General features: G+C 60.6%; 9 protein-coding genes and 1 long non-coding RNA gene across 20 annotated transcripts in view; 4 read left to right on the top strand and 6 right to left on the bottom strand.

Annotated features, from left to right (window-relative positions):
- The window catches only part of MRS2 (magnesium transporter MRS2), an 8,347-nt gene extending 987 nt beyond the window's left edge, over window positions 1-7,360 (top strand). The window contains exons 2-11 of the mRNA XM_084865378.1: window positions 899-972; window positions 1,435-1,471; window positions 2,540-2,652; window positions 2,972-3,145; window positions 3,728-3,858; window positions 4,181-4,297; window positions 5,277-5,429; window positions 5,534-5,651; window positions 6,239-6,352; window positions 6,812-7,360. Coding sequence (XP_084721504.1) covers window positions 899-972; window positions 1,435-1,471; window positions 2,540-2,652; window positions 2,972-3,145; window positions 3,728-3,858; window positions 4,181-4,297; window positions 5,277-5,429; window positions 5,534-5,651; window positions 6,239-6,352; window positions 6,812-6,922 — 1,142 coding nt within the window. The 3' untranslated portion in view covers window positions 6,923-7,360. The remainder of the gene's footprint in view (window positions 1-898; window positions 973-1,434; window positions 1,472-2,539; window positions 2,653-2,971; window positions 3,146-3,727; window positions 3,859-4,180; window positions 4,298-5,276; window positions 5,430-5,533; window positions 5,652-6,238; window positions 6,353-6,811) is intronic.
- Window positions 2,539-2,965, bottom strand: LOC311612444. Its single transcript, XR_014793295.1, has 2 exons — window positions 2,742-2,965; window positions 2,539-2,699 (listed from the first exon to the last, which is right to left on the bottom strand). It is a non-coding gene; the product is annotated as an uncharacterized lncRNA (long non-coding RNA).
- A 1,749-nt stretch (window positions 7,361-9,109) lies between the features above and the next one.
- GPLD1 (glycosylphosphatidylinositol specific phospholipase D1) lies at window positions 9,110-27,721 on the bottom strand. The gene is made up of 26 exons (XM_084865339.1): window positions 27,457-27,721; window positions 26,610-26,692; window positions 23,842-23,897; window positions 21,211-21,289; window positions 20,229-20,326; window positions 19,493-19,603; window positions 18,464-18,512; window positions 17,283-17,337; window positions 16,973-17,080; window positions 16,103-16,130; window positions 15,867-16,006; window positions 15,684-15,749; window positions 14,955-15,078; window positions 14,703-14,842; window positions 13,962-14,148; window positions 13,362-13,472; window positions 12,892-12,966; window positions 12,656-12,812; window positions 12,415-12,556; window positions 12,131-12,236; window positions 11,962-12,055; window positions 11,700-11,873; window positions 10,679-10,839; window positions 9,630-9,656; window positions 9,493-9,543; window positions 9,110-9,381 (listed from the first exon to the last, which is right to left on the bottom strand). The coding sequence occupies exons 1-26, from the start codon at window positions 27,486-27,488 to the stop codon at window positions 9,295-9,297; spliced, it is 2,541 nt and encodes an 846-aa protein (XP_084721465.1). The 5' UTR covers window positions 27,489-27,721; the 3' UTR covers window positions 9,110-9,294.
- A 1,964-nt stretch (window positions 27,722-29,685) lies between these two features.
- Window positions 29,686-37,686, top strand: ALDH5A1 (aldehyde dehydrogenase 5 family member A1). Its single transcript, XM_084865359.1, has 10 exons — window positions 29,686-30,038; window positions 31,560-31,643; window positions 32,068-32,238; window positions 32,364-32,480; window positions 32,674-32,817; window positions 33,492-33,635; window positions 33,902-34,060; window positions 34,947-35,116; window positions 35,415-35,473; window positions 36,374-37,686. Exons 1-10 carry the CDS (start codon window positions 29,718-29,720, stop codon window positions 36,577-36,579), a joined length of 1,575 nt encoding a protein of 524 aa, XP_084721485.1. The 5' UTR covers window positions 29,686-29,717; the 3' UTR covers window positions 36,580-37,686.
- Window positions 37,687-39,596: 1,910 nt separating this feature from the next.
- On the bottom strand, window positions 39,597-49,561 carry TDP2 (tyrosyl-DNA phosphodiesterase 2). Its single transcript, XM_084865389.1, has 7 exons — window positions 49,276-49,561; window positions 49,021-49,109; window positions 47,333-47,503; window positions 46,677-46,768; window positions 45,057-45,175; window positions 44,461-44,631; window positions 39,597-40,858 (listed from the first exon to the last, which is right to left on the bottom strand). Exons 1-7 carry the CDS (start codon window positions 49,438-49,440, stop codon window positions 40,574-40,576), a joined length of 1,092 nt encoding a protein of 363 aa, XP_084721515.1. The 5' UTR covers window positions 49,441-49,561; the 3' UTR covers window positions 39,597-40,573.
- Window positions 49,562-49,666: 105 nt separating this feature from the next.
- On the top strand, window positions 49,667-53,627 carry ACOT13 (acyl-CoA thioesterase 13). The gene is made up of 3 exons (XM_084865653.1): window positions 49,667-49,899; window positions 50,905-51,089; window positions 52,991-53,627. The coding sequence occupies exons 1-3, from the start codon at window positions 49,822-49,824 to the stop codon at window positions 53,145-53,147; spliced, it is 420 nt and encodes a 139-aa protein (XP_084721779.1). The 5' UTR covers window positions 49,667-49,821; the 3' UTR covers window positions 53,148-53,627.
- A 1,820-nt stretch (window positions 53,628-55,447) lies between these two features.
- LOC311612602 (uncharacterized protein C6orf62 homolog) lies at window positions 55,448-63,863 on the bottom strand. 2 transcript variants are annotated; one of them, XM_084865651.1, is made up of 5 exons: window positions 61,653-63,863; window positions 59,673-59,849; window positions 58,833-58,955; window positions 58,178-58,312; window positions 55,448-56,793 (listed from the first exon to the last, which is right to left on the bottom strand). In XM_084865651.1, exons 1-5 carry the CDS (start codon window positions 61,779-61,781, stop codon window positions 56,668-56,670), a joined length of 690 nt encoding a protein of 229 aa, XP_084721777.1. In that variant the 5' UTR covers window positions 61,782-63,863; the 3' UTR covers window positions 55,448-56,667. The 2 variants fall into 2 exon arrangements, with proteins under 2 accessions (XP_084721777.1, XP_084721778.1); XM_084865652.1 differs by having other exon boundaries at window positions 62,984-63,860.
- Window positions 63,864-69,487: 5,624 nt separating this feature from the next.
- Window positions 69,488-77,440, top strand: GMNN (geminin DNA replication inhibitor). Of its 5 annotated transcripts, none has more exons than XM_084865633.1 (8): window positions 69,488-69,769; window positions 72,021-72,084; window positions 74,109-74,186; window positions 74,624-74,771; window positions 75,754-75,836; window positions 76,113-76,223; window positions 76,692-76,894; window positions 77,229-77,440. In XM_084865633.1, the coding sequence occupies exons 2-7, from the start codon at window positions 72,028-72,030 to the stop codon at window positions 76,854-76,856; spliced, it is 642 nt and encodes a 213-aa protein (XP_084721759.1). In that variant the 5' UTR covers window positions 69,488-69,769; window positions 72,021-72,027; the 3' UTR covers window positions 76,857-76,894; window positions 77,229-77,440. The 5 variants fall into 5 exon arrangements, with proteins under 5 accessions (XP_084721759.1, XP_084721758.1, XP_084721757.1 ...); XM_084865631.1 differs by lacking the exon at window positions 69,488-69,769 and adding an exon at window positions 70,409-70,616; XM_084865632.1 differs by having other exon boundaries at window positions 76,692-77,440.
- A 1,098-nt stretch (window positions 77,441-78,538) lies between these two features.
- On the bottom strand, window positions 78,539-81,694 carry ARMH2 (armadillo like helical domain containing 2). 2 transcript variants are annotated; one of them, XM_084865627.1, is made up of 3 exons: window positions 81,406-81,694; window positions 80,970-81,114; window positions 78,539-79,655 (listed from the first exon to the last, which is right to left on the bottom strand). In XM_084865627.1, the coding sequence occupies exons 1-3, from the start codon at window positions 81,445-81,447 to the stop codon at window positions 79,219-79,221; spliced, it is 624 nt and encodes a 207-aa protein (XP_084721753.1). In that variant the 5' UTR covers window positions 81,448-81,694; the 3' UTR covers window positions 78,539-79,218. The 2 variants fall into 2 exon arrangements, with proteins under 2 accessions (XP_084721753.1, XP_084721752.1); XM_084865626.1 differs by having other exon boundaries at window positions 80,970-81,694.
- Window positions 81,695-81,830: 136 nt separating this feature from the next.
- On the bottom strand, window positions 81,831-133,806 carry RIPOR2 (RHO family interacting cell polarization regulator 2). Of its 5 annotated transcripts, none has more exons than XM_084865600.1 (23): window positions 133,643-133,805; window positions 111,807-111,933; window positions 109,731-109,886; window positions 108,109-108,187; window positions 107,424-107,447; window positions 106,484-106,537; window positions 103,374-103,523; window positions 101,419-101,482; window positions 98,722-98,765; window positions 97,497-97,622; window positions 97,108-97,256; window positions 96,677-96,806; window positions 95,685-95,834; window positions 93,557-94,234; window positions 90,833-91,014; window positions 89,327-89,495; window positions 88,530-88,665; window positions 88,141-88,302; window positions 86,881-87,039; window positions 86,191-86,393; window positions 85,318-85,401; window positions 84,409-84,499; window positions 81,831-83,629 (listed from the first exon to the last, which is right to left on the bottom strand). In XM_084865600.1, exons 1-23 carry the CDS (start codon window positions 133,710-133,712, stop codon window positions 83,529-83,531), a joined length of 3,288 nt encoding a protein of 1,095 aa, XP_084721726.1. In that variant the 5' UTR covers window positions 133,713-133,805; the 3' UTR covers window positions 81,831-83,528. The 5 variants fall into 5 exon arrangements, with proteins under 5 accessions (XP_084721726.1, XP_084721727.1, XP_084721728.1 ...); XM_084865601.1 differs by lacking the exon at window positions 133,643-133,805 and adding an exon at window positions 123,748-123,772; XM_084865602.1 differs by lacking the exon at window positions 95,685-95,834 and having other exon boundaries at window positions 133,643-133,804.
- Window positions 133,807-134,193: the final 387 nt, after the last annotated feature.

The following is a 134,193-nucleotide window of genomic DNA, read 5'->3' as shown; positions in this document are numbered from 1 at the left end:
CTGAGGTCCCTGCACTTGCCTGGGACTTGAACCCAGGCCCGCAGGCCTATGCTCTGAGCACTGGGCCAAAGCAGCCAGGGCCCATGTGATGTTTAGGGCAAACACTGAGATGCAGATTTTCCGTCCTGGGACCCTCCATCCACGTGTTAGTAGGAAATGCGATTGTATGGGTCGACATTGACCTCCACTCAGGTGACTCTTAAAATGTCGCTTGCACTTTGTGGGAGGGTAACAGCAGACCTCAGGGCTGAGGAACCACGGGCACCGTAGACCGTGGAAGTGCGAGGAGCAGGATCCGAGCTGAGCGTTCCACTTTGGAAGCCTGGGATAATGGGTAGTGTTTTCCCACCTCCGCCCGGTCCCCTCGTGTTTGTGGCTGTGAGCAGTGCTTTTGGTTGGATGCTGAATGGGTGTCAGTTCCCGGTGGTACTTCAGAGCTCCCTTCAACTCAGTTGAGTCACATGGTTTAAACTCATTTTCCAGTAGATTTGCCTTCATTCCAGTTCACCGAGGTCAGCATTCCAGTTCCGTTGGCTATTATACCATTAGCACGAACATCCCTTTAAATTATGCAAAAAAAGAATCGGCCTTTTTGTCCCAATGCCGTGTTGTACGTTTGTTCATCCAGCTCTGAGGTGATTAGGAAGAAGAGGGTGGCTGGAATCCATAGTTATTCTGCCCCGCCTACGCCCTCTTAAAGACCTTTCCCTATTCCCGGAACAAACGGAACCGAACATAAGCGCCTACAAATAGGAAACTGCACAAATGAGTGCTCCTCCTCCTCTAGGAAAAAGATCTTAAAAATAGCAGACTCGTCTGCAGACCACGGACTCTGAGGTTGTTTCTAGGCCACGTGTGACAGCCAGTCGTGTGACTGCAGGGAATTCTCCATTTTCAGGTGAAATGCACCAGCTGAGGACGGCCGATGTCGCGCAGGCCACGCTCGCCAGCGTAGCCCCCGTGTTCACTGTGGTGAGTCCGTGCCGGGCGCCCGATAGCACAGAGCACTGCTCCTGCGTCGTCTCTCGTCTTGGGGTTGTGCTCAGCCAGGGGGCTTCACTGACGACTGAGAGCCCAGGTCAGATTTGTCCAGCAAAAGGAAAGGGAGTTTTAGCCCTTAACTCAGGGCTCCTCAAACTTTTTAAAGTGGGGGCCAGATCACGGTCCCTCAGAGAGCTGGAGGGCCGGACTATATGAACTACTAATTCCTACTGTAACACCTCGGCTGCGCTCACTGCCCAAAAAACCTGGCGGGCCGGATCAGACTCCTCTGCGGGCCGCATGTGGCCCGAGGGCCGTAGTTTGAAGACCCCTGCCTACACCCACTTGAATCAGACAGGGCAGGAGGGTTCCTACGTGAATGTCAGTGTTGGTGGGATATCACAGTACCATGTGGTGAGACCACACAGTTTACTGTTTTTATTCTCTCTTCAGACTAAATTTGACAAAGAAGGAAATGTCACGTCTTTTGGTGAGTATCCTCAAGTTTCTCTGCATCATCTCTTTAATCATTGAACGCGTGAATCTGACGGAAACCGAGGAATAGCAGGCGGTGCTGTGAACAGGGCACCTTTTGCGTGGAAGGGTGCGTGCAGGGGGGTCTTTTTGCAGCGTGTCCGTCAGTCCTGTTGGGGCTGCAGGGCCTGGACCACCCGTGTTCTCCGGGGTGGCTGTCCTCAGGGCCATCGTGCTCTGCCCGACGTTAAAGGCACAGAAACACTCTTCCCTCGTCTCCTCTTCAGTCTCCTCTTCACTCCTGGTCCTCAGTCACGCCCCTGCGTCCGGGGAAGGCGGAGTCACGGACTCCAGCCCACCCACCGCGGGCGACAGGAGACGAGGGGCGGGCGCTGGGCTCTGCTGGCCACTCTGATTCTAAAGGGAAACATCCCTCAGGGTCTGACCTCAGAGCGGCGCAGGCCTCCCAGCACCTCCTGCTGTGCTGAGGTCCTCATGGAACATCGGTGTCTTGGCGCAGCGGCTCCTTCGAAGGCTGTTCTGCCTGGAGCGCTGCCACTCTGTGGTGTGACTGACCCGTGCTGACAGTAGTGTCGCCCTCCCGCTGCGTGGGAATTGTCACCCCGTCGGCTTTCTCTTGGGGAATAAATTGTGTTTTCAGGCAGAGTCCAGTCTGAGGACTGACTTTTTCTCGTTTTGTGTTACTCCAAGAGGAAAGAAAATTTGACCTCTCTCTTCCCAGACTTAAAATATTGAAGATAAGGGAGTGAGAAATGAGAGAGACTGCAGGTCCTGTTAAACAAGGTGCCGTGCTGGCGCTGGAGAGGCCGAGTCCCCTGCAGGCACACGTGGTTTTATTTGGGTCCGGGGAGCTGCGCGAAGAGACTTGATGGAGTGGGATAAGAGGAGGAGGAATACGGGAGCCGGGCTAGCTTAGCCCGAGTGTGTTCTTGAGGTAGACAGGCATTTAAACCCTCCTGTCAGCTTCGGGTTCTTGGTGGTGGGAGGGTGCCTGCTACGCAGACTAAGCTCTTTGATTGGTTAGACCAGCCACTTTTTTTCCTTGAAAACATTTCTTCTGCAGAGAGGAAGAAGACGGACTTGTATCAAGAATTAGGTCTTCAGGCCAGAGACCTGCGGTTCCAGCACCTCATGAGCATCACCACCAGAAACAACAGGATCATCCTGAGGATGGAGGTGAGGTCCCTCCCATCCCGGGTCCCCTGCGGCCCGTGAGCCGCTGCCTGGCCAGCGCCGTGAGCCACGGGCTCAAGTGGTTCTGGAACAAACAGCTCTGGGACGCGGGTCGGGAAGCATGTGGCAGACAAAGCGAGCAGACTGTCAGTGCAGATGGCATGTACGTGGGCGTTCACTGTATGCTTTTTCTGTATAAACGTTTTCATCGTAAGACGCTGGGGGACGTTAAAACAAACACCTCTAGGTTTGTGGCACCGAGGCAGGCACGGGCTGTTGCGTGCTGTGGACCCCTCGCCTGCACACGCCCCTCTCCCCGCAGTACCTGAAGGCGGTGATCACCCCCGAGTGTCTGCTGATCCTGGATTACCGGCACTTAAACCTGGAGCAGTGGCTGTTCCGGGAGCTGCCCGCGCAGCTGGCCGGCGAGGGCCAGCTGGTCACGTACCCTCTGCCTTTCGAGTTCAGAGCCATGGAGGCCCTCCTGCAGTACCGGGTAAGCCGCCGCAGCCCCGGCCCTGTCCTGGCTCCCAGCGCGAACAGGCCAGGACAGCGCAGGCGGGGAACGGAGAGGAGATGCCGGGTGGGGGCAGGGCCCGGCGGGGAGCGCATCTGCTGGAATGTGTTGTCACCTCCGCTGTTTCCCGCTGGCCGGGCGGGTCTCAGTGCGCCCGCCCTGCCGTGGGCCTGAGTCATACGTGTACTTCTGACTTCACGCAGATTTATTTTTCAAGTCCACGTCATGCTTTAGTTTTCAGAGTTTTGTTCACAGGAGTTTTGGACTGTGCTCTGTTTACAAAGAGCAGCAGTATTTACCAAACGGAAGTTGGAGTTGTAACCCTGGAAGGATGGGTTTCCTTGTACTTAATCCATCCCCCTCCTTTCGTGACAGGAGTTAGTGCCTGTCAGGTGCTAGCATGGTAACAGCAGACGGCGTTTAGGACGCGGGACAGCGGTGCCTGTGGCCGCACTCGGCAGAGTTACCCTCTGCCCCAGCTGTCCAGGGCGTCCAGTCCCGGGGCTCGCTGACCCTGAGCGTCTGGAAAGACTGGCGCTCATGGCGGCCGTCTTGCTCTAGATCAGCAAGCTGCAGGGGAAGCTGCGCCTGCTGGAGCCCCGGATCCTCGACACGCTGGAGGCGTTAGTGGACCCCAAGCACTCCTCGGTGGACAGGAGCAAACTGCACATCCTGCTGCAGAACGGCAGGAGGTGAGCGGGGCCCGCACGCCCTGTGCGTGGTCGCAGTTGCGTGAGCATCACCCAGACCGATCTGTGGGTCATCCCTGGTCTTTAAATCCAGCGAGTGCTGCTGATGTGCTGACTTCCTGTCGGGGCCTGAGTGGAGGGAAGAGTGATGGGGCGGAAGGCTGCGTCTGGCTCTGTCCCGGGCCCTGCTTGGCGCTGGGCTCTCGGTCTGCGCGTAGACAGCAGAGCACGCCGACACAGCCCTGTCCGTGTCCGCGGCCTGGTGCGAGAGGGTGGCACGAGTCCGTAGTCCGCGGCGCCATCTCGCTGTGCACCTGCCTTCCAGCCTGTCCGAGCTGGAGACGGACGTCACAGTGTTCAAGGAGGCCCTCCTGGAGATCCTGGACGACGAGGAGCGGCTGGAGGAGCTCTGCCTCAGCAAGTGGAGCGACCCCGAGGTCTTGTGAGTGGCCCTCCCGCCCCGGACGCCAGGCCAGCTCCTAGCCTCCCTCGGGGGTGCAGGGGTCTGCACAATCCCCGGGGGACTGGGCCATCCCTCGGGGCCCTTGGGCTCAGAGCTGGCGGTTCACGCACTCGGTGCTGCATGTCGTCTGTAGAGCAGGTCAGAAACTCACGCAGATGTTTTGTGACGTGCACAGGGCACGGTCTGCAGGCTTTAGCATCTCTCCGTCCAGTAAGGCCCTGAGATAAGGAGCTGGGCCGCCAGCAAGGCCGCCCAGCAGAAATGGGGACGCGGTCACCCTTGGCTGGTGTCCTGGGCGGGTGTCTGCTGGGTGCGGCGAGGATGGTGAGCGGAGAGCTGGTCCATCCTCATCGCCTAGCTCTGTGCGGGTCAGGCCCCGGGGCAGGGAATCCGCCTTCGAGTTCGGCCTGTGGTTTTGGTTCACTGGCACCAACTTGTGCCCGTCCGTCCGCGTCACACGCCTGGACGTCCCTGTGTGGTGTTCGGGGTCAGGGGCACAGCCCTCAGACGGGCTCGTGACAGACAGGGCAGGCGAGTGGGCTCACTGGGAGTGAGCACCGTGTGCTCACGAGGGGCTGGGTGTGCTCACGAGGGGCTGGGGGTGTGACGCGGGGGTCAGGGATGTGACACGGAGGTCGGGGTATGACGTGGGGGTCGGGGGTGTGACACGGGGATTGGGGGTGTGACGCGGGGGTCGGGGGTGTGGTGCGGAGGTCGGGGGTGTGACACGGGGGTCGGGGTATGACACGGGGATCGGGGGTGTGACCCGGGGGTCAGAGGTGTGACGCGGGGGTCGGGGTATGACACAGGTCGGGGGTGTGACATGGGGGTCGGGGGTGTGACCGGAGGTCGGGGGTACGACGTGGGGGTCGGGGGTGTGACACGGGGGTCGGGGGTGTGACGTGGGGGCTGGGAGTGTGACGTGGGGGTGCTGCTTACGTTGTGCTTGTGATTGGAGTGAGCAGAGCAACGCGGGCATCGACCACGCGGAGGAGATGGAGCTGCTGCTGGAGAACTGCCACCGGCTGGCCGAGGACCTGGCGCACGCGGCCCGCGAGCTGCGGGGGCTGATCGACGACTCGCAGAGCGTCATCTTCCTCAACCTGGACAGGTGGGCGCGGCGGGCTGCTGGGGAGAGGGCACCTGCTCGGGGGGCGTGGCTCCTGGGGGCGTGGCTCCTGGGGGCCCGGCTGACCCGACGCGTCCGTCCCGCAGCCACCGCAACGTCATGATGCGGCTGAACCTGCAGCTGACCATGGGCACCTTCTCGCTCTCGCTCTTCGGCCTGATCGGAGTGGCCTTCGGCATGAACTTGGAATCGTCCCTGGAGGAGGTGAGGATGCCGTCCAGCAGGCCGGGGTTCTTTTCACAGTGAAGGTCCGTTCTTAAACAGACTTCGAAAAGAAGTCTTCACTGTGCACCCCTCGGGACGTGAGTGCTGTGGCCGGTCCACAGCCAGGCGGGCTCCACCGTCCCCATGGCAGACAGAGGCTCTGCTGCTCGGTCTGCACTGAGTCCGAGTGGTGGGATTGTTCCCACCGCACAGATGACAGCAGTGAGGCCCAGAACACAGGGCTGAGCTAGATCACTGCTGGGTTTGAGCCCAGAGACCTGCAGCCTGTGCTCTGCCCCGAGCTCAGGAACGTGGCGTGGCGCTGGCCGGGCTCAGCTCATCCCTGTCAGCACGCTCTGCTCGGGCTCCGTGTCCTGGCGGGTCCCACGGGCCGTGTCTCTGGCTGCCAGCCCCGCTGCCCGTGGTCTCCATGGGGACCCCGTTCACCTGGAACAGTGGTCGTTAGAGAAGCGAACCTGAGGCTCCTCCCGCCCCAGCTGTTCAGTAGCCCTGGATGCCCTCAAGGTCAAAGCCAGACGACCTCCCGCGGGCCTGGTGACCCACCGCGGCCTGCTCTTCTCCCCCAGGACCACAGGGTGTTCTGGCTGGTCACTGGGGTCATGTTCATGGGCAGCGGCCTGATCTGGAGGCGGCTGCTGTCCTTCCTCGGGCGGCAGCTGGAGGCTCCTGTGCCTCCGATGGTACGTAGTGCGGGCCCGCCGGGGCAGGGCGGCCACGGCCACGCTGTCAGCAGACTCCCTGACCCCGGCGGATATTTAATGCCTGGAAGCCTCCTCGGTCCCCGTCCTCCCCACCCCCCGCCCCCAGTCATGCCAGCACCTCCTGCCTCGCGGGGTTAGGGAGCTGAGCATGATGATGGCGTGGAGCGCCGGAGCACAGCCGCGCCGGAGCACGGGGCTGCTTGCTGGGGGGGGGGGGGGGGGGGGGGGGGGGGGGAGCACTCAGCCAGGAGACGGCAGTGACCGGTGCGGCTTCCTTACCGAACGGAAATGCAGGCCGGCACGGTCACGGGAAGGACAGAGGTTAGCGCCCTTTCTCCGTCACACGGAGGTGGCACCGCTGTCCTGGGTCCCCTCAGGGTGACGGGGTGGCCTTGCCTCAGAGAATGGCAGACTAACGCCCCTGCCCGCTTGGCTCAGGCGGCCCCCCTACCTAGGAAGACGCTGCGGGCAGGCGGACGGCTGGACGCGAAGCCCAGCCCCAGGCCGGACGGGCTGGGGTCCAGCAGGAGCGTCCTCACGCCCCGGTGAGCTGGCCGCACGGCGGCCGTGGCGAGGGGAGACAGCACAGAGCTACGGTGTCGTCCGAGGAAGCCCGCAGCGACCGCACTAGGACGCGACCCGCTTTCTGGGCCCTGAGGAGGCCGCGGGCTGCGGCCCAGGCCGGGACTCTGCTCTGCAGCTCGGAGCCGCCTTTACGGACGGAGGCAGACGGCTGGCGGAACCACGGGCTGTGGCCTGGCCTGGCCTTCTCGCGCATCGAGGACAGGAGGTCCGCAGCCGCCGGGCGGAGACGGTGCAGAGACGGCCGTCTGTGAACTCCTGCTCAGGTGCCTGTGGCTGGGCCGGCCGCGCACAGCAGCCTCTCACTCCTTTCACTCCGAGTCTGTGCGGGAGCCGCCGCCGCGCCTCAGTTTCTCCTCCGCTCCCCTCACAGACGGAATAAACGGGCGTGACCCTCTCACATCAGCTTTCTGTGTACCCAAGTTCATCCAAATACAACTCTCAACCCCAAACCGCTCTGTGCGTGGCTGTGACTGTGCCTGGGGGAGAAGAGCTGAAAGAATTCCTCAGTTCCCGCTCTGCTCTTCGCTGCTTGGTGGTTCCTGGTGGGGGGAGGTTGGGGGGGGCGCCGGGGGGGGGCGCCCCCAGGCTGCAGGAGGGGAGACTCCTGGCTCTGCCGTCCCCTTCACTTTCAACCAGAGCGCGGGTCAGAGCAGGCGTCCTCGATGCCCCGACCTTTCCTGTCTCTGGAGGTTCGAGGCAGCGGTCCCCTAACCCTACCCTGGCCCCAACATGAGCCCTGGGCCGCCACTTTACCCTAGCCCTGACCCTGACCCTCATCTTGTGCCCTAGCCTCTGCCAGAGCTTACGCCGACCGCCCTAAGGACATCCGCCTCACCTCTCGGTCCCATCCTCCCTGGCCTGAGCCAGCCTTCACCCAGCCCAGTGCCCGGGGAGGCGACTCGAGCCCCCAACCCGCTCCAGCCTTCCCGGGACCCGCCCTCACCCTCCTGGGTGGGAGTTTAAGATGTGCTTTCTAAGGCGCCACCCCGATCTGGAGGCCAGCGTAGCCACCAGCGGGGGAGCCCAGCTCTGTCCTGTGTCCCTCAGAACAGCTAAGCCTCCCCTCCTCACCGGCTCCCCGTGCCGGCCATCTCAGCTCCTCCGCCAGCGGCTCGGCTCCTTGTGCCTTAACCACCCCCTAGCCTCACCCGAACCTAACCATAGCCTCATCCAGGCAGCCCTGCAGGCAGCGTGGGGCGTCACAGAGACACCCCTGCTCTGGGCCCCGGCTCCGGAGGACACTGGGAGGCGGCGGCTCAGGCCCCTGCACATGGTTGGGAGATCGGAATAAACCTGCTTTCCCCGGCTGACGTGAAAGAGTGAGGTTTCTCGCGCTCCACTCTGCGTGGCCCTGCGGTCCCCGTGGGCAGAGGCTCGGGCCTCGCCGCCAGGGCTCTGAGCCAGGCGTGGCCTGTGGCGGGAGCTGGCCGCCAGAGCCGAATTCGGTCTGTGACCAGGCGTAGAACCGATGGGTGCTTCCTTCCGGTGTGCTTGTCGCTGTGCTTGTCGCTTTCTGAGGTGCCATGTCCCGGATCAGGGGAGCAGTGCACCTACCTCACAGCTGGCAAAGGGGCTGCCTGGTGGGCGGCGAACGGCCCTGCCCGGAGACCGCGGGTGCCCCTTACGCTGACCGCCAGCGGTGACAGCCTGTGCCGACACGGACAGGCTCAGCCTGAGCTGAAATGGACCGAGGGCCTACGATTCTGTGGAAGGAGGTGCTCGAACCCCGAACGCACAGCAACGGGAGGCAGTGAGCAGGCCTGTGCCCAGGCCGCTGCACAGGCCGCACCCACGGCCACGGGGAGGCTGTCCTGCAGAGGCCCCCCCTCCCTCCCCACCCCCAGCTCGGCAGGACCCTGTTGGGGGACGGCCGTGTTTATCCCAGGGTCAGTTTCGGGTTCACTTGCGTGCCCCCGTGGAGGCGGTCTAATGGGTGGCGCCCGCGTTCTCCCCACTCCTCCCATCATGCCGGTCCGTTAGGCCCCAGGCGGCCCCGCGCCTTCGCTCTGAAGAACGCTGGTGCATCGACAAACCGCAAAAACACGTGAACCAGAGACTTCCAGGACGTGGGAGTGCGTTCTGGTGTCGGAATAAGGGGATTTTGAGTTAAACTCTAAGTGCAGACGTGTGTTAGTGAGACCCCAGACGGCATTTCCGTCCGAATCACCGCGGTGAGCGTTTAATCTGCCGGCGCCAGCGTCAGGGTCACCTCGGGCAGGATGGGGCGGTGCCCACGGTCCGCGTGCTGGCGGCGCGGTCGGACGTGCCGTTTCCTGGCTCCAGGGCCAGGAGCCGCACCTCCCCCGGGTTCTCCCGCTTCCAGGGGCGCAGAGGCTCTAGTCCGCGTCCAGGCTGTAGACGTGAAGCGCCCCGGCCAGCCGGGCTCCCAGAGAGCTCCTTCCCGCGGCCACGACCACTTGGTTCTGGGGAGACACAGCGCTGGTCCTCAGAGGACCGGGGAGACACGGCGGGACCTCGGCTGCCTGGCCCTCCTGGGGCCCAGAGGGACCGCCCCTCACCCAGCCCGGCCCCACCTTGTCCTGGGACCGCACGGTGACCAGGCCGCTCCCGAAGCGCGAGCTCGCCTGCGGAGAGAGGGTGACGCCTGGGAGGCGAGCCCAGGTGGACGGCTCCGGGAGGCAGGCCCACGGCTCCAGCTCTGCCTACTTACCTCCGGGGCCACAAGGACTTGCTGGGCCTGCAGGACAGAGAGGGGCAGGCTCAGTGCTCACGTTCACGCGGGCTCTCTGCGGTTCTCCCGACACGCCGCCTCCCCTCCGCAGGCGCTCAACCGCCCGAGCCCTCCGACACCGGGCCCCTCGGAGGACGCAGGCCAGGGAAACACGCGTGGCCCAGCCGGCGTGATCTCTGAGCCAGGAGGGCAGGGTTCGATTCCCGGTCACAGCACAGGCCCGGGTGTGTGTGTGTGGGTGGGGGGTGGTTCGTGCAGGAGGCAGCCAATCCATGATGCTCTCTCATCGATGCTTCTCTCTTTCTCCCTCTCCTTTCCTCTCTGAAATCTATAAAACTATACTTAAAAAAGAAAAATACACGTGTAAGTGTCTATATGTGAATATTATGACAGTGGCTAAAGGAACTACGGCTCATCCAGCACTGTGGAGACACAGAGCTAGTCGTCAGAGGACCCTGGAGACATGGCCGGGACCTCGGCTGCCTGGCCCTCCTGGGGCCCAGAGGGACCGCCCCTCACCCTGTAGATAAAATACAGGACAACCGCTGAACAGATCCCATGAGATGCTGGGGAGGCACAGGAACGTGCTGTGCGTTGACAGGTAAGCAAACACGCAGCAGTGCAGTGTGGCCAGGGGGGAGGCGCACACAGTGTGGCTGCCTCCCTGCTGTCCTGTCACCCTTGTAAAGGGGCCGTCGCCGAGCCAGAGGCTTTGACGGGAATTCCGTAGACCAGGTTCTGGGAAAACCCTAGGAGGTTCGCAGGAATGGCCAAGGGCTGTGGGCCAGGACGCAGAGCGGGGAGCTGGCGCAGTGGGCGGAGCCAGGCGGGGTGACCGGGTTCACGGGGTGCCGGGCCCCAGGGGCGAGCTGGGGGGCAGATGCTGCGGGGCCAGACGAGGCGGCTGGGCCTATGAGACGCGGCCGAGGCCGTGCGCTGACCGGGGCTGGGCTCCAGCAGAGGCGGTGCGTGTCGGTGGAGGGGGCCCCCCCGCCCCCCGCCCCGGGGGCGCTCCCCGGGGACACTACCTTCTCCTCCGGGCACGGGGACGTCCAGGACTTGCACTTGCCGGTCACGTCGCCGGAGAAGCTGCGGCTGCCGTTGTAGACGTAGACGCGGCCGTCCTCGCCGCCCATGAGCCCCGAGGTCACGTCCGCGATCCGCAGGGGGGCGGCCACCAGGACCTCGTCTGTGAGGGAGAGCAGCGGGAAGCCCCCGCCCCGCCCCCACGGCCCACTCCGACCTCCCCGGCGCCAGGACCTCACGCCGCCGAGCCCGGCTTCCTGCCGGCCACGCGGCAACAGCGGACACGGCGGCTCTGACGTCACCCGCCACCACCTCCCAAAGGCCCAGCCCACGCTCACTCGTGTTCCCCTCTCTCCCGCGCCCCTCCTCTCTGAAATCAATATACATATACATATACATATACATATACATACACATACACATACACACACATACACATACATATACACATATACATACACATACACACACGTACACATACATATACACATACACATACACACACATACACATACACATACATATACACATACACACATACACATACACATATACATACACATACACATACGTATACAAAAATACAGCTCAGCCCGGCCGCTGTGGCTCAGGGGTTGAGCATCGACCTATGAACCAGGAGGTCAGGGTTCGATTCCCGGTCGGGGCACAGGCCCGGGTTGCGGGTTCAATCCACAGAGGGGTGCATGCAGGAGGCAGCCGATCCATGATTCTCTCTCATCGTTGACGTTTCTCTCTCTCCCTCCCTTTCTCTCTGAAATCAATAAAAATGTGTGTTTTTTTAAAAAGGTGCAGCTCCCGCTTGGCGCAGTTGTGTCTTCTTGGCCGCCTGGTTTCTCTGAGGCGCGGTGATCGCTGACTGAAAGGAGAACAGGTGCCCACTCCCTCGCACCCGGTGCCGGTGGGACTGACTGGGCCGCTCGGGCGTGGGCCCGGGGTCAGTGGTGAGGAGAGCCCCAGGGACCGGGGGACAGGGGGACCCGGGGACCGGGGGGAAGGAGCTACCTAGGCCGTCCCCGTCCAGGTCGCTCAGGTGCAGGGCGCCCCCGAAGCGGGAGAAGCGGCGGTCCCCGCTGAAGGAGCCGAGCGGGGCGGGCTGGGCGGGGCCCAGCTGGTACATGCGGGTGGCCCCGCCCTGGTGCAAGGTCATGGTCAGGAAGGCCATCTTCGACACGTCGTCTGGAACGAACCGCACGCTCGGGCCGGCTCCCCGCGCCCAGCGGACGCCCAGCCCCCGTCGGCCCGCCAGCCCGCCCGCCCGGCCTACCGTGCGTGGGGGCGCCCACCAGCAGCACCGGAGTCCGCACCCCGCTCACCAGCACGTGCCCGCTGGACAGGGAGGTGCCCAGCTTCCCCATCGCCTGCGGGAGGTCCCGGGTCAGAGGCCGGCCGGCCCGTGCCCCGGGCGCCCCGTCCCTGTCCGCGGGGGCCGCTACCTTGTCGCCCGCGATGGAGAAGGCGCTCTGGCGGCCGGGCGGGAAGTAGCCGTCCACGCGGCCCAGGCTCTGCTTCTCGTCCTGCGAGCGGAAGCGGCGGCCCAGGCTGGAGGGAGCACACGGGCGCGGGGCGGGCGGGAGCTCAGGGGCAGCCCTCCCCGAGCACCGGCCTCATCCTGCGGGAACCTGCGGCCTCGCCCAGCCTGAGGCCTCCCGGGCGGAGCACTGAGCCTCTCCCGCGCCCCCGAGGGGCCAGGGGCCGAGAGGCCGGCCGCGCCGCTCACCTGCTGCTGTTCTTCCAGGTGGGGCTCCCGGCCAGCAGCAGCGTCCTGTTGTCCAGGGGCACGGCGTGGAGCGAGTAGCCCAGCCAGGCGAAGTCCTCCTCACCCTGCACCCGCCAGTCCGCCGCCTCCATGGTCAGCTTGTCTGCGAGGACAGACGGGGGCCCTGGCCTTACCCGGGAGCCGGGGGGGAGAGGCCGGGAGGGAGGGAGGGAGGGAGGGAGGGAGGCCGGGCAGACACTACCTCCGTGGCGCCGGCCGGGGCCGGAGCGGAAGGCGGCCACCAGGCCCCGCTGCTTCCCGCCGCCGGGCGCGAAGGGGGCGCCCAGCACCAGGTCGGGCGCGCCGTCCCCGTCCACGTCGGCCGCCAGCAGCCGCCAGCCCAGGTTGCAGTACGTGTCCTGGGGACGAGGCCATGTCCTCACCGGGCAGGGGCAGGGGCGCCCCCCCCCCCCGCCCCGGGCCCCGCGAGGGCCACACCTGGCAGGACACGGCGACGGCGGGGGCCGGGCCCAGCTTCCCGCTCTTGGAGCCGAAGTAGACGTACACCGCGCCCTGGCACCGAGCGGGCCGTGAGGCGGGAGGGAGAGGGCGGAGGCCGGGCAGTCCGTCCGCCCCGCCCTGCAGGGTGCGAGGCCCCACAGTGCGGACGGCGGCTCCCGGGGGCCGGGCCGCGGGGCCAGCCTGGCCGGGCGGTCTGAGCCCACAGGAGCCCCCGGCCTGGCCTTTGTCACTCCCCCCCCACCTCGGGGCAAAGCATCGGCGGGAGGCGGGAGGCGGGAGGCGGGAGCAGGTGCACCAGGGACCGAGGCCTCGTCCGGGACGGAAGGGGGCGCCCCAGGTCACCCACCCAGATGCTGGGCTGGCTCGTCCGACTGCTGCTGCTGCCAGGGGCTCGGCACCCCGCCCATCCATCCACCCACCCATCCCCCCTCCAGCCCCCAGCTTGCCTTGTAGGTGAGCTGCTCCGAGCCGGTGGAGGGGGCGCCCACGGCCAGGTCGGGCAGCCCGTCCCTGTTGAAGTCCAGCACGGCCAGGGCGGAGCCGAAGCGGCCTGCGGGCTGAGGGCGGCGAGTCCCGGCTCAGCCTCGGCTCAGAAGCCCTGAGACAGGGCCGTGCCCACACACACCGCCCGCAGCACCCACGGCACACACACCCACACACACCGCCCGCAGCGCCCGCGGCACACAGCGCCCACACACACCACCCGCAGCGGCCCCGGCACACACACCCACACACACCACCCGCAGCGCCCACACACACCACCCACAGCGCCCACACACACCACCCGCAGCGCCCGGCACACAGCGCCCACACACACCACCCGCCCGCGGCACACAGCGCCCACACACACCACCTGCGGCACACAGCGCCCACACACACCACCCACAGCGCCCCCGGCACACAGCGCCCACACACACCACCCGCAGCGCCCGCGGCACGCAGCCGGGGGCCTGACCCAGCGCCACAGGAAGATGGGGGAGCAGGATGGAAGGGTCTGGAGTCCCTGGGCACAGCCCCCCGCCCCGGACCTGCCGAGGAGAGCTCACCTGGGAGCCCTCCAGGACCCCGTGGGCCTCGGAGTCCAGGTCCAGGTCGGCGGGGGGCAGGCCCAGGTTGTTGCCGTAAAGGAGGTACACGCGCCCCACGTGCACAAGGCCGGGGCGGCTGTACCCCGGGGCGCCCACCACCAGGTCGCCGTGCCCGTCCTGGTTGAGGTCGGCCGAGGTCATCGCCCTGCGGGGACGAGAGGGCCCGCCCGGTGTCTGCTAACAGCTCGCTGCTGCCGGCCGGCAGGCTCAGAGGCTGAGCGTCAACCTCGGAACCAGGAGGTCAGGGTTTGATTCCCGGTCAGGGCACAGGCCTGGGTTGTGGGCTCCATCCCCAGTGTGGGGCGTGCAGGAGGCAGCGGATCAGTGATTCTCTCTCATCACTGCTGTTTCCATCTCTCTCTCCCTCCCCCTTCCTCTCTGACATCAATAACAATGTTTTGTTTTTGTTGTTGTTTTTTTAAATAAAAGCTACACTGTTCCCGTCACCACACACTGTCTGCGCTTCTCCTTCTGACGCAGTCGCTCCCCAAACCGGTGACCGCCCGTCCCCCACCCGTCCCCGCGCACACGGACCCGACAGCATGCGACCGCTCCAGCCCGAGGCTCCTACACGCGTCCTGACTGACCGCGTAACCAAGGCGACGCGGACGCGGACGGGTGGACGGGGCAATGGGGGCCGCGCCCTGGGCCAGTCCGAGGACAGGGGCGGGGACAGGGAGCCGGGCGACGCGCACCCACCAGCCCAGCCGGGCGTAGGGGCAGGACACGAAGTAGGACGCCAGGGGGCCGGACACGTGCTTCCGCGGCCGCCGGGGGCCGCCCGTGAGGAGCGTCCGCAGGTTCCTCTCCAGGGCCTGGTACATGAAGGTCAGCGAGTCCTGGACGGGAGGCGGCGGCGGGGCCGGTGTGAACGGGGACGCAGCCCCCGTGGGAGGCTGAAGGGCAGGGGCGGGACCGGGGCCGGTCCTCCCCGCAGAGCGGGCGCCTCACCGAGGTCCAGGAGTCCACGCTGAACACGGCGCCCCTCGCGGTGATGTTGATGTGCCGGCCGGCGTGCGCGCTGAGGGGGGAGGTCAGGTTCCGCTGGAGGGCGCTTCTCTGCACGACGGAGCCGCTGGGGAGGAGCAGGCCCGGGAGACGGCCGGGAGGCGGGCGTGTCCAGTTAGCCACAGGCCCAGCCCTTCTCGTGGCTGTGAGCCCTCCCCCGATGGGGTTTCCCATTGGTGTTAGGGAGAGGGACCGGGAGAGGGGAAGCCAGAGGGGAACACGGATGAGAGAGGACACATTGATGGGCTGCCTCCCGCACTCGCCCGGCCAGGGCCCCGGCCGGGGAGGAGTCTGCAACTGAGGTACGTGCCCTCGGCCCGAATGGAACCCTGGGTCACGGTGAAGGGTGAAGTCTGGGTCAAGGGTAAGGGTCAGTTCTGGGTCAAGGGTAAGGATGAGGCCTGGGGAAGGTAAGGGTGAGGCCTGGGGAAGGTAAGGGTGGGGCCTGGTGAAGGGGAAGGGTGGTGACAACAGTAGCGGCATCACTGACCCGCTCGCTCCCCGGGATGGGGACTGAGCAGCGGGCTGTGTGCACCTCACTGAGCGCCTGCCTCCTGCCCAGCCCGCCCGTGACTGCGCCCTAACCCCCCGGCCGGGAGGCACACTGGCCTCCGTGGGTCTGTCCACACTTCCCACCGTCACGCCTGCGCCCCCTGGTGGGCGGACACTTACCCCGGGGGGCGGGGCCGCGGGCCGCCGCACGAGATGAACAGCGGGTTCTCGGGCAGGCTGCAGTCCCTGCGGGCGGCGGGGTCAGGCCGTGGGGTCAGGCCTCCTCCCGGGGGGGGAGAGGGGGAGTGGGGCTCAGGCAGCCCCGCAGTGGGACTCCGCCGGCAGCGGGGCGGCGGCGCTCACCGGGTCCCGTGGGCCAGCATGTGGCCGGTGAGGCGGTAGATGCGGGTGGACCAGAAGGCCATGTCGTCCAGGCCACCGAGGAAGTAGTCCTGGAAGTGCTCCACCAGGAACGGGGACTTCCGGGCGTAGGTGGGGTAGAGCTGGGGGGGCAGGGGGCTGAGACGGGGGCGGGGGGCGGGGGGGCGGGGGGGCGCAGAGCCTCGGCGGGGGTGGCGGTGTCGGGGAGGAGGCTGTACCTTGGAGACCGCCATCACCTCGCCGTACCTGCAACACAGGGCGTGGCGCGATTGGTGGCTCCAGGGGACGAAGCGAACAGTGAAGAAGGAGCTGTGTCATGTGTCAGCTGTCATGTGACCACCCTGAACCGGCTAAGCCCCCCCACCAAACCCTGCAGACACAGAGCCACCGGGATTGTCACAGGGCCCCCCAGACGGACACAGGGTCCCCGGACGGACACAGGGCCCCCGGACGGACACAGGACCCCCGGACGGACACAGGGCCCCTCCCCCCAGATGGACACAGGGCCCCCGGATGGACACAGGGCCCCCGGACGGACACAGGGCCCCCGGACGGACACAGGGCCCCCGGACGGACACAGGGCTCCCGGACGGACACAGGGCCCCCGGACGGACACAGAGCTCCCCGGACGGACACAGGGCCCCCCCGGATGGACACAGAGCCCCCGGACGGACACAGGGCCCCCGGACGGACACAGGGTCCCCCTAGAAGGACACAGGGCCCCCCCAGATGGACACAGAGCTCCCCGGACGGACACAGAGCTCCCCGGACGGACACAGGGCCCCCCAGACGGACACAGGGCCCCCCGGACGGACACAGGGCCCCCGGACGGACACAGGGCTCCCGGACGGACACAGGGCCCCCGGACGGACAAAGGGCCCCCCCGGATGGACACAGAGCCCCCGGACGGACACAGGGCCCCCCGGACGGACACAGGGCCCCCGGACGGACACAGGGTCCCCCTAGAAGGACACAGGGCCCCCCCAGATGGACACAGAGCTCTCCGGACGGACACAGGGCCCCCCAGACGGACACAGGGCCCCTGGATGGACACAGGCCCCTCGGAAGGACACAGGGCCCACACTCACATCTCTAAGAACTGGAGGTAGGAGCACTCGACGATGACGTGCTTGGGGATGGCGTCCCTGCCGTACAGCGTCCTGTAGATGCCCAGCAGGTCCTCCACGGGCACATACCTGGGGTCAGCACCAGGGGTGTGGGACCGGAGGCGAGGACCACGGCAGAGGTGACACGGGCTGTCCGCCGCCCTGCCCGCCGCCCTGCCCGCCGTGCCCACCACCCTCCCCGCCCTCCCCGCCGTGCCCGCCGCCCTGCCCGCCCTCCCCGCCCTCCCCGCCGCCCCCGGCCCCACGCCCAGGGCCCGGAGGCCGCTCTCACCAGCGCCGCGCCAGGTAGTTGAAGTTAAACTCGAACTGGCTCAGCACGTCTCCGCCTGCGGGACCGAACCGGACACGGGCCAGTGACGGGAGCAGCCGCCACACGGTTCCTGCAACCCGGCTGCGAGCACTCGACACTGCCACACGCTTCTGCCCGACTGCCACACGCTTCTGCCCGACTGCCACACGCTTCTGCTCCACTGCCACACGCTTCTGCCCGACTGCCACACGCTTCTGCTCCACTGCCACACGCTTCTGCCCGACTGCCACACGCTTCTGCTCCACTGCCACACGCTTCTGCCCGACTGCCACACGCTTCTGCTCCACTGCCACACGCTTCTGCCCGACTGCCACACACTTCTGCTCCATTGTCACACACTTCTGCTCCACTGCCACAAGCTTCTGCCCAACCATCACACGCTTCTGCCCGACTGTCACACGCTTCTGCTCCACTGCCACACGCTTCTGACCGACCGTCACATGCTTCTGCCCGACTGTCACACGCTTCTGCTCAATGTTTACATGTTTTTGCCTGACTGTCACAGCTCCCGTTTGCTGTTTAGGTGCAGCATGTCTTGTGAGTGAAGCATGAATCGGGGGGCAGTGACCCATAACCGAGGGGTTCGCTCTGAGGAGGACACCCGCGGCTGTCAGACGCCGCCCACCACCCGCTGGGCTGTTACAGGAACCGCCTGGAGCCGTGTCCGCAGACACCGGGTCACGTCCATCTGACACAAAGTGTTTCTAAAGCCACAGCACAACTCGATAAAAGGTGGAATGTGTTTTCTTTATAAAAACACACATGTACACGACTGTTCGAAAGTGCAAAGTGAGGTGTGCTGGCGCTAGGTGAAGCCCACATCAAAGCAGAAAGCAGTCAGTACATGCTGTTGCAAGATATGACAAAACAACATAGACAGACAGCCCAGCTGGTGTGGCTCAGTGGCTGAGCCTCGACATAAGAACCAGGAGGTCAGGGTATGTGCCTGGATTGCAGGCTCCATCCCCAGTAGGGGGCGTGCAGGAGGCGGCCAATCCATGATTCTCTCTCCTCATTGATGTTTTTCTCTCTCTCCCTCTCTGAAATCAATACAAACGTGTTTAAAAATACACTTTTAAGTAGTGACTCCATCACACATGAAATCTACCGCAAGAGAAACCTCGGCAAGTGAGGAAACGTACCAAAATCTCCCGCCGGGTGCGCGTCGGAGTAGGAGCCGTGAAAGTCCATCTGTGGAGAGAGAGCCAGCGTCTCAGCGTCACTGAGTGGCCGGCTCTGCCTGGGAGCGGGCGGCGCCGAGGGGGCGGGCGGGCGGGGGGCTCGGGTCCGGGCAGCACTGCGTTTACTCTGATCTCCCCGAGGAGCCGTGCTGGCAGCCATGCGCCTGGTCAGACGGCGCCCCTCTCCCCTGAGTCCTCAGCCGCCACCCGCAGACCCTGTGGCCGGGGTGGCGGCCGGGGGCTGCGGAGGCTGAGGCGCCTGGGGAGGCCCCGGTGCCACCTTGGGGATGTGGCATTCCACACGGGAAGTTAAAAGGAAAAAAGCCAGAAACAACCGGCCGGCATGGCCCAGCGGCTGAGCATCGACCTAGGTCAGGGTTCGACCCAGCGGCTGAGCATCGACCTAGGTCAGGGTTCAATTCCGGATCAGGACACATCCGGGTTGCGGGCTGGATCCTCAGTGGATCCAGGAGGCAGCCAGTCCATGATCCTCTCTCTTCGTTGATGTTTCTCTCTCACCCTCTCCCTTCCTCTCTGACATCAACACAAATACATTCTTTGAAAAGAGGAAATCTAACTGCGCGTTGGGCACGAAGCCATTCCCGCAGAATGTGAGCGACCGGACGTGTCCCTGCCCGGGGAGGGCCCCCCCCACCCCCGCGGCTCGCGGCTCGCGGCTCGGGGGGCGGGGTCCCGGGGGGCGGGGTCCCGGGGCGGGTCCGGGGGCGGGTCCGGGGGCGGGGTCCCGGGGGCGGGGCCCGGGGTCCGGGGGCGGGTCCCCGGGGGGCGGGGTCCCGGGGGCGGGTCCCGGGGGCGGGTCCCGGGGGCGGGTCCCGGGGGCGGGGTCCCGGGGGGCGGGGTCCCGGGGGCGGGTCCCGGGGGCGGGTCCGGGGGCGGGGTCCGGGGGCGGGTCCGGGGGCGGTGTCCGGGGGCGGGCCCGGGGGCGGGGCCGGGGGCGGGCCCGGGGGCGCCGACGGGACGGGCACTCACGGCCGCCATGGTCCTCAGGAAGCCCTGCTCGATGCCCAGGCTGTGCCAGCTGACGTCGGCCACCATGTGGGACGTGACGCCGAACAGGAAGGCCACCAGCTTCTCCGTGTCCTGCCCCAAACACGCCGCCTGAGCCCGGGCTCTCCCCGACACCCCGGGGCGCTCGGAAGTGTGAGCTCAGGGGGTCCATGGGGGCGGGGATGGGGCATGTGCAATGCTTTCAACAATGAAGATGTAAAAACAAATGTGAATCCATTCCCGTCACTGACGCAGAATGGAAAATCCTGGTCTAGCCCTGGCCGTGTGGCTCTGTGGACAGAGCACCGGCCCACGGACTGGAGGGTCCCGGGTTCGATTCTGGCCAAGGGCACGTACCTTGCTGCAGGTCCCCGGCCCTGGTCAGGGTGCGTGCAGGAGGCAACCGGTGATGTTCCTGTCTGTCTCTCCCCCTCCCCTCCCTTCCACTCTCTCTAAAAGCCAATGGAAAATACCCTCAGGTGCAGACTAACAACAAAAACCTGCGTCTGGTTACCCACGGGACCCTGTGCTGAGCCTCAGGGCTTCCCGGTGAACCAGTGTGGGGGCAGACGGACCCGTGGCCCCAAACCTCAACGTGACTGCACGTGTTACCCAGCGTCGCTGGCCCCGTGCTGTGCTTGGCGGTGAGGGCCGAGGCCAGTGGGGGTGGTCAGGGGGAGCGGGCCGGAGGGGGGCAGGAGGTCAAGGCGAGGCCCACCTTGTCCCAGGGCAGCGGGTAGCGCTCCCGGATGTAGTGGACGCTGGCGTTGAGGAAGGGGGTCCAGTGGGTGCTCTCGGACACCTCGTGGTAGCGCCCTGAGACGGAGCGGGGCTCAGGCCTGCGGAGAGGCAGGGGGGGCCAGCCCCCTTCCCACACACCCCCTCCACCGCCCTCCACCGCCCTCCACCTTCCCCTCCACCTTCCCCTCCACCTGCCCCCTCCACCTTCCCCTCCACCTGCCCCTCCACCTGCCCCTCCACCGCCCCCTCCACCGCCCCCTCCACCTCCACCTTCCCCTCCACCCCCCCTCCACCTTCCCCTCCACCTGCCCCTCCACCTGCCCCTCCACCTGCCCCCTCCACCGCCCCCTCCACCGCCCCCTCCACCTGCCCCTCCACCGCCCCCTCCACCGCCCCCTCCACCGCCCCCTCCACCTCCACCTCCACCTTCCCCTCCACCCCCCCTCCACCTGCCCCTCCACCTGCCCCTCCACCTGCCCCCTCCACCTGCCCCTCCACCTGCCCCTCCACCTGCCCCTCCACCGCCCCCTCCACCTGCCCCTCCACCTGCCCCTCCACCTGCCCCCTCCACCGCCCCCTCCACCGCCCCCTCCACCTGCCCCTCCACCTGCCCCTCCACCTGCCCCTCCACCTGCCCCTCCACCTCCCCCTCCACCTTCCCCTCCACCTTTCCCCTCCACCTTCCCCTCCACCTTCCCCTCCACCTTCCCCTCCACCGCCCCCTCCACCTGCCCCTCCACCTGCCCCTCCACCGCCCCCTCCACCGCCCCCTCCACCGCCCTCCAGCTGTGGGCGCTCCTGTGGACCCCAAGGAAGCCTCTAGAAGGAGGAGCGGAAAGGCAAGGGACCCCAACTCCCGGGAGCGCAGCCCGGAGCTCGGCCCAGGCCCGCGTGGAAGCGTGACGAGGCGGGTGGATGTCTCTCCCCCGAGCAGGTGGGGACGGGGCGGAGGGCCTCACCTCTCTGGCAGATGCCGGGGTAGAAGGCATCGGGGAACACGGTCCCCGCCTGGTACGCGTCCCGGTGCTCCAGCAGCAGCTGCGGGCGGAGCGGAGGCGGGAGGGCGCAGGGGGAGGGGACACGGGGTGGAATGAAGTTCACGTGGCACCCACGCCTCCCCCCGCCGCAGAGCCTCAGGGAGCACGTGGCCCCCAGGGGACGGCACTCCTTCCTCTCCGGCCCCCACCAGGAGCGCTGGCCCACAGCCCCAGGACGGCCACATGCAGGACCCAGGACGGCCAGGCCCTGAGGACGGCACACGGACCCTCCCGGCGCCCCCTGCGCCTGTGCTGCCCAGGGGGCTGGGCTGGGCTGGGCTGTGGGCGGGTTAAGGACACCCACCTGCTTCCCTTTTATTTATTTATTTTATTTTTTAAAATACATTTTATTGATTTTTCACAGAGAAGAAGAGAGAGGGATAGAGAGTTAGAAACATCGATGAGAGAGAATCATCGACCACCTGCCTCCTGCACACCCCCCACTGGGGATGTGCCCGCAAGCAGGGGACATGCCCTTGACCGGAATCGAACCCGGGACCTTCGGTCCACAGGCTGACGCTCTATCCACTGAGCCAAACCGGTGCTGGCACCTGCTTCCCTTTTAAACAAAATGTAGTTTTTATTGATTTCAGAGAGAAAGGGAGAGGGAGAAAAACATCCTAGGTGAGAGAGAATCATGGATCAGCTGCCTCCTGCACGCCCCCCACTGGGGATGGAGCCCACAACCCGGGCCTGTGCCCTGACTGACCTCCTGGTTCATGGGTCGATGTTCAACCACAGACCCTTGCAGGGCAAATGGAAACTTAGGACTAAAAATGCAACCACAGCCAAAACCGGTTTGGCTCAATGGATAGAGTGTCGGCTTGGGGACTGAAGGGTCCCAGGTTCGATTTCACTCAAGGGCATGTACCTTGGTTGCGGGCACATCCCCAGTAGGGGGTGTCCAAGAGGCAGCTGATCGATGACTCTCTCTCATTGATGTTTCTAACTCTCTATCTCTCTCTCTTCCTCTCTGTACAAAATCAATAAAATATATTTTAAAAAAACACAAAAAAACCACCCTTTAAAAAAATAATAAATAAATTAAATAAATAAATAAAAATGCGACCACGGCAATAAAAATGATTACCCCGAATGGTGCACGCCAGCCCTGTGTGCCTGCCCATGTGATGCTGCAGGAAGAATCTGGCATCGCCTCGATGTGTTACCACATTTCTGCCAAAAACACCGCGGCAGACGCTGATAGGGACCGGCAGCAGAGCCGACAGGAAGTGTGACCGGCCCCGGCTGCCCTTTCCAGCAGGTCACAGTCGCTCATGACGAGGGAGGCTCTGTCCGGCTGGGGGGTCGCTGGGCACCCAGACCTGAGCGCAGAGAGGCCCGGGCCTGGGAGCCGGCGGGCAGGAGCCCCGGGGCCTGGAGGAGCCGGGGAGGCGGGGGCGGGGGCAGCCTGTCGCTCCAGGTCCGTTTCCTGAACGAGGGGATCACGCTGCGGTCACAGGGCAACGGCCTGGCTGCCGGGAACCACACCGCGAAGTCACAGGGTCATCAGGCCGGGAGGGAAAACCGGTGAGAGGGACGTCCGAGGCAGCCACGCCGCCAGCAGCTGGAGACCGGCTGAAGGGCACTCGGGAATTACTGTCTATTTCAACTGCCTACGCCCGTGGGCGGCAAACTGCGGCTCTGTTGACTAATGAGTTTGCCTACCATTGCTTTAAGGCATTACCCTTACCCAGAAGTTTTGACTTCAGGTTAAAGACATTAGTACATTATTTAAATTTTTAAAAATTTTTTTTTATACTTTATTCATTTTTTCACAGAGAGGAAGAGAAAAGGACAGAGAGCTAGAAACATCAACAAGAGATAAACATCGATCAGCTGCCTCCTGCACACCTCCTACTGGGGATGTGCCCGCAAACCAAAGTACATGCCGTTGACCAGAATCGAACCCGGGACCTTTCAGTCCGCAGGCCGACGCTCTATCCCCTGAGCCAAACCGGTTTTGGCTATTAAAATGTGTTTTTTAAGTGTTTTTCCCTAAGGCAGTGGTTGGCAAATTCATTAGTCAACAGAGCGGCAAACCACGGCTCGCGAGCCGCAGTGTGCCGACCACCGGACTACACTATGGTGCACTTCGGGCAACGGAAAACGACCTGTTAAAATTATTCAGAAGGCCGAGACCAGTTTGGCTCAATGGATAGAGCGTCGGCTTGGGGACTGAAGGGACCCGGGTTTGATTCCGGACAAGGGCATGTACCTTGGTTGCGGGCACATCCCCAGTAGGGGGTGTGCAAGAGGCAGCTGATTGATGTTTCTAGCTCTCTCTCTCTCCCTTCCTCTCTGTAAATAAATAAATAAATAAATAAATAAATAAATAAAATCAACAAAATATATATTTTAAAAATAATGAAATAAAAGGCTCCTGTGGATTCAGAGGGAGGTGAGCACGCGGGCCCTCGGGGTTCCAGGGTGATGTTCGTGTGTGTCGGCAGCAGTGCTGGGGCCTTTTAGCCCAGAACATTACTAACGGCCCATGAAGGTGGGGAATGGCTCTGGAGGCTGCTGGCACTGGGATGGAAGCCCGGACAGTACCTGTCTGTAGTTGACGCCTCCTTCCTGGAGGTGGAGGAACTCCAGAGCTCGGTGTCCTGAGAAACAGACACACACGTTGACCAAGTTCAACCACGTGCTGAACACAGATGCCCCGGCATCATTTTTAAAATATAACCGGCCGGCCTGGCTCCGTGGGTGGCTGTGGACCCGTGAACCAGGAGGTCGCTGTTCGACGCCCGGTCAGGGCACAGGCCTAGGCTGTGGGTTTGAAACCCAGGAGTGTGGGGCGTTCAGGAGGCAGCTGATCCATGATTCTCATCATTGATGTTTCCCTCTCTCCCTCTCCCCCTTCCTCTCTGAAATCAACAAAAGCATATATTTTAAGAGAAAAGGAGAGCACACTTTTATGGTTATAGCTGTGAAGTGGTGGGAAGTGGAAATTAAGTTTCCATCAGCCGCAGCCAGTCATGCGCTGTTCACGGGATACAAGTGAATATAAATATCAGAACGACACCACGGGTCCGCACGATGATCTACAGTTCCTGCTCCGCCAGGCCCACTGCCGGGCGAAGCTGGCCGCCGGGCCCCAGCCCCCTCCTGTGTGAAAGTGAGGCCACCTGCACGTGGAGAACTCGGGGAATTAAACGCTGCGGCCAGCACGATGGCTGGCACCTGGCCGGAGCTCAGCAGACAGAAGTCAGCCGGTCTTAGAGCCATTCCACCCTGGGGCCATCCCACCCTAGAGGCACCCCACCCTACAGCCATTCTACAGCCATCCCTCCTTACATCTATCCCCACCTACAGCCATCCCATCATCCTACAGCCATCCCCCCTACAGCCATCCCCCCTACAGCCATCCCATCATCCTACAGCCATCCACCCTACAGCCATCCCCCCTACAGCCACCCCACCCTACAGCCATCCCATCCTACAGCCATCCCCCCTATACAGCCATCCCCCCTACAGCCATTCCATCATCCTACAGCCATCCCTTTGTCCTAGCCCAGTGGTCAGCAAATTGCAGCTCGTGAGCCACATGCGGCTCTTTAGCCCCTTGAGTGTGGCTCTTCCATAAAATACCAGGGCCCGGGCGAGTCTATTTTGAAGAAGTGGCGTCAGAAGAAGTGTAAGTTTAAAAATGTGGCTCTCCAGAGAAATGCCCATCGTTGTGCTGTTGGTGTTTGGCTCTGTGGACGGATGAGTTTGCCGACCGCTGGCCTAGAGCCCTCCACCCTCCCGCCCCCGTGGAGGAGCCCACGCGGGAGGCGATGCCGGCCCCACCGGGTGGGCCGGAGCCGGGTGTGTCTCCGTCACTGACTCGGACAACCAGTCTCAGAGGCACCGCCGCCCGCACGCCCACAGGCGACACCACGCCCGACCTCGGGCCTCCACACTCCTGTGGGGCCGGAGGCTGATTCACGCCTGTTCCTCCTGTGAGTCACCTCCAGGTTTTCCCTGTTGTGGCTGTTAGTCCTCCCCCGGGGGTGTTTTCCATTGGTTTGTAGGGACAGTGGGAGAGACAGAAACACGGACGTGAGAGAAACACACCCATGGGCTGCCTCCTGAACGGGCCCCAGCCGGGCGCCCAGGCCGGGAGGAGCCTGCAGCTGAGGTGCGTGCCCGTGGCTGGAACCGAACCCGCGACCCTTCGGTCCGCAGGCCGACGCTCTATCCACCGAGGCACACCGGCGAGGGCCACGTCCAGCTTTTAAATTCATACCAGAAAACAGCCACCGCCGCAGACATCGGGGCTGTGAGAGCCACCGCGGGCACGGACCACACAGGCAGCCGGGGCCAGGGGTCTGCGATGGATGGACTCACCCCCCTGGTGCGGCGGGTTCTGAGGCACTCACACCCCCGTCCGCCCTCCCCGCCCGCTGCGAGGCGAGGACCTGCGGGCACCATCTTCCCGGAATCTCCCAACCTCGTCCCTGAGGGAGCTCACAGCGCCCTTCTCGGTGAAACCTCTTCACGCTCACGTGAACATGTTTTCACATACTTAATCTGTCCTATGTCGTTAGCGTGTATTCCCCTGTGAGGACCTCCTTTGCTTGGCTCCTGCTGGAGGAAGGCCAGCCAGGCCCTGACTTTGCTGGCGTGTGGGTTTCATCATGGTTCTTGTTTACTGTTAAGCTCCGAGGCTTAACATCGTGAAAACCCCCCTGGATGTGGGTTCCTCTTTGGCGACTTCTATCCTGTCAGCAACTCCCCCTTCCTGGAACCGCACGGTTCACTACGGCGGCCCACTCCCGCCTGCTTTCACACATACAAATAGTTAATGAACTTCAGAGAGGAAGGGGAAGGGAGAGAGAGAAACATCAACGATGAGAGTCATGGATCGGCTGCCTCCCGCACGCCCCCTACTGGGGATGGAGCCTTCAACCCGGGCATGCTTCCTGACCGGGAATGGAACCCATGACCTCCTGGTTCATAGGTGGATGCTCAACCAACCCCTGAGCCACCCCGCCCCCTTTAAAGCCACCCGACCCGGGGACCCACCCGTGTACGTCACACGGGCCGCACAGGGACCATTCCTCACTCTGCACTGCGCCCCCATCCTCCTCCCGGAGCCCCTGGCCCCCCCAGCTCCTCACTCCCCCACAGAAGCTCCAAGACCCCCGGCTTCCTACCGCTCCCAAGCCCACCCACAGCCCCCAAGCCTGGAGGCCTGGCCCCGGCCTCTCCCTCCTGGTGGGCGGCCAGCTCAGCAGGACACCAGGCCTCCACCCGGGACGGGCCTGCGGTCCCTCCACCTTCCGGACAGACCTGGGTCCCTCACGCCGGTGCCCGGCCGCCGCGGCACTCACCTATCTCTATGTGGGTCGAGACGCCGCACGGTGAGCCCCCAGGGCACAGGGCACCCAGCGCCAGGAGCAGGCCGGCCCAGACCCTGCAGGAGACAGGCCCAGGCTCAGGGCTCCCGGGCTGGGACAGCCCCGCCCCCCCTGCCCCCAACCCAGCCAGACCACCCCCTCTCACCCCCCTGTCCCCAATCCAGCCAGACCCACCCGCCCCCCCCCCCCCCATCCGGCCAGACCCTCCGCTCTCCCGGGAGCTGAGCGAGGGGCTGGCAGGGAAGCCAAGCCCGGTTTCTACACCTCATCGGCCGGGAGGTGAGCTGCTGACCGTTCACCTCCCCGGAACGGCAGACACCTGGGAGGAGAGCCACGTGCCCGGGGAGCCGCGGCTCCGGCCAGGCTCCCGGCCTGTCCCGCTGACGTGGAGCCTCACGGAGCCACGAGCAGAGCCGCCTCCAAGCATTTGCTTTCTTTCAAAATCAGCCGCCCTGCGCGCAGGGCTGTGTCCCTGGCCGGCCCCCGGCCCTCACCTTCCCGGGGCCGCGGGGCCCGAGCATCCTGTCCCCGCCGAGCATCCCGTCCCCGGCCGCTCCTGGGCCCCGCCGCCGCTGCTGCCGGATCCGCCGGAGGAGGACCAGCCGGGGCGGCTTCTCGCCCGTGTTTGGCAACAGAGGCTGACACTCGTGTGGGTTACACAAGAGCGGCCAGGCCTGCTCTCTCCCCTGCGTTCCCAGGCGCCTGCTGTGGGGCTGGATTCCTGCCGCCCCGGCCAAGGCGGCCCACGTGGGGCGGGGGCAGGGGGCCGGGCCGGACCCAGGCCAGAGGCAGCGCTCCCGAACCCGGGCCCAGCGTGCACCTGCCCGTGCTGTCCCGGCCGCAGCCCTTCATGCTGGGGCCGTCAGTGGAGGTCTGGGAATGGCGGTGAGCTTAGAGCTCCAGCGGGTGAGCAGTCAGAGCCAGAAGGGCGCCGGCCGGCCTGGCTCAGAACCAGGAGGTCAGGGTCCGATTCCCAGTCAGGGCACAGGCCTGGGCTGCGGGCTCGATCCCCAGCATGGGGCGTGTAGGAGGCAGCCGACCCGTGAGTCTCTCATCATTGGCGTTTCTCTCTCTCCTCTCCCCTCCTCTCTGAAATAAAAAATATATAAAATAATGAGTAAAATAAAAAATATTTTTTTAAAAAGCCAGAGGGAGACCCTCAGCGGGGAGGAGTGGTGCCAGTCTCAGCGGAGCCGGCGGGGAGAGGAGAGGGAGACACGATCTGAGATCCTGAGCCCTCTGCCAAGTTTCCCTGTAACCTAACTCAGCCTCCGCCGGGCTGCGCCGGGGCCGGGCCGTGCTCGGAGGCCAGACCACGGCCGCTGTTTTGTTTGGCTGAGAGGGAGTTTTACAAACACCGGCCAACTCTCTGGAAGTGGAAACATTCACATAGAAACTCAGATTTTTAGCTCTTTGAACAAAACAAAAACCCCGACAAGCACTGCCTGGAACAACCACCCCCTGTGAAATGGGGGTCAGTGCGCAGAGTGGCTGTACGGCCCTGAGGCCCCCCTCTCCCCCGCCCCCCACAGGGCCCCTCGGTCCTTCCATGCTCATTAGGGCTGCTGCTTCCCGGGGCTCCTGAGCTGGGGGCCAATCCCACCCCATCACCTCCCTGGGCTGGTTCTGACACTGGTTCTGGGCTGGTTCTGACACTGGTTCTGGGCTGGTTCTGACACTGGTTCTGACACTGGTTCTGGGCTGGTTCTGACACTGGTTCTGGGCTGGTTCTGACACTGGCTCTGGCTGGTTCTGACACTGGTTCTGACACTGGTTCTGACGCGCCGTCCTCATGGTGTGTTGGGGACCTACCAGTCTAAGTGGCCAGACCTGGGCAGCCAGTATGACCTTGAATTCTGACCTGAATTTTATTTTATTTTTTCATATACTTTTATTGATTTCAGAGAGGAAGGAAGAGGGGGATAGAAACAGCAATAATGAGAGACTCATATTTATCCTCCTGCACACCCCCTGCTGGGGATCCAGCCTGAAACCCAGGCATGTGCCCTGGCCTGGAATCGAACCTGGGACCGGTCAGTCCGCAGGCCCCGGCCGCTCTATCCCCTGGGCCACACCGCCCAGGGCTCCGCCATGATTCCCGCTGGTGGCGGCCGTCTGGGCTGGAGTCCCGTGCGCCCCCCCCCCCCCACCCTGCCAGCCTGGGCTCCGCTTCACGCGCGGGGACCCGGGGAGCCAAGTCCAAGGGCACCGGCCTGTCGCCAGATCCGGAGTTTGGATCCTGGCTGGTGCGGCGCCCAAGGCTGTTGCATAACAAGGCTGCTCCCCGCAGAAGGCAGAGCACCCAGGCCCCCGCCCCCAGGGCCCCCGCTCCCCAGCCCATCCCCCAGAGCCCCCCGCCCCCAGGGCCCCCGCCCCCCAAGGCACAGACCATCCCCCGGGGCACCCCGTCCCCCAGGACCCCCGCCCCCCAGGGCACCCTGCCCCCAGGGCCCCCCGCCCCCCAAGGGCACAGCCTGCCCCCAAGACCCCCCCAGGCCCCCCTCACCCCCCCACCAACCCCCCCCCAGGCACCCCAACGCCCAACGCCCCCCCGGGCCCCCCACCCCTCAAGGCACCTCCCGCCAACCCCCAGCCCAGAGCCCACGCGACCCAGTGAGCATCGCCGAGGGGCCCAGGGCGCGAGATGGGGCCCGGCAGCTGGGCTGGCTCCGTGCATCCGGGGACCAGGCGATGGGCGAGGGGAGATGGGCGAGGGGAGGTGGGAGGTGGGAGGTGAGAAGTGGGCGAGGGCGAAGGGAGAGGGGAGTGGTTCCCGGCAGCGGTCCGGGCGCACAGGGGTGGCTGCGGACACCAGTTCCAGAGGGGACCCGGCCCGGCCCGGCCCGCAGGCACGCCCGCCTGACCCTCCCCTCCCCTCCCACCTGACCGTCTCCCCCCCCTCCCCCCCTCCCTCCCCTCCCCTCTCCTCTCCCTCTCCTCCCCTCCCCCTCCCCTCCCTCCTCGGGCCGCGGGGACGCGGCGCCATAAGGCCCCGCCTGGAGCGCCAGGGGGCGCTGCTCCGCGTCCGCCGCCTCCACCCGCGCCCGCCGCTCCTCCCGCCGCTCCCGCCGGCGCCCGGCCATGGCGACCTGCGTGCGGCTGCGGCGCTGCGGGGCCCCGCGCCTGCGGCCCGCGCTGCTCGGCCCCCGCGCCGGCGGCGGGGCGCCCCGGCCGGGCCCGCTCCGCACCTACGCGCCGGGCCCGGGCCTCCCGGCCGCGCTGCTGCGCACCGACTCCTTCGTGGACGGCCGCTGGGCGCCCGCCGCCGCCGCCTTCCCCGTGCGCGACCCGGCCAGCGGCGCCGAGCTGGGCCGCGTGGCCGACTGCGGGGCGCCCGAGGCCCGCGCCGCCGTGCGCGCCGCCCACGCCGCCTTCGGCCGCTGGAAGGGCGCGCTGGCCAAGGTGAGCCGGGCCCCCCGCACCCTGCACCCCGGCCCGCGCCCGCGCCCCGCCCCCCGCCCCCCGGAGGCGGCCGGCCGGTCCGCCCGGAGCCCGCCTGGGAGGGTGCGCGGCGGAAACTGGGGGGAAGGGGCCCAGGACCACCCGCCAGCTTCCCGCCAGAGAGGGAGCCCAGCCGAGCACGACCTCCTACAGCCGCCGGGGAAGCGGGGTGGGCGGGGAGGGGAACCGGAGGAGGAAACTCAGAGACGCATCTTCCTCCTCCTCCTCCCCCCCCCCTCCTCCTCCTCCTCCTCCTCCTCCTCTCCATTCTCCTCCTCCTCCTCCTCCTCCTCTCCATCCTCCTCCTCCTCCCCCTCCTCCTCCTCCTCCTCCTCCATCTTCTCCTCCTCCTCCTCCTCCCCCTCCTCCTCCTCCTCCTCCTCCCCTCCTCCTCCTCTCCTCCTCCTCCTCCTCCTCCTCTCCATTCTCCTCCTCCTCCTCCTCCTCCTCTCCATCCTCCTCCTCCTCCTCCTCTCCTCCTCTCCATTCTCCTCCTCTTCCTCCTCCTCCTCTCCATCCTCCTCTCCTCCTCCTCCTCCCCCCCCCTCCTCCTCCTCCTCCTCCTCCTCCTCCTCCTCCTCCTCCTTTTCCTCCCTCCTCCTCTCTCCTCCTCCTCCTCCTCTCCATCCTCCTCCTTTTCCTCCCTCCTCCTCTCTCCTTCTCCTCCTCCTCCTCTCCATTCTCCTCCTCCTCCTCCTCCTCCTCTCCATTCTCCTCCTCCTCCTTCTCCTCCTCTCCATTCTCCTCCTCCTCCTCCTCCTCCTCTCCATCCTCCTCCTCCTCCTCCTCCTCCTCTCCATCCTCCTCCTCCTCCTCCTCCTCCTCCTCCTCCTCCTTTTCCTCCCTCCTCCTCTCTCCTCCTCCTCCTCCTCTCCATCCTCCTCCTCCTCCTCCTCCTCCTCCTCCCTCCTCCTCTCTCCTCCTCCTCCTCTCCATCCTCCTGCTCCCCCTCCTGCTCTGAGTAGCACCTGCCTTCAGCACCGCCCATCGCACCGGGAGGCGCACAGGTTCACCTGCCCTGAGTGTTAGAAGGAGGACCTGCAGCCCGGCCCGCCTGGCCCAGTGGTCATCGCGGACCTATGAACCTCCAGGCGCGATCCCCAGGGTGGGGTATGCAGTGCAGGAGGCAGCGGTCCCTGATTCTCTCTCCTCACTGACGTCTCTGTCGCGCTCTCTTCCTTCCTAACTGGAATCAATAAAAAAAAAACCAAACAGACTTTTTACGCCTGGAAGCGGGTCCCACAGGGACAAGTGCTGAGTGACTCCGGAGCGGAGGCCCAGGAGGAGGCCCGGACGCAGGCACAGCGGAGGGGGTGGGGTGGGGAGAGGGCTCCGTGTTTAACGGGCACAGGGCCCTGCAGCGGAGGCGGGGTCCGTGCTCCTGCCCCTCCTCCTCCGAGGGGCAGCTGCGTCCCCCGGAAGGGCCTGGCTGAGGCCCTCGGAGCTGAAGACGGTCCCTTTCTCTGCCGTTCCCTCTTCCAGGAGCGGAGCGTGTTGCTGCGGAAATGGTATGACCTGATGATGCGACACAAGGACGACCTGGCCAGGATCATCACCGCGGAGAGCGTGAGTCCGCGGGCGCCCCGGCCCGCCGCCTGGGGCTGCACATGGGGTCCCCGCTGACGGTGGGGTGCACAGACTGTTCCTGTAAAGCCGGGCCCTGGTTCCGCCGAGCCGGCCTGTGCGTGCGTGCGCGCTTGTGCTCTAACCCCGTCTGTTCCCTGGCGCTTCTGTGCATTCAAAGACCGTCCCCGCCGCGGGCCTCCCTCCCTCGCCCCGCACCGCCCTGAGCGGAGGAGGGAGAAGTCGGCGGTGCGGCTCCGTCTCCTCTGGGCGGGACTGGCCGGACGGCAGGGGCCGCGGGCCGGGCGCGCTCCGGGGCCGCCGGGTTCTGCTTATTCCTCCGCCGGTGGGTTGGGAGGGCCCCGCCCTCCGGGCACAGCCGCCCGCTGGAATGGGAGGTGAGTGCGGGGCCGCTCTGCCGCTGCAGGGGAAGCCGCTGCCCGAGGCGCAGGGCGAGGTGGTGTACGCGGCCCAGTTCCTGGAGTGGTTCTCCGAGGAAGCGCGCCGCGTCTACGGGGACGTCATCAGCGCCGCGGTCCCGGGGCGGCGCGCGCTGGTGCTCAAGCAGCCGGTGGGCGTGGCCGCCGTCATCACCCCGGTACGTGGGGGGCCCGTGGGGGGCCGGCGTGGGGGACCGTGGGGGGCCGGGAGCACGGGGCGGGCGTGGGGGGTCAGCAGCACCCGGGCGGCGCCTCCTCCAACGGCCTCGCCCTCCGTCCCCAGTGGAACTTCCCGAGCGCCATGATCACCCGCAAGGTGGGGGCCGCCCTGGCCGCCGGCTGCACCGTCGTGGTCAAACCCGCCGAGGACACGCCCTTCTCGGCGCTGGCGCTGGCCGAGGTGAGCCCGCCTGCCCGCGGGGACGCTGCCCCCGGATGGAGACCATGGCTCTCGCTGGATGGCGTTGCTCGAATATGTTCTGATCCTGTCCCCACCCGCAGCTGAGTTCCTCCCCGTTGCTTTTTAGAGGAAAACATCGGTTTATCTCCCTTTTCTGTTTCCCCCCTCGCCCGCGCCGGCGGTCCCTCCGCAGCTCGCCAGCCAGGCGGGCATCCCGCCCGGGGCCTACAACGTGGTGCCCTGCTCCCGGGCCAGGGCCCAGGAGGTGGGGGCGGCGCTGTGCACCGACCCGCTGGTGTCCAAGATCTCCTTCACCGGCTCCACCGCCACCGGGAAGGTGCGTCCTGCTCACTTTCCCCTTTTCGGCGTCTAAAACCGGCCCCGGCCCCGCCCGGGGAGATGGCCGGCAGAGGCTGACCCGGTCCCCACCCGGGGAGATGGCCGGCAGAGGCTGACCCGGTCCCCACCCGGGGAGATGGCCCGCAGAGGCTGAGGGCTCAGCACGGCCTGCTTGTCCCAGGACACGCCCCGGGGCTCCGATCCATAATTCAGGATCAAAGGTCCCAGAAACACCTGGCTGTGGGAATGCCTGTCTCAGGACTGAGTGAAAGTTGTATTTAGTATAAGGGTGCTCACAGATAGAAAGAAAAAAACAAAACAACAAAAACAAATAAAGGTACTTACAGGAATGAATTGGACTTTTTAAAAAATCGATGTCAGAGAGGAAGGGAGAGAGAGAGAAAGAAACATCCATGATGAGAGAGAGTCATTGATCGGCTGCCTCCTGCACACCCCACACTGGGGATCCAGCCCGCAACCGGGCCGGTGCCCTGACCGGGAATTGAACCCTGAGCTGCCCCGCCGCCGGGCACTCCCCCTTTCCTTATGGGAAGCATCATCACATCTGCCCCCCTGGGAGGACACTGTGGGGTCACTGGGAACGGGCTGGCCAGTCCGGGGCTGAGGCCTTGCGCACCCACGGCCCCGCCCCTTGCCCCGCCCCTGTGCCAGGCGCTGCTGCACCACGCGGCCGACTCCGTGAAGAGGGTGTCCATGGAGCTGGGCGGCCTCGCCCCGTTCATCGTGTTTGACAGCGCCAACGTGGACCAGGCCGTGGCGGGCGCCATGGCGTCCAAGTTCCGGAACTCCGGACAGGTGCGTCCCTGCGTCTCCGGGGAGGAACTCTGGGCTCCTTCCATGGCCGTGCCTTCTCCTTTCCCCCCTTCAGCACGTCCGTGTCTCCACCAGGGATGGCAGGGCAGGCGTGGGGGCTCCGAGAGGAAGGCGGGGGCCCTGGCTTCCAGGAAGGCCTGTTGCTCCAGCCCCTCTCCCCTCGCGGACGGCGGGGCAGCCCGCGGCCTCGGCCTCTGGCTGGTCGGCGGCTGCGACACGCGCACCCCGGCTTGCTCTTCTCTCTCCAGACCTGTGTGTGCTCCAACCGGTTCCTGGTGCAGAGCGGGATCCACGACTCCTTCGTGAGCAAGCTGGCTGCGGCCATGAGGGCCAGCCTGCGCGTGGGCAACGGGTTCGAGGAGGGGACGACCCAGGGCCCGCTGATCAACGAGAAGGCTGTGGAGAAGGTAGCTCGCTGGGCGGCTGCAGGTTCCGGGTTGGTGCCTAGGGTTCCCTGGCAAAGGGCACGTGGGTTAGGTGCCCAGCGAGGCTGATGTGGAAACGATGGAGCCGTCGGAACAAGCGGAATCGCTGCCAGTGGGTGTGCGTGGTGGGGCGTCACCTGTCTCAGCCTTCCCGGCTCCCGAGCCGCCGCGTCCCCGACCGTCCCCTCAGCCTGGGTCCTCCGATGGGGTGGGCTCACCCGCTGCCTCGGACCTGGAGACACAGAGCTTTTTAATTTTCCCAGCACGCGGAGGGAAGGAAGATGTTTTTTGTTTGTTTGTTTGTTTTTAGTATTTTTTTTAATTGATGTCAGAGAGGAAGGGAGAGGGAGAGGGAGAAAGAACCATCAACGATGAGAGAGAATCAGGGATTGCTGCCTCCCGCACGCCCCCCACTGGGGATCCAGCCCCGCAAACTGGGCCGGTGCCCTGATCAGGGTTTGCACCTGGACCTCCTGCTGGGTGGGCCGATGCTCCCCGCTGAGCAGGCGGTGAGCAGGCAGGGGCAGAGGGAGAGGCAGGGGCAGAGGGAGAGGCAGGGGCAGGGGAGAGGCAGGGGCAGGGGAGAGGCAGGGGCAGAGGAAGAGGCAGGGGCAGGGGAGAGGAAGGGGCAGGGGAGAGGAAGGGGAGGAGGCAGAGCTGAGGCAGAGACCAGGCTGTGTGGATTCCATCCAGCCAGTCTGAGAACACCAGCCCACCCCACCTGGCCCCAGAGCCCCATCCCTCGCAGAGGGTCTGGTTTGGAGGTGTCCTCCCCAGGTGGGAGGAGTCCTCCCCAGCTCCGGGCCCTGCCCCTCCTCCCCAGGTGGGAGGGGTCCTCCCCAGCTCCCGCTCTGCCCCTCCTCCCCAGGTGGAGGCGCACGTGAGCGACGCGCTGGCCAAGGGGGCCACCCTGGTGACGGGCGGGAAGCGGCACCCGCTTGGGAACAACTTCTTCGAGCCCACGCTGCTCAGCAACGTCACGCGGGACATGCTCTGCTCGCGGGAGGAGACCTTCGGGCCCCTGGCCCCCGTGATCAAGTACGACCGCCCGCCGAGGTCGCGGGAGGTGGGAGGCCGGCGGAGGGAGGGGCGCCGGGAGGGGCTTTGGACTGGGTGCTCGGGCCTCGGTGCCCTCAGGGCGCTCTGCTCTGCGAGGAGCCAGCTGGTGATGGGACCCCCAGCCCGGCCTGGCACCAGCCGGCCGTCCCCTCCGCCCGTCTGGGTGGCCGCAGCCCCGTCTCTCCCCGTCGCGGGGAGGTGAAGGGGGAGAGCACTCGGAGGAGGCCGGGTGTCCGCGCGGCTCCCTCTGCTGACGGACGCCCTGCTCGCCCGGCAGGTTCCACACGGAGGAGGAGGCGCTGGCGATCGCGAACGCGGCGGACGTGGGGCTCGCAGGTGGGTGTGCGGCCTGCGGGGGCCCTGGCCCGGGAGCCGGCTGGGCCGGAGGCGGGGGCTGCGGGCAGGTGTGCGCTCACAGCCTTCAGGCCTTCTGCCGCCTGGAGCCTGCAGGAGCCCTGGGGAGGGGGGCGGGGGGAGGGGGATGGGGGAGGCTGAACCCTGGTTCCAGGTGGGGACTCACAGCCTGAGCCCCGCCCTCAGGGGCTGGCTGCCGGAAACCCCAGTGCTGCCCCCGCCCTCCCTCCGGCCGGGGCTGGGCAGAGGGCGCCAGCCATTTCCAAGTGAAAGGGCAGAGGTCACGCCCTCACCGGGAGGGTCGGGGACTAAGGGGTCTGCCCTGCACGTCTGTCCGGGTGTGTGGGTTCTGGCCTTTGGGGGAAAGAGCCACACCATGGCGGCATCTGAGAGGACGCGCAGTTAGGTTGGGAACAGGCACAGGGGAGGGTCATAGCCGGGAGGGAGCCTGGGGAGGGTCATAGCCGGGAGGGAGCCTTGGTCCTTTAAAAAAAATATACGTTTTTATTGATTTCAGAGAGGAAAGGGGAGAGAGAGAGACAGAGAGGGGGCGGGGGGAGAGGGAGAAAGAGAGAAAGAAAAACATTCATAATGAGAATCATGGACTGGCTGCCTCCTGCACGGCCCACCCTGGGGATTGAACCTGCAACCCGGGCCTGTGCCCTGAGCGGGAAGGGAACCCTGACCGGGAAGGGAACCCTGACCTCCCGGTCCCTCATTCGATGCTCTACCCCTGAGCCCCGCCGGCCAGCTGGGCAGGCCTTGGCCCTTAGGAGGGATGCCCGGGTGCGAGAGGGGCATCGGCCAGGCCCAGTGGGGTCTCGCTGGGAGCGGGCGCGGCCAGGCCGGAGGTCACGTCCCGCACCCGTCCCTCCCGCACAGGCTACTTCTACTCCCAGGACCCCGCCCAGATCTGGCGGGTGGCGGAGCGGCTGGAGGTGGGCATGGTGGGCGTCAACGAGGGGCTGCTGTCGGCCGTGGAGTGCCCGTTCGGCGGCGTGAAGCAGTCGGGCCTCGGGCGCGAGGGCTCCAAGTACGGCATCGACGAGTACCTGGAGGTCAAGTACGTGTGCCTGGGCGGCGTGTAGGCCGTGCCCTTCAGGACATGGAGGAGCTCGCCGGCCGGCACCGCCGCCCTGGCTTCACATGCACCTCCGGGTGTCCGAGCTGCAGCCGTCTCCGTCCCTCACCCAAGGTGTTTCCCATCGAGTTTAGAGACGTGGAGGGGGGGACACTGATGTGAGAGACGGTGATTGGTTGCCTCCCACACAAGCCCTGACCTGGGCGGGCATCAGCCTGAACCCAGGTGCAGGCCCTGGAGCTGGAATCAAACCCTGACCCTTGGTCCGCTGGCGGGCACCTGAACCACCTGAGCCAAACCCCGCCCACCGAGCCTAACCCCACCCACCGAGCCACCCCCCCCCCCCACCGGGCCAAACCCCACCCACCGAGCCAAACCCCGCCCACCGGGCCAAACCCCACCCACCGAGCCAAACCCCGCCCCACCGGGCCAAACCCCACCCACCGAGCCAAACCCCACCCACCGAGCCTAACCAGCTTTTAAAACCTGACAAAGGTTTTAAAGCCCATCCAGACCTTATCTTAACCAGGTGGGAGGTCCCCCCCCCCCCCCTTACTGAACTAGGAACATCTGGTGCCCGTGCCTGTAGCTGCAGACTCCCTGAGACCCGCCACAGCCCTAACTGCCTCTAGCAGAGGGCAGCAGGCACAAGCTGGCCCGGTGACCCCTCCCAGGGCTGGTGACCTCAGGAGGCTCAGAGCTTAGACCAGAGGAGAGAACCCCCCCCCCCCCCCCTCCTCACCTGGAGAGCTCAGCTGCTGTGCGCGCTCTGTTGTGAGTAGCTGTTTACAGATTTGTGCCGTGTTCTCTGCTTCCCTGCCCTCCTTTCCTTGGTGGGGAGACCCGTGAAGGGCGGGGGCACAGCGCGGCTCAGCCGTGTCCCTGTGAACGCCCTGTCCGTGCGGGACTGGCCGTCCCTGAGGGCGGGGCCCGGGTTACTGCGGGGGCCGCGGCCCGGGGCAGCTCTTTACTCCATGTCTGTGCGGGGACTCGCTCTGTGTCGTGGGTGAAACGTGGGGGTTCGCGGGGAGTGTGCGGACGTCTGTTCTCCCACTGTCTCCGGTCTGCACAATGGTCACTAATAAATGAATTAACGAACTTCCTGTTTCTGCCTTCAGTTGGCAGTGAGGGTTTTCCCGGCTGGTGCATCGCCTGAGTGGTTTGGGCACAACTGGCCCAGCTCAGACGGAGGGAGGGGACCAGAAGGTGGGGTGCTGGCCTGAGGACGCCGGAGCTGGAGGCTCTGCCTGAGGTTTTAGGGAATCAACACGGGACACCCCCTCTTCTGCACCCGGAGCTGAGAACGGTACACAGGGTTTACACAGAGGGAACACGATGCTGGCGTCATCGCTGAGAGACGCTGGGCTAGGGGCTGGTGAGAAAGGCGAAGGGATTGCGCGGACAGCGGTATGGGGATGGAGGGGAGGGCGGCAGGAGCCCGGGCTGCGGCCTGCGCTCTGGGCAGCGTGCAGATGTGTACGGAGCTGTACCCGGGAAACGTGTATGGTTTAACCAATGTCGCGCCACTACGTTCAATTACAAAACCCACAAATAACTTCAGTTTTAAAGTTCTTGTCAGACACCCACGGAGAACGCTACCTAGTCCAGGGGCGGCACCCTGGCTACAGGGCACCTGGGCTCGCTGCCCCTTTTTAGTTATTGTATTCTAATTAAACATAAGAAAATTCACCATCCGAATCAAAGTGGAAGGAGGGGGAGGAGGTGGGGGCAGGAGCAGGTGCTGTTGCTTTTTTTTTGTTTCTTTTCCCGTTGACTTTAGAGAGAGGGGAAGACAGAGAATGTGGATGTGAGAGAAACACGCCCCCACCAGGGCCCGGGCCGGGGAGGAGCCTGCAAACCAGTGCGTGCCCTTGATGGAGCCCGGGTCCCTTCAGTCCACCACCGGCCGCACCGGCGAGGGCAGCTGCTGTTGGTTTGGAAGGCGGAGTCTGCCGCTCCTGGCACGCACGCCGCCCCTCCTCCCCGCACCCACAGCCCGTCCTGCAGGCTGTTCACGCGGCACCTGACCCCACAGGCCCACCGGGATTCAGAGATGCTTGTGCACAACTTACACAGCACCTGCGATGACCCTCACGTCTAAGACGTAAATCTAGAAATAGCCACCCGAGAACTTCCCGTTTCTACTTTAAAAGGGAGCAAACAGGAGAGGAACCAAGATGGAGGCAAAGGTTAGCACCTGAACTTGCTGTCTCGCACAACCACATCCAAACTACAACTAAGAGAACGGATATCATCCAGGACCAGGAGGGGTGAAATGTCTCCTGGTACAGCTTTTCACCCTCGGCTCTTGTTTCTATGTGGTTACTGAACAACAAGGCCCGAAACTTGGGGTTCTGAGGGCGGGAGGAGCTGAGGTCTGGAAGGTCCAGGTGCACCCCACCCCGGCAAAATGGCGCCTCACCCACTGAAACAAGATTCCGAGCTGCAACCCCCTGGAGGAGGAGGTGAAGGACATAAGGCCGCTGTGCTGGGAAAACGTGAGATTCCAAGTGAAAAACTCCAGGGACTGCAAACAGGCTCTCGTTCTGCACTGAACGCCCCAGTCGCTCCTTCACCGTCTGTGCCCAGGTGCTGGCACAGCAGCCCCCAGCCTGCCGTGTTCCTCCCACAGGTGAAACAGGAGTTAAAATTCAATCCCCTCCCTGGCCCACAAACACAAAACCAACTTCAAGCAAGTACATTTCTTTAAAGCACCTTTCTCTTAAGAAGAAAGAGGAAAAGATAAAAATTATGATCAACAAACACATATATGGACAAGTGAATCTAAAAATCAAGTGAGAAAAAAAAATCAAGTGAATTAAAAATCTGAGGAACAGAATAAACGTGAATATAATAGAATCAGAGGCAAAGAAAGGGAGTGGATCATAATTATCAGGGGGAAGGGGTGTGGGAGGTGCAGGAAGAGACCTATGGATGAGGACAATGGGGGAGGGGGAAGGGCAGAGGGTGGGGTGAGAACTGGGTAGAAGGGAGCTAAGGGGGGAAAAGAAGAAACATTTGTAATCTGAACAATAAAGATTTATTTAATTAAAAAAAATAAAAGTATCTTATGGGAATAAATGATCCCTTAAAGCACATTTAAAAGTGCTCCCCACCTCTTGTAAAATAATTCCACTTCAGCATAGCAAAACTAAAAGGCTGTTTCTCTTTACACAGTATTCTGCTCTCGAAAACCAGTCCAGAGCGGCTGTAAACAGACTTTCACCCCATCACGCCCAACCTGGCATCTTGGTCACACAGATACAGATATGAATTTCAGTGAGAGAAGGAATTTAAGTCAGGAGTTCACGCACAGCTCACCAATGAGGCAGGTTGGCTGACACAGGGCAGCTGTCACCAGCTCAGATGCTCACAGCCTGCACCGAAGACCCAGTGCCCAGACCCCACAGCCTCCCAGGTTTCCCTCTTAAAGACTTAGAACTGCTGGGACCGGTTTGGTTCAGTGGATAGAGCGTCGGCCTTCAGACTGAAAGGTCCCGGGTTCAATTCCGGTCAAGGGCATGGACCTTGGTTGCGGGCACATCCCCAGTGTGGGGTGTGCAAGAGGCAGCTGGTCGATGTTTCTCTCTCATCGATGTTTCTAGCTCTCTCTCTCTTCCTCTCTGTGTAAAATCAATAAAATATATTTAAAAAAAAAAAAAAAAAGACTTAGAACATTCACCACTTTGGTTCCCGATTTCCACAATACATCAGCGATAAAGGCTGGCCCAGAGGCAGTCGATCTAGCACTGCGGACAGATGACAGCCTCCAGCCCTCCCGCCAGGAGACCTCATATTCTGAACACACACATCCCCTCGAAATAAACACGAACACTTTGTTCTGAAACCTAAGAACGCAAAACACAGTTTTCCCTTCTCTCCTGATGGTCCGATATATTCCTTCTTCCACATCAAACCTGACTTTCCAGAGGGGCAGGAATTCTCTGTGCAAATCTCCAGCACAAAACCACTCAGAACACGTGACTTGCCCCGGGAACACTTCACAGGATGACGTCCCAGGTGCAGAGAAGGCCCCAGTGGTCACTGGGAAAGCGGCCACAGTCCAGCTTCTCCAGCCCCAGGAGGTCCAGGCTCTGGGGGAGGAGGTGGCCGCCCCCCGCGGCCGGGGCTCTGAAGAAGATCCGGTCGAAGCGGTGGCGACAGGTGGCGCGGATGCCGAGGTTGGAGTTCAGCCGCGTGTCCCAGGTGTACCGGCAGTGCTCGGGTTTGCCCAGGAGCTCCCACACGTCCGAGATGCTGCCGGGTAAACCGCCGCACTTGGTGACCTGAAAGGACAGGAAACTCGGTGATACTCCGGTGTTTCCCCCCAAATTAAAAGCATGACTTGGGAATATTAAAAACTGGCAAATAACAGCATTACATCATCACAGTCTAGACTATTTTTTCCTCTGGCTCTATTTTTGTTCATTAGTTTATGTTGTTTATTATATATATATATAAATGTGGAAGATTCCATTTATATGATCCACTGTCAATTGCCTTCAGTTCTATTTGAAATTTACTAACAATATTAATTCTTTCTTTTTTCATTCACACTTGTTTGTTTTTTACTTATGGTAAGTTACACATAAAATTTACCATTTAAAAATATACATATACCAATGGCATTAAGTATATCCACATAATTGTGTAGCCAGCCCTTTTTGGCTTTTTTTAAAATCAGGTTGCCTTTTTTGAAGAATTTCTAACATTTTAATACAGATCATGCCTGGTTCATTCCAGCCTCAGTGCCAACCTGGGGCAGGCACTGCGTCAGCTTCTCCTTTCGTGGCTGCTTAGATGTTGAACGTCACAATATGCTGGTTTTTCTCGATCTTGACAACCTGGCAAGCTTTGGCCTGGCTGTGCAGAAGTCCTTCATTTCCTCCATTATGTGAGGCACGCAGCAGCACAGTCAGTGGCAAGAAGTGAAGAGGATGGGAAAAATATCAGGGTTTTTTCTTTTGAATGTCAGGTTCTTACTGTTGGCTTTTCGGTGAGCATTCTTTACATATTCTGAGTACGAACTGTGTGTCAGATACGTGATTTGCAAACACTTCCCCGAATTCCCTTTTCACTCCACCGGTGCACACAAGTTTATCTCCACGGCATCCACCCTCCCTCCTTGTTCGCGGTGTCTGTGCTGCTGGTGTCGCCGCCACTCCTGTGCAGAACGCTTCCCACGTTCCTGCTCTGCCCGAGGCCTCTGGTCCACGCTGAGAACTGCCCCACGGGATGTGCAGGCCCAACTTCACAGGCGTGCCTGTGGCATCAGGCCCGAACACCACTTGTTAAAAAGCGGGATTTAAGTCAGTCAGTCCCTCAATCAGACACCAGAAACCGCCGCCATAAACAAGTCCACCTGTGAACAGCCGACAGAAGCCACCGTGCCGGACCCGCACCCCGAGGCCGGCTGCCTCCTTCCCGGGACGCTGCCTTCCGGGCAGTCCTGCCTGAACGGCTCTCCTTGCCCCCGTCCTGCCCCGGAGCTGCCGCAGGGACCTGAGCAGAAGCCCCATGTCCGCTCGCTTTCCATCTGACGTGCGCTGGGCCACGGGGGGAAGGCAGGTTCTAAGGCCATAAAGACCCTGAGAAACCTCTCGTCTCAACTGGACGCAGGACAGATACTTTGTTTGGGGCTAGACATGCGGGAAACGGGGACAACCATGATGCTCAGCTCTTCCTGTCACCTGCAACCAGCCCCACGGTGAGCGCGTCCTGAGCTCCCTCCCCACCGCTGCCCCGAGCCCGCGCCAGCCCACACCGGCCTGCGCTGCCACACGCCCCGTCTCCCCCGACACAGCAGCCTCCTCACACACACCCCCGTCTCCCCGTGACACAGCAGCCTCCTCACACACACCCCCTCTCCCCCCGACACAGCAGCCTCCTCACACAGGCCCCTCTCCCCCTGACACAGCAGCCTCCTCACACACACCCCGTCTCCCCGTGACACAGCAGCCTCCTCACACACCCCCCCTCTCCCCCTGACACAGCAGCCTCCTCACACACACCCCCTCTCCCCCTGACACAGCAGCCTCCTCACACACACCCCGTCTCCCCCGACACAGCAGCCTCCTCACACACACCCCGTCTCCCCGTGACACAGCAGCCTCCTCACACACACCCCGTCTCCCCGTGACACAGCAGCCTCCTCACACACCCCCCCTCTCCCCCTGACACAGCAGCCTCCTCACACACACCCCCTCTCCCCCTGACACAGCAGCCTCCTCACACACACCCCGTCTCCCCCGACACAGCAGCCTCCTCACACACACCCCGTCTCCCCGTGACACAGCAGCCTCCTCACACACCCCCCCTCTCCCCCTGACACAACAGCCTCCTCACACACCCCCCCTCTCCCCCTGACACAGCAGCCTCCTCACACACACCCCGTCTCCCCGTGACACAGCAGCCTCCTCACACACCCCCCCTCTCCCCGACACAGCAGCCTCCTCACACACACCCCCTCTCCCCGACACAGCAGCCTCCTCACACAGGCCCCTCTCCCCCTGACACAGCAGCCTCCTCACACACACCCCGTCTCCCCGTGACACAGCAGCCTCCTCACACACACCCCGTCTCCCCGTGACACAGCAGCCTCCTCACACAGGCCCCGTCTCCCCCGACACAGCAGCCTCCTCACACACACCCCCTCTCCCCTGACACAGCAGCCTCCTCACACACACCCCGTCTCCCCGTGACACAGCAGCCTCCTCACACAGGCCCCCTCTCCCCCTGACACAGCAGCCTCCTCACACACACCCCCTCTCCCCCTGACACAGCAGCCTCCTCACACACACCCCGTCTCCCCGTGACACAGCAGCCTCCTCACACAGGCCCCCTCTCCCCGACACAGCAGCCTCCTCACACACACGCCCCGTCTCCCCGTGACACAGCAGCCTCCTCACACACACCCCGTCTCCCCCGACACAGCAGCCTCCTCACACAGGCCCCCTCTCCCCCTGACACAGCAGCCTCCTCACACACACCCCGTCTCCCCGTGACACAGCAGCCTCCTCACACAGGCCCCCTCTCCCCGACACAGCAGCCTCCTCACACAGGCCCCCTCTCCCCCTGACACAGCAGCCTCCTCACACACACCCCCTCTCCCCCGACACAGCAGCCTCCTCACACAGGCCCCCTCTCCCCGACACAGCAGCCTCCTCACACAGGCCCCCTCTCCCCCTGACACAGCAGCCTCCTCACACACACCCCCTCTCCCCCTGACACAGCAGCCTCCTCACACACACCCCCTCTCCCCGTGACACAGCAGCCTCCTCACACACACCCCCTCTCCCCCTGACACAGCAGCCTCCTCACACACGCCCCCTCTCCCCTGACACAGCAGCCTCCTCACACACACCCCCTCTCCCCCTGACACAGCAGCCTCCTCACACACACCCCCTCTCCCCCTGACACAGCAGCCTCCTCACACACACCCCCTCTCCCCGACACAGCAGCCTCCTCACACAGGCCCCCTCTCCCCTGACACAGCAGCCTCCTCACACACGCCCCGTCTCCCCCGACACAGCAGCCTCCTCACACACACCCCCTCTCCCCCTGACACAGCAGCCTCCTCACACACACCCCCTCTCCCCCTGACACAGCAGCCTCCTCACACAGGCCCCCTCTCCCCGACACAGCAGCCTCCTCACACACACGCCCCGTCTCCCCCGACACAGCAGCCTCCTCACACACGCCCCCTCTCCCCCTGACACAGCAGCCTCCTGCCTCTGCTTCCGCGATGGGGACAGAGCACGGCGGAGCCAATACTGCCGGGTTTCCGCCTACAGGAGCCTGTGCCCATTTTACCGCGTTCTTCCAAAGGAACCGGAATCCGCTTCCACAGCAGTCACCGCCCTGGACACCCACTGCTGCCGCCACTCACCTCTTGGTCCCGCAGGTTCGTGTCTCCCGCAAATATGACGGTGGCCGACTCCGGGGCCCCCTGCATCTTCTCCAGGACCATCTTGAACTGACGGGCGCGCTCCTCCGCGTGCTCCCGGGTGCTCTCCAGGTGGGAGTTCATAAGGCACAGCTCGTTTCCCGCCACGCTCGCCTGCACGGACAGACATCACGGCTGTTAGCCCAGTGCTGACCTCTGACCCGGGACCAGCAGATCGGCCACTGGCCGGGGCGCACCCACGCAGGGAGCCTGCTCGCCATCCCGGAGCTGTTCCTTCCGGCGCAGGACAATGCGTTCAGAAGAAAAGCCAGGTTAGAGAGGGAACGTGGGACATCACCAAACCTCCCACATCTCAGGAAAACATCTTACAGATCAGGGATTTCATTTTTACAAGACTATGTCTATGTTTGAAATTTACGTAAGAACTTACCGAGCTCTTTAGGACTAATAGGACACCCTGTGAGTGAGGAGCCCGGCCTCTCTAAAGACAGCAGTAAGCAGGAGAAAAGGACACCACCCTGGAAGTGCAGAGAACGTATGCTTTTCTTAAAAAAAGCAGGGTCCTTAACGTTACTCACATGCACACACAGAAGGTTTCTCATCATCTGTGTGTTTGGGAAAGGGATGATCTCGTGGCTTTTCAATTTCACTCTGGACTTCTTCAGCATGATAGCCGTGAAATACCCGTCCTCATGGCCTGCGGTGTTTGTGGAACAGAATTTCAGTTGAGAAGACCCTAGTGTAACAGGTTCCCCAGGGAAGGTTTTATAACAAACAAGTAGATGCTTAATCTCAATCTTAAAGTAAACTATTGTTTCAAAATAGCTGGAGATGGCCAGCCATGTCCTGTGTTCGCCCGCCCCCAATGTCACGGGAGGATGGAGAAATATAAAAGTAAACAGGACTTCACATCGGTGCCAAACTAGTCAACGGTGCCAACAGGAAACAAACAAACTGGGGAAATTTCTGGAAGACAGAGGAGATGAGACTTAACCTGAGGCAAGTTGGCACGCACTACTTCTCACCCGGAAGCCCAGGACAATTATAATAAACGAACAGAACACTTAGAAGGTGTGAGGCTGTAGGAAGAAAAGAGAACAGAACAGGCAGTGACAACTGGCTGATCAGAACAGAGGATCCAAAAAAGAAAAAAAAGGAAGGAAAAAGGAGGAAAGAAAGGAAAAAGAACGAAGGGAAAGGAGGGGTCGGAGGAAGGCCGGAGAGAGAAACAGAGAGGGACGGGTTTTTCCGAACCGAAGGTCACAAACCTCCAAATTGGAAGTTCCTTCCAAGTGTTCAGAATAAATGAGAAAAAACAAAAAACAAAAAACTAAGCCCCCCAAAGAACACTAAGAGACCCTCAAAGCTCAGGGAGGGGGAGGCCAGAATTAGTAAGGCTTCAGATTTACAATCAACAACGGAAACCGGGAAACACTGACAGCACCTTTCTGCCTGGAAATCTGTGTGCAGCCGAACCACAGGTTCACAAACGCCCTCCCTACACATTCTCTCTCAGAAGGGGTTTCAGAATGTGTACCAATAAAACAAGAAATCCAACCAGGAGCAAGAAAAGAATCCCCGGGATAAGGCAGAAAAGCTGTCCCTCAGAGAGCGCAGGAGAGAAACGGAGGCCGAGGCAGGCTGATGAGACAGCACGTCAAAGCAAACCAGGGCCTCAGGAAAAGGGAGAGGCGACGGGAACATGGGCTTGAGCCCAGAATAATGACCTGTAGCCAAAGTGGTAAAAACAAAACAGGTGGAGAAAAAAAACCCCCAACTAAATTAGAGTAAAAAGCTAAAAGAAAAAAAGACTTTTGAAAAAGCATAACCACATGAAGCTAATGTAGCATGTGAACTATAGCTGAAAAATTAAGAATCTGGAAAAAAGTATAACTACAATGCAATTATCACACTTAAAATTTTTAATGATTTAATGTCACCAAAAAGCTACTCACTGTCTCAAACTTTGACCATTTACATGCTCCTGACGTATCGTTCATTACAACCTCTTTCTCACATCGAAGCTGTATCACATATCCTCCTACGGTTCTCTCAGCACTGTGTGTCTGGCTTGTTTGCTTAAAACTTAACTGCATTTGTACTTTATTGTCTCTGCGCTCCAATAGGCTTTGATGGGTTTCTTTCATTGACGTGTTTTTCAAAGAAAAAGACAAGTGACATGACAGGAAAGCTGTTACCTGTAATGATCTCGTAGCTGCTTGCCTTCTTCTTCAGCATGCTGTGATACGGGGGAATGACTTCCTGCAGAAACACCACGTCCGGGCTGTACCTGTGTGAGAACACCGGGAACGCCCATTTCATGTGCGGTACCTCCACCAGCAAAATACCACTACGTCAGAGAAACGCAAAACCACGACCGTCTCCACACCCACTATTCAGTGTTCACACTGTTCCTTGGTAACGATAAGACAGAGATCTGGGCTATTTCACGGAAAGATTAAAAAAGTATATACGCGACACCACATTGTAAAGCTGTTTAGAATCACTGACAAGCAGCAGTGATCTGAGAGGCACCACAGTCCTGCACCCCGAGGGACACTTCATGTGTGATCACCCCTTCCGTCCTCTGGAAACTGACCCCTGACGAAGGAGACGGCCCCGGAGAGCAGCGTGGCTCACCATGACGCCGCAGCTGACAGCCAGTGTGAGGTTCGGAGCAGCCGAGATGACACAAAGGCTAAGGAGCCAAGCAGCACAGGGCGGCTTCCGGCAGAGGTCTGCTCCTGCCCGCCCCTCCCGCCACCCCGGGCGCTGCCCTCCGCACACGGGGGGGACACACGGGGGGACACACTGGGGACCGGCCGCCCTCTCCCGCAGCAGCGCCAGCACTCACAGGGCGATGCAGGCGCACACCGCCTGGGCCCGCTCCCGCAGGTGGCTCAGGTCCAGCCCGTCCACGTTCCAGGTGACCAGCGAGAAGGCGCTGCCGTCCTCCTGCGGCGGGGGGCTGGCCGAGCCGCCGGGGCCCCCGGGGGCCGGCGCCTCCTCCTGGGTCAGGTCCACACTGGCAAGATCAGAGCGAGCACAGCTTTGCAGCAGCCTGCAGCGGCCTGGTTTCACCAGTGCTTCCGAGCGTTCGCCTCTCTCTCTCTCTCTCTCTCTCTCTCTCTCTCTCTCTCTCTCTCTCTCCCTCCCTCTCCCTCTCCTCTTCCTCTCCCTCTTCCCCCCCCCCCCCCACTCTCTCAGGCACTAGAGACCGAGCCTCCGCCCGCAGAGCAAGTCCTGCGCTCCCAGGTGGTGCCACTTAGCTCCCCGTGCCCTCAGGCCCTTCCACGCCCCGATTTATAAACAAACACGACATTCCCACACGGATGTGGGTTCATCATAAATCTCGTTTCTGAAAGCAGAGCCGAGCCAAGCTTGTGGCTGGGTGGGCGGGCCAGCCTTCGGGCCTGCACTGAGCTGCTGCTCCGACGCCAGGTCCCACACGGGTGTCTCTCCCCACCTCTTCCTCTCTCTCTCTAAAAACTTTTCTTTTTTAGAGTAAAGGCCTATTCACATTTCGCCAACTGTGCTACTAGGCGCTGACCCAGGACCTGCGCGCTCTCTCGTCTCCGTTAATCCGGAATCGGCCTCCAGGCCTGGCCTGTGACCTGGGCACCGTGAAGCACAGGGCGCGTGCTCTGTGGACGGTCCCTCAGGGGCGCCTGTCTGGCGTTTTCTCAGGATCGGGTTCATCACGGCTGTTGGGGAGGAACCACCCCCAGGGCCGGGGTGTCTTCTCCGCGCCCTCGCGGGGGACACCGCACCTGGTGCTGCCCCAGCGCTGGCCACGCGGCCTGACCACCTGGTCCGGTCAGGGTGGTGTCTCCCCTCCCTCCCGCCCAGCGATGCCTCCCCTGTAGGAGCCTTCGGCGGGCGGGCGCTGTGGGCCTCTGCAGACACCGCCTTTCCCACCCCCATCGGTCTTTTCGGAAAGAATTCCCCGGTGGGATTCCCATGGGGTGCTTTTCTCTAATGCCACCCGCCCTTCCAGCTCGCCTTCTACTCCGAGGGCAGACGGTCTGCTGCCGGAGGGAGGGACCCGCGTTTTATTCCGCAGAGGAAGCCTGCTGCCTCTGAGCCCGCAGGGCAGGGGGCGCGTTTTAGAGTAAACAATAAATAGAACCCAGCGAAGAGCACCGACCCTGGAGCCAAGAGGTCACGGTTCAGTTCCGGGTCAGGGCCCGGCCGGGTGGTGCGCTTGACCCCCTGGAGGCAGCTGATGGAGGACGCTTCTCCAACGGATGTTTACTTCCTCCCTTTAAAGATCAACGAAGGGTTTTTAAAATCTACAAAAAATATGAAGAACAAACTAAAAACAATCAATAGAGGACGCAGACGGACTTCCAAGTCACCATGTTTCCAACAGAGGCTTTTGCCTCATTCGTTTGTTTGGGACCTTTCGCTGGCATCTTTCCTGTCCTCGGAGTGAAGAACAGTTCAGAGGGTGCCGTCTGCACCCCCCTGCATCCGCAGCCACATCCGCCCGCACCCCAGCCCCGCCCGCACCCCCCTCCGCCCGGGGCGCCGCCCACTCACCAGGACCCCGGCGGCGCGGGCGAGGTGGCGGGGCGACGCGGGAGGGCGTCCTCCTCCGCTCGCGGCTCGAAGTAAGCGTTCAGCGCCCTCTGAGGGGAGCAGGCACACGGTGGGCTCTTGCGCGCGCGGCCCGGTCACCCCCCTGCACCTTCCGGGGCCCTGCACCCCCACCCCTCCCTGCACCTTCCCGGGGCCCTGCACCCTCCCCCCAGGCCCTGCACCCCCACCGGGCCCTGCACCCCGGCCGGCGCGCACCTCCACCTCCCAGGCGTTCTCCGCCAGGTAGCGCCGCGCCACGGCCTCATCACAGCTGGCGACGGAGATGAAGTCCGCGCACAGCAGCAGCCGCTTCTTCCCCGCCGGGTCCCCGTCCTCCGGCCCCGCCTCCGGGCCGCTCTCCGGGCTGCGCTTCCGCTCCATCGCCGCCGCGGATGCTCGCCGCCGCCGCGAGGCTCCCGGCCAACCGCCCGCGCGGAGACCCGGCGCCCTCGGAGGCGGCCGGCGCGGCTGCGGCTGCGGCTGCGCAGTGGAGGACGGAGCGGCGGCGCCGGGCGGGCCCCACAGCGCATGCGCGCGCGGTCCCATCGGGGCGCGAAACCGCGGTGCGCGGGGGGCGTGGCGCGGGCGGAGGGGGCGTGCCGGAGGGGAGGGGCGTGGCGCGGGGCGGAGGAGGCGGGCGCTCCGCGGACGGTGGCGGCTCGTCTGCGTCCTCTGCGTCCTTGCGCGTCGCCAGCGGCTGGCGGCCCGGCGCTGCCCAGCTTCAGTCCTGCGCGGGGCCCCGGAGCTCGCGGACGTGTCACCATGAGCCTGACCCACAAGCTGCGGGAGGTGATGGCGGCCATCAACGGAGCCCCCGGCTTTGACAAGGTTTTGGAAAAGGTACCGGAGGCGCAGCCGCAGGTTGTGGTGCGGGGAGCGGAGGCCCCGCGCTCCTCCCGCCAGATCCCGTGGCGATCGCGGGGGCGCCAGGTCAAGGGCGCGGAGGAGCTCATCTCCTGGTCCACAGCTGAGCGTGGCTGTCACTCGGGAGACGGCGCCGCGGCTCCGGGGCCGGAGGGACGGCGGTGCGACCCTTCCAGGCGGCCCGCGGCGCCGCAGGCGGCGGACAGCGGGTTCCGGGCGCGCCCGCAGCCCGCCGGTTATTGGTGCCCGGAGCTGCAGCCAGGCAGCAAACTCCGGTGCTAGGTGGTGGGTTTGCACCTAAATGAGCTTCTGCCATAACCTTATTCATTCTAGTAACTCCTTGAATTACGGAATTTCCTCGTTTGTTTTTAAAATTCTGTTAAGCCATGCACTACAAAGTAATTGTAAAAATTATCCTGTGCAAAATCTAGGGAACATTCAAATTAAACCGATAATGGACTGACAGACCCCAGGGGCCAGCTGGCTTCGTGGGTGCAGAATTACCTCGGAGGCAGTAAGAGAGGCCAGGTTGCTGTGCATAACATGTGATGTTGATTTCTGCCAGGGGAGTGGGAACCCGCCAAGACTACGATTTTCCCCCCTGTATGTCCCTTTTTCTTTAAAAAGTTTCTCTTTGGATTAACTTCTGTCCGAGAGAGGGATCACACTGACTGAATCACCTTTTTTTAAAAAAATATATTTTCCTGATTTTCCACAGAGAAAAAGGGAGAGGGATATAGAGCTAGAAATGTCGATGAGAAACATTGACCAGCTGCCTCCTGTACAACCCCTACCGGGGATGTGCCTGCAACCACGTACATGCTCTTGACCAGAATCGAACCCGGGACCCTTCAGTCCGCAGGCCGACGCTCTATCCACTGAGCCAAACCGGTTTTGGCCTGAGTGACCTTTTTTGGGGGGTGACTCAGGTTAGAGTCCCGGGTCCTCGGGGTGCTCACCCTCCTTTCCTTCTGCACTCAGGTGACGCTGGTCTCGGCGGCCCCGGGGAGGGTGACCTGTGAGCTGCAGGTGGAGGAGCAGCACACCAACAAGCTGGGCACGCTCCACGGGGGGCTCACGGCCACCCTGGTGGACAGCATCTCCACCATGGCGCTGCTCTGCACCGAGCGGGCACTGCCGGGCGTGAGCGTGGACATGAACATCACGTGAGTCGCCGCGCCGCCCCGGGTGAGGTGGGCCCTCCTGTTCTCCGCCTGGAACCTGGGAGCTTCCTTCCAGGCACAGTGTGTACCGACCGCTGTAAAATGACTCAAACCTTCGAAAAAGCAGCCCTAGCAGGTTTGGCTCAGTGGATAGAGCCTCCGGCCAGGGACTGAAGGGTTCTGGGTTCGACTCTGGTCAAGGGCGCACACCTCCGTTGCAGGTTCAATCGCTGGGCCTGGTAGGAAGGAGCTAATAGAAGTGTCTCCCTCACATGGATGCTTCTCTCTGTCTCTCCCTCGCCCTCCCACTCTCTCTAAAAATCAATGGAAAATATCCTCAGGTGAGATTTAACATTTTTTGAAAAAGCCAACCTTCGGCCTCTAACACAAATGCTGGCGGGAACACCACCAGCACAGACTCACGGCTTCTGTGTCACAGTCCTGACACCTGTTCAGGACACGTACAGGTTGAAGGGAACCCAGAGGAGAAATGGAGAAGCCTCCACAGAGACACCTCTCCTAGGGACAGGTGACCACAGATGGGGTGTCTCCCCGAGGCGCACAGACAGGCTCTGCAGGTTCAGCCGCACACGGTGTGGGCACGGCACCAGGGAGCATGCCTGCAGGGGTCACACGTTCCCATCACACACACACTCGCGCACACACACACACACACACCCCGTCAGCGCCGGCGCCAACCAGCAGGGCTGTCCCGTCCTGTCCTGTCCGGTGGCAGCGCAGGGGCCAGGGGCTGTTTCCGGACAATGGCTTTTGCCTCCAAACTAACAGAGAAAGGCTTTTCCCCAGGGGACTGGCCAGGGTTAGCGTGGGAAAGCCAGTGTCATGGAAATGCAGCCGTTAGGTTGTATCAGGTTAGCACCGCATTCAGGCCCCTGTTCCTATGGAAATAACCCAAACTGAGGGTGCAGTAAGCAAACCCCAGGATGAGAGGCACGTGCTCTTTTGAGATGAAGATGACAGCGAGGTCTGCCCTCTGGTGCCGGAGCAGCCTGCAGCCTCCCCCGCTCTGAGAGCAGCTGTGCTGGCGGCTCCGTGCCCTCAGTCTGTGTGGAGCAGCGGCCTGCCAGCCTAGCTCTGCTGGGCCGATCTCCTAAGATAAGGCGGCTTGGACCACCATGACGAGTTTCCAGGAAGACAGCTTTGGCCTTTCCAAGTGCATGTCGACAAAAGTTCTGGCCTGAGCTTCACACAGGGACTCCCTGCCCTGCTGGCACGGCTCAGTGGTTGCGTGTCGACCTATGAACCAGTTTTCGGTTTGGTTCACCTGCCTGGGCTGCAGACTCGCTCCCCTGTGGAGGCCGTGCAGGGGGCAGTGATTCTCTAATCATTCATGCTTCTCTCTGTCCCCCCTCCCCCTTCCTTCCTCTGAAATCAATAAAAAACATTTTTTTAAGAGAGTCCCTTGAACAAAAACTAGGACATAGTCTCAAAGATATGCTATAGCTATTTCAAAAATAAATGAGTGACAATTTGAATACAGGTGGGCTGGAAGTGTCTCTCTTAACATCACCAGGACTGTAAGGACCTCACACTTACACAGCCATCGTAGATTCTTAACGTCAATATGACAATTATAGACCAAGTGGTACTTCACTTGGCGAGCTCTGCAGATTAAATGAAAGCCTGAGGAACTCTCCCGTAGCTCCAAGTAAATCTGAAGCAATGGAAAAAGGGGGCGTAGGCAAAGCTCCTTCCTCTGTTTATGGGGGAGAAAACCAGGGTGGGTGAGGACCAGCCTCTCACACTGGGAGGGATGGCAGGGTCACTGGCTGGCTCCTTCCTTCCCTCCCAGAAACAGGTCAGCACGAGGGGGCTCTTCTGCCTGCGCACGGCTCTCCCTTTAAGAACTGCCGTTGACTGCGTGCCAATTGCTTCCTTTCCAGGTACATGTCGCCGGCGAAAATAGGCGAAGTGGTGGTGATAACAGCCCAGATCCTGAAGCAAGGGCGGACGCTGGCCTTCGCCTCCGTGGACCTGACCAACAAGACCACCGGGAAGCTGGTGGCTCAGGGCAGGCACACCAAGCACCTGGGGAGCTAGGACACCGGGCGACACCGCCGGAGGGAGGCCGGGGGCCAACGCCACGTCCCTGCCCAACAGAGCGCGGTGTTTCAGGGGCGAGAGCAGCCGCGGGGGACAGCGGGCAGGGGCATCTGTTTTCTGTCTTCCATTATAAGCCTCTTCAGCGTTAGCCGTGAACCTTACGTGTGACACTGGGATGAAAAGTTCTTCGCTCGGTGCTTTGAAAACGTAAGGCAAAGAACAAACACCCTAACACTGACACCTAATATTAAACTAAAGGAGAAACAGAAACTAATGATTAATCTGGTCAATCCTGCTCAGCTTTAAAATGCCGCCTTACGTTTCATTTTTTAACCCCCGTTTCAAGATTATGGAACTCCAGCCCTGGCCCAATGGCTCATTTAGAGTATTGTTTCAACTCGCCAAGGTTTTGGGTTCGATTCCAGTCAGGGCACATACAAGAATCAGCCAATAAATGTATTAAGTGGAACCAGTCAATGTTCCTCTCACTCTAAAAAATAAAGATTATGGAACTTCAAAATAGGTGGGCCATCACTCACACTGGAAAGCAGACTGAGTGATGTGGCCTAGACTAACCCCCAAGAAAGCTGGAGGCAAAGCACAGATGGTACAAGAGCACGCGCGGTGCTGCTTTTCTGAGGGTGTTATAGGACTGGCTTATCCCCCCATTGGGGGCGGGCGTCCCGTTAGCCGCTTGACTGGTACCTAGAATAAGACCTTGCAGGTTTCAGATCTCCCAGACTGCACCGCATCCGGAAGACCAACCCCCGAACTGTTCAGTGGGTGTTGCAGTCCTGCCCAGCCATGCTGAGCCTTTTAGACATCCTGCCGAGGACTGAGCCCACCTTAGGCAGGTTACTCATCAGTGACGGATGAGGGCTCTCCTGGCAGCAGCAGGCTGACCCAGGTGAAGGGAGACGATACAGGAATCGCTGCCACCACCATCACGGTCAGGATGGGCTATGGCAAAAGGCACCCACACCCTCCTGAGGAGCTGAAACAGGACACCTTAGACCTGTAGAACCAACATCAACACAGCCAACTGGCAGGGAGCCTCGGGACGGTCACCGGGGAGGGTGTAAGTCACTGGCCAGAATGCAAGGCCCACACCTCTCGGGAAGAAACTTCCCCCAGATCAAGATGAGCAGCTCCTTTAATCCTGGCCTGACCTTGCCTGGCTGGTGGCCACCTCCCCTGGGGACACGCAGGAGGCAGCCAATGAGTTCTCGTCATTCATGTTTCTATCTTGCCCTCTCGTCAATAAAAAAAATATTTTTAAAAGCTGACCTGTCTTCTTCAGCAATGCCGAGGTTGGTTAAGGTTGAACTGTCCCAGGTAAAAGGTGACCAGAGACCTAATAGCCCAAAGCAGCGATCCTGGACGGCAGGGGGTTAAACACACCACGGAGGGCACTAGCTCCCTTCCCCAGCTCGGTAACTCTCCTGTGGGACACCCACCTACGCTCGGAGTGAGGAATCAAGACTCCAAGTTTCAAGAATGTTTAAAGTTAGGCAGAAAGACAAAATGTGGCAAATGTAAACTCAGTAAACGTGAGTTGAAGGGCACACAGGAGCTTTCTGCATTACTCATAACTTTTCAAAAATCTATGTCTATGCAAATTGTTCTCTCTACAAGTTGGACAGCTCCCTCTGACATGCATTGACCACCAGGGGGCGACGCGGTGCTGGCAGCAAGGGGGGTGGGAGGCCATGAGGTGCTGCCAGCCTGGACAAGAGCCCCCTACCAGAGCGGACAGCAGGTGAGTGGGCGGCACCAGGCCAAGGCCAGTGTGTGGGAAGGGAGGGTAGGCTGAGGGAACTGGGTGGGGCCCAATGACGGGTGGGAGAGGGTGCCTGGGGGTCCAGGTGCTGCCCAGGGCCCAGAGGTCAGCCGGGACCTCCCTTCCACGCCAGGCACTCGTGCTTCGATAAGGCCCCGGGACCGCACCTGTGCCCGAATTTCATGCACCGGGCCTTCAGTTCTTATTAAAACCAGTGGCCGGGAGATGCAGATCTTGTTGAACGTTAACTGACAAGTGTAATTCATTAGAGAACGGCAGCTGCTTAAAACCCTCCCTCCTCAACACGTGAGCCTGGGCAGGCACCCACGTGTCCACGCGGGGCCGAGACTTCAGGGCAAGAGCTTAGAGCAGGCCCACAGCAAACACTCAAAGTCATTTCATGATTTCCGGTCTTGCTGACATGCCCACCCCAAGGCTGCGCGTTAGCCGGGACTCGAACCCTCCGGTCATCAATGATGCTCGCAGAGCCCAGGAAAGAGTTAACATTTCACACGTGTTGTGTGTTCACCTGCATCATCAGGGAACAACCTATTTTATTTAGGTTTTCATTTTTTCAAATTTCAACCCAAAGCTAAATACAACTGGAAACCAGTAAGCACTGTTTGTTCCCAAGGAGCAGGATCATTCCGCTTTACTCCAGTAAAGTATGCAACCCTTAGCAAAGCTTGTCTTCATTTAAAAGAAACAAAACAAAACAAAAATCTATACAGTAGTCTTTCCTTATGTTCATTGCACAAAATGAGTTCTGCTTTTTATAACTTTGATACTCAAATGGTGGTTTTTACAATTTAAGATTTCAACTGCAATAACTTTTTCCTACTCCCAAAAAAACCTTTGTAAGTTTTCCTTAAGGATGGTGTAGAAACCAGTATTTCCGCACAATTCACTGGAATTTTTTTCTTTGCAATAAAAATCTCCTCTTTAAAACCAGAAAAGAAAACGAAAACCAAAAGGCAAGTCCTCTACCTATCCTGGCTTCTGTAGCTACGAGTGAATCGATTTGACAGCTGCATTAGCCACTCGAGGCTCCAGATCTGCTTTCCTGTGTCTGACTGTGTCCATACAGAACACTTTGTAACAGCAGCCTGGAAAAGCGATCTGGAAATAAAACACACATATTTATGAGTACCAGGAAACAAACATGGCCCAGTAAGATCTGAGGCAAGAATGCCTGCAATTGAGATGCTTTTTTCATTTAAGGTTTCTTTCCTGTGGTTGTTTTTTCTTTTTTTTGAACAACCACTTCTGGTTATTAGAATGAATCTGACAGAGCTCAGGATCAATGGTGATTCGAGCAAAGCTATGAAGTTTCTAAAGTGTTGTTTATACCTGTTACCTTCCCTTCTCACCCTCCAAATACTGATGACAGCTGCCAGAGGCAAACCAGCACACATGGAGACCGCCAACCATGAGTACCACTGGTGCGTTCAGACACATCGGCATTTCAGTGCACATAGTCCTCACTTCACATTTTAAGATGCTGACGCAGTGCAGCCCGGATGCAGAGCATCCTCTTTCACACAGTCTGTGCAGAAGACATCGAATTTAAGTTCTGAGATACAAATGATTAAAAACAAATCCAGGATGAACAAGTTTCAAAATGCATAGTGTTCTGTGCATGAGTCCATTTTCTTTAAACTCTGAAAGAATAAAGTGGTAAGAAAACAAGAAAAAACTGCCGCTGCACTCTGATGTCTCCTCTTGCTGGTCAGCACTCTATTCGGGCAGGTAAGGGTGCAGGTGGTCCTCTATGGTGCCAACCGCCCAGTGGGTGAGCTGTTCCTGTGGCAGGTAGAGGCAGATGCTGCATAACTTGAAGATTGTAGCTTTGTTTTTTGGAGTCTGAAAGGGAAGTTTTAATATCCTTAATGAATGAAGCTTTAACTAAGTGCTCGGTTGCCACATGAAGCCAATCTAACCAATTTATTAAGCGCTTATGGGAACGCCTGTGGGTTCTGGGCCACAGATAGGGACCTGGGGGTTCAGGCCTCTGCCATAGGAAAGATAGGAAAACAGAGAAGTGTGACCACAAACAAACGTTTGAAGGATGTAGGCAGACTGAGTAAGTCAACCACAGACTAATTGCTGAAATAAATCAGGGTTAAAGGCATTTCATGGACAGATTTGAAGAAGTCACGTTTGCATACAGAGAGACAGAAGATGTGACGAGAGCAGAGGCCAGGGGGAACAGAAATAGTAAAAAAAAAAAATTAAAAAAAAATCTAAGCACATATAGAGAAAAGAAGCCAAAGAACCACGAAGCTCCAAGTACTACTTTTAAAAAGGAAGCTGGATCTAATCCTCCAACGTGGGGCAGGTGTGCTAGGTGCCCTCACACCTAACTGCCAGATGAATCAAACCAGACCTGCCCCAGAGCTCACCTTGTCAATGGAGCTCCTCTAAAAGGGACAGAAAACACAGGTGGCCTTCCCATTCCTGGCGTCTGGGCATGTACACGAGGTTGACATTTAAGATGAAAAAATGTGCCAGGCCTGGAAGGGTAGCTCAGAGAGTGTTGTCCCCATACACCAAGGTAGTGGGCACATACAACCACCAGCCACTGCAAGCATGAAGTGGAACAGCCCTAACCGGGTTGGCTCAGTGGATAGAGCATCAGCCTGCAGACTGAAGGGTCGATTCCGATCAAAGGCATGCACCTTGGTTGTGGGCACATCCCTAGTGGGGGGTGTGTAGGAAGCAGCTGATCGATGTTTCTTTCCTCGATGTTTCTAACTTTCCCTCTCCCTCCCTCTCTGTAAAATATATTTAAAAAAAAAAAAAGTGGAACAAACAGATGTCCCTCCCCACCCCCTCCTCTAGCCCTCTCAATCAACACATGAGAATTTAAAAAATAACTTTTAAAAGCACCACGCTTGGTCCTTGGCAGGTAGCTCAGTGGTTAGAGCATCACCCCAAAACTCCGAGGTTGCAGTGTTTGATCCCTGATCAGGGAACACACAGGTCCAACCAATGAGTGCTAAGTGGACAACAAACCGGCATTTCTCCTGCTCTCCTTCCTCTCACAAAATCAACCAGCGAGTTCTGATATGCAGCCAAGTCTGGGGACCACTGCCTTAGGATCAGGCCCAGGAGATGGGCTTCTTGTTCTGTAAATAACTTCAAACCAATGCAGCGACGAAGGGCAAAACAGAGCCAAGCCCTGCACACAGAAAGCAGTTTGGGGTCAGGGAAGGGGTGGACTCAGCCCGATCTGGCCCAGGCCCACCTGCAAGTGCTGCCTGTCGATGAAGAGAAACACGGACTGGCTCGGGTTGTTGACCACAATTCCAGTCTTGTCCTTGCGGCTCAGTACATGCAGAAACTGTTTTTCATAGTCACCGTGATGAAACTCAAATTTAGCCTAATTAAAAAGCACAAACACGTGTAAGTAATCACACTGCAAATAGGTTACACGATGTGAAACACATATACAGCTGTGCTACCGCACATGCTAGCTAACACGGGTCCTTAATTAAAACACAATTAGAAACTGTCTTCAGGAAGCCACATTTCAATGCTCAGTGAGCACAGGCAGCCGCCTGCTCCTCTTCACCTGAGCCCGGCCCAGGACGGTCTGCACCTGCTACGGCAGGTGTGTGTGGTGCCGGGGGAGAGCACTTGCCAACTGTACCCAGGACCCCTCCCTAAAGCCAGCCAACGCCAACCTTACAATTACAGACTTCTCTGGCCATAACGGCAAACATACTGGGGAGCTGAGAACCTCATTCTCAAGAGACTCCACAATTCAGTGCTTTCTCTAGTCCAAAGGACAGAAGGGACTAAAATTCATTACAAAGCATTGCCCCAGGAATATCCTAAGTCAAACCCTCTTCAGGAGTTTCCCATTAGCTGCTCTCCACACTTATTTCAGAAGAGAATACCTGAACAGGCCTAAAAGGCTCATCAGATCCCTTCCACCTAGAAAACAGGAGACAGACAATTTTCTCAATGTCATTCCGAGGCCAAAGAATGAAATCCATCTCCTGCGTACAGCCAATCACGTCCTGTGAGGCGAGAGAGAGAGAGAAGGAGAAAATCACTTTTACGGAGACAGAGTTTAAGGAGCAGCAGCACAAATGAAGCGGCCTGACTGCAGACACACGGAGGCAGCAGCACCGGGACCGAGTTCTAATTCCTGTCCCGTCACTCAAGGTGCCTCCATCACGACTCCACCTAGGGCTTGGGTTCTTTGTCTTTTTTAAACTCCCTGCATGTTTATTCCCACCCTTCAAAACCAGAAGTGTTTAAGCAAAGGCACCTTGGGACATTAATATGAGCCACTGCCTTCTTGTTACAACTGTTGCCGATGCTGATGGTCTCTAGTCACGGTACAGCACGGAACTGTCCGGGGCCACCGACCTCTTCCAGACCAGCACCCGGTCATCTCCAGTCCCCCGACCCTACCACTATGGGGGCGGGGCCTCCTGGGCAAATCCGAGGAGTAACGCCCAACGAGTCGCAGAAGTTCAGAAGGTTGGCGGCAATAGCAGCATCTTCTACTTTAAGTGTCTCCTTTATTAGAGGCATGACGTTATTTCTCTGCCCCAAAGGAAACCCAGTGAATAGTACACCGTTATCAGCATAATTCCACATGAGAAAGTCATCCACTTGAAGTCAGCTCTTAAGAGTCATGGCCACAGTAACTGCATGTTTGTGGGGGGTCAGGGTGCCGTGCCAAGGCGAACTCACAACATACAAAACCCGGACAAACCCACGCTCACCCTTCTCATAGACTGGTATCGAGGGGCATGGAGCTGTACCACGTCCTTCTGCAAAAGCTCCACGGAACTCTCCAGGGAATAGCTGCAATCCCGCACGCCTTTCAGGATATTTTCCTCGTAATTATTTGTCATGACTGGTATAACCTCAGACACTTCAAAAAGTGCTGACTTTTTCTTCTATAAGAAAAAAAAAGTTATCAATCCACTGATAACACACTGTCTTTTAACACTCAGTCCACATTGCAATGTCACAGACCTTCATTCTAACTCAGCAAAATTCTTCAAAGCAGTAATTTTTGTGCTGGAAACACTCCACACTCCCAACCCCAGCCCATCAGAATGTCTAACCACATGGGTTCACAGCATCATGTATCCACAGCAAATGTCTATTTTATTTATTTAATATATTTTATTGATTTCTCAGAGAGAGGAAGGGAGAGGAATAGAAAGTTAGAAACATCGATCAGCTGCCTCCTGCACACCCCCTACTTGGGATGTGCCTGCAACCAAGATACATGCCCTTGACCAGAATCGAACCTGGGATCTTTCAGTCCGTAGGCTGAGCCAAACCGGTTTTGGCACAAATGCTTATTTTATAAACCATTTATTTGCCCCAGTCACTGATTGACCACCGGCCTGAGGCTGAAGGGCCCCAGGTTCCATTCTGGTCAAGGTTATGGGCTCAATCTCCAATAGGGGGCATGCAGGAGGCAGTCAATCAATGATTCTCATTGATGCTTTTCTCTCCCTCTCCCTTCCTCTCTGAAATCAATAAAAGTATTTTTTTAAAAGAAAATATTTCTTAAATGCTGTAACAAACACTAGCATCTCTCAGATTGAAAAAAGTGATTTCCTCTTGATATAACTTCATTAACTGGTTCTACAAACAGCTAAATTAAAATCTCAGCAATTTAAAGACAAAGCTATCAAAATAAATGAACCGTTTTACTCTTTAAAGGTCAATTTCCATTATTTCTTTTGGATATTACGTAACTACAAGTGTCAATATTTGAAAGGGGGGAAAAAATAAACAAGTCCACCAAATTTTGTTTCAGATCCTCTCCATTCACAAGATAAAAACAGGTTTTCTCGGGTTTAAAGAGCCAGATGGTACAGTGGACTGAACATCAAGATTGAATATAACCACTTATACATTGGATTTGTTTCCAGTGAGCCTGCATTACAATCTTGTCAACTAAAATCCGGTCTTATCCATTCTTTACAACTTATTTACACCCACCAGGGCGAGGGAGAGAATGGAGAAGTAACTCTGGGACTATCCAACCTGGGAGCAGCCACTCAGAACTCCCCGTGTGAAAGCACCTCAACCACCCGCACCCTCCATCCCACAGCAGAGCTTCCCCCACCCCAACCTTTAGGGGAAAAGAGGGCCAAACCTCGGAAACTTTTACAACAGATCCGTTAGGATTCCACTTCTGACCTGAAATTAGCTCCCAAGTGAAGTGCAGAAATCCCACCATTTCCTTATATTCATAAAATAATCTCATATCAAATGAAGATTAAGAAACCGCCATTACTTTAAGCTGCAGAAAACTACTCATTGTTTGCTACTTAAGTGTGGACTTCTGATTAAGGCCAAACATATTTAAACTTCCCATTTCACTTTAATTTTAGTGAAATTCACTTTCCCACAAATAACCACGAGCATGTAACTGCTCCTGCACTGACTGTGCACCCACGTCACTCACTGCCCGCACCCCGGGAAGGGCCTGCATCCTGGCGAGGAGCAGGCTGCTTTTAACATCCGACCCCTGTACCACTCCCCACCCCTATCTGTCCTCGCGGGAGACCATCTCCAGACTCAGTTCCAGGTCCTCTCTGTGACAGTGGAACGGCCTGGGGGGCATCAATGAGACTTACAGCATGGCCCCCGTTACCCCTACTCTAAGCTAACAGACCCGTTACTTTAACATCTTCCAGAACCGCTTGTGCCAATTCCCGGCAGGAGCTTGGAATTACCTTCTCCTTGAACACAAAGGCAATGTACATCTTGAAGTCAAACTGGTCAGCTAGAGACTCTTTCTTCTTCCTAAGCTGAGCGCGGAGTCTGTTCAGCGCTTGTTTCTTCCGGGAGTTCGGGTCCCCCATTTTGAAATACAGGTGGTACTAAAGCCTTTGGAAATTGTCGCTAAACTATGGGCACTTTTTCTTTAAGACTCAAGTACAACAGAAACAAGTCATTTCCCCTGCTAATAGGATTGGATGGCTAAAGTCGCAGCTGCACCCCAAACGGCCCCGCAAGATCAGCAGGCTGTCATGCCACCGGGTCCAGAAGCCCGCGGTGCCGCCCAGCCATGTTCGGACAGGAACGTTTGGGGTGAAGATGGGAGAGAGGAAGCGGAGGAAGGCAGGAAAGTGGAGGAAAAACTTCACCTAATTTTTTGGAAAACACATCTGGCTCAAGTACCAAAATATAGGCTCTGGGGGAGGGGGAAAGGAGACGCCTATTCTCAGGGTTTAGGTGTGCAACCACACACCGCTGACACCAGTCCAATCCTTAGAACCCATCCGGACTTCCCCCTCTTTTAGAAAAGGGATGATGACAAGGTTGGGGGGGGGGGGAGGGGAGGGGAGGGGAGAGTGAGATCCTCGCTTTCCAAATACCAAAAAGGAAAAAAAGAGGAAGGAAAAAAAGAAAAAAAAAAAAAAGACCTTCCCCAAAACACCAAAACAGGGAAGGCAAATGAAACTGAAACACCCGATTGGATTTTACCCAGCCCGGTCCATGGCCGCAGAACCGAGTCAGGTCTCCGCCGGCTCAGGCCTCGCTATTGCTGTGTATTGTCAGTGCTGGCTAGTGATTACTCTTGGTGGTGAGCAACGACAACAGTGCAAAGTCGGTCGAGGAGGAAGGGGAGAGGCTCGGGGTTTCCCTGCGATCAACTACAGTGCATGCCGGGGGCGGGCAGCTGTCGCCCACAGGAGCCAGGAGCAGAAACCGCGGAGTGATTTCCAACCGCCCCGCCAGCCACCCCGCCCGCAGGCGGCCGCCGACGCTGCTGCCCAGGACCATGGTGGTGGCAGAGGGCGCGGAGGGGGGGAGAGAACACGCTGGAGAACCGCTCCGGCTCTGTGGTCAGACAGCGCCCCGAGCCCTGCCAGGGAGCCCTACCTGCCCCCGGGGGAGCCTTCCCTAGGACTCGTCCCCGATCCGGACCGTGAGCATCGCTGAGGCAAAGGGGGCGGGTGCTTCTCCCAAATCCAGGCCGCGCCGGGGGACCGCCTGCCCGTCCGCCTGCCGCCGCCCAGGCCCGCTGCCCCCTTTGCCGTCAGCGGCGGCGACGACTCACTCGCACCGCGGGAGGCACCGGATCGCTCAGGTCTTCGCTCATCTCATCGTGGAAACAACTCCCGCCCGGGTCCAGGAGGCGGGGCGGGGTTAACGGGAAGGATCAGTGGGAGGGGGGGAGGGGAGAAATAAAATAGTTGTATTAATATTAATTACTTTTTCTTATAAGGACGCCCACCCCACCCCCCGAAAAAAAAATGAAATGGAGTTCCCGGATCCGCGCGCTCACGTTGAACAGACCATGTTTCCCGAGTTTGGATGGTGCAGGGCGGGGTCGCGGGCGGGCCCTTAGCCGCAGCCCGCGGGCGGAGCGGTGGCGGCGGCGGAAGAGGCGGCGGCGGGGGCGCTGCTCGCGGCTCGGGCGGGAGCCATGTCAAGAGAACACCAGCAGCCAGCCGAGCCCCGCCATCCCCGCTGCGGCGCGCACTGGGGCCGGGCCGCCCGCGCTGCTGCCGCCGCGCAGCCCCCACCTGGGACCCATAGTCCGGCTCGGCGCCCGGGCGGAGGGAGGACGGGACGGCGGCGGGAGGGAGAGAAAGCGGGAGAGGAGGAGAGCGGCGGCCCCGCGCTGGGGAGGAGGAGGGAGGGAGGGAGCCCTGCGCTAAGGTCCTCCGGCGGCGAGTCAAGCCCGAGTAAAGTTATCTCAGTCCGAGCATCTGCTCCGGGTCCTCCTGGCCCCCGGCGGCGCCGGCTCGCGGGACAGCGGGTCGCAGAGAGCCGAGGGGAGGACGCGCGTCCGCGGCGGCACAGCCTCGTTCCCCGCCACCGGTGGCTGCGGAAACGGCGGCGGCCTGGGCGCCTCCCGGGTCCCGGCAGAGTCGCGTTTGAGCCGAGAAGCCAGAACAAACAACTTAAAATGGCAGCAACGCCGCTGCGTCACCCGCCCCCCGGCGGCACCGCCCCGAGCGCGCTGCGCCTGCGCGCCCCGCGGGCCTCACCACCCGCGCGGGAACAGAGGGGGAGAAGCGCCGGGACGCGCGGGGCGTCGGAGTTATCCAGGAGGGGCGAGAGAGAGGAGCCCGGGAAAGGGATCGAAAAAAGGCTTCAGAAGGCGGAGTCTTTGATGGGAAACGGCTTAGGCGACCCTTCCGCCTCCAACGGGAGTGTGAGCATAGAGATCCCCCCTCTTGCCCAGAATGGAGCGTCCTTGGGGCGGGGACGCGGCCGCCTACTCCCTCCGGAAGTTCAGGGCCCCGGAGTTGGCCCCTCCCACCTCCTGTCGTCATAAAGCCACGCCCCATGCTTTCCCTGTTAGAGCACCCGGATGCAACCGCTTTTCCGGGATCTTGTGCGCCTCTTCTGCGCGCGCGCAGGGCGCGGGGCGGGGCCGGTGGGTCGAGAGGGGGCGGGGCGTAGAGGGTGAGGCGGGGCGAAGGCGGAGTGGAGGAGAGGGAAGTGAGCGGGGAGGCTGGAGGTAGCTTCCTGTTTCATTTCCTTTCGCTGTTATTCCTAACCCGAAGGGGTAGTCCTTGGAGGTGTCTGTGCTGCGGAGCCCTGCAGCCTCAGGCCGGGAATTCCTGTCCAATGTCTGCGCAGCAGGATCCGGGTCCCGCAGGTCCCACACGGCTCTGTCCCCGCCTCGCCACGTGCTCAGCAGCCTAGGCGGCCCTCAAGTTCTGGACAAGGTCAACGATGGCTTGGAGCGCTGCTGCAGCCATTTGGGAGGAAAACACCCAGTCCTGCTGCGTGGGTCCCCCCACCCTCATTTCCTTCAGAACACGACTTCTATTAGGATCCCCCGGACTGCAGGCCTAGGTCCTAGAAATGTGATGAGGGTACTGTGGGGCTTTTGCCACTGAATCACAAGTCCCTGGCACCAGAGAGCCTTCGTTTCCTTTTTTTTTAGACCTACAATGTGCTGATGAAAACGCGGTTATGTTGTTAGGTAATCAGCAAAAGCCAAAGCTGGACAAAAGCAAAGCCTATATACTCCTCACGGTCTACTCTCTGTGATAAAGTTTTAGAAGTCCATTGAGTCCCCAAATTACTGCTCTTCACTTGGTAAAATCAAAATAGATTACCTGTAATAACATCTTTTTCACCCTTGAGCCAAAAGAATAATTGGGACCCACCCTTCAACGTCCATTGTTGTCCAAAACTAAAGTCAAAGGAGCTCATGAGGGCCACATGCTGATCTGACAGCTCTGGGGAGGCCTGTGTGGTGGTTTGCAAACTCGGACCTAAAGTCACCACAAAGGACGGTCTGACATTAAACTGTAACTAAACACAGTTACTGTGGGCAGTTACCTCCTAGGCCGGTATCTTCACCGACAAGGTCAACCTTTACCTTAACTGAGCCTGTTTGTCTTTTTACATCTATAACATATCCTTGAAATGCCTGGGTAACTTGTAACTTCCCTTTTTCTGGAGCCCCTGGGGCACAACCCTATGTGGTGGGCGCCAGGACAGAGATTACAAATTCCTTCATTATCAAATGTTAATTGTTCCTGCACCCACCTAGGTTTGTGTCCATCATTTTAATTTTTATCCAATCTCAGGTGTTTCCCACAGCTTTGCTTTATCCCACCTCCTTAATCCAGCACCAATGAATTTCATGTAACCCACCTATGTCCCCCTCCTTTGATGGCAATGTATAAATACAGGTGTAACCCGCCATTCTCTGGAGCATTATCTCAATTTGTTGAGGTTCTGCTTTCCGGCATCTGTCGACAGTTTGGCTCAAATAAACTCACTACAATTCTTTACAGGTTTCAGTGTTTTGTTTTGTTTTTACGTTAACAGGTGGCCTGAAGCCAATATGATGGGTGTCAAAAGAAGAGGGAGAGATACCAGGAATGCTGTGGATAGAGAAAAGAATATCTCTTTAACTATGCATTCTTCTTTCCTTAATTCTGTTGGTGAATTCATAAGAAGCCCCAAGAAGATTATTTTATTATCACAATATTCTGATCGGGATCCTTTAACTACTGTTTGAAAGCACTCACTATGTAAACATGGAATGGAAAATAAAAAGGACAGCTGCTTTATTTTTAAAAGCCAACGAAGAGCAAAACCAACACGTGGGACTTCCTAATAACACCAGTTGTTTTACTTCTGTTAAATCTATAGTTTTACCATATTTAGGGGGAAAAGGAAATGATCTTGCTTTAGACGAATTCCTTTTTTAAAAATCTCTTTCCAATAAAAAACATAGATTGCTTATTAATGATAATCTTACATGCTGATTTTCTGCATTTTGTTGATTCAATTACCCAATTTTCTTTTTTAAAAAAATATATTTTTATTGATTTTTTACAGAGAGGAAGAGAGAGGGATAGAGAGATAGAAACGTCGATGAGAGAAAAACACCGACCAGCTGCCTCTTGCACACACCCTACTGGGGATGTGCCCGCAACCAACGTACATGCCCTGACCGGAATCGAACCTGGTGCCTTTCAGTCCGCAGACCGACGCTCTACCACTGAGCTAAACCGGTTTTGGCTCAAATATCCAATTTTCTTACTTAATTTAAAAATGAACAAAAAACAAAATCAAAAAACCAACAACCCAGGCCTGGCCAGGTAAGCTCAGTGGTTACATTTCACACTGCAGAAAACCTTCCTTAAATGTATGTAAAGTTGCAAAGTAGGAGTGTTATGGGAGAATTAAATTCCCCTGTCACAGGTAGGAGTGAGGTTCTGGGAATATCTTCAGAAAATGAACTTTCTAGAAGCCCCATGGGAGGACAGATGTCCTCCCTTATTTGCAAGGCCCCACTTCCCCCACGCCAGTCGGGAAAGAGGGGCACCTGGAAGGCCAGCAGAGCCAGAGTATCGAGCTACCCAGTCCATGTGGCAGCCACGAGTGGCTCAGCATTCAAGCTCACTCACGTCCATTGTCCGTGTGTCAATGCTCTTACACCCTCTTTGATGGGCTTCAGTTTTTCCTTTGTCAAAACTCCCCAGAGGAGGCAACTCTGCTTTAAGGAGAAGATGAAGAAAACTAATGGTCCTTTTTCTAGCTGGTCGTCAACTCTTCCCAAGGGTTCTAACTCCTCGGAAGCAGCAGAGAAAGCCGATTTTCCAGCTTCTTTTTCAATTCAAATGCACTTTGAAAAGCCCTTGCCCCCAGGGCAGGGTGAGGGGCCTGAAGGAAGTCCCTCCCAGCAGCCCCCGTCCCCTCCCGGGGGAGGTGCCTTAATCCAACTGGATTCTGAGCTGTGAGGGGCAGAGCTCCCTGCAGGCGCTCTGCTCTCCAGTGGCTTCCCGGTGCCCTCGGGCAGGTTGGCCGCACCTTTTCAGAAACTCTGTAATCTGTCAACCGAAACTGCAGTCTCTCAGGTGGTGCTGCCTCCGGCCTCAGCCTCAATGGTCCTGCAGAGGCGAGCAGTGCCTGGTTTACTGGCCCAGCCTGTAGGTGGCGGTGTCGGGCGGACCTGCCTAGAGAGCCTCACTGGGTGGGGCAGGCCTGGGCCTGCTTCCAGAATGTGCCCCCTGGGGGCAGTGGCTGAAGGGCCTGTGCTGCTTTACTGCTTTGTCACCATCTCCAAGTTATTCGCCATTTTAAACAAGAAACTCACTTTCTTTGTGCACTGGGTCCCACTCCTGACCCCGCCACCTGCACCATCCCTTCTCACAAAAGGGCCAGATGTCTCAGGTTCTAGTTCCTCTCCTCGTTCTCCGGCCACCTGAGGGCACCGGCCGTGGCTCTCTCATACACCAGTTGCCTGGTACTTGGCTTGCAGACAGAACTCACTTCTCTTTTCCACTCAGGAGGGGAGAGAAATGATTCTTTCACGCACCTGTTTCAAAATTATTTATCACGTCTCTTACAAGAAAACAGCCTTTCTTGGAATGGTGAAAGTAACTTGGATTCCCCCCTTTTCTCTTCAGCTTCAGATTGTCAACTATGGCCCCGACTGGTTTGGCTCAGTGGATAGAGCATCGGCCTGGGGACTGAAGGGTCCAGGTTTGATTCCGGTCAAGGGCATGTATCTAGGTTGCGGGCACATCCCCACAGAGGGGTGTGTGTGCAGGAGGTAGCTGTTTGATGTTTCTATCTCGTATTGATGTTTCTAGCTCTCTATCTCTCTTCCTTCCTCTCTGTGAAAAATCAATGATATATTTTCTTAAAAAAGAAAAAAATAATGTCAACTATTAGAATGAAGGTCAGCAAAAGATGGTCCTGAGGCCAATTAGGCCCGGGGCCTGGAGGGAGAGAGAGAGAGAGAGAGAGAGAGAGAGAGAGAGAGAGAGGGAGAGGGAGAGAGAGGAAAAGAGAGGCCAACAATGGCTTTTATCTTTTTAGGGGTTGAAGAAACCTACACTATTTCCTCTCTGTCCCTTTACGGAAAGGCTCCCAGCCCTGGGCTGAGAGAACTGTCAGTCTGCCTCCCTGTTGCAGAGTCACAAAACGACAGATGTCTGTCAGCGTCCAGGGCAGTCCTGTCTGCACCAGGTCCTGACGGATCCCTCCTGGCTCTTCTGCGCAAGGGCGTTCCTTCCTCCCAGCTCCCTCTCTGGGCAAGCCCGGGCAGGCGGTCTGAAGCACAACTTTCCAGGAAAATGTCTGTGGTGTGTGCCACGTGCCAGACATCAGGCTGCTGCAGGCCAAGGGCAAAGAGAACCAGGGAGAAGGAGAGGGTGCAGGGACCTCCTGCCAGAGGGGAGCTCTTTAGAGTGAGTGTCGACACCTGCCCGGGCAGATGCTGTTACCGAGCACAGGTGCGAGGCGAGCTCCAAAGAAAAGCCCTCAGAACCTCAGGCGAGCCCCGGCCGGTGGGCTCAGTGGATAGAGCATCGGCCTGCAGATCGAAGGGTTCCGGGTTCGATTCCGATCAAGAGCACATACTTTGATCTAGAGTCCATATCTCGGTTGCAGGCTCCTCCCTGGCTCAGGAGCGGGTCTGGACTCCTGCAGGAGGTAACCAACCGATGTGTTTCTCTCACATCAATATCTCTGACTCTCTCTCCCTCTAAAAATCAATGGGAAAATATCCTCAGGTGTGGGTTAAAAAAACAACACCACCTCAGGCAATTCTCTGCAGGGCCCGTCTAGACCTGCATTCAGATGCCACACATACCAGCTGACTGCATGGCAGGAGAGCCGAAGGGATCTGACCTAAACGGGTGAAAGGGTTGTTGCAGGCTCTGGGCCTTCGCGATTTTCCCTGAACTAGCCATCCTCTCCTTCGGGATACTGAAATAAACACAGGCCAAGCAACACCGAACGCATGAAGTCCCCACACCATTCCAAACTGACGGTACGATGACGTCGGACTGAGTGGGCTTCACGCCCCCAGAGAATCGTCAGTGCTCCCACAGCTCCGCGGGTTTTTATCTACAGTAACACCTGGATTCTACCCTCCGGCTGGCTCACCACGTTCACGTTTCCCCTCCCAGCTTTTCAGTTCTGGAAAGAAACAACATCATTATGAACTGTGTTTATACGCCATCCAGTGCAGTTTACTTGAATGTAACTTTTAAAACATATATATATATTTTATTGATTTCAGAGAGGAAGGTGAGGGAGAGAAACATCCATGATGAGAGAAAATCCTTGATGGGCTGCCTCCTGCGCGCCCCCTACTGGGGATCAGGCCTGCACTCAGGGCATGCGCCCTCCAGCTCCACCACTGAACCTGGCCCACCAGGCCCGAGTATAACTTGCTTAGACTTTGAACCTTACCTACCCTGCTGGATCACGTGCTGAGTGAGGACACCCGCAATGAGTCACTGAGGCATGGCTGATGCCTGTCCTTGCCGCCATTCTAACTCCGAAAACCAAGTCTTCTGATGGTTTCCAATCCTTTACGGATTTAGATGTCCTGAGCTACCTCTCCCTCAAGGTCAGCGCCATCCGACCGTGCTTTGCCCATTTTCAGCGGCCACAGTTAGTCCGGGAGGGCGGCGGGCGGCGGGGCCGCGGCACCGACGGGAGAGCCGGTGCTCAGAGCGGCGCCGGCGGAGAGACCTCCCCTCCCGCCGAGCACAGAGGGGGGAGCCGGGAACGCAGACTTCGGTGACACCTGGAGGGCCCCACGCATCCCGCCCGCAGAGACCACCAGGAGGACGTGTGGGAGGGAGGAGGGGGTAAGGAAAGCTGCCCGCAGGACCGCGGTCTGGTCGCCCCGAGTTGCAGGGCAGCGGTATCCCGCGTCGGGAGCCCACGTGGTACCTGAGCGCCTCCTGAACCCTAAGAGTCAGAATGCAAAAAGCCCGAAAGTGCAGGCTCCGCCCACATTGGGGAGCCCGCGGGGCCAGGGCTGCGCGGGGAGGTCGCCATCCTCCCGGTGCGGGCGGCGGCGGAAGCGGGTCTCTCCGCCACCCGGCTGCCCCGGGAGCGGGGTCAGAGGTCAGGACGCGGGACCAGGTACCGACTTGTTCGCGCAGAGACTCGCTGCGGCCGTCGCGCAGGCGCAGGTGGGGGGTTAGGGCGGACGGCGATTGGCCGGATTCTGGAAGCCACACCCCTCGGTAGGTCACGTGTCGGTCGGGGCGGAGTTGGCGAGCTTTCGGAGCCGCGCGCGTCAGCCGCTGGGCGGGGTTGGGGCCGGCGCGGGCGGGCCGGGGTCTGTGCGAGGCGGCGCCGCCAGGACTGAACAGTTGGCTCCGGCGAGTGAGCGGTGGCGGGAGGTCTGCGCGGGGGCTGCCCGCCCGCCGGCATCGGCTCTCCCGTGACTGCGCGGGGCCGCGGTGAGTGAACTTTGGAACGGGGACGGGGCGGGGCAGTTGGTGAGCCGCCGGGCCGTCCCATTGGCTGGGCCGATTTTGGCGCGCTCCCCGTCCGCGCTCCCTATTGGCTGGGGCGCGCGGTTGGAGCGCAGCGCCCCCTGCTGGTCGGGCTTGGGGGGCGGTGTGGCCGGCGAAGTGGGGGAGCGGGACGTCCACGCCCCGGACCGCGGACTGGCGGGGGTCCGGCGCGAGGGGCGCGGGGCCCGCACACCGGGCCCGAGGGGGCGGTCGCTGAATCCTGGCCCCTCGTTAGACAGCGGCACTGGCGCTGGGGACACCGGTTCCCCCGAGCGGCAGCCTGTCATCGGGACCCGGGCCCGTGCGCGTGTCTTCGGTTGGAAAGAAGCGGAGCGCGGAGGCGGGCGCCGGGCCCAGACCGCCGTGCCGCCCGCGGGTGCAGGCGGAGCCCACCGGGGCGGTGGCTGTCAGCCTGGGCAGCGAGACGCGGACGAAGGCACGTTTCACATCGCAATTGAGGACGCAGCCACCCAGCTCCCCGCAGGCCACGCACTCGCACGCTTTCGCGTATTTTCAATTCCGTCCCGATCACTTTTTTTTTTTTTTTCCTAAACGACGTTGGTGACTCCCTCAAGGACTGCGGGGTCCCGGGCAGGGACGCTCGGTTTGGAAAACATCGCCCTGGTTCACTCGAGGGGGCCCTGACCAGCCTTTGCACAGAAGATACGGCGCATCCCACCTTTGTTTGCGCCTGAGCGCCGAGGCACAGGGGGAGAGAGGAGCACGCGCTGGGCAGTACAGTCAGAGAGTGGGCGCCCCGGACCCGGGAAAGCCATGGCCACAACTCGGGCAGGTCCTTCCGAGACACATGTCTGGGGGCCAAACGCGGGTGCCAGTGTGGCCCCGTGGGGTGCTGACCCTCTGTGCGTACCCCTTTACCTGCTGCTCCCGGTGGCGCTTAAACACGTCCTACAAATGTAAACGCATCGTCTCCTCGGATCGGATGTTGAGCCCCTCCCTCCCAAGTGATTGCCGAGTGTATCACAGCCTGTCTGCCGTTGAAAGGGCCAAGTTGGGGTGCTGTTCTCTAGGACTAAGGCGGGCACGCCCCGATCTGTGCTTCGCCTTCCCTGGTGGCATTCGCAGATCTTTGAAGAGCCCTGTACCTCGTCCAGGATGCTGGCATGTTTTGTACATGTTTTTTCCTTTTGCAACAAGATTTCCCCAACCAGAGTTATGGTGTGTGTGTACAGTATATACAATACAGATGTCATGGGTCACTGGCTCCCCTGGCTCCAGTCCTGGGCGGGGCTGAGAAAAGACCCGCCCCCCAGCCCTGGGAAGGCGCAGGCCTCGCCCCCAGGGGCCGGCGCCCTCTGCTGTTGGTGACCGCCTGTCCTTCCCCAGGTGCACAATGAACCCCAGTATGAAGCAGAAGCAGAAGCAGGACGGCACCCATGGGCGCGTGCAGGTATGTGATGGATCGCTGTCATGGGGTGGGGAGCACGTGGGTGGGAATGTTTTGACATAATTTAGCCTAATTATGGCTATTGTTTCCATAAACCTTAAATCACTGAATGTTTGGCCAGAGAAGTAACAGTAGAGAACCGTTAAAGAATGAATTGTGGTTGGATATTAAGGTTTCTGATCTTCCCATTTAGTTAAGTCGTTAGTTTCTTCCGAGCATTGCAGTGTTCGGAGGACTGAGCTGTACACGCCTTTGGTTAAGTTTTTACGTAAATATTTTGTTTTTAATGTTGTGGGTGGAGCTGCTTCTTTAGGCAGATTTCCAATGTGCTCATTGTTCCATAGAGAAACACCGTTGATTTTTGGCCCCTTGATCTTGAATCCTGCAACCTTGCTGAAGTTGGTCAGCTCTGATAGTTTGCACTAGGTCCTTAGGATCTTCTGTAAGCAAGGTGCTCATTATTGCTTTCCTTCTGCTCCACATTCCTTGCTAATTATATGCAACATTTCGTGTGTGTGCTCTCGTGTGTGTGTTTTAAAGAGGTTCACAGAGCCCTAGCCGGTTTGGCTCAGTGGATAGAACCTTGGCCTGTGGACTGAAGGTCCTGGGTTCGATTCCAGTCAAGGGCACATGCCCAGGTTGTGGGCTGGATCCCCAGTAGGAGGCGTGCAGGAGGCAGCTGATCCATGATTCTCCGTCAACATTGATGTGTCTGCCTCTCCCTCTCCCTTCCTCTCTGAAAGCAATAATTTTTTTTTTTTTTTTTTTAAAGAGGTTCACAGAATCTTAAGTTGTTCTCTAAAAAGGATAAGAACCTTTTGGCTGTAACGAGTCTATTATTCCAGTGCATGATCCGTGTAAAGAAAACGGTGATAGCAGTATCACATTTCCAGGGGTGGATGCCACAGAGCTTACGTTATAAAATGCCTTTCTGTGAGACAGTCAGCTGTGGCTTCCTTGGCCATTGTGGGCAGCGAGCACCTGAATCAGCACCTCCTGCCGCTCAGGCCCCGGCGCCGTGTTCGTTCCTTCCTTCCAGCGTTTGCCTGGGGCTGCGGGCTAATCGGAATCACATCCGAGATGCCGGCGTGGTGTTTGTTCCCGCCGGAGCTGGCACCGGGTCTCCAATTAGCGGCGAGATGCCGCTCAGCGGGAAACCTGAGCGTGGGAAAGGTGAGCTCGCGCCGAGGGGTGCGCGGTGCCGGCCCCGCTTTCCCACGCTGCTCCGGTGTCCTGCCCGCTGACCTCGTGTGAGAGCCACCGTTGTTTGCTGTCCCGTGGTGGCAGAATAACTAATGATTTTTTTTTTTTTTGCAAAACTAGAGCAAATACACGGGAAGGTATTTACATATCACAAGGAAGGCCGTCTTTTCCCAAAGCAATAGCTGGGCCGTTGGCAGCATTTAAAGTGCCCCGGCTCTGACATTTCACTGGCTCCCGATGGGCTCGGAGCAGGCCCCTCCCGCAGGGAGGGGGGTCCTGTTACATGTCTGTGGCTTTGTGTAAGCTATGTTCTTACACTGTTCCTTTGGGGAGCACGTGGGAGGTTAGCGGGTAGTCATGATTCCAAGGAAGTCCAGACAGATCCTGTTGGTTAGGGGAGAAGTATGTGCAGTGAGTCATTACTCTTCCTCCCCATTCACCTGTTTTCTCGATTTCTACCACAAATGTGTTAAGTTTGGGGGACACGATGCCATTCTTGTGTTTCTTCAAACTTTATTATAATTTTAGGGAAATAAGTTTACTCGTTGGTTTGACCCATGTCTTGTTCATACCTAGCACTGAAAAATTACACAGCGGACCAAATTCAGGGTGGGGCCAACGTAGGTGTACAGCTATTCATACAGAAAATAGTACAATATTTAGTAAACAATAACACAAGAATAAACCCTTTTGTGTCCTCACGGCTGTAACCCTGTGTTTGCCCCATCCCGGCTCAGTGTCCCTGTGGTACGGTGTGGGAGGGTGAAGGTGGTCACGGTCCATGTAGCGCTCAGGCGCCCGATAACGAATTCTCTCGACTCCAGAGCAGTCCTGTCCCGAGGGGAACGCTGAAGATGATCCAGCCGTCCACAGCCGGGTCTCTCGTGGGCAGAGAGAACAAGGTATGTGTTGCGGGGCTAGAGCCTGTGCATGAAAACCATTTGCAAGATTTCCTTGGTTGGAAATACCCAAATCGCCCTGGCTGGTGTGGCTCAGTGGATAGTGTCGGCCTGCGGACTCAAGGGTCCCAGGTTCGATTCCAGTCAAGGGCATGTACCTTGGTCGCGGGCACATCCCCAGTAGGGGGTGTGTAGGAGGCGGCTGATTGATGTTTCTCTCATTGATGTTTCTGGCTCTCTCTCCCTTTCCCTTCCTCTCTGTAAAAAAAAAAAAAAAAAAAAAAAAAAAAAAAAAATCAATAAAATGTATTAAAAAGAAAAAAAATACCCAAATCATTGAAATTTGGCAATAATTTCAGAATAACAATTGTGTGCTCCCCACACAAGTGGTTTTGTTTTAATTGCTCAATTGAGGATTGATGGGTGTATTTCCACGGCAGCTGGTGAAAGGCTTGTCCAAACGGAAACATCGCAATGACCAGTCGGCGTGTAAGACTTCCGGCTCCGGAGGTCCTGCTGTCCCAGGGCGCGGTGAGGGCAAGGAGCCTGGCGGAGCTGCCCAGGAGGCACTGGATCTCATGGTTGCAGGTATGAGGGGCGTGGTGGGAGCCTTTGTCTGGGAAGGGCATTGTCCCACAGGCCAGCATTCCCTCCTGCTGTCCGGACTCTGCCACAGCCTCCTGGGCTGGGTGCGCCACTGGTTCACTGCGATGCTCTGACACTGCTATTCCTTCTGGTCGTGAGCGTACAAGCACCACATGTGGACAAGTCTCCCTGTTTTGTAAGATCCAGATATGGATGCAGTATTAAAGGGAAGGATGGTGATTAACATGGCAACTTGAATATGGGATTGCCAAGGCTTAGAAGTAGTCTTTTCAGGAAAAGGGGTCTAGAGACTGAGTTTGAAGACAGGAATGGATGCGCCGGGAGGACATGAAGTAGGGACGGAGCCCGCAGGCACCAGGCGGAAGTCCAGGGAGTGAGGACGGGAGGCGCTGGGCCGGGAGGACATGCGAGTCCGATGGAATGGCCGGCGGCACCGGGAGAGGAAGCTGGCGGTGGTTTTAGGCATCAGGGAAGACATTGGTGTCGGTATTGATGGGAAATTGGAGCTTAGGGAAATTCATTGACTTGCTCAAGGTCATGGAGTCCATGGGCTCACTCTGAGCTGCGCGGTCAGCAAGGAGGAAGTGGCAGACAGCAGGGCTTCGCAGGCCACACAGGGCAGGCTGGCTGCGGGACAGCAGCTCTGCTCGGGCGGGGTGAACCGCAGGGCTGGTGACACGCATGTCTGATTGGTTACGATTTGGGGGCAAAACCCTCCAGTCACATACAGAAAGGGCTGTATCAGATTGCTGCTCGCTACAGACCTTCAGTGGGGTGTGTCAGAACCCCTAAAATATCGGGGAATAAAATAGAACAAAGGTGACTTGGTTTTCTGACTTCAGGTTTACGAAAACGGTCATTGCCAGGTAGTGTGGGCGGTACTAAGATTGTAAGAGGATGATGGGTTTCACAGCAGCGTGTCACGGGAGTGGCTTCAGAGTGTCCTGTAAAACTTTGCTTTTAGAAAACCCGTCCTCTCAGTACTGGAAGGAAGTGGCGGAGCAGCGGCGGAAGGCGCTTTATGAAGCGCTGAAGGAAAACGAGAAGGTGAGCACCGAGGAGAACTGGTGCCTTTTACCCCCCCCCCCCCCCCCCACACACACACACACACACACTGCGTACGTGCTGGCTGGAGCAGTCAGCGCTGTGCTCTGGGCCTGAGAGTGTACTGAGGCGGCTGATAGAATGTTTAACCAGGAGCAGCCTGTGTGGGCGCCAGCCACGGGCCCTCTGCTGGGGCTGCAGACGTGTCAGTCACACGGGGGGTGGGGAGGCGCCTTTGGGTGCGGCGGGAGGCGGGAACACAGCTGACCCCCGCCGCAGCTCCACAGGGAGATCGAGCAGAAGACGAGTGAGATCGCCCGCCTGCGGAGGGAGAACCAGGAGCTGGCGGAGGTGGCGCAGCACGTCCAGTACATGGCGGAGGTCCTGGAGGTGAGCGTCCCGCCGGCACATTCTAGGCCCTTACCTTTAAGGCGTGTGCCCCGTGACCTTCCTGTGCTCACAGCGCGGCTCACTGGCGCACGGGGAGGGCGGGGCTCCTCTGGTGCCAGATTTCCAAATTAAACCTTTTTGTCCTGACTTGCTTGCACGTTGGGACCGTGACAGACTTTAACGTCTGAGGTTCTCACCTGGCAGTGCTGTCACAGCCGCCTTAGCTGCGGGGTGCTGTCCATGGCAGGGTGTGTCCACAGCGACTGGGAGCGGCTGGCCTCCCCGCCTTAGAGGAGGTCATGCCTCCCGGAGCAGGCCAGCCAGCCACGTGACTGCTGCAGTGTGCTCACGTGGTGAGACCGACTGGCCTGGTTGTGAGTGGATTTAACTGAGACGGTGCAGTGACGAGGGTCACGTGGGCTTGGGTTTTAAAGTTTCGTAACAAACACGTGGTTTATTCTTCACAAGCGACTGAAAGGAAACACTCTGGAGGTCTTCGAATCGCCGGGGAGCAGCGAGGAGCTGGATTCCGAAGAGGAGGAGGCGGGCGAGGATCCGGAGGCGGAAGGCCCCGGCGCGGGCGCGGGCGCCAAGGCAGCCACGTCCGCCCCGGACGCCCAGCCCGGCGAGTGAGCTGCCCCCGCTCCCGCCCCGGACGCCCAGCCCGGCGAGTGAGCTGCCCCGCTCCCGCCCCGGACGCCCAGCCCGGCGAGTGAGCTGCCCCCGCTCCCGCCCCGGACGCCCAGCCCGGCGAGTGAGCTGCCCCGCTCCCGCCCCGGACGCCCAGCCCGGCGAGTGAGCTGCCCCCGCTCCCGCCCCGGACGCCCAGCCCGGCGAGTGAGCTGCCCCCGCTCCCGCCCCGGACGCCCAGCCCGGCGAGTGAGCTGCCCCCGTTCCCGCCCCGGACGCCCAGCCCGGCGAGTGAGCTGCCCCCGCTCCCGCCCCGGACGCCCAGCCCGGCGAGTGAGCTGCCCCGCTCCCGCCCCGGACGCCCAGCCCGGCGAGTGAGCTGCCCCCGCTCCCGCCACAACGGCTCTTGGCGGCAGAGCGAGTAGCTGTGCGATAGCAGACCGGAAGCAGACGGCCTTGTTTGGCCCTGGGCTCCTATCGCATTAACATACAAATACCGTGTGTTTTAACCTGTGGTGTTTTATGTAAATAATGTTTTCTCAGATGTCAGACCTGTGTACATGATAAATAAACTTGTTTCCTAGTGAGCATGTGTGTTTCTTGGAGAAACGAAGTCTAAGGAGTGGAATTTTCTTTCTCCCCTCTGTTGTTTTGGAGGAAACAGGAGGAAATGAATTTGCCCCCTTCAGACAGAAATGTTGAGCTTTGACCGACAAGTTGGTTGCAGCCCAGCTCTCAGGTCGGGACTAGACTGATTTCCAGCCCCACGACCCCTGCTCTTCCTGAGTGGTGTGGTAAGGAGCACGAGAGGCGGTGTCGGGAGCTGTCCTGTCCTGCGTCGGGCCGCCAGGGGGTGGGGGCCAGGTGCACGCCCAGTGACGATGCAGGAGTAGCTAAGGGTCCTGACACACTCACTTCCCATTAGACACAGAACAGGGCGTAGGTCTGCGCCTGGTCGGCGTGGCTTGGATTGAGCGTCCACCTATGAACCAGGAGCTCACAGTTGGGTTCCGGATCAGGGCATGTACCTGGGTTGTAGGCTCGATCCCCAGGGTGGAGTGTGCAGGAGGCAGCTGATCCATGTTTCTCATGAATGTTTCCATCTCTACCTCGCTTCTCTAAAAAAGTCAATAAAAGCATTTTTTTAAAAAACCATACAAATATGGAAGTAGGACCAGGTCGAAATTAATTAGGAGTTTCCCATAAGTCCGTTGTGCAGGAGGACAAGGACATGGGCGCATTGTGGAGTGCAGGGCCTAGGACTGAGCCTGTGCTCCGGGACACACGCGGCCTCTGTTGGCATCAGGGGGCACTCACGCATTGAAGGGTTGCTTCAGGCAAGTTCTTGGTCACCGGGAAACACTGCGTTGATTCAGAGCAGGGGTCCTCAAACTTTTTAAAGTGGGGGCCAGATCACGGTCCCTCAGAGAGCTGGAGGGCCGGACTATATGAACTACTAATTCCTACTGTAACACCTTGGCTGCGCTCACTGCCCAAAAAACCTGGCGGGCCGGATCAGACTCCCCTGGGGGCTGCATGTGGCCCTCGGGCCATAGTTTGAAGACCCCTGATCCAGAGTTTGGAAAACTCCAGATGATGAATCTAATTTTGTTTTTGTTTGTTTGTTTTTTGTTTGTTTGTTTTTACAGAGAGGAAGAGAGAGGGATAGAGAGTTAGAAACATCGATGAAAGAGAATCATCCATCAGCTGCCTCTTGCACACCCCCTACTGGGGATGTGCCTGCAACCATGTACATGCCCTTGACCGGAATCGAACCGGGGACCTTTCAATCCGCAGGCCGACGCTCTATCCATTGGGCCGCACCGGTTTTGGCCTGAATCTAATTTTCAATGAGCTACCAATGTTGCAACCATGCCGTCTGATGTGCAAGAAGCTGGAGTTCTGGAAGCCAGAGAACCCCCCGGCCCAGGACAGGGCAGCTGGAGGCCGGCACGTGGTGGGCGTGGCTCTCCTGGGCCCCTGGCCTCACTACCCAATACCCGGTGACTCCCACCAGTGCCCCCGGCATCCTCCCAGAAATCCCCACCGGGTCACCTCACCGCAGGCGGCCATCTTAAATCTATTCTTACTGATTTCAGAGGAGAGAGAAACATCCACGATGAGAGAGATCCATGGATCGGCTGCCTCCTGCTCACTCCACACGGGATCGAGCCTGCACCCGGCATGTGGCCCGACCGGGAGTCGAACCCCAGGACCCCTCCGCCCGCAGGCTGGCACTCTATCCGCCGAGTTTCCAACGACCTGACAAAAGAGGCCGGGGAGGAGCTCATGGGCTTGGGTCCTTTATTTCTGCGCCCCGGCCTGGCCGCGCGGGCGATGGGCCCGCGGGGAGCGGCGTCAGTGGTCAGTGCCGGTGGAAGCCGATGAGGAAGTACAGCACCTCGGCGAAGTTCTCGGGCCAGCCCTCCCAGTTCTCCCGCGCCAGCGCCTGCAGGTGCTGCTTGAGGGGGCGGAGCTCCCGCAGCTCCTCCACGTAGGACACGTTGTTGCAGGTCATGACGGACAGGGTGTAGCACGCCCAGAACTTCACCAGGAGGCCGCCGCCTCCGCTGCTGGCGCTCCCGCCGGCCGCCGGCTCGGGGTCGGGGTCGAGCATCGCCGTGAGGATGGGGACGAGCTTCAGGAACTTGGCCCTCTTCTGGGTGATGGGGTTCAGGTAGCACCAGCAGGCCACGCTCTGGAGCAGCAGGATCCTCGCCTTGGGGGCCGCCTGGGCGTCCTGCAGCAGCAGCGCCACCTCCTTCATGGACTCGGCCACAAACTGCCCGGCCACAGGGCCTCCTGGAAGGCAAGCACCGGGTTTCCGGGCGCGCTCGGCCGGCCGGGCGGCTGGGGACGGGCGGCTCAGCGGTGCCCATTCTTGCTGCCGCCCACGGACGGACGCCCGGGGTCTGGGGAACGCCTGGGCTCGGGGACCTGGGCGCTGGGACGTCCCTGCCTGCCGAGGGCCCCATCACCAGGCACCCGGGAGGCCTGGGTTCAAGGGCACCTCCCTCGTGGTCTCGTTCCTGCTCCTCCGAGTGAAAAAACACCAGAGCGTTTGCCCCAACTGGTCTGGCTCAGCGGAAAGAGTGTGGGCCTGGGGACCGAAGGGTCCCGGGTTCGACTCCGGTCAGGGGCATGTACCTAGGCTGCGGGCTTGGTTCCCAGCCCCCGTTGGGGCATGTGCGAAGGCAACCCGTCGGTGTTTCTCGCTTCTCTCTCCCTTCCGCTCTCTCTAGAAACCAAAGGGAAAATATCCTCCGTGAGGATTAAAACAGGAAACTACCAGAGCGTTAGAGCAGCGAAGAGAACTCAGAAGAGAACCCAGAAGTCAGCTGCACAGCCGGGCCTGGGGGGTGGAGAGGTTTCTCACCAGCTCGCTGCTCGCCGCTCTGCCTTCTCTCCCCTTCCAGCCCGGCTCTTGCAGGCCCTCCACGCTTGTCCTGGCGCTGCCCCCTGACCCCACCTGGTCCTGCACGTGACCCGCAGGTCTCCCTCGTTCCGATCTCAAATGCCCGGAAGGGAGGAGCCGGACGGCGCCGGTGGAGCCTGTTAGAGGTGAGGAGCGAGCAGCAGCCTCATCGCTGGCGGGTTCCGGCCCTGGAGTTCCCACCCGGCTTGCATTTCTCCTACATCCCAAGAATGCTCTCGTCAACGTTCAAGTTTCAGCTGAGCCCGGCCGGCGTGGCTGAGTGGCTGCGAGGCGACCTGTGAACCAGGAGGTCGGGGTTCGATCCCTGGTCAGGGCACATGCTCGGGTCGTGGGCTCCATCCCCAGAGTGGGGTGTGCAGGAGGCAGCCGATCCATAATTCTCTCTCATCATGGATGTTCCTCTCTCCCTCTCTCTTCCTTCCTCTTTGAAGTCAATAAAAATATATTAAAAAAAAAAAAAAAGAATCCTTTGTACCAAATACGTTAACCACCACAAAAACCAGATCCCTGAGGAGAAAATAATCAGTAGTGTCTTTTGGGTACACAGACAGGAAGCTAATAACTTAGGCAAAGGAAGAGCTGCTGGGATTTTAAGACGAGCACCCTGAAGACGCCAACGTAGTGTGGTAGCCAGAAAGGGGCGTGGAGCAGGGACGGCCAGCCCCCCGGCAGGGTCGCACCTGTGAAGGCCAGCAGTCCCAGCCGGTGGGCGGCCTGAGCCCTCTCCTCGATGCTCAATAACTTGTTCTTCAACGTCTCGCCAAGGGCCCTGATCTTCTCTTTGTGAAAAATATTCTTCCCTGGCGGGATCTGCTCCTCCTCCTGCTTTCCGAAAAAGCCCAGGACGTGGACGTTCCAGAACCGCCGGAGGCACTGGCCCAGCCACACCACACACCGGTACACGGGACGATCATACTGCACAGAGAACACCCCGGGGCTGGCCATGGCGGACAGGCGGGCGCTCCCGGCCCACCGGGTGCCGGCCGGCGGCCACAGTAGTCCAGAACTCTGGAATGCATCACCTAGCAACCGTCTCCCGGACGACCCGGGCTGGGGGGCAGAGGGTGCTGCCTGGGGTTTGGGCTGAGAACGCAGATGAAGGATGATGCTTCTTACCCTCCAGGAGCTCAGAGTCTGTCTTTCTCCAAGGAGCTTCATAAAATACGCGAGGAGTGCCCAGCCAGTGTGGCTCCGTGGCTGCACGTCGGTCTATGAACCAGGAGGGCACAATTCCATTCCCGGTCAGGGCACAGGCCCGGGTCTGCAGGCTCGATCCCCAGTGGGGGGCGTGCAGGAGGCAGCCAGTCCATGATTCTCTCTCAACATTGATATTTCTATCTCTCACTCCCTCTCCCTTCCTCTCTAAAATCAATAAAAATATATTTAAGAGAAAATATCTGAGAAGCAGATGTTCACTATCCCTATTTATGGATGAAGGAATGTCAAGATCAGAACACATTTCAGTAGAGAACAAAGTGTCACGTGTGTGTACCAACCCATGAGGGCATGTGAAAAAAATACAGCGGACTCTGTGCCCAAGACCAGAGATTCAAAAATAATTTTTATTTGAACGTCCAGGATGGGTACAGTGACGGATACAAATGCCACAAAACAACGCACCCCCTCAACCAAAACAAAATGCAGAAGTGAATACAAAAGACCCGGAGTCCGTTGCTCATGCAATATTCAAAATTTTTTTTTAAAAAAAAAACACACACCAAAACCAACAAAACACTTGGTAACTTTCGTGATTTGAGTTTTGAGTTTTATATATATATATATATATATATATATATATATATATATATATATATAAATCCTCTCCACCATTTCATATGGACGGCAGCTTATACAGACTAACTATAGACTGTACAAGGAACTTTTCAAAGGAAGGATATAGGCATATATATATATATAATATTTATAAATATACAAATAGATATATATACACACACTGTAACTTCACAGTCCCAAGGACTATTTGCCGGGAAACCCAGCAGACACAGTTTAAAGTGAACTAAGAGCTGCTTTAAAGGTCTGCGGAAGTGTAAATATTTAGAAGTGACACCTCACTGCTATCTTATACAAACACATCCAGAGCACAGTTCACGCTACACTCACACCTATTAGATAACTTGGCATGTCCCGCCCCGAACATGCTTAGGAGGACACCCCGTTAGGTACCGGGAGCTCCGAGCGGGCACGGACTTCAGCGACGGGGTCCGCTCCCCTGATGGGAGCGGTGAGGGTGGCTGCTGTTCTATTTGGCCAAGGGGTCCCAGCAGGGGGCAGTCACCACCCCGAGGGGCAGCCTTCATCCTGACCTCATGGGGTCGTCACGGGAGCAAGGACCCCTTTTCAATGTCCCTCCAACTTCCGCGCCCTCGCACCTCCTGGGACGCCCCAGCTTTTCTGCATCGGGACTGGGTTTGGTCTTAGCAGCTGAGAACCTCGATTGAAAAAGATCAGTAAAAAAAATGGCTCGTTTGTTCAAAAATACGAGCCTACGCGTGGCGTGCCTCTGTGTTCGAGGAGGACGGTGTGACCTCATGAGGCCGTCTGCTCCCGGCCACCTCCCCGCCACCGTGGAAACACGCCTCTGGGACTCTCGGGAGGGGGGAGAGGAGCAGGAGGCACAGTGACACCGGGACACGGGGCGCGGGGCAACATCACGCTCTTACAGCTGGCGTCCTGCCCGGGCCTGCAGGCAGGCAGGCAGGCTTTTATCGGAAGGAGTTCCTTTTTGTGCTTTTCACGGAAGGTAACATCAGGTCGCTGGTGGGGGTTGGGGGTGGGGACCCTCCACCCCGAGAACATGACGAAGAGAACGGCAGCTTCCGGACATTTACCGAGCCTCACAGGGCGGCCTCAGGCTCTAGAACTTCTGGAAAAGCACAAAGGTGGCTGTTTGTGTGTGTGTGTGTGTGTGTGTGCGTGTGTTTTAAAAAGATGGCTGTTTTTGTTTGTTTTTTAAAGATGGCTGCTTTTGTTTTTCGTGTTATTTTTTAAAGATGGCTGTTTTGAAATTCCATTCGTGTCACCGACCACGACGGGCTCTGCTGCTCAGCGTGTCCACGGCCGGCGCGATGGCTGGCCTGCGCCGCCGCACACAGCCCTCTCGTAGCGGCCCGGCGAGAGGCGCAGGGACCGAGCGGGCGCCGTCTGCACCGCGGGAGGTTGCCGGCTGCACGGCGGCACCTGGGGGCCCACGGCCGTCTGCGAAGGCAGCTGCGGGGCCGTTAAAAGGCCGTGGCCACCTCGGTCCCGTGGTGGCCTCCCACGTGGACGCAGTCCCGGGGGAACTTGTCCAGCTGCTCGTAGGCCAGCCGCCCGTCTTCCCCTGGATGGGGCGGGAGGAAGGGGACCGGCGTCAGCTCAGCGCCTCCGCGCGTCACTGCGCCGGGCCGGGAGAGGCCGCCTCTCAGGGTCGGACACACCGGCTCCGGGTGGGGCTCTGTCCTGGGGGCTGAGGCCAGAGGCGGGACGCGGGCTGGGGAGGCAGGGTGCTGGGGCCCGGGGCGCCCGTGAGGGCACGATGCAGGTTTATTCCCGCAATTCCCAGGGAACCATGGCGGGCGGGGCCCGGCCACCACAGGGCGGCCCTAGACCTCGGAGCACGCAGCGCCCACACGGCTTTCACTGTTACACGTCTGACCCCAGCTCCCGCCACTTCGGCGTGATTTCCAGGTTCTTACCCCGAAACCCTGCCCAGTCTGAGGAGCCATCCCAAAGGCTCCCAGCCTCCCCTTCCGAGTGCAGGGTCAGGACAGAGGCGGGGAGACGTGGACACTGAGGAGTCCTCATGCTGTGCGCGTGTGTGTACACATGTGTACGTGTATGCACGTGCGTTGTGTGTACATGTGTACACACGTGAGCGTGTCTATTGTGTGTATGTGTGTGAGTGAGTATATGTGTGTGTGAATAGTGTGTGCGTGCATGTGTGTGTGTGAGTATGAGTGTGAGCAGGCAGCCATGGGGGCACTCGCTGCACGGTGCACAGGGAAACCCCCGGACAGCGCTGCATAGGACTCAAAAGCACGCAGCCCCGTGCACACTCACCCCGCACACACTCACCCCGCACACTCACCCCGCGCACACTCACCCCGCGCACACACTCACCCAGAGACAGGAGGGTTTCGGTGGCCACGTTTCTGATCTCCTCCACGTCCGACTGGCACAGGCTCACCAGCATCCTGATGCTCTCCGTGGCCTGTGGGGGGGGGGGGGGTGTGCACAGCGTGAGCAGACACCTGTCCGGGGCTGCGGGGACCAGCATCAGCCTGTGGGGGCCGGAGGGCCGTCCTACTCGGGCCCCCCAGTGGCAGGAGCTGGGCGCCACCCCACGGGCAGGGTGAACTCCTGGACGGAGCCAGGTCCCCAGTGGCAGGTACCCTGCTGGCTTCGTTGTATTTCCTCTGACTTCGTTATTTACATCATTAACGGAAATCTGAGGACTGCAGCGGAGGGGGCTGGACAGGCCCTCTCGTGCCTCCTGCAGGCCGCCCCGTCTGACTGTGACTGAATCTCGGTGAAGGGCGAGCTGCCGGGAGAGCCGCCACGGGGACGGCTGGGCCCACGGCACCCTGGGCCAGAGTTGTGCGCAGTGGACACCACGCCCATCAGTGGCCATCTCAGCCTCTCCGGGGGGGGCGAGGGGAGCAGAGACACTTCCCGGGACTGACCCAGCGACAGACAGCACTGGTTTCTGGAAGGGCACATCTAGTTACTGCTTCAAGGAGAGAAGAAGGACTCCAAGCAGCAAGCAGGGCAAAGGGGCCCAGCCATGCTGCTAACCTGGCACTTCACACGCACACGCGCACACACACACACACACACACACCACACACACGGCTCAGTCCTGCACCACAGACACACACACACACACACACACGGCTCAGTCCTGCACCACAGACACACACACACACACACACACACACACACACACGGCTCAGTCCTGCACCACAGACAGACACACACACACACACACACACACACACACACACACACGGCTCAGTCCCGCGGCCTCACCTGCAGGCTCTGCAGAGCCAGGCACGCCGCCTTCTGCAGCTGCAGGTCGCGGGCGGTCAGGGCCTCACAGTAGTAGAGCAGGGCCTGGCGGGGAGAGGGCAGTGAGCACCCCGGCCGCGCTGGCTTTAGGGGTTCCCAGCTACTGCCTGACACAGACCACAGCTCACACCCTCCTTTCTGCACTGCCTTCAGAGCCAACAGCCCTTTAAAACGCATGTTTGCTAAAAGAGCTGTCTCTTTAAATGTCCTATCCGGTGTGTGGATGCCGAGTGCGGGCCGGGCGGGGGCTCTGGGAGGAGGAAGCTGGAAGATGCACGGCCATGAGCCCAGCTTTCGGGGGACTCGGCCCCGAGAGGTGCTCAGCAGGAACCATGCTATTTCGCAGTGCACTCACCAGAGGGCGTGCTTATGCTTTTAGAGAGGAAGGGAGGGTGAGGGGGAGGATTTGGGAGGGACAGGGGAGAGGGGCAGGGAGAGGGAGAGAGAGAGAGAAGCATCGATTGGTTGCCTCCCATACATGCCCCAACTGGGAGTCGAACCCGAAACCGTTGAGTGTATAGGATGATGCTGCAACCAACTGAGCCACCGTCCAAGACACAAATTCGTGCCTGACCCGTGGCCCCGTGGTTGAGTGCCGACCTAGGAACCAGGAGGTCCCGGTTTGATTCCGGGTCAGGACACACGCCTGGGTTGTGGGGTGTGTAGGAGAATTTATCCATGATTCTCTCTCGTCGTTGATGTCCCTAGCTCTCTCCCCCTCTCCCTTCCTCTGAGATCAGTACAGAATATTTTTTTAAAGAAGATACACATTCTTTCTACGGGAGGAAAACGGCACAACAGCCACAGCCGGCGACGGGGCCGGAAGCAGCCTACCTTCTCCCTGAAATGCTGGTTCCCCGCGGCCGCCTCCAGGTACAGCCGCACGGCCTGGCTGACGCCGCGGTCGGCGCCGGTGAGGAGCAGTGCCAGGGCCCGGAGCACCTCCTGCTGGGCCGGCAGGCCGCTGGGCGCCAGGCCGCTGACCGCCTGCTGCAGCTTCTCCTCCCGCAGCGACTGCAGGCTGCGCGCCATGGAGACTGGAGAGAACGCAGAGGGGGGAGCTCAGCGAGCAGCGCCCCCAGCGCGACCCCGCGTGGGGGCAGTCAGTGCGGGGCAGAGGGGTCTCCGCTCCCCTGGGGCCAGGGCCCATCAGTGACTCTGTTAAGGCCAGAGAGGAGCTTGGGAGGAGAGCGGGCGTGGCCGCTGGCCCATAAGGGCCACGAAATTAACTGTCAGGTGAACTAAACCGGCAAATAAAAAATACACAGCGAGTCTGGCCGGCGGGGCTCAGGGGTCGAGTGTTGACCTGTGAACCAGGAAGTCACGGTTCGATTCCCCGTCAGGGCACAGGCCCGGGTGGTGGGCTCCCTCTCCTGTGCAGGAGGCAGCCGATCCAGGATTCTCTCTCATCACGGGTGTTTCTCTCTCTCCCCCTCCCTTCCTCTCGGAAAGCAATCACACACAGAGAAGGTGGCGGCCGCAGGCCTCTCCGTGTCCCTCCGCCCCAGGCCCGGGAGCGCCCACCTTGCCCCGCCAGCTGCCGCACGTGGCCCTCCAGGCCGCCGGCCCCGGGGCCCGAGAAGTAGCCGTGAAACTGGAAGACGGTGACCACCTCGGAGGCCAGGCTGGGGGGCAGCAGGGGCTCCGGCCGGTCCAGCATCTGGGCCACCAGCGTCCGGAACACTGTCGGGGAGGAGAAGCCACGGGCGGCCGTTCAGGGCCACGGCCACGCACCCCTTCCGTCCCCGTCTCTCCCCGGAGAGGACGGGGCGTGGCCACCCGGGGACTAACCCAGGCGCAGCGGGGGCTGTGCCGTCCACACGCCCGCCTGCCGGCCATTCAGGTCAGGGCACAGGTCCCAGCTGTGCCCCGTCCGGCCACCTGGAGCCCTTCCCCTGCACCCCAAGTTCACGGCCACGGATGACACGGTGAGCTGGTAGGGAGCGGACTCCTTTCCTCATCAAAAGAGCCGAGATTCACCCAGAACGGAGCCTGGACCCCAACTCCGTCTTCTTAACCTGGCCTCCCAGCCCCGAGGGAGTGGAGAGATGACGGCATCGGGCTCTGAAGCAGGGCATGGGCCTCCCCTCCCCTCCCCTCCCCTCCCCTCCCCTCCCCTCCCCCCTCCCCCCTCCCCTTCCCTCCCCCCCTCCCCTGCCCTCCCCTCCCCTCCCCGCCCCTCCCCACCCCTCCCCTCCGATGCACGGCCTGGAGCTGGGCAAACTCCGCATGCACAGCCCTCCGCTGTGAGCAGGCGCTTCTCCCATCCCTCCGCAGTGGGTGCCGGCTCCCGGGGGCGGGGTCTCCTGAGCCGGGTACAAACGCCCCGCGTTCCCCAGGGGTCGTCCCGCCGACCACCTCAGGGTGGGGAGACGCCCGCCCAGCGACAGGAAGGCGGGGCTCTCCCAGGGCCCCAGCTGCTTGGAGTCCGCACGCGCTCCGTCTGGTTTCTTAGCCTCACTGAGCCCAGGCCGCGTCCTCCTCCAGAGGGAGGCCGGGCGTCCAGGGTGGCGGCGGGTGGAGGGGCGGGGACCCTGGGACAGACTGCCCCCTCCCAACACACACACGGTGCCCACCTGGGTCCGCTCCCCCCCCAAACACACACACACACACACACACACGCACACACACACACACACACACGGTGCCCACCTGGGTCCGCTCCCCCCCTCCAAACACACACACACACACACACACACACACACACACACACACACGGTGCCCACCTGGGTCCGCTCCCCCCCTCCAAACACACACACACACACACACACACACGGTGCCCACCTGGGTCTGCCAGGCCCGGGTAGTCCGCGTCGATGGCGCCGGCGAAGCTGGCCTCCAGCTGCTGGACCAGCCGGTCGGCCGAGCTGTGGTACACGCCCGCCGGGCCGCAGCACTCGGTCCAGAGGGACAGCAGGGCCGGCTGCTGGTGGAGCTCAGGGACGGCTGGAAGGAAGGAAGGACAGACAGATGTCCGTGAGGCCGGGAGAGGGGCCGGTGGGAGAAGGGGTGAGGAGTGGAGGGGCGAGGGGCGGAGGGGGGAGGGGCGGAGGGTGCAGAGGAGGAGGGGCAGAGGGGGAGGGGCAGAGGGGGGAAGGGCGGAGGGCAGAAGGGCGGAGGGTGCAGAGGAGGAGGGACGGAGGGGTCAGCCTGGCCTCCCGGGCAGGCCTCACCGTCCAGGACGGAGCCGATGCTCCCCAGGTGCTCGTCACTGAGGGCGGCGAGCTTCTCCATGACGCGGATTTGCCGGGAAAGCTTCTCCAGGAGGCTCCTCGCCACGAAGGGGGTTTTGCTGGAGAAGACAATTTGCTGGGGAGGAAGCAGAGCGCTGGCTCAGGTGTGCGGCCCACGCCCCTCCCCACCCGCGCTTCCTGTGCCCGCGGGGGCGGGCTGACCCCGCGCTGCCCTCATCCCTGGCCATGACGCTCCTGGGTCAGCCTGCCGGAACCAGCGGGCCCCTGTGGCTCTTCACGTCGCCCGCGCCCACGTATGTTCTGGAACTCTCCGCAGGGAGCGGGGAGGCCGCTAAAAGCCAGTGAGCCCCCTCCCCGCGGAGGGCGGTTCAGGCTGCAGGTGGGCGTGCACGCCCCAGGAGACGTATTTTACAGGCACCGTGGTTTTTCTGAGCCTGGGTCTACTGCCTTGTTTCCAAGCGGAAAGCAGCAGCGTGGTATCTAATAGTCATAACTATAACCAACGATCTCGGCCTGCCGGCGTGGCTCCGTGGGTGAGCATCGGCCTGTGACCCAGGAGGTCAGGGTTCAATTCCCGTCAGGGCTCAGGCCCGGGTGGTGGGCTCCATCCCCAGGGTGGGGGGTGCAGGAGGCAGCCGGTCAGCGATTGTCTCTCATTGTGGATGTCTCTCTCTCCCGCTCCCTTCCTCTCTGACATCAGTAAAAATACGTTAATAAAGAAGCGCAGGCCCTCCTGGTGCCTGAGCCCGGGCCCCGCGCGGTGCCGCCCGCCGTACCTGCACCAGCCGGGTGCACTGCTGCAGGTGCCGGACGATGGCGATGTCCAGGCTCTCGCTGCCCGTGGTCAGCGGGAGGGGGCTGCCCGCCACGCTGGTGCCCACGCCCGTGTCCTCCGTCAGCGCCTCGCTGAGGTGCGCCCTGGCCTCGGGGTGGGCTGACCGGTACCTGGTGAATGAAGCAGGAAGGTGAGCGGCTGGCGAGCCGTTTCTTTCCGTGTGAGAAAGCACGGGCCCACTCAGCGTGGCTTCCCGGCGTGGCTCCCCTCGGCCCCCCAGAGAGACACGCGGATGTGAGAGAAACACATCGGCGGGCTGCCTCCTGCACGGCCCCCACCAGGGCACGGGAGGAGCCTGCCACCGAGGGACGTGCCCCGCCTGGAATCAAACCCGGGACCCTTTGGTCTACAGGTGGATGCTCTATCCATTGAGCAGCCCAGCCAGGGCTTGGGCTGCCTTACAAACATGACGTCCCAAGCCGCCCGCCTGTCGCCAGCGTGCCTGGTGTAAAGGTCAGGCAGAACAGCGGCTTCCCGGGCTCTGGGCGCCAAGAACCGCTCGCCGCCACCTCACCGCGTCTCAGAGACCTGCCCCCGACGGCACTCCCGATGGGGCCCTGCCCGGGGGCCCCGCTTAGACCGTCTGTGTGTTTGCAACGTCCCCGGAGCAGAACTGCTCAGGATGCACCTGCGCGGCCGCTTCCTAACCTCCCCTCAGCCCCACCGAAGGAAAGGAGGAAGGAGCGCTGCCTGGAAGGGACACCGCTTCCACTCGGGACGAAAGCTAAGGGGCCTGGGTCCCCCGGGAGGCGTGGCCTCCTCCTGCCTCGCAGGCTTTGTGTACGCCCCACGGCCCGGCCTGCCAGTGGGGGCTCAGGGGTGGAGCGTCCACCTATAAGCCAGGAGCTCACAGTTCGATTCCCGGTCAAGGCCATGTGCCCGGGTTGCAGGCTCGATCCTCAGGGGGGATTTGCAGGAGGCAGCCGATCCACAATTCTCTCCCATCACCGGTGTTCCCAGCTCTCTCTCCCTCTCCCTTCCTCCCTGAAATCAATAAAAACATATTTAAAATAAAAGGAAAAACCCAGGGCAGCGGTGACATGCTGACGGGCACTCCCGTGGGAAACAAAGTCTGTTGCGTCTGCTTTGTTCCAGAAGGAGCCTGGGTGCGGGGTGCAGGGGGCACAAGGACCGGCAGAGCCGACCACCGGGGCCCCGGGCTCGCACCCCTGGCAGCTCCCGGCCTCCCGGCTCGGGCTCTCCGTCCCCACGGTGTGAAAAGACGGGGCACAGAGCGCACAGGCAGGCGTTGGGTGCTGCTCTGGGCACTTCGCCTCGAAGGACAAAGCACTCGGCTGGGCCCTGGGTGCCCGGGGGCCCGGCTGACACCTGCTAAGCTGCTGCTCCGAGGAGCTGACTCCGGCCGAGACCTCCCCCACTCCCCTCCCGGGGCCGCAGGAGGAGGGAGGGGATGCCAGGCCCAGCCGGCGAGGGGGGAGAGGCTCACCCGTTCTTCTCCGTCTCCGTGTCGGAGAACACCGAGTCGGCACCGCCCCCGGGGCCCCCCTCGTCCCCGTCCTCCTCCTCCTCGTCGAAGTCGGAGGTGTTCAGGAAGTCGAAGCTCTCCAGGGCGCTCTCCACCGTCAGGCTCAGGCTGGAGGGCGTGCTGCGGCTCCCGGGCGGCTTGCACTGCAAGGCAGGGGCACCCGCACATCAGAGTCCCCACGCCCCCGACGGGGGGGGGGGGGACGGGGGGACGGGGGGAGGGGACTCCTCAGCGTCCCTGCGGCGATGGGACCCAGCGCCCGCTCTCACCCACAGGAACAGGTGACACTGTGTTTGTTGGAAGCTTCTGCTTTATTGTACTTTATTGGCATTAGAAAAACAAACGCATTTAACATATTCGTATAAAAAAGGAACAACGGTGCGTGAAATGGCACAGTCTCTGGGATCTGCCCCAGACGAATGCAGAGGGAAGCAAGCAGCTCAAAGACGAGACGAGGACACTGGCCAGGAGAGGAGCATGAGGAAGCTGGCAGGGGTGGGGGTGGGGGGTTTGAGGATCTGTTATCTATTTGCTCTACTTTTGTTGGAAATTTTTATAATAGAAATTTGGATGTTCCCAAACATCCCAGTGTTGCCTGTGGACTGAAGGGTCCCAGGTTCCATTCTGGTCAAGGGCATGGTACCTTGGTTTTGGGCACATCCCCAGTGGAAGGTGTGCAGGAGGCAGCTGGTTGATGTCTCTCTCTCATTGATGTTTCTAACTCTCTATCCTTCCCCCTTCCTCTCTGTAAAAAAAATCAATAAAATTTAAAAAAAAGTTCAAAAACATCCTGGTGTGGCTCACTGGCTGAGCGTTGACCTATGAGCCAGCAGGTCATGGTTCAATTCCTGGTTAGGACATATGCCCGGGTTTCAAGCTTGATCCCCAGTGTGGGGTGTGCAGGAGGCAGCCAATCAATGATTCTCCCTCATCATTGATGTTTCTATCTCTCTCTCTCCCTCCCTCTCTCTGAAATAAGTAAAAAAAATATTTAAAAAGAAAGTTAAAAAAACATCTATTACAACCTACATGGGGTTGGCATCTGCAGAACTTGGGAATCAGAGCTGCCATGTTCCTCTGCCTGGAGCTCAACCCCAAGTAAAACACAACCCAGGAAACAGGGAGCGACAGGAGCAGCCTCCAACTCCAGGAGGTCTCGTCTTCCCAAGATGGGAGCTGCTGGCAAGGCCCCTGCTCTGAGGGATGAACAGGACGGCCCCCAGAAACAGAGGGGGGCGCCCTTCACTAACCCACACATCCTGGGCAAGTGGCCTTAAAAGCTCATCCACATTCCCAGCACATCCTTTTCCTTTGCCTTGAGGAGACAGGAATGGTGGGCACAGTGAGGGGCCGTGGCTCTGGACAGACTCGCAGACATCACACACAGAACAACGCCCATTGCTACAGGCATGGAGGTGGAGAGAGGTACTTCCCAATAGTCAAGGGTTCGCTGGGGTGGGTGGAACGGGGCAAGTCCTGCAAGGTGGCAGAACTAAGGTCCTCCGTGCTGACTTCGGGACACAGGCGGGAAGGGCCTGGCGGGGGCTGTCCCTACGCCCAGGAGGCCACCCAGCACAGGTGCTCATGCATCAGAGCTGCTCAGTCGCCCTCGGGATCTCCGTCCGAGGGGAGGCATCATTTAGTCTCTCATCCTCAAGGTGCTATGCATCCTGGGAACGTGAAGGGAAAGAGAGAGAGCCATATCCAGCCGCTGCCGAACACCGGCCAGCGGGCACAAAGCCCTCGCCCTAGCCCTCACCTCCGCAGCCCTGTCCGGCCTCTGGGCCACAACTTCCTGGCTCTCCTGTGCTATGGTTGGCATCTGCAGAACTTGATCGTGTACAATATGGGTGTGTTTACTTATTATTATGACTTAAAATTAACTTCTTTTTTAATCCTCACCCAAGAATATTTTCCCATTGATTTTCAGAAAGAGTGGAAGAGAGAGGGAAAGACAGAGAGAAATATCAATGTGAGAGAAGCACATCGATGGGTTGCCTCCTGCATAAGCCCGACCAGGGCCTGGGCCAGGGAGGAGCCTGCAACCAAGGTACGTTGCCCTTGACCGGAATCGAACCCGGCACCCTTCAGTCTGCAGGTCTATCCACTGAGCCACACTGGCTAGGGCAGCATCATTGATGTTTCTACCTCTAGTTCTCTCTTAATTCCTTTCTGAAATATATATTTTATGAAATATATATATTTATATAAATATATAAATATATAAATATATAAATATAAATATATTGTGTGTGTGTGTATGTATGTATATATATATATATATATATATATATATATATATATATATATATATATTTTTTTTTTTTTAAATGAAGATCCCTGACTGGTTTGGCTCAGTGGATAGAGCGTCGGCTTGCGGATTGAAGGGCCCCAGGTTCGATTCTGGTCAAGGGCATGTGCCTTGGTTGCAGGCACATCCCCAGTGGAGGGTGTGCAGGAGGCAGCTGGTCGATGTTTCTCATCGGTGTTTCTGAGTCTCTATCCCTCTCCTTTCCTCTCTGTAAAAATCAATAAAATACATTAAAAAAAACAAAAAAAACGAGCCACTGTGTCCAGATGTGCGATGGGACAGGATGGAGGGTGAAGACACGCTGCTGCCGACGGGACAGGAGCCGCTCTGGCTGCCGCCCTCGCCCTCGCCCCTGGGGCCCCGCGCAGGCTTACTTTGAGGACATCGTCCAGGTGCATGACCTCCTGGCTCAGCTGCTGGAACTCCTGGTACTGCTCTTTGTGGGGCTCCAGCGCCAGGAACAGCCCGTGGAAGGCGTCCTCCAGGCTCCCGTCCAGGAAGGCCCGGCCGCCGTCCGGCTCCCCGCCGCCCGCCGGCCCCTCGGACGGCAGCCTCTCGGCGGCGGCGGCGGCGGCCGGCGCCTCGGCCGAGGTCAGCCGCTGCACCAGCTGCTTCGTGACGTTGCCCTCGAAGGCGTCCAGCTCCACCGGCTTCAGCTCCGAGGCCTCGTCCGACTCCCGCAGCAGCGCCTCCGCCACAGCCCTCTCCAGGAAGAGGCGCCCGGCGGCGGCGGGCCCCGGGGGCGCCGGGCGGGCCTCGGTGCTGGGCGGCCCCTCCGCGTCCTCCTCGGGGGTCGGCGTGGGCCCCGGGCCGCCTGCCGAGGAGCCGCGGGAGGACACGGAGCCCGAGTCCTCGGCGCTGGGGCGCCGGTGCAGCTCGGCGGGGGTCACGGTGATCTCGGGGCGGGCCGGGCTCGGGGTGGCGAGGGAGCCGGCGGCCGGGCCGGCGGGCAGGGCGCAGTCCCCGTTGGGCAGGTCCTCGAAGCTGAGGGACAGCGGCCTCTTCTCCTCGGCCGCCTTGTCGTTCTCGAAGGTGTCGTCCGGGAGGTTCGACTGCGGGAGGGAGGCGTCCGTGAGCGTTTTAAACTTCCCTCCGTGTCGTTTTTAAACACAGACGGGGTGTGTGGTGTGGCTGACTTCCGGATAAGCTGTAACTCCATTAGAATAGGAAGCCAGCCCGGCTGGGGTGGCTCAGCGGTTGAGCGTCGACCTGAGAACCAGGAGGTCATGGCTAGATTCCAGGTCGGGATGTTGCGGGCTCGATCCCCAGTGTGGGGGGTCATGCAGGAGGCAGCCGACCCGTGATTCTCTCTCATCAGTGATGTTTCCCTCTCTTCCTCCCCCTTCCTCTCTGAAACCAATAAAACTATTAAAAAAAAAAAAAAAAGAAATAATAAAACCCAGATCTCACATCACAGGAGCATTTTGGCGGTTGGTTTTGCTACAGCAAACACGCCTCTAAGAAGCTCCCTTTCCATGTGGAGGAGGTGGGCGTCGATGGGGAATCCTCAGCTTTCTCCTTTTCCCAGGGAAAGGCTGGGGCCGGGCCAGGAGCTTGTTCCCGAATCCCGGACCTCACGCTGTTCGCAGCCACACGTAGGGTGTGCAGCACCAATTAAAAAACCCTTTTTGGCCCAAACCGGTTTGGCTCCGTGGATAGAGCATTGGCCTGCGGACTGAAAGGTCCCGGGTTCCATTCCGGTCAAGAGCATGTACCTTGGTTGTGGGCACATCCCCAGTAGGGGGTGTGCCAGAGGGAGCTGATCGATGATTCTCTCTCATCGATGTTTCTAACTCTCTATCCCTCTCTCTTCCTCTCTGTAAAAAATCAATAAAATATATTTAAATAATTTTTTTAAATCCCTTTTTGTACCCCAGCCTGTGAGAATGCACATTAACTACATTCCCAGCAGAGCCCACTGGGAAATCCGGGAAATGTGGACTTGAAGAACATCTGTGACACTTGCATGCCCCCTACTGGGGATCGGGCCGACACCTGGGCCTGTACCCTGACCGGGAATCAAACTGTGACCTCCTGGTTCCTAGGTCAGCACTCACCCACTGAGCCACGTGGGCCGGCTCTGTTCTGCTTTGATTAAGTGGGCACAAACACCACAGGAAGCTAAGACCCGTGAACTAAGACCTCTTTAAAGGAAACAGCTTAAGTCTGAGTTCCTCCCGGGCAGCTGTTCCTTGTGAGCCCGGAGCATAAGGACTCCTGTACTCGGCCTCAGGCCTTCCGGGCCTTAGTGTCCCCGTCTCGGTTTAGAGGGAAAGCCTGTAGCTGTTACCGCAGGTCTCGGCAGAGCAGCGAGAAAAACCCCAGCACGGAAGGGGTGTCCTTAGACGAGAAAGACAGACGCCTCTCCCACCGGTTGCATGCGGGACGGAGTCCCCGGCCGGCCGGGGCGGCCCAGGGAGCAGACAGAGGAGGACATGCGGAGACACAGCAAGCACGCAGCCCCCGCCCCAGGGCCGCGGCGGCGGCTGGGCCCGCACTCACATAGGACTCCAGCACGGCCGGGGGCCTCAGCCTGAGGGAGGGCAGGTCGCACACGGAGCGGCTGCGGTGCAGCTTGGCCAGCAGCGTGTCCTGCAAGGCGCTCAGGGCGGACAGCCGCCGCGGCTTGTCCGGGGAGGGCTGCAGCCACCGCTTCCGGAGCGAGAGCGGGGGACAGGGAGAGCAGGGGACAGTTAGGCTTAGCGTCTCAGCAAGCGCTTCAGGTTAGAACACACGTGGCTGCACAGTGCCGGCGCGGCGCAGCGGACAGAGCGTGGGCCTGCGGACCGAGGGGTCCCGGGTTCGATTCCCGTCGAGGGCGTGTGTCTCGGTTGCGGGCTCCTCCCCGGCCCCAGCCCTGGTCCTGGCGCTTGCAGGAGGCAACCAATCGAAGTGTCTCTCTGTCTCTCCCTCTCTCTCCCACTCTCGCTAGAAATCAAGGAAAGAATATCCTCCGGCCGAAGCCGGTGTGGCTCAGTGGATAGAGCGTCGGCCTGCGGACTGAAAGGTCCCGGGTTCGATTCCGGTCAAGGGCACGTACCTTGGTTGCAGGCACATCCCCAGTGGAATTGTGCAAGAGGCAGCTGGTCGATGTTTCTCTCTCATCGATGTTTCTAACTCTCTATCCCTCTCCCTTCCTCTCTGTAAAAAATCAATAAAATATATTAAAAAAAAAAAAAAAAAAGAATATCCTCATGTGAGGACTAACAGAACAAGGAGGAATGCCGCAAAGGTTTGGGAGGAATCCGTGTTATTGCCGGAGTGGCGGGGAGCGCAGGGGAGGGGCCGGAGGGCAGAGAGGCCGGAGGGCAGAGAGGCCCCGCCTGTGCGCCCCGCAGGGGCGGCTGGGGTGTCGCCGGGGGAGTGGGGGATGAGCTTCAGAACCGCTTCGCTGGGAATGAGGAGAGGCCGGACGCAGGGTGTCCGACGAGGCCAGCGCGGCCTCGGGCCCCTGTCTCCGCCCCAGCCGCCACCCCAGAGCCCACGGGACTTACGAAGAAGGCGTGCTCTTTGAAGGGGGGCGTCTCGGGGGTGCCCTGGCTGTACACGGACATCCTCCGCTGCAGGGCGGCCGCCTTGCTCCCCGTGCCGGCCGACGGGGCCACGTCCTCCACGTCGAAGGGGCTGGAGAGCAGCAGGCCCCGGAGGGCGAGCGGTCAGGCACCTGCGTGACCGACCGACCGACCGACCGACCGACCGCAGGCCCAGAAGCACCTGATTTCACTCAAGGAAATTCTAACCAGTGGAATTCTACTCCACCCGCACACCTCGATATGCCTCTTCCCCGGGAGGCACAGCGTCTGGAGGGGCCGCCGTGGCTTCCGGAAGAAGCTCCCGGGTTCTGAGGGCCCCTGAGGGCCGGCCCGCTGTGGTCAGCACCGCCTGTCCCCCCGCGTCCCCGGAGGAGCCCGAAGAGGCCACTTACTACCACGCGATCTCCAGGTTCAGCTTGATGGTGCCGAGGTCGTTGATGTCCACGGCCAGCACCTGAGGCCGGGCTGCAAACAGCTCTTTGGTCTCGCAGGTCACGCTGCCCACCAGCAGGTGGGTGGCCAGCCCTTTGACCTCTGTGACCTGGGAGAGAGCGGAGGGGAGGCGCTGGAGCACAGCGGGCAGACGGGCAGGACACGGCCGTCATTGCTTTCTGAGTCACAGCGGACGTCGGAGCTGATGTTGTCAGGGACCGGGCAGCAGGAGGAGCCTGGGGACTCAGCCGAGGGTCCCCCGGCGTGGCTCCCACATGTGGCTCCCACACTCACCCCGCGTGGCCCACCCCGCGTGGCCAGGGAGACCGTGGCGCCGGGAGCTCTGTACCTTGATGGAGATGAGCCCGGCGATCAGGGGCAGGAACACCGTCTCCTCTCCGTCCCAGCTCTGCCTGCCGTTGACTTCGATTTTGCCTTTCAGCTTCCACCGCTGCCGGCCGTACTTCATGAAGATCTGGGAGACAGCAACCGGCACCCGTCCTCACCCGCCCCAGACCGAGCACCGCCTCCTCCTCCCCCGTCCCCCCCCCCCCCCCGCACGTCTGGGCTCCGAGAATGGCGCCGACGCTGAGCCGGGAGGCCCAGGGAGGGCTCCTTGTCTGGAAGGCCCAGGGTGGAGCGCTTTCTTCAGTGAAGAGCCTCGCCCCTACCCGCCTGCTCACAGCCCCACCCATCCACTCACAGCCCTACCCGTCCGCTCACAGCCTCCCCGTCCGCTCACAGTCCTACCCATCCACTCACAGCCCTCCCCGTCCGCTCACAGCCCTACCTGTCCGCTCACAGCCTCCCCGTTCGCTCACAGCCCTACTCGTCTGCTCACAGCCCTACCCGTCTGCTCACAGTCCCACTTCAACGCGACAGCCACGGACCAACTCCCAGGCCCAGCCCCTCACAGAAACGATGGGCATCAGCTAAAATCTCAGTGGCCAGAGCAAGAAATAAGATGCCCCTTCCCCAGCCGGTGTGGCTCAGTGGTTGAGCGCTGACCCATGAACCAGGAGGTCACGGTTCAATTCCCGGTCAGGGCACAGGCCTGGGTTGCGGGCTCCATCCCCAGTGGGGGGCGTGCAGGAGGCAGCCGATCCATGATGCTCTCATCACTGACGTTTCTCTCCCCCTCCCTCTCCCTTCCTCTCTGACATCAACACAAACATTTAAAATAAGCTGCCGATCGGCCACTCTGCAGAGCATCATCTCCGCTGCCAGATCCCGCGTTGGCTCACTAAGCTCTCTCAAACGTTTCTGCGTGCACGTTCCTGTGTCGACAGGAGGACGGTGCCTGCACAGCCCTCCCGAGAGCCCAGCGAGGCAGTGACGACGACGACGGGACAGGAACAGGAACAGCTCAGCCAACAAGGCTTCCTGCGAAGCTCAGGGCGTCCAGATGAAAGTTACAGAAGGGCTGTGTTCCTCTCCAAACGCTCCTGCTGGCTTCGTCCTCCCAGTAACGAGTGTAAAGAGGAACCAGAGACTTTGAGGAGCGGAGTCCTGGAGACCGGGCCCCTCCCGCAGGCCTCCCTGCCTCCCGCCCCCCCCCACCCCACAGCACTCACCTCGTACTGGTCCCCGGGGCAGAGGCGCGCGAAGCCGGCCAGACCTGGGAAGGGCAAGCAGTGGAGTGAGGCGCAGAACACAACTCCCGCTGCGCGGCCCGCACACCGGCCCGGGACACGCTCCCCAAGGGGGGACTTTGGGGAACTCGTGTAGTGATACTTGGGGCCCCCTGTGGGGGGAGCTACCGGGGTGGCGTCTCTGTGTGACTCTAAATGTTTTGGTGGCCAAAACTGGTTCGGCTCAGTGGCAGAGCGTCGGTCTGCGGACTGAAAGGTCCCAGGTTCGATTCCGGTCAAGGGCATGTACATTGGTTGCAGGTACATCCCCGGTGGGGGGTGTGCAAGAGGCAGCTGGTCGATGTTTCTCTCTCATCGATGTTTCTAGCTCTCTATCCCTCTCCCTTCCTCTCTGTAAAAAATCAATAAAATATATTTTAAAAAAATAATAAATAAATGTTTTGGTGTGTTGTCCTGGGCGGTGTGCTCAGTGGTTAGAGTGCTGGCCCATGTACCGACGGGTCGTGGGTTCGATTCCCAGTCAAGGACACGTCCCTGGGTTGCAGGCTCCATCCCCAGTAGGGGGCATGCAGGAGGCAGCGGATCCATGGTTCTCTCTCATCATTGATGTTTCTTTTTTCTTTTTTTTTTTTAATATATTTTTATTGGTTTCAGAGAGGAAGAGAGAGGGAGAAAGAAAGAGAAAAAATCAAAGAGAGAATCATAGATTGGCTGCCTCCTGCAAACCCCTACTGGGCATGTGCCCTTGACCGGAATCGAACCTGGGACCCTTCATTCTGCAGGTCGACGTTCTATCCACTGAGCCAAACCAGCCAGGGCTTATCATTGGTGCTTCTCTCTCTCTCTCTCTCCCTCTCCCTTCCTCTCCCTAAAAACAAACAAACAAACAAACAAACAAACAAAAAACAAATTTAAAAAATTATGATACGGGGCACACCAATAGGCATCGCCAGGTTAAGGGAGGCCTAACAGAGCACCCGCCGTGGCCATGACCTGCCAATAGGTGGCAGCAGCCGCCGGCGTGCTGGGGCTGCCCCGGGGACTCTCAGGGAGAAGCAGGCATCAGACACACTCCGTCCTTTCTGAGCGAGCCGCCTGTGCGGTGACGCTGCCCTGGGCTCTCACCCACCAGACGGGCCCCCCGATCGCACTCAGAGGTGACCCTGGGGAGCCTGCCTCTCCCAGGCCCGTGAGTGGCACCCCTCCGACGCCCCAGGCCTCCGGCGATCTGACCCCAGGCGCTGGGCCAGCCGGTCACTATTGCACCCACGGCACTGGCTCGTCCACCATCCCCTCCGGGAGGCGTGGGACTCGGGGCCGAGGGCCGCCATCCAGACGCACACAGCCCAGTCCTTGGCCGACAGCAGGAAGTTCTCTCTTTGGGGTTATTTCCCACAGATTTTTAGAGAGAGTGGAAGGGAGGGAGGAGACAGAGAGACACATCGATGTGAGGGACACACATCCACTGGCTGCTTCCTGCACCAGCCCGACCGGGGCCGGGGACCTGCCGCTGAGGTCCATGCCCTCGGCCAGAGTCGAACCCGGGACCCTGCAGTCCGCAGGCCGACACCCTATCCACGGAGCCAGACTGGATCTTTACTGCCGTCCTCTCCCCTCGGCCCCTCGGCGGCCGCCGGTGCTGGGCGGGGGCAGGGGAGGGGTGGGGACCGGGCAGGGGTGGGTGTGGCGGGAGGAAGTGGTGGCCAGGTCCCCGGGTGATGAAATGTCCCCAGATCGTGTCGGTGTGGCTGGGGCGGCTCCGTTCCCAGAATGAACACCAGATAAGCAGGTGGCTCGTGGCAACGCCGGGGGGTTCCTGGCCGCGGAGGACCTTATGGAGGGGGGCCGTTTCCGCGGGGTGCCCCCAGGAAGCCCGCCCCGCTGCGCTTCGGGGTGTGTGAGAGGAGGGAAGTGATGAGAAAGGAGAAGCGGCCCCAGGCCTGAGAGACCCCGAGAGAAGCTAGGGAGAGGGCCCAGCGGGTACAGTGGGCACAGCGGGAGGGGGGCAGGTGCAGGAGCCACGGGAAGGTCTCCGTCCCGGTCAGAAGCCCACGGCGGCCGGGGGTGCTGCTGAGCAGGGTGGCGAGGTCCCCGGGGGGACGGGGGGAGGGGAGTCTGGCCCCGGCACCAGCCTCTCCCGGGCCAGCAGCCCTGCAGCCGCAGACCCGGTGGGCGGGCCCCCTGGCTGCCACCGGCTCCCAGGCCCCCTCCCTGGAGCTGCCGCGGGACGGCCTGGAAGCCAGGGTCCCCGGACTCAGGCTCTTTTCTGTGGATTCTCCCCGAGGACACTTTCCCATTAAATTTTTAGGGAGCGTGGGAGGCACAGGGAGAGACAGAAACGGCGATGTGAGAGACACAGGAATCGGCTGCCTCCTGCATGGCCCCGACCAGGGCCCGGGCCAGGGAGGAGCCTGACAGCAGGTACATGCCCTTGTCCGGAATCGAACCCAGGACCCTTTGGTGCACAGACCCACGCTCTGTCCACTGAGCCACACGGGCCGGGGCCAGGGAGAAGCCTGACACCAGGTACGTGCCCTTGTCCGGAATCGAACCCGGGACCCTTTGGTGCACAGACCCACGCTCTGTCCACTGAGCCACACGGGCCGGGGCCAGGGTTCGGTTCCGACGAGCAGGCGCGGAGGGCCGAGCAGGGGGACGGGGCGGTGTGGTCACGCGTACCTTTCATCCGGATGCAGAACTCGCCCAGCAGGCCCTCCAGCTCCACCTCGATGGCGCACATGTTCTGGGGGACAGAGGCGGGCCGTCAGGGCTCGGCAGCTTCCCGTCGGCTCCGACCCACGGCTCCGGCCCGTGCCCGCTGAGCCGCCGCCGCTGCCCGCCCGGGAGGGATCTTCACCGAACGCCCCCCAGGCCCGGCGACCCTCCGTTAGAACACGTTAGAACCGACGATCAGAACGCGGGCGTGCTTTTTCGTTTTTACGGAGCGGATGCTTTCCCGGGGGTTTTCAGAGAGTGGGAAGGAGAAACATCGACGGGAGGGAGACACATCGATGGCGGCCTCCGGGTGTGCCCCAGCCGGGGCCGGGACCACGCCTGTAACCCAGGGACGTGCCTGGAACGGAACCCGGGACCCTTCCGTCCCTGGGCTCACGCTCTGTCCACGCAGCCACACCAGCGGGGCTAGAGGCCGGGCATTCTGTGAGAACCGGCCCGAATGCTACAAAAGGGCCGTTTCCGGGGGGAACGTGGACGGAAGAGACAACGGGTGGAAGGTGTTCGGTGAATCGGGTTGTGTCCTGACTTTAAAGACAAAGAAGCTAAAACAAGATGCTACGGGGCCAAACGGGGGGATGTGAAAACAGGAGGATACCGAGTGACTCCGGCATAAATGACCTTTCTCAGCCGGGGTTACGGTGTGCATGTTTATGTGGGGGACATGCATGTGACAGAGTTACCATGAAGACATCCGTGTGAGCAGAAACCGGTGTGGCTCAGTGGATAGAGCATCAGCCTGCGGACTGAAAGGTCCCAGGTTCAATTCCCGTCAAGGGCATGTACTTTGGTTGCGGGCACATCCCCAGTGGGGGGTGTGCAGGAGGCAGCTGATTGATGTTTCTCTCTCATCCATGTTTCTAACGCTCTATTTCTCTCCCTTCCTCTCTGTAAAAATCCAATAAAGTATATTAAGAAGAAAGAAAGAAAAAAAGAAAGAAAGAACGAAATGAAAGAAACCCGTGTGAGCCCAGCCAGTGTGGCTCAGGGGCTGAGCGTCAACCTAGGCACCAAGAGGCCAGGGTTCTATTCCCAGTCAGGGCACAGCCTGGGTCGTGGGTTCCATCCCCAGGTGGGGCCTGCAGGAGGATTCTCTCTCATCTTGGATGTTTCTCTCTCCCTCCCTCTCCCTTCCTCTCTGAAATCAGTAAAACTATCTTCAGAAACAAAAACAACACCCACACAATGGCCCTGCAGTCAGTCACCCAAGGGTCCCCGCCGGAGGCCGAGGCAGGTGCCCGCCTGGGGAGTGTCCCTCGGACCCTCCCGGGCGATGACGTCGCCGGGAAACCTGACCGGAGCGAGGCCTCCGGGGACGGAGAGCGCGGCCTCAATAATTCAGCCGTTCCGTCAGCCGGGTATCCGGTGGCCCCGCGGCTCAGCCTCCGGCGCCACGTGCTCGGCCCCGGGGACCGGGAACCAGGGAGCGGCTCTTTGTCTGCTGCGGGGCCGGAGGGACACTGCTGACCGCCCGCAGTGGACCGGCGGGAGGGCTCGCTGACCGCCTGCGGGTGCCCCCACCACGGCCTGCTCCGCCCCGGGGACCCTCGGGGTCCGCACGTAAAGGGAAAAACAGGGTACACAGCCCGGCCGGCGTGGCTCCGTGGCTGAGCATCCACCTCTGAACCAGGAGGTCAGGGTTCAACTCTGGTCAGGGCACAGGCCCAGTTGTGGGCTGGACCCCCAGTGTGGGGCGTGCAGAAGGCAGCCGATCCGTGGTTCTCTCTCATCAGTGATGTTTCCCTCTCTCTACCCCTCTCCTTCCTCTCTGAAGCCAATAAAAATAAAAATATTAAAAAAACAAAAAGCAGGGGAGACAGAGAGTGAGACTCTGAGGAGTGAGGCTGGGCAGGCGCCGTCCGTGCTCGGCGGGACCGCGGCGGCCGGCTGGGGGCACCCACCTCCGTGTACTCCTTGTGGCTCCGGTGCACCTCGGCCAGGCTCTCCCGGGCGGCCTTGCTGTGCGGGGACGAGGCGAAGGCCTGCTTCATCTTGTTGGCGCCGTCCTGCAGGCGCCTCTGGATGCAGTAAGCCTCGTAGAGCTCGTCCACCTGCCGGAGCAAGGGGAGGCCGGTGCTGAGCCCCGGGGGCGCTGAGCTCCGAGGGCGCTGAGCTCCGAGGGCGCTGAGCTCCGAGGGCACTGAGCTCCGAGGGCGCTAAGCTCCGAGGGCACTGAGCTCCGAGGGCGCTGAGTCCCAGGGGCGCTGAGTCCGGGGGCGCTGAGCTCCGAGGGCGCTGAGCTCCGAGGGTGCTGAGCTCTGAGGGCGCTGAGCTCTGAGGGAGCTGAGATCCGAGGGCGCTGAGACCCGAGGGCGCTGAGCTCTGAGGGCGCTGAGCTCTGAGGGCACTGAGACCCGAGGGCGCTGAGACCCGAGGGCGCTGAGCTCTGAGGGCACTGAGCTCTGAGGGAGCTGAGCCCCGAGGGCGCTGAGCCCTGAGGGCACTGAGTTCGGGGGCGCTGAGACCCGAGGGCGCTGAGACCCGAGGGCACTGAGACCCGAGGGCGCTGAGCTCTGAGGGCGCTGAGCTCTGAGGGAGCTGAGACCCGAGGGCGCTGAGCTCCGAGGGCGCTGAGCTCTGAGGGCGCTGAGTACCGAGGGAGCTGAGCCCCGAGGGCGCTGAGCTCTGAGGGCACTGAGCTCCGAGGGCGCTGAGCTCTGAGGGCACTGAGTTCGGGGGCGCTGAGCTCTGAGGGCGCTGAGCTCTGAGGGAGCTGAGCTCTGAGGGCGCTGAGCTCTGAGGGAGCTGAGCTCTGAGGGCGCTGAGCTCCGAGGGCCCTGAGTCCGGGGGCGCTGAGCGGGGCGGGGACCCGCGGGGAGGAGCGCACCCTCTCAGAGGGAGGCCGTGACCCGGCCTTCACTACCAGGGTCCCCTCTCCCCGCCAAGACCGACTGTGCTCTGAGCCGCTTTCCCAAGCGCAGAGGAGGGAAGGAACGGAGTACAGGGGGCCCAGAGGAGACAGGTGTGGTCCCCTGTACATGCCACAGGTGTGGGTTATCTGAACCTGCTACACGTGTGGGTTACATGTACACACAACAGGTGTGGGCTACCTATACATGCCACAGGTGTGATCCCCTGTACACGCCACAGGTGTGTCCCCTGTTCACGCCACAGGTGTGGGGCAATGAAGGCTGGTGCCTCCTGTGCTCACAAGAAGGGGTGATAATAAGCTTGCTTCCGAGGTAAAGACTTTGTTGTTTTTTAAATAAATGTGAGTATATATATATTATTGATTTCAAAGAAGGGAGAGAGAGAGAGAGAAACATCCATGATAAGAGAGAGAGTCATGGATCGGCTGCCTCCTGCACGCCCCGCACTGGCGATGGAGCCTGTGACCCAGGCCTGTGCCCTGGCCGGGAATCGAACCCTGACCTCCTGGTTCCCAGGCTGACGCTCAGCCCGAGCCCTGAGGTGAAGACCTGCAGGCGCCATCGTCAGGTCGCTGTGGGAGGGGTCACAGTGACAGCCGCATACTGTGCTTATGGGGAACTCGAGGCTCCTTCCTGCAAAGGGTGCTGGCGAGTTCTCGGCTCCACACGCCCGGAGCCGCTGTCGGGCCTCGTGGTGAGAGGCGCCTGCTCTCAGGCCAACAGCCACTTCGCGAAGGAGCCGCCCGCTCGGGGAGCAGCCCGTCTCTCGCTCTGGGGGCCGATGGGTGCGTCGCGATTGGGGGCCTGGCCCTGGGGCCTGGCTCTGTGAGTTGGGCTCGATCCCCGGTCAGGGCACATGCCCAGGATGTGGGTTCGATCCCTACATGGGGCGCCTACAGGAGGCAGCCGATAGGTGTTCCTCTCTCACATCAATGTTTCTCTCTCTCTCTCTTCTTTTCTCTGTGGAATCAATGGAAAGCCCCCTCGGGTGGGGTTTAAACAAAAAAGAAAGAGGGAGTCTAGGCCTGGAGGGGTGGCCCGTCGGTGCCGACATCCCTGGCCGGGGCTGGGGGTGGCCACACGTAGAGCTAAGTGGGGACCCCCGTGAGCTGGGCCAGTGCAATGCCAGGCCCGGGCGGGTCTGAGTTGCGGGTTCACCAGGACAGGGCAGGGCAGGGCCAGGAACCTGAACTTCCACACGCTCGGCGCCCAGGGTTCTGAGGCGGGAGGTGTGCCATCCACAGGCAGGAACACGCGCAGGGCGCCTCCATCCTGGCCGCCGGCGTGTCCCCCGGGGGTTCCGGAGACGCCCCTGGACCCCCGTCCCCACCGGCGTCTCCACCACCGTGACCCGGCCTGCTCCTTTGCGTTCTGAGAGCAGCCTGTTCTCTCTTCGCCCCGGGCGGCCTCTCTGAGCCGGACGGTCCCGCTCCGGGATGGAGGAGGCTGCCTGCGTCTGAGCCACAGCGGAGCCGCAGCCAGCGAGCAGATTAGCGGCCTCGCCCCGTGACCGGGCCTGCGGCAGCCTGCAGGGACCTGCAGACGCTCTCCCGCCCGAGACCGCGGCACCCACGGGGACCGACCGACGGGGAAACCGCCTGCCTTGTCGGAGCCGCCTCCTGGCTGTTTTCAAACCAAACAGAGTCACCTGTCCGCGCCTGCCGGCCCCACCAGTGCCTCCCAGCGGGCTCAGCGGAAAGGCAGCCACTCAGACCCGCCCGGTCGCGGGGACCCGAGCGGGAGCTGCAGAAGAGGCGCAGCCACGTGGGAGCCATCTCAGGGCCGTGAAAGGGAGGGATTCTGGGGGCCGGCTGGCTGGCGGGGCTCAGGGGTTGAGCATTGACCTAGGAACCAGGAGGTCAGAGTTTGATTCCCGGTCAGGCACAGGCCCGAGTTTCGGGCTCCGTCCCCAGTAGGGAGCAGACAGGAGGCAGCCGATCCATGATTCTCCCTCGTCATGGATATGTGTCACTCTATCCCTCTCCTTTCTTCTCTGAAATCAATAATAATGATAATGATAATAATAATAATAATCAAGAAACCCTCCCTGAACTACCTGCCAAGCTCAGGCCAAAGGGGGGCTGACCAGGGACCCGAAAACCAGGCAAAGGCGGGGGAAGGGGAGGAGGGGTGGCAGTTACCTTGCTGATGTGAAACTCCAGGCGCCGAATGTACCGCTCGATCGTTTTAATTTGCTGGAAGGAAAGGGAGCCGTGAGAGAGGACGGTCATCACCACGCAGAAGGTCCGGCCTGCGACCGGCCGCCGCTCTCCTCTCGCTCGCCCTGCCCCCTCCTGTCCCTGCGGCTACCTCAGCCCCAGCCCGAACCAGAGGGCACTTCCGTCTGCGCTGGGAAGGGGCTGCCGGCCACGGGGCGGGGCGATTCGCACCCGGGAGGCCATCGGTGGCTCCCTGGGTCTCCGTGGGGACGGCAGCACCTGAGTCCCCCCGACAGCGGAGCCCGTGCTCTCAGCTCCGAGAGGGACGCCCTTCGCTGCACGCTGACTCTGAACGGGAGGTGCGTGGTCCCATCGCTATGCCGCGCGTGTCAGAGGGGCCCGGCGGGGCGGGGCGGGGTGCCCCCTTGTCCCTGACAGCTGTCCCTATGCACCCGCTGCCTCCCCACCTCCCCACCACCCCCTGTCCGGAGCAGACTGCACCGCACACGGGCGCGGAGAACTGAAATCCCCGCATTGGAAACGGCTTCGGGGCCGGAAAACCACTTCTCCGGGGACAGGAGACCGTGCACAGCCTCCCCGGGATCGCAGGCTTTCTTGTGGAGCGTAAACTCAGTGCATTTTCCAGTCCAGGCGTCTGGTCTGGTGACCGGGGGCAGCTGGGATTTCAGAGAAGACGGGCAGGGCCTCCCCACGCCAGGGACGTCCTAAACGTCTCCGCGCCCGACGCCGACCGCCAGGGCGTTTCCTGGGCCTGGAGGTGGCGGTCCTGACGCCTCAAACTCAGGTAAAGGCTCGGGTTTTTCTGGGCTTAGAACGGTCACCGGCTCTCTAGGCTCTCTGTCCCTCGGAGGGGACACCAGGCTTATGCCCGCCACCCCCCCATCACAGAACGGTCACTCACCTTGTCCAGGTCGTACAGCACACCCTGAAATAAAACATAAAAACAATTAAAAGGTGTCTTCTGCAAAAACCGCCACCGACGTCAGCAGAGGGATTCGGGCTGCGTGCCCGCACGGCTGTGAAACGAAGACCAGCCACAGAGGTCTGCTGGGTTTTCTGGTATTTGCTTTAAAAGAGTAAAAATCTGGGTTATTTTAAATACCAGTGGGAGTGCTTTTTCGTTTTTGTTAACCCTCACCCGAGGGTATTTTTCTATGGATTGTTTCTAGAGAGAGTGGAACGGAGTGGGCGAGACACAGATAGAGAGAGCGAAAGAGTGAGAGAGCGAGAGAGAAAGAGAGATAGCGAGAGAGAGAGAGAGAGAGAGAGAGAGAGAGAGATCCTTGATTTCCTCCCACACATGTCCCGACCCAAACCTGCAACCGAGGTACACGCCCTTAACCAGAATCGAACCCCTGGCCCTTCAGTCTGCAGGCTGACACTCTAACCACTGAGCCAGACCGGCCAGGGTGGGTCAGCTTTTCTGGAAGGTTCTTCTTTGTATCTATCTCCATCCAGTAGGAGAAGACACTTAGCCACCCCCGCCCCCCCAAAAACAAAAACACCCCACAAAAAGCAAACCTGCAAAAACCCACACCTGCAAACCAACCAACACCCCACGGAGCCAGCCCGGGCGCGGCACCCACCAGGCGTGAGTTCCTCTTCATGTCCTTCAGCTGCCCCGTCAGCTTGTCCAGCTCCGTCTGGTGGACCTCCAGGTACTCGCTGCGAACACAGGAGGAGGCGACTGTGAACGCGGTGGCCGCTGCGGACGGATGGACGAGCCCGGGGTGCCGGCTCCCTCCGAGGGGGGCCTGGGCCTCACTGGACGGGACCCGGGTGGTTGGCTCCCTCCGAGGGGGGCCTGGGCCTCACTGGACAGGACCGGGTGCTGGGCTCCCTCCGAGGGGGGCCTGGGCCTCACTGGACGGGACCCGGGTGCCGGGCTCCCTCCGAGGGGGGCCTGGGCCTCACTGGACGGGACCCGGGTGCCAGGCTCCCTCCGAGGGGGGCCTGGGCCTCACTGGACGGGACCGGGTGCTGGGCTCCCTCCGGGGGGGGCCTGAGCCTCACTGGGCAGGACCGGGTGCTGGGCTCCCTCCGAGGGGGGCCTGAGCCTCACTGGACGGGACCCGGGTGGTTGGCTCCCTCCGAGGGGGGGCCTGGGCCTCACTGGACGGGACCCGGGTGCCGGCTCCCTCCGAGGGGATGGCCTGGGCCTCACTGGGGACCCGGGTGCTGGGCTCCCTCCAAGGGGGGGCCTGGGCCTCACTGGATGGGACCGGGGTGCTGGGCTCCCTCCGAGGGGGGCCTGGGCCTCACTGGACGGGACCGGGGTGCCAGGCTCCTTCCGAGGGGGGCCTGGGCCTCACTGGATGGGACTGGAGAGCCGGGCTCCCTCCGAGGGGGGCCTGGGCCTAACTGGACGGGACCGGGGTGCCAGCTCCCTCCGAGGGGGGGCCTGAGCCTGGCCCCGGGGCAGTGCGTGGGGACGAGGGGCTGTTGTTCCCAATCTCTCCACAGGCTTAAGCTCTGGCGCTGCCTCCGGACAGTCCAGGTGGTCAAAAGGAGACCCCCAGGAGGCTGAGCGCCGAACAGAAACACCGGCGTGGAGGGGAGTGGTGGTGGTGGGGGGCACAGGGATGGCGAGTGGGGGTGGCTGGGTCTGGGCCTCAGAGCTCTGTCTGGCTCCACCCAGCGTGCCTGGGGTGGGGGATGTTCCAGAACCGTCTTCAGCCGGCGCTGAAGCGGACCTCCTGTGCACACGGCTACACGAAGCCAGGACTCCACGGGCTCAGTCACACACGTGGCTCCTTCCCCTTCTCACTGTCTGGACACCACCCCGAACCCCAACAAACGTCCCATCTTTGGGGTTAATCTAAGGCTTCCTCGGTGATGGTGCAAGAATAAAACATCTACGCCCGCCTGGCATGGCTCAGGGGTTGAGCATTGACCTATGAACCTGGAGGTCAGGGTTCGATCCCGGTCAGGGCACAGGCCCGGGTTGCAGGCTCCATCCCCAGTGTGGGGCGTGCAGGAGGCAGCTGATCCATGATTCTCTCTCATCACTGATGTTTCTCTCTCTCCCTGTCTCCCTTCCTCTCGGCAGTCAGTAAAAATGTATTATTATTTTTTTAAAAAAAGAAAGAATAAAACATCTACTACAGAAACGGACATTTTGAAATGACCTCGTGAGCCTCGTTATTCCCGTGGCCCCGCCCCCGCGTCGGGAACAGAAAGGGGCCCCGCCGCCGGGGGGCGCTCTTACTCGAGCCCGCCCTTCAGCGCCCGGTACACCTCCTCCACGCGGGCGGGCTGCGGCTCCTTCGGGGGGCTGCTGTTCTTGTGCCCCAGGTTGTGCATCTTCTTCAGCTTGGCCTGGGGCTTCTTGAGCGCGGACGCATTCTCGATGAAGGAGTTACACCTGCGAGAGGGGGAGAGCAGGAATGGCGGCTCGGGGGCGACCGGAAGGATTCCGAGGGAGAGATGCCTCCCGCCGTCTCCTGTTTGTGCCCGTGTCTTTGGGGGAAGGCACAGCCCGGGCGGAAGGACGCGGAGGGGCCAGCCGATGCTGCGTTTCTCGGCGTTAGCGAAAGCGCTGAGGTCTGGGAGCGGCCTGGGCAGCGGCTTCCTCCAGTCAGGGGACACACACTCCGAGGGAAGGCGTCCCCTGTAACCAGGACCCCACAGGGAACCAAGGCCCCACGCCCCCCAGGGGAAATAAGGATCAGGCAGAAGGACAGACACCGACTGAAAAAAAACACGTGCGTTAGCAACAGCAGGCCTGAGCATCTCCTAAGTCAGACTCGGGTGTGAGCGACTGCCTTTGTGATAAAGCCCCGTAAGCAGGACACACGGCTGACCCTGCGCCGTGTGAAGGGACGGCACACGGGGCTGGGCTGACGGGGTTTTCCTAAGCTCTGCTTCCACGGAGGACGTTCGGCTTGGGTTTAACCTAAAGCCGGTGTTTCTGTGAGCGGCAGGGAGGCGGCCAGGATCCAGCCATGCCACGCCTGGGTGTGTTTTTTCAAAGGAAACAAAAGCACTAGCTCACGGTGATTCACACGCCCCCATGATCCCTGCAGTGTCACAGACAGGGTCCGAGGGGGAGGGAGAGAGTGGAGACGCTGCGATGGGCCTGCGTACGTACAATGGGGTCTGAGTCACCCAGACAAAGGGGGCATCCTGCCCTTTGGGACGTACTGATGGACCCAGAGAGTGTCATGCCGAGGGAGAGAAGTCAGATGGGGAAAGACAAATGCCGAATGATGTAACTTCCAGGTGTAATGTAAACACACACACACACACACACACCCGGCCCAGAGACAGAGAACAGCTGTGGTCGGTCTCCAGAGGTGGCGAGCTGGAGAGGTGAAGGGGGTCAAAAGGAAAAAAAAAAAGGGGGGGGGGAAGGTAGCAAACCAAACGTGTAAGAAAAGGACAACATAGGATGTTGCAGTGGATGAGTGACCAGCCTTTCTTGTTTTGTACAAAAACATGCAATGTCCACCCACCAACAGGCACAGGTGTGAGCGAGGTATCCCCAAAGGGAACAGAAAAGGGGAAAACCCTGAGCGGACCTCTGACCTCACGGGGGGACGTGGAACACCGGAGGCGGTTTTTACAAAGTGCCCCGTGACGGCGGAGGCGTGGGGACGGCAGATCTGCGTAGCTCGGAGGGGACACACGGCTCAAACACGGGAAGCTCTTGGGTGATGTTTATCAAAGGACCTAAAAATGGGGGTGGGGGGAGTAGGGAGAGCTACCCCCGAATATTTGCAGCTTTTCCTATATCTCCAGCCACCTCCTTTGCAGGAGAAAATCTGAGTGATGGAAAAGAAACGTCACAGGCCGGCTGGTGTGGCTCAGTGGTTGAGCATCGACCTATGAGCCAGGAGGTGACGGTTCGATTCCCGGTCAGGGCACAGGCCCGGGTTGCGGGTTTGATCCCCAGTAGGGGGGCGTGAAGGAGGTAGCAGATCCGTGATTTTTACCTTTGATATTTCTCTCTCTCTCTCTCTCTCTCTCTCTCTCTCTCTCTCTCTCTCTCTCCTCCCTCCCTCCCTCCCTCCTTTCCTCTCTGAAATCAATTAACAAATACATATATTTTTTAACAAGAAAAGAATTAACAGTGCTCCATTGGGGTGGCTGACATGTTTTCCAAGGCAGAAATGAAAGTCAGAAGTGTGTCCATGTGCATGTGTGTGTGTGTTTACACGTGTGCGTGCATGTTTGCATGTGCGCGTGCATGCTCCCTTGCACGCTGCCGAGGCCGGTGCACACATGCTCTGCTCAGCACCAGAGCTCGCTGCTCCTCAGCCGCACCCGGGGAGCCCGGACTTGCCTGGACCGCCGCTCCTGCAGGCCGCTGAACCCCGCGAAGGACTGGCTGCGGATGATGCCATTGGGCCCCCCGGGCGAGAAGGACTGCGTCCCCACCAGCATGATCTCGGGGAGTCTGGCCGGCAGCCCTGGAGGAGGAGAGTCAGGGCAGGTTCAGACAGACAGCCCTACGCGTGTCAGCCGCCAGGCAGGTGCACGGGGGCAGGTGAGTCAGGAGCCTACGGGCTGGGACCCGCCGCCCAGGCCTCCCTGAGCGGAGGGGGCCCTCAGGGGCCGGGCTGGGACCCTCCTCCCCAGGCCTTCCTGAGCGAAGGGGACCCTCCTCCCCAAGCCTCCCTGAGCGGAGGGGGCCCTCAGGGGACGCGGAGGCCGGCCTCCGGGACAGGGACAGCCCAGAAACAAAGGCCGCCCCGTCATCGGCACCCGGTCTCCGGGGACTTGTTTTTTAAACAAGCTTCCACCACGCCTTCAGACCGACCTCCCTCCGGCTCCTTCCTCCCCGACAGTGACTTCTCACTCCCCGGAGAGAAAGCCAGGCGCTCTCTCTTGTTTTTTCATATTACGTACATTTTTGGCTCTTATCCTTTTAATCATTTTTTTAAAAAATTGAGTTATGCCATCGAAACTGGTTTGGCTCAGTGGATAGAGCGTCGGCTTGGGGACTGAAGGGTCCCGGGTTCGATTCCGGTCAAGGGCATGTACCTTGATTGCAGGCACATCCCCAGTGGGGGGTGTGCAAGAGGCAGCTGATGACTCTCTCTCATCGATGTTTCTAACTTACTATCTCTCTCCCTTCCTCTCTGTACAAAATCAATAAAATATGTTAAAAAATTGAGTTATGCCCAGCTGGTGTGGCTCAGTGGTTGAGCATTGACCTATGAACCAGGAGGTCATGGTTCGGTTTGATTCTCAGTGAGGGCACAGGCCAGGGTTTCGGGCTCGATCCCAGTGTGGGGCGTGCAGGAGGCAGCTGGTCCATGATTCTCTCTCGTCATGGATGTTTTTCTCTCTCCCCCTCTCCCTTCCTCTCTGAAATTAATAAAATGTGTGTGTGTGTGTTTTTTAATTGAGTTATTTATATCCAGTCTGTCGGTTGTGTAAGCACAAGCAGTCAGTCCCATCACCCCGAACATCCCCGTACCTGCGTGGAGGGACTCCTGGTCCCAGCCAGCCACGGATGCTTTTAAAGCTTATTTTTCAAAATAAATGTTAAATTACACACACACACACACACACACACACACACCCCACACACCCCACACCCCACAAACACGTCGTGATGTTTACTCCTTTCAACAGCAGCAGCAAAAGCACCGAGAGCCACGCCCGCACCCAGGCTGTCTGCCTCGCTTTCAAACCCCGCGTTCCCAGGCTGCACCCAGCGGGACGCCCTGCACCGGGCGCTTCAGAGAGGAGCGAGCGACACTCGGCTCTCTTCCTCCCCGGAGGGTCCTTGTGGGTGTTTTTTGTTTTTTTAATCTTTTTATTGATATTTAGAGCGAGAGGAAGGGGGAGGGGGAGAGAGAAACATCAATGATGAGAGAGAATCACTGATCGGCTGCCTCCTGCACGCCCCCCACTGGGGATGGAGCCCACAGCCCGGGCCTGTGTTCCTACAGGGAACCGAACGAGCTCCCTCTAGGTTCGTGGGTCGATGCTCAACCACTGAGCCACACCGGCCGGGCCTCGCTGAAGTGTATTTGGAAGATAAGCTCCAGCCTGTGGAGACAGGAGCGCCCCCCAAAGAAAGCCGGACAGTGGAGGCGGCAATGAGAACCCCAGAGAAGAGAGAAGAAAGGGGAGAGGGAGCCGCAGCCAGAGGTGCACCCGCTCAGTGCCCTGCACCCCGCTCAGTGCCCTGCACCCGCTCAATCCCCCGCACCCCACTCAGTCCCCTTGCTCCCTGGGGTCCAGACTCACCGGTGCGGACCCGGCCCCATGGCCACGTGCAGCCGCCCAGGCTGGGCCCCAGACAGCGCCCTGGGGGTGCCCGGCAAGGACCTGCCTAACGCCCCGCCCCGCCCCAGGGAAGCCGAGGGTACCCAGGGGGACAGGAGGAGAGGGGAACACCGCTACTGGGATGTGCACCGGGGGAGGCTGCCCGCACAGGGAGGGGGCCGCCCGCCCGGGGAGGGGGCCGCCCGCCCGGGGAGGGGGCCGCCCGCCCGGGGAGGGGGCCGCCCGCACGGGGAGGGGGCCGCCCGCACGGGGAGGGGGCCGCCCGCACGGGGAGGGGGCCGCCCGCACAGGGAGGGGGCCGCCCCGCACAGGGACCGGGTCCCCAGAGGCCGGACGCTAGCCCCTCCCCAGGGAAGAAGGCCCGGGTCCCGGCTTTCCTGCAGGTCCAGGCGCTGACTCACCCGCGGGGCACTCACCAGCGCTTTGATCCGGGCGGGGCGTGCGGGCACCCACTCCTGGGGGGGGGGGGCGGGGGGGCTTCTGCTTGGGACATTCTCAGGAATGTTCCCTCCCACCCCCACCCCAGAAGCTGTGCTTTTAAAAAAATAATATATATTTTTATTTACTTCAGAGAGGGAGGAGAGAGAATCATGGATTCGCTGCCTCCTGCACACCCCTCACTCTCCCTTCCTAACCATGCACCCCCCCCCCCCCGCCCGCTGCACCCCCCTCTCCCCTCCCCCTCACACACACACACACACACACACCTGGTCCAGGAGCAGGAGTACAATTTCGTCTGGAAGAGGCCCGCAGGCCAGATGTAAATAGTCTGCTAGGGGCAATGAGTATTTGGGGCGAATCCTAAAAATAGGAGTCTGCTTATTACATGGCGGCAAGGTGCCTATTACAGACAGGCGACTAATGAGAGAGAGAGAGAGAGAGAGAGAGAGGGAGAAGGGGGGGGGGAGAAACATCCAGGATAAGAGAGAATATGGATCAGCTGCGTCCTGCACGCCCCCTCCTGGGGATGGAGCCCACAACCCAGGCCTGAGCCCTTAACTGGAATCGAACCTGGGACCCCTCCTGTTGAACCAACAGGACAGATTGATGGATGTTTCTCTTTCCCTTCCTCTGAATATTTTTATTGATTTCAGAGAGGAACGGAGAGGGAGAGAGAGAAACATCAAAGGTGAGAGAGAATCAATGAGTGGCTGCCTCCTGCATGCTCCCTAATGGGGATCAAGCCCACAACCAGGGCCTGTGCCCTTGACCGGAATCGAACCCGAGACCCCTCAGTCCCCAGGCCAACGCTCTATCCAGTGAGCCAAACCAGATAGGGCAAAAACATTGTGCTTGGCACGGTGTCCGCTGACCGCATGGAGGCAGGTAGGACCTGGGATCGGACTGTAAATATAGCCTGTGGGGTAGCTCACCGCAGAGGAAGGCGAGGACATTATCTGAAAGCTTTTCTGACTCAGCCTCCGGAATCGAGCGAACACCTATTTCCTACGGCGGTTAACTGGTTCCTGGCCTCCGAACTGGCAGGAGAATACAGCTCAGCCCGGCCGTGTGCGTCGACCTATGACCCAGGAGGTCAGGGTTCAATTCCCGGTCAGGGCACATGCCAGGGTGGCGGGCTCGGTCCCCAGTGGGGGGCGTGCAGGAGGCAGCTGATGAATAATTCTCATCATTGATTGTTTCTCTCCCTGAAATCAATAAAAAATATTTAAAAAAAGAAAATACAGCCCTGATCGGTTTGGCTCAGTGGACAGAGCATTGGCCTGTGGACTGAGGGTCCCGGGTTCGATTCCAGTCAAGAGCATGTACCTGGGTTGCGGGCACATCCCCAGTAGGGGGTGTGCAGGAGGCAGCTGATGGATGTTTCTAACTCTCTATCTCTCCCCCTTCCTCTCTATAAAAAATCAATAAAGTAAAAATAAAATAAAATAGAAATAAAACACAGCTAGCACACAGACCCGATCGCGTGCGGGAGGAGCCATGAAGCTCTGGCCCCGGGGAGGGAACAGGCAGGCTGTCCTTTCCCACTCGGGCTGCATTCGTCATTTCATTCCTGTTGTTATGACAACACTTTAAAAAGCAGCACTTGAAGCGCTCAGCATTCCGGCATCTTATTATAGACCAGCGCACAATGCAGCACGAGGGTGTGAGGCACAGGCTGGCGGGGCCGTGCGCAGGGAGGGACCGGCCGCCCCAGCCCTGGCCCCGGACTTTTTCTTTTCTTTTTTTGCTTTTCTTTCTTTGCTTTTTCTTTTCTTCTCTAATATATTTTTATTGATTTGAGAAAGAAAGTGAGAGGGAGAGTGATAGAAACATCAACGACAAGAGAGAAGCATGGATCGGCTGCCTCCTGCAACCTGGGCCTGTGCCTTTGACTGGAATCGAACCTGGGACCCTTCAGTCCGCAGGCCGATGCTCTATCCACTGAGCCAAACCAGTTTTGGCTGAGCAGACATTTGTAAGAGCTGGTTTTCCATGGCGGGGTCAGTTAGCTATTCGGTGAGCACCTGCCGACCACCAGCTGCTGGAACGCCCGGCTGCTGGGGGGCTGTCACTCACGCTGCGTGTCCTCGGACCGCATCGCTGACCGGGGGCCGACCACGCGCAGAGCGCGGACCGCAGGCGCGGCGAGCGAGCAAACGGGACGCACAGAATCTGGAACGTGAACTAGGCCACGGCTTCCGAGAACGACAGGAACGAGAACGACAGGAACTCAGGCGTTGTGATCCGAGGAGGGAGGGGATTGTTTTTCGGCACCAAAAATACGGCACTGCCCCCTCCAGCTGCTCCGCCGGGGGTATGCGGGCAAGCAGACGGGGCGGCGGCGTGGACAGGTGGCTGGACGCAGCCGGTCACTGGGCCCCGCCCTTCAGCCGCCCCCTGGGTGACACCGGGCACAACCACTATTCGCGGGGAGAAGGGGCCGGGTCTGAACCCCAGGTACGCGAGCATGTGCCATCGTCAGCGAGAGCACGCTTCAGGTGACCCCTGGATACGTCACCTGTCACCCGAGACACTGTGGCCCCCTCCCAGCTCTGACGAACGGGAGCCTGAATGTCCACAGCCTAAGAGATCGTCACAGTGTCTTTGTAAAAAGCAGCAACCGGCCAGTGTGGCTTAGTGGTTAGGTGTGGACCTGTGAACCAGGAGGTCACAGTTTGATTCCCTATCAGGGCACGTGCTCAGGGTGCGGGCTCCATCCTCGGTAGGGGGCGTGCAGGAGGAAGCTGGTCTAGGGTGTTCCTCTCTCATCGATGCTTCTATCTCTACCCCTCTCTCGTACCCTCTCTCAAAAGATCAATGAAAACATTTTTTTTTAACAACCGCAATGGCTTCCGATGTGCCCAGAGGGCCTGGTCTCTGGACCCCCTTTCCACCAAACGTAGGGCCTACGTGCAGGCCTGGCTGGTGGATCCGTTAGCCCCGTGGTCGGCAAACCGCGGCTCGAGAGCCACAGGCGGCTCTTTGGCCCCTTGAGTGTGGCTCTTCCACAAAATACCACGGCCCGGGCGAGTCTCTTTTGAAGAAGTGGCGTTAGAAGAAGTTTAAAAATGTGGCTCTCCAAAGTAATTTCAGCCATTGTGCGGTTGATGTTTGGCTCTGTTGGCTAATGAGTTTGCCGACCGCTGGGTCAGACTGGGAAGAAGGGAGACCAGCTCTTCCACGGAAAACCACACGCGCCCGCACCCGCCCTCCAGCGCCGGGGAGCGGGGAGCGGGCAGCGGGCAGCGGGTGCCGGTGGCCTCTCCTGGCCGAGGCTGCTTCGTCCCTCAGTGGGGACGGAGCCAAAAAAAAAAAAGACATCTGGAAAATATCTTAATGTGAAGAAACCCACGTTGAGGATCTAAAAAAACCCCAACCCAAAGGCGGCCACTTCCACCCGCACTGGGCCGAAGGCCACTGTGACCCAGTCCGGGCGGCTGTGCGGGGAGGTCCTGGGAGCCGGGGGAGCCGGGGGAGCCGGGGGAGCCGGCCTGACTTCCGTCATCGCCGGAGGTTTCCACGCGCCAAGCGCAGGCGCCAGGGAGCGCTGAGAGGAAACGCCAGACTCCGGCTCCGGGGACCGTGGCCTCCAACCGGGGTGGGGGGGTGACGGGCAGGGTCGGGGGGGGGGTGACGGGCGGGGTCGGGGGGGTGACGGGCGGGGTGGGGGGGTGACGGGCGGGGTGGGGGGGTGACGGGCGGGGTGGGGGGGTGACGGACAGGATGGGAGGGGGTGACGGACAGGATGGGAGGGGGTGACGGGCGGGGTGGGGGGGGTGACGGGCAGGATGGGAGGGGGTGACGGGCGGGGTGGGGGGGTGACGGGCGGGGTGGGGGGGTGACGGGCGGGGTGGGGGGGTGACGGGCGGGGTGGGGGGGGGTGACGGACAGGATGGGAGGGGGTGACGGGCGGGGTGGGGGGGGTGACGGGCAGGATGGGAGGGGGTGACGGGCGGGGTGGGGGGGGTGACGGGCGGGGTGGGGGGGGGGTGACGGACAGGATGGGAGGGGGTGACGGGCGGGGTGGGAGGGGTGACGGGCGGGGTGGGGGGGGGTGACGGACAGGATGGGAGGGGGTGACGGGCGGGGTGGGAGGGGGTGACGGGCGGGGTGGGGGGGGTGACGGGCGGGGTGGGGGGGTGACGGGCGGGGTGGGGGGGGTGACGGGCGGGGTGGGGGGGGTGACGGGCGGGGTGGGGGGGGTGACGGGCGGGGTGGGGGGGTGACGGGCGGGGGGAGGGGGTGACGGGCGGGGTGGGGGGGTGACGGGCGGATGGGAGGGGGTGACGGGCGGATGGGAGGGGGTGACGGGCGGGGTGGGGACAAACCTCACTCTGCTCCCCAGGATGGCATGGGTTTTGCTGGAGGCAACTCGAGTGACACCCTGGGCGGAGGCAGGTGGGGTGAGGACACCTCCGTGCCAGCCTCTCGCAGCCTCACACATGACCTTGGACAAACCTCACACGTGACCTTGGACAAACCTCACACGTGACCTTGGACAAACCTCACACGTGACCTTAGACAAACCCCACGTGACCTTAGACAAACGCCACACGTGACCTTGGACAAGCTTCATGCCATGACCTTGGATAGACAGTTGACTTTTCGCGTGTGGAGCGCACCTGGGAAGGCGGCCCTCCCCCCACCGGAGCGGCCTGGTACCAGGGGAAGAGGGGCAGCCTGCTGGCAAACCAGAGCCACCAGCCCTGGGAAGACCCCGTCCTTGCACACCCACAGGCCTTTGCAATGCTCCAGCCCGGATTACCTGTGCCTGCCCACTGGCACACCCTTTTGCCTACTTCCCCTGTGATCTGTGTCCTTTTACCCAGTGTGAGCAGCTGACTTTGGGGGGGGGGGGCAGATTGCTGAGGGTGACCCACGGATTGACGGTTCCAGGAAGCTGTCCCTGAGGCCGGGCTCCTCCTCGCGGGAGGCACGCCGTGCCCTTTGCGTCCATCTGTGTTGCTTTTGTGTTTGCAAAGGGCCCTCCCCGTCCCGGCCCGGCCCCCGCCCCCCGCCCCCGCCGTCCTCCTCGGGGACAAGGACGGAGGAGGCGCCGGAGAAGGGCGCCATTGTTCCTCGGCGGCTCCGGACAAGGTGCGGGAGGAGGAAGAGTCACCTCCGGGCCCAGAGGTGAGCCGTGGCGCCAACCCCCAGGGACGCGTGGCACAGAGGGCAGCGCTCGGAGACGGCCCCGCCAGGCCTGTCCCGCCGCCGCCGCCGCCGTCACTGACAGCCCGAGGTCATCACGGTCCCCGCAGACCTTCCTCGCTGCCCCCAGCTCGCCCTCCTTCAGCGTCGACGGGAAGCGAGGCCACAGGCTGTGCCCGGTGGATGCCCAGCCCCACGGACACAGCGAAGGACAGCCCAGGACCCCGTGCCCACAGGGGGCGCCGATCCTCCTGGTCTTCGGTCAGGACGGCCTCGCTCAGGCCCCCGGGCGAAACGAGATCGCCGGCCACCCACTCAGCCTCTCCCCTGCCTCCGACGCCCTCGAGCCCCCACTGCCCGATGACTGTCGTCCGATGCATCCCTGGAACAGGAGCACTTCCGGTGAAATGGGTGCCATCGATAATGACACTGCAGCCCCGGCCGGCGTGGCTCTGTGGTTGAGCATCGACCTAGGAACCAGGAGGTCAGGGTTCGATTCCCGGTCTGGGCACAGGCCCTGGTTGTGGGCTCCATCCCCAGTGTGGGGCGTGCAGGAGGCAACCAACCCATGATTCTCTCTCCTCATTGATTCTCTCTCTCCCCCTCCTCCCTCCCTTCCTCTCTGAAACCAATAAACGCACATTAAAAAGTAACGCACAGATGAAGAGCAGTGGTGTCCACACTGGGCCGTGGTCCGTCCGGAGAGCCTGAGAAAACCGGGGATGAAAACATCTCCTATTCTTAGGGCCGGTTTCCAGCCAACGCGGGATGAGCGCACTCTGACCCAAAGGCCGTGGCCGCCGAACCGAGCGGAAGGACATGCGGCCGTTTGACGCGAATTCATTCACGACACACGTGCCCGGGGCGTAGGCCCGGCTGGCGCCCTCACAGGCCCGCGGGGCGGCTGCCCTGTTCGGGGGAATGGGTGAGGGCGGTGTGAGCATGCGGGTTTGAAGGTGGAGAGGAATGAGCAGGAGCAGCCGCGTCCCCGGCTCCTCCCGGCACGGCCACGGCGAGGGGCTGGCTCTCCTGACAGCTGCACGGCCCACCCTCCTCTCGGCTGGCCTTTGGGGACCCGGTGACGTGACACCGTGATGAGATGCCGGCCTGTCAGTCCCTCCTCCCCCAGCCCCAGCCCCCCAATCCCCTTGCCTCCTTGTCTGCATTCAGCTGTATTCTTTTCCGGTCCACTGGCCACAAACACAAGCTGTCTATCTCCTCCCTCCCGCCCGAGGCGTTCTGCTCGGCGGATGAACGTAACCTTGGGGAGGGATCTGTCCGGGGCAGGCTCCCCGCACACACACCCCCCACCTCCCCACCCCCGCCGGGGAAGCCCAGGTGGAGAGTCAGGTCTGGCCCGGCAGGCCTGGCTCCGCGGTTGAGCATAGACCTATGAACCAGGAGGTCAAGGTTTGATTCCCGGTCAGGGCACATGCCAGGGTGGTGGGCTCGATCCCTGCTGTGGGGTGTGCAGGAGGCAGCCGATCCATGATCCTCTCCCATCACTGGTGTTTCTCTCTCCCCCTCTCCCTTCCTCTCTGACATCAACAAAAGGTATTTTTTAAAAAAAAGAAAGGCAGGCCTGCCATTGCCCCGGGCACCCACGGTGAACTCCATGGCTCCCTCCCACCACCACGTCCTGCGAGAAGAGCAGGGAAGTGCTCTGAGACGTCTCGCTGCTTTTCAGAAGGAAAATAAGACAGGTTTCGCCCCCGCCTGCCTGCACCTCCCCCTCGCCCCCCTCAGCGAATGCCCACACACACCGGGAACGCAGTGACAGCACAGTGAAACACGGGCTTATAAACTCTTCACCCCGGGGGGGCCATCAGCTGCCGATCGGAGCATTTAACTCGCGTTTGGTGTATGCGTCACCCTCCACAGCTACCTTTGTCTCCTGTCACCAACGGGGGAGCCAGAACCCGGGAATTAAACCAAAGCACCAGACAGGCGGCTGAACACATGACCTCACATTTAGGGCCATCATGGGGGAATTGTGGGGGGAGGGGGGGAGGTTAATGGACTTCACGGCTCCAAAGAGGAATTCTGGTGTGAGTTTAGGTACCAGCATCTCCGGACATAAAGGCTGCCTCCTTTGCCCAGCCCCGGCCGGCGTGACTCAGGGGTTGAGTGTCGACCTGGGAACCAGGAGGTCTCGCTCGGTTCATCCCCGGTCAGGGCACAGGCCCGGGTGGCGGGCTCCATCCCGGTGTGGGGCGTGCAGGAGGCAGCCGGTCCGTGATCCTCTCCCATCATGGCTGTTTCTCCCTCCCCCTTCCCCTCTGAAATAAATGTTACAAAGGCCGGCCTCTCCCGGCCTCCTGGGCTCTCTCGGTCACCCTGGAAGGGGAGGGACTTTTCGGCTGGAAATCACTGTCCTTCCAGGAGGCAGGAGAGCATTTCCGCAGTTTGTGTCCGAGGACTCAGAGTCTGAGCCAGACCCTGTGGTGCCCTCGGCCCCCCCCCCCTCCCCTTCACGAGGGGCCCCAGTGCTGTTTCTCTGTTTGTGCTGAAGATAAAACGTGCAAAGTCTCACGCTGGATTGTCAGGGGCCGGGAGAAGCCGCGGCGACCGGGGCCTTTTGAAAACGAGAAATGCAGCCCGGCTTCCCTGCACAGCCTCGGCCTTTAGGTCTCAGAGGCTGGGGAGCAGCCGCCTTCCGGACAGACGGACCCAGGGCCTTCCTGGGGACAGCCATGACTTGGCGGGATCTGAAGGGAAGGGGCTGCCTGGGGAGGCTGAGCCCAGGGCTGGGCCGGAGGAAGTGGGGGAGGGGGGCGCTTCCTCTGGCAGCTGTTACCCCGGGGGACACACCCCTGCAACTTATTCCTGCAGAAGCCCCCCCCCCCCCCATCTCCAGCTCCTGGCTGCTGACCAGATAACCCCAGAGCGGCCTCACGCTGCCAGTCCATCGGGGTCCCGGCCCACACCCCCTGCCGGTGACAGACAGCGGCCAGACCCAGTGGGATGGAGACGCAATGGGGTGGGGGTGGGTGTTGGGCGGCGCCTGCGAACTCAGAGGCTGGTCCAAAGGCTGGAGGGGAGCTCAGGGAGCGGGAATACTGGGGTGGGGGCAGGAGGGGAGAGAGAGAGAGAGAGAGTCAGAAAGGGAAGGAGAAAGCAAGGATGGGGCGTCAGGTACCACAGGGGTGAATGCCCACACCAGATGCCCAGCCCCATAGACAGGGCCGAGTACAATTTCTCTGGGAATGGGGGTGACAATGGGTCAGTCCTAAGCACCCCCCTCTACCCCCCTCGACCCCAGTGACAGCCAGGCATGGCTTGGAGCCAGAAGAGGGGAGCAAAGCCGCCCGTTTTCTCAGACAATCATTCTCACTCAGTCTCCCAGGCCCACAGGCATCTCCAGGGAGAGGGTTCCAGCTGCCAATCTCCCCTGCACACCCCCCTCCCACCCCCCATCGCCTCTCAGCGGCCGTCCTCTCGGTTTCCCGCCGCCGCCCTCCTGCTCCCCGGGAGCCCTCCCTTCTGGCAGGACCGGCAGCTGCGGCCCCTCCGCTCCGAGGCTCCGCTGGTCTGACGTCAAGCAGCGCCCTCTCCCTTTGGAAGGAGGCGCCCGCCCGCCTCCCGCCTGTTGAGCAGTGACCTAGGAGCCTGAGAGGCCCGGGTTCGATTCCCGGTCAGGGCACAGGCCCGGGTCACGGGATCGCTCCCCAGTAGGGGGCGCGCAGGAGCAGCCGATCGTGGTTCTCTCTCTTCATTGGTGCTTCTGCCTCTCTCTCCCTCTCCCTTCCTCCCTGAAATCAATACAGACATATAATAATAATAATAAATAAATAAAAAATGGGGCATGCTCCCTGCCCCTGTCCCCCAGGCACAGAGAGGAGGTGTGAGGCACAGAGAGGACCTGTGACGGGCGCTCTGACCTCAGGTGCATCACCCCCCCCACCTCCCCAGACCCCGGTGGGCATCAGAGCGACGCGTTCTCCTCGCCCTCCCCCCAATTCTCGGCCCCCACCCACCGCCACCGCCACCCTGGGGTCCAGACACGCGGGGGGCGCTCAGCCCAGGCGCCAGGGGCAGGCTCACCCGACCCCTCCACCCGGAGCCGATCGCCGGGGGAGCGATCGCGGGGCACCGGCACCCCTTGCCCAGGGCGCAGAGCCGGGGTCCTGGGCGTCTTCCCCGGCACTGCCTCAGCCCCTCACCACCGTCCCCCGGTCTCCTCAGGTCCCCATTCCCCCATTCTCTCCTCAGGCTCCCCATTCCCCCCATCCCCTGGCACCTCAGTCCGGCCAGCGCACCCCTTCCTGGCGGCCACGCCGCGTCCCTGAGGGGGCTCGGGGGGCTCGGACCCCAGGACGCCAGGTCCCCGCACACCGGCCCCGCACACCGGGCGGCGGGAGCCCGGAGCCGGAGGCCGGGCGGTCACGTACCTAGAGAGGGCGGCCCCTCCGCATGACAGGCCGCTCCGGGCGGCGGCGCTCGCAGACGGGGCGCCGGGCCGGTCCCCGAGGTGCCGGGCGGCGGCGCGTGCAGGGCGCCGGGGCGGTGAGCGGCGGCGGAGCGCGGAGCGGCCAGCGCCGGGCGGGGGCGCGCAGGGAGCGCGGGCGGGGGGAGGCGGGGGCGCGCCGGGCGGGGGCGCGCAGGGAGCGCGGAAGGCGGCGGGCGGCGGGCGGCGGGGGCGGAGCGCAGGGCGCCGGGCGGGGGCGCTGGAGGAGCCGGAGCCCGGGAGCGCGGTGTGTGTGTGTGTGTGTGTGTGTGTGTGCGTGTGTGTGTGTGCGCGCGCGCGCGGTGTGAGTGTGTGCAGTGTGAGTGTGAACGTGTGTGGTGTGAGTGTGTAAATGGGGGTGTGGTGCGAGTGGGGGGACAGCCCATAACACCATTGTGCCCAGTGCTCTGTGCCTGCCAGTCACCCCTCCCCAGCCCACACCCCCCTCTGCCAGGCCCTCTGCACAGTGGGGACCCCGGGGCCGCAGAGAGCCTGGCGCTGCAGGAGCAGAGGTGGAGGGGGGGTCTGACCCTGCCCCCCCCCTCGCTGGGCCCCCAGGCCTCTGCAGGAGCTGGCACCAGCCTCCCCTCCGCCCTGGTCTGCTCACACACTCCCCTCTCAGCTGGAGAGGGGCTGTGACCGGACCGGCACCATCACCTTCCGAAATCAACCCAAAATCAGCCCCCTGCCGGGCCACCGAACCGACAGTGAATACATTACCCCCGCCCCCAGTGTCATCTCCTGTCACCTTCAAAATAGGTACGAGGGCTGAGGCCGCTGGAGGCGAATATTCACCATCACCGTTACAAAGACAAGGGCTTTGGTTCAAGCCCGTGGTCAGCCAACTGCGGCTCGAGAGCCACAGGCGGCTCTTTGGCCCCTTGCGTGTGGCTCTTCCACAAAACACCATGGTCTGGGCAAGTCTGTGTTGAAGACGCGGTGTTAGAAGAAGTTTAAGTTGAAAAAATGTGGCTCTCCAAAGAAATTTCAGTCGTCGTGCTGTTGGTATTTGGCTCTGTGGGCTAAGGAGTTTGCCGACCACTGGTTTAAGCAAATGTCCAAAGAGAGCAACCCATTCCGTCTTCCCCTGGATCCCCCCTGCTTCCTCAGCGGCAGCAGGCAGAGGCGGAGACAGGCCCGGGGACAGATGGCCTGGCTCTCCTGGACCCTCCCCGGACCCTCCCGGGCTCCAGGGGAAGATAACCAGCCACCTGCTCCAAGCCCCAGGCCCTGGAGCCAGGATGGCGCGGCCCTCCCCTCAGCCCCGAGGGCCGCGTTCGAGGAGGGAGCCGGTTCCACAGCTGTGGGCCTCGCCCCGAGATTCCTGTCCTAATGCACAGACAGCCGACCCTCCTCCGCTCACACTGGCCCTTGTCCGCAGAGACTCACGTTCAACTCTCGGGCCTGCTGGGATGCAGCTGTTTGGCTGCTTCGGGGTCGGAGTGTGCCTGGTGGGGGCAGATGCCCTTTCGGGGGTTTTCGAGGATAAAAGGGACTCCCGGGAAGAGCCCTGGCCCGGGGTTAGGGGGTTAGGATAAAGGGGAGTGGGAAACGCCGCATAGGGGATCCGACGTAAAATGAGAGCAATGCGCCTGCTGCTACTTCTTGACTGTGGAGTGGACGAATGACTGAGGAAGACTGATACTCTCCCGTCTCCCCATCTGTCTCCCCATCTCCCCGTCTGTCTCTCTGTCTCCCCATCTATCTCCCCGTCTCCCCGTCTGTCTCTCCGTCTCCCTGTCTCCCCATCTCCCCGTCTGTCTCCCCGTCCGTCTCCCCGTCTGTCTCCCCATCCGTCTCCCCGTCCGTCTCTCCGTCTCCCCGTCTGTCTCCCCATCTCCCCGTCTGTCTCCCCGTCTCCCTGTCTGTCTCCCCGTCTGTCTCCCCGTCCGTCTCCCCATCCGTCTCCCCGTCCATCTCTGCGTCTATCTCCCCGTCTCCCCGTCTCCCTGGAGAAGGGAAAAGCGGAGGGAGTGGAGCAGAGGGGTGGACACCCAGTCTCCTGCTTTCTGTGGGGAGGAGACACCCGAGGTTCTCCCGGTGAGATCCCACTCTGTCCGGCCTGGGAGCAGAAGGGCGAGACCAGCGAGCAGTTTAACTGGGCGAGCACGGCATGGAGTGGGGAGGCCGGGTGGGGGCAGAGAGCCGTGGAAGTGTCTCCTCCTCCGGGAAGCCCGCCGGGGTTACCCAGCCCTTCTCGGCAGCCCCTCCTGTGCTTGCGAGCAGTGTGCCCTGCATCCTTGAACTCCCGGCTCCACGGACAGCCCAGTCCCCGGGAGCTGGAGTTAGTCTCCTCACTGGCCTCCCTGCTCTCTATTTTATTTCTTTTATTGATTTCCGAGAGGAAGAGAGAGAAACATCAGTGATGAGAGGAAATCATGGATCACTGCCTCCTGCGTGCCCCACACTTGGAATGGAGCTCGCAACCCGAGCCTGTGCCCTGATGGGAATTGAACCGGTGACCTCTTGGTTCCTGGGTCGATGATCAACTGCGCAGCCACACCTGGCTGGGCAGGCCTCCCTGCTTTTGCCTCTTATGCCTCCTCTTCATTCCCAAGACATCAGTCAGAATGTTCTCTTTGAAAAGCAGATCAAATCACGTCATTTTGCTCAACACCCACCATGACGCCCACGGAGCAAAACCCAGATCCTTACAACGGACCTCTCGGCTCTCAGCTTCTCCCTCTCTGCATGCTCACATCACACCACGGCCACGCCGGTTCCCTGGCCCTTTCTGGAACATTCTGCCCTGTGGCTCAGTGGCTGAGCATCAACTTAGGAACCAGGAGGTCAGGGTTCAATTCCCAGTTAGGGCACATGCCTGCATTGCATGCAGGAGGCAGCTGATCAATGATTCTCTCTCATCATTGATGTTTCTATCTCTCCTCCCTTCCTCTCCAAAACATATATATATATGTTTTGGAGAGGAATATGTATATATTTGGTATATATGTATATTTGGTATATATGTATATTTGGTATACATATATATTTGGTATATGTATATTTGGTATATATATATTTGGTATATATGTATATTTGGTATATATGTATATTTGGTATACATATATATTTGGTATATGTATATTTGGTATATATATATTTGGTATATATATATATTTGGTATATATATATATTTGGTATATGTATATTTGGTATATATATATTTGGTATATATATTTGATATATATATATATATATTTGGTGTATATATTTGGTATATATATATATTTGGTGTATGTATGTATATATATATATATATATATATATATATATACACACACAAACATACATACACACACAATGGAACTAAAAACAAAACAAACACCACTAGAGGGGACATTGCCAAGGTCTCATTTAAAATCTTAATTATTAATTACTGTCTTAAATGCTGTAACATATATAATATTCAAGTTCATCTTAAATTTAGAAACATGTAAACAAATGGAGATGGGCAGGCAGTAGCCGTGGTGTGTTTACTGTCAGGAAATGGGGTTCTGTGCTGTTACAGATTCTGTTAAAGATGCTGTTATTCCCTCCAGCATGCCCGGCCAAGGCTCCCCACAGGAGAGCTGCAGCAGCCGGTATTACTCTTCAACACTCAGAGGATTCTCAGGGGAGGCCAGATCGGCGAGGGCGGCGAGAGGTGGGCAGGAAATCCGGCACTTTTCTGTGCCAAGTGATGGGCTATTCTGAGACCTGCCTGGGTCACCCGGCGGCGATCAGGTGGCAGCCGGGCTTGCTAATGCGTGCGCAGGCGCACCTCACGTTCTCGGGAACGCACGTCCACTCGCAGGCTCAGCAGCTCTGCTCCTATCAGCCACGTCTTGGTTAATCGCAGGCCGGGAGAACAGGAGGGGGGCTGTGTAGACGGGGGGCTGGGACGCGGAGAAAATCACCGTTAAATAGTAACGGCCACCTGTGCAGTCCCCCTTAATGGTTTCCTCTTATACCTTCTCTCCTTTAATCTCCTAGTGACTTTTCAGGGCGATGACAGTCACCACAGATATCCTCTTCATCACATCACCATCATCACCATCACTACCATCATCACCATCATCACCATGATCATCACCATGATCATCACCATCATCACCATCCCCAACATCACCACTATCACTATTATCATCACCATTATCATTATCACCATCATCATTACATCACTACCATCACCATCACTATCACCATCATCATCATCATCATCACCATGATCATCACCATCATCACCATCACTACCATCACTACTATCATCATTATTATTATCACCATCACCATGATCATCACCATCATCACCATCACTACCATCACTACTATCATCATTATTATTATCACCATCACCATAACTACCACCATCATCATCATCACCATGATCATCACCATCATCACCATCATCACCATCACTACCATCACTACCATCACTACTATCATCATTATTATTATCACCATCACCATCACTACCACCATCATCATCATCACCATTATCATCGACCAGCTGCCTCCTGCACACTCCCCACCAGGGATGTGCTCGCAACCAATGTACATGCCCTTGACCGGAATCGAACCCGGGACCTTTCAGTCCGCAGGCCGATGCTCTATCCACTGAGCCAAACCGGTTTCTGCACCTTTTCTGTCTTTAAAAATCTCTCCTGAAGCCAGCTGGGCCGTGAAGATCTCTGCTGAGCCTCACAGCTGCTGGGCAGTCGATCAGGAGGCAGCACCTAGCCGCCGGCAGCACCGTCCCCACGAACGAGGAATGCCGCCCTCCGCCCGCAGGCAGCACTGCGGGCGGAGGGCGGCATTCCTCGTTCGTGGGGACGGTGCCTCGCCAGCGCCCAGCGGCTCCATCGGGAGGAAGGGCCAAGCGCCAGCGTGTTTCCCGTGTTAGCCATCACGGCGACACATGTCTTTTCCCTCCAGAACACGGTTTGGCTCACGTGCAGCACACGCTCCCCCGCCCCGTCCCGTGGGCCTGGGTTCAGCGCGCCGCGTCCCGTTCCCGAAAGGAGGCCCGGAGGAGCGTCCAGAAGGTCTTACTTGTGCTGTTGGGCCCCGTTGGGCCCCGGCTGACCGGCACAGGTCACCGTGAGGTCACGGTGGAGGCGGCACGGAGCCCGCCGGGCTGTGTGTGAGCCGGCTGCTATTTTAGTTTGTGCCCCTGCGATGACACCGGCGCTTTGGCTCCGGGCAGAGGAGGCCCAGACGTCGGTGGGAAGGAATCCCGGCCGGGGCCCCGCGGCATGAATTACGGGGGGAAGGAAGGGGGTGGGGGGAGGAGGGGGAGGGCCGTGTCCGCTCCCAGACCCCGCGACAAAGAACGCAGGGATGGCCGCCAGCCACGGCTTTTGTCCAGGAATGCGGGCGGGACTGTTCCCAGGCACCTTGGCAAACCGTGAAAGCAAAGAGCGGGCCGGTCCTCCGCCCGGGAGCGCAGCCCGTCCCCGCCCCTCCTCCCGCCGATACTTGGGTCCGGCCCAGCGATGGGCCTGCAGGGGACGCACAGCCGAGCAGCCGCTGTCATCACCGGACGGGGCGCAGCCTCGGCCGAGCCTGCCCCTCTCCCTCTGCCCCGAGGCTGTGCTTCCCCCTCTGAACGCCCAGGATCCACGGGTTTTGTACACGATCTTAATTTAACCTGCTCTTATTTGGTTCCTTCTCTCTCTCTCTCTCTCTCTCTCTCTCTCTCTCTCTCTCTCTCTCTCTCTCTTTAAAAAAAATGTATATTTTTATGGATTTCAGAGAGGAAGAGAGAGGAAGAGAGAGAGAAACATCCATGATGAGAGAGAGTCACGGACCGGCTGCCTCCTGCACGCCTCCTACTGGGGATGGAGCCCACAACCCCGGCCTGTGTCCTGATGGGGATCGAAACCCTGACCTCCTGGGTCCTAGGTGGACGCTCAGCACTGAGCCACACCGGCCAGGGCGTCCTTCTCCCTGTGAGCCCCGGAGGGCGAATGGCAGCAGCGCACACGCCCACACGCCAGGCGCCACACGCTGAGGGCGGCACGTTCACCTGTTTTTAAAAAAATCTCCATTGCATGTGCTGGGGGGTGGGGGTGGCCAGGGAGAAATGAACAGGGGGGGGGGGAGAGACTGTAATACTATGTGTAATATTTTAAGTAATAAAGAATTTTTAAAAAGAAAAAAAAAATCTCCATTGCTTCCTCCTCGGTCGAGAGGGAAAGGCAGAGGGGCCCTCTGCCCACTCGCCTCCCGTGTGATGCCTGGTGCGGCCTCCTGGCCCCTCCGAGCTGCCGTCCCTCTGAGAGGGGCCTGGCGGCTCAGTCCGTGGCCCGGGCGGGCGGTCCGGCTCAGGGGAGCGACCTGTGCCCACGCCCGCGGGTCTGCGGCGTCAGCTGGTGGGAGGGCAGAGGGCGAGGGGCTCCCTTTGCCGGTTCCCCTCCCTGGGGAGGGCCCTCCTGGGCGGGGAGGGGCGGGCTCGGAACAACGTGTGTGTGTGTGTGTATATATGTGTGTGTGTGTGAGAATGTGTGTGTGTGTATGAGAGAGTATGTGTGTGTGTGTGTGTATATGTGTGTGTATGTGTGTGTGAGAGAGTGTGTGTGTGTATGAGAATGTGTGTGTGTGTGTGAGTGTGTGTATGAGAGTGTGTGAGTGTGTGTGTGTATATATGTGTGTGTGTGTGAGAATGTGTGTGTGTCTGTATGAGAGAGTATGTGTGTGGGTGTGTGTGTATATGTGTGTGTATGTGTGTATGAGAGAGTGTGTATATGTGTGTGTGAGAGAATGTGTGTGTGTATGTGTGTGTATGTGTGTGTGAGAGAGAGAGTGTGTGTGTGTGTATATATGTGTGTGAGTGTGTGTGTGTATGAGAGTATGTGTGTGTATGTGTGTGTGAGAGAGAGTGTGTGTGTGAGAGAATGTGTGTGTGTGTGTGTGTGTGTATGAGAGTATGTGTGAGTGTGTGTGTATATGCGTGTGTGTGTGTGTGTGAGAGAATGTGTGTGTGTGTGTGTGTGTGTGTGTGTGTGTGACAGAGAGAGAGAGGGCCGTAAATAAACACGGGGCTCTGGGGCAGGTGCATCCCAGCTTCTCTCTAACCACAGGCACCTCCTCCCCCTCCGAGAGCAGAGCCACACCCACGGCCTCTCCTTCTGTCCCCGAGCACCCTCTCACCACAGAACACGACCGGGCGGCGCACAGGGCCTCAGAGGCCCTTACAACTGCGCTTTGTGAGCTCACTCCTCTGCCCCCTCCCCAGGTCATCATGGGTTCGTACGTGGGAATGAATTTGTTTCCACTTTGAGCCAAACGGGCCTGCATCCCCAACCCCAGCCCCTTCCGGGGGAATGTCCTTTAAGATCCTGTCCACTCCAAGGACACAGCGTTGCCTTAGCAACAGGCTCCTGGGCACTTATCTTCCATTTGTGGGGAGGAAACTCTGCGCCCACCACCTCTTGTGCTCTCAGGCGCCTCAGAGCCGAAGGCCTGCAGCACCTAGGCCCGTGGGGGCTCACCTAGGCCTGTGGGTGCTCACCTAGGGACATGGGTGCTCACCTAGGCCTGTGGGTGCTCACCTAGGGCTGTGGGTGCTCACCTAGGGCTGTGGGTGCTCACCTAGGCCTGTGGGTGCTCACCTAGGCCCGTGGGTGCTCACCTAGGCCCGTGGGTGCTCACCTAGGGCCGTGGGTGCTCACCTAGGCCCGTGGGTGCTCACCTAGGGCCGTGGGTGCTCACCTAGGCCTGTGGGTGCTCACCTAGGGCCGTGGGTGCTCACCTAGGGCCGTGGGTGCTCACCTAGGGCCGTGGGTGCTCACCTAGGCCCGTGGGTGCTCACCTAGGGCCGTGGGGGCTCACCTAGGGCCGTGGGGGCTCACCTAGGGCCGTGGGGGCTCACCTAGGCCTGTGGGGGCTCACCTAGGCCCGTGGGGGCTCACCTGGGCCTGTGGGGGCTCACCTAGGCCTGTGGGTGCTCACCTAGGGCTGTGGGTGCTCACCTAGGCCCGTGGGTGCTCACCTAGGCCTGTGGGGGCTAAGGGGCTCCCTGCTGCCACCTGACCTCTGCGGTTGGGTGGGGCGCACACAGCCTGCAGTGCACGCGTCCGTCTGTAGGTGGCGGCCGTTAGCCCGGTCGCTGGCTGTAACCCAGAACCCCCTTTGGGGAAGGAAGTGCCCGACCTCGGCTTTCGGCCTGGTTGTGGCCGTTTTGTTTTGAGCCCCAAAGGGAAACACCTCCGACGGGAACAGCAGACCCTCAGGTCCAGCTGCAGGAGAGACCGAGTCGGCAACAGGAGAATCGGAAACAGCTGAGACCGGAGGTGTTCCTTGGACTCACCGAGGCTCCTGGGATCAGGCCCACACCCCAGTGCACCGAGAACAAAGGATCGGACAGACGGACGCCACGCAGACGGACGCCGATGGTGGTGACAGCCTGCTCTCCTCGGTGGCCAGAGGGTTGGGCGCATCGGGGCTGGGCGTCCCCGAGGACTGCCGCGAGGGGGCGCCCGGCGAGCTAGTGCCCCGTGAACGCCTTCACAGTTTCCAAAGAGCACTCAGCTCCGCGGAGCCCCGAAGGCCACGCTGTGGTCACCGGTTATCACCTAAAATCACACCCTTCCCAGTCACCCGGGGCCGCACCCCGCTCCCCGCTGCCTGAGGGAAGCCGCAGTGCCAGCCCGCAGGAGGGGGAGATGGGGGAGGTCCCGCCCCAGATCCCCCCCGGGAGCAAGAGGGGAGGCAGGGAGAGTTGGGGTCGGAGGGAGAGTGAGGGACAGATCCGAGGGGAGCGGCCGGCGTGCAGGTCAGAGCAGGAGGGCTCCCCAGAGAACTCCCTGGGCCCCGTGTGCACCTGCCCCTGGCAGCCCTGCTGGGAGCTCCGGCCGGCACTGGACCCACTGCACAGCCCACTGCACAACCCACAGCACAGAACCCGCTGCACAGAACCCGCTGCACAGAACCCACTGCACAACCCACAGCACAGAACCCGCTGCACAGAACCCGCTGCACAGAATCCACTGCACAGAACCCACTGCACAGAACCCACTGCACAACCCGCTGCACAGAACCCACTGCACAGCCCACTGCACAGAACCCACTGCACAACCCACTGCACAGAACCCACTGCACAACCCACAGCACATAACCCACTGCACAGAACCCACAGCACAGAACCCACAACACAGAACCCACTGCACAACCCACTGCACAGCCCACTGCACAACCCACTGCACAACCCACTGCACAGCCCACTGCACAGAATCCACTGCACAACCTACTGCACAGCCCACTGCACAGAACCCGCTGCACAACCCACTGCACAGCCCACTGCACAGAACCCGCTGCACAACCCACTGCACAGCCCACTGCACAACCCACTGCACAGAACCCACTGCACAACCCGCTGCACAGAACCCACTGCACAACCCACAGCACAGAACCCACTGCACAGCCCACTGCACAGAACCCGCTGCACAACCCACTGCACAGCCCACTGCACAGCCCACTGCACAGAACCCACTGCACAACCCACAACACAGAACCCACTGCACAGCCCACTGCACAGAACCCACTGCACAACCCACTGCACAGCCCACTGCACAGAACCCACAGCACAGAACCCACTGCACAACCCACTGCACAGAACCATGCATGGAGGAGGAGGCGGGAGAGCCAGTTCTATTCTCCAAGCTAACCCCAACCCGTGCAGTCACGACCCAAACCAAAGCCGGAGCGGAACCGTGCCTCCCTCGCCCCCTCTGCCGCCTCCCGTGGGCGCCGCGGTGGGTCGGTGCCGCCACGCCACCCGCCGTCCCGCCGGAGCCACCGAGGCCGGGGTCCCTGCCCGGCCCACCAGCCCGGCTCCTCCGGGGAGACGCGCTTACCGTCCCCGAACACGTCCTCCTCCTCCTCCTCGCCCAGGAGCTCCCCGGGCTCCGGCTCCGGAGCCTGCATCCTGCCTGCGAGGCGGTCGCGCCCGTGGCAGCCCGGCGCCCAGCCGCCCGTGCCCCGGCCGCTGGCTTCCTTCCCCCTGGCCCCAGCCGGGCGGGCAGCTTCCGCCCCGCCCCAGAGGCAGCCTCCCGCGTGGGCACGCCCCCCCAGCCCTGGAGCCTGCCTTCCAGGCGGGGCGCCCGGCCCCCTCGGGGGCTGCAGAGCCGGGTCCGCGCCCAGAGCCCGCTCCCCGCCGGGGCGCGGAGAGGTCTGTGAAAAGCCGCACGTTCCCATCGTCCGTCCGCAGAGGAAGGCGGGCCGGGCCGGGCGGGGACCGGACACCAAGGGCCGTGATGAACGGGGCCTCACGGTCATCCGTCCCAGCCGCAGGGACAGTGCATCTGCCCCCGGGGGGGACCCAGCCTTCTCCCCACGAGGCCTCGGGGGCCTCCTCCGGCACACGGCTTTCCGGACGGGGCGGCGTGACACCAGGGTCCACCGGCCG

This window comes from Pipistrellus hanaki (genome assembly GCF_964339955.1).
Source record: "Pipistrellus hanaki genome assembly, chromosome: 18".
Lineage (NCBI taxonomy): Eukaryota > Metazoa > Chordata > Mammalia > Chiroptera > Vespertilionidae > Pipistrellus > Pipistrellus hanaki.
Note: the sequence above shows the minus strand (reverse complement) of the source record. Positions and strands in the feature narration are given on the sequence as shown.

What these genes read in the sequence shown, in the direction of transcription:
- TDP2 (XM_084865389.1), bottom strand. Translation starts at nt 49,440, where the DNA reads ATGGAGCGGAAGCGCAGCCCGGAGAGCGGCCCGGAGGCGGGGCCGGAG. An exon ending in CCCGCGCCGCCGGGGTCCTG is followed by an intron (nt 47,504 to 49,020) that starts GTGAGTGGGCGG and finishes TGATCTTGCCAG; the next exon opens with TGTGGACCTGACCCAGGAGG. An exon ending in GAAACCTTCTGTGTGTGCAT is followed by an intron (nt 44,632 to 45,056) that starts GTGAGTAACGTT and finishes CTGTCCGTGCAG; the next exon opens with GCGAGCGTGGCGGGAAACGA.
- GPLD1 (XM_084865339.1), bottom strand. Translation starts at nt 27,488, where the DNA reads ATGAAGGGCTGCGGCCGGGACAGCACGGGCAG. An exon ending in AACTACCTGGCGCGGCGCTG is followed by an intron (nt 17,081 to 17,282) that starts GTGAGAGCGGCC and finishes TGCTGACCCCAG; the next exon opens with GTATGTGCCCGTGGAGGACC. An exon ending in CCGCGGCCCCGCCCCCCGGG is followed by an intron (nt 15,079 to 15,683) that starts GTAAGTGTCCGC and finishes GCTCCTCCCCAG; the next exon opens with CGGCTCCGTCGTGCAGAGAA.
- LOC311612602 (XM_084865651.1), bottom strand. Translation starts at nt 61,781, where the DNA reads ATGGGGGACCCGAACTCCCGGAAGAAACAAGCGCTGAACAGACTCCGC. An exon ending in GATACCAGTCTATGAGAAGG is followed by an intron (nt 58,956 to 59,672) that starts GTGAGCGTGGGT and finishes CTCGCCTCACAG; the next exon opens with GACGTGATTGGCTGTACGCA. An exon ending in TCGACAGGCAGCACTTGCAG is followed by an intron (nt 56,794 to 58,177) that starts GTGGGCCTGGGC and finishes CTTCCCTTTCAG; the next exon opens with ACTCCAAAAAACAAAGCTAC.
- GMNN (XM_084865633.1), top strand. Translation starts at nt 72,028, where the DNA reads ATGAACCCCAGTATGAAGCAGAAGCAGAAGCAGGACGGCACCCATGGG. An exon ending in GCACCCATGGGCGCGTGCAG is followed by an intron (nt 72,085 to 74,108) that starts GTATGTGATGGA and finishes TCTCGACTCCAG; the next exon opens with AGCAGTCCTGTCCCGAGGGG. An exon ending in ACATGGCGGAGGTCCTGGAG is followed by an intron (nt 76,224 to 76,691) that starts GTGAGCGTCCCG and finishes ATTCTTCACAAG; the next exon opens with CGACTGAAAGGAAACACTCT.
- ALDH5A1 (XM_084865359.1), top strand. Translation starts at nt 29,718, where the DNA reads ATGGCGACCTGCGTGCGGCTGCGGCGCTGCGGGGCCCCGCGCCTGCGG. An exon ending in AGTTCCGGAACTCCGGACAG is followed by an intron (nt 33,636 to 33,901) that starts GTGCGTCCCTGC and finishes TTCTCTCTCCAG; the next exon opens with ACCTGTGTGTGCTCCAACCG. An exon ending in CCCCTGGCCCCCGTGATCAA is followed by an intron (nt 35,117 to 35,414) that starts GTACGACCGCCC and finishes CTCGCCCGGCAG; the next exon opens with GTTCCACACGGAGGAGGAGG.
- RIPOR2 (XM_084865600.1), bottom strand. Translation starts at nt 133,712, where the DNA reads ATGCAGGCTCCGGAGCCGGAGCCCGGGGAGCTCCTGGGCGAGGAGGAG. An exon ending in CATCGGCTCCGTCCTGGACG is followed by an intron (nt 88,303 to 88,529) that starts GTGAGGCCTGCC and finishes CCTTCCTTCCAG; the next exon opens with CCGTCCCTGAGCTCCACCAG. An exon ending in GCGGCAGCTGGCGGGGCAAG is followed by an intron (nt 86,394 to 86,880) that starts GTGGGCGCTCCC and finishes CGTTCTCTCCAG; the next exon opens with TCTCCATGGCGCGCAGCCTG.
- ACOT13 (XM_084865653.1), top strand. Translation starts at nt 49,822, where the DNA reads ATGAGCCTGACCCACAAGCTGCGGGAGGTGATGGCGGCCATCAACGGA. An exon ending in TTGACAAGGTTTTGGAAAAG is followed by an intron (nt 49,900 to 50,904) that starts GTACCGGAGGCG and finishes TTCTGCACTCAG; the next exon opens with GTGACGCTGGTCTCGGCGGC. An exon ending in AGCGTGGACATGAACATCAC is followed by an intron (nt 51,090 to 52,990) that starts GTGAGTCGCCGC and finishes CTTCCTTTCCAG; the next exon opens with GTACATGTCGCCGGCGAAAA.
- ARMH2 (XM_084865626.1), bottom strand. Translation starts at nt 81,447, where the DNA reads ATGAAGCTCCTTGGAGAAAGACAGACTCTGAGCTCCTGGAGGGTAAGA. An exon ending in GGGACTGCTGGCCTTCACAG is followed by an intron (nt 79,656 to 80,969) that starts GTGCGACCCTGC and finishes CTTGCCTTCCAG; the next exon opens with GAGGCCCTGTGGCCGGGCAG.